Genomic DNA, 142,991 nt, shown 5'->3' with positions numbered 1-142,991 from the left:
TGGGATGTAGATTATCAAGCCCTGGGGATTTATCAGCCTTCAATCCCATCCATTTCCCCAACACCATTTCGCTACTAATGCTGATTTCTCTCAGGTCCTCCCTCTCTCTGTTCCCAAACATTTCTGGTATGTTAGTGTCCCCCTTTTGTGAAGGCAGAACCAAAGTATGTATTTAGTTGGGTTGTGTAGAGAAGCCAGGGAACTACAGGCCAGTGAGTCTCATGTCAGTGGTAGGGAAACTATTGGAGAAAGATTCTCTCCTTCAGAATTATCTCTACTTGAGGCAATGCTTGATCAGGGATAGTCAGCATAGCTTTGTCAGAGGGAGGTCATGCCTAACAAATATGATTGGATTTTTTTGAGATGACCAGGTGTGTAGTTGAGGGTCATGCAATTGATGTAGTTTATATGGATTTCAGCAAAGCCTTTGACAAGGTCCCACATGGGAGACTTACAAAGAAGGCAAATGCACATGGGTTACAGGGTAATTTGCTAAGATAGTTTTAAAATTGGCTTAATTGTAGGAGACAGAAGGTGGTGATAGATGGCTGCTTTAGTGACTGGAAGCCAGTGTCCAGTGACATACCACAGGGATCTGTGCTGGGTCCCCTAATTTACCATTTATATAAACTACAGATGACTGGGGGTAGCATTAGTAAATTTGCACATGAGACAAAGATTGGCCAGGTGGTTAATAGAGGTTGTCTTGATCTACCGGAAGATCTTGATGGGGTGGTCAATGGGCAGATGGAATTTAACCCTGAAAAGTGAGGTGATACACTTTGAATACATCATGGTTAAATTACTTCTTCCAATGAACAGCATGACATTAGGAAGTTCTGAGGAACAAAGGGACCTTGGTGTGTGTCCATAGATCTCTGAAGGCAGAGGGGCATTTTAGTGGGGTGGTGAAAAAGACATGAGCTACTTGCCTTTATCAGTCAAGGAATAGATTACAAAAGTAGGGAGGTCATGTTGGAGTTGTATAGAACCTTGGTGAGGCCACAGCTGGAGTACTGTGTGCAGTTCTAGTCACCACATTACAGGAAGAATGCCATTACATTGGAGGGGGCGCAGAGGAGGTTCACCAGGATGTGGCCTGGGATGAAAACTTGAAGTTATGAAGAGAGGTTGGATCAACTTGTGTTGTTTTTGTTGGAGTAAAGACTGAGGGGTGACCTGATTGAGGTGTACAAGATTGAGGGGCATAGACAGAGTGGAAAGGGTGCAGCTGTTCCCCTTAGTTGAAGGATCAGTCTAAGGGGACATACGTTCAAGGTGAGCGGTAGGTGGTTTTGAGGGGGATGTGAGGAAGAACATTTTTATCCACAGGGTGTCTGGAATGCGCTACCTGGGATGGTGGTGGAGGCGGGTTGCCTCACATCCTTTAAGTACCTGGATGAGCACTTGGCATGTCATAACATGCAAGGCTGTGGGCCAAATGCTGCTAAATGGTATAAGTTACGTGGGTCAGGTGTTTTTCTCATGTTGGTACAGACACTGGCTGAAAGGCCTCTTCCACACAGATTGAAGGCTGCAGTGCTATTGCTGGGATATTCAGGGCCCCTAGCATTGGCACTATCCAGTACCTTCAGCTGTTTCTTGATCTCATGTGGAGTGAATTGAATTGGCTGAAGACCTGACATCTGTGCTGGGAACCTTTACAGGCTGAGATAGATCATATTTCTCATGGAGCTATTAATGCAGATTATTAGCAAATATCTTCCTTTTGAAATGGAGGTTTAGTCAGTGGGTGTGTTAATTAGATTAAGGCCAGCTGGTCTAGGTGCTCAATGTACTTGTTGAGATGGATGAGGTAGAGTGCAATTCTATTTTCTTGAATTGAGCATTCAAGGAGTGAAATCTGGCAGCAAACTAGCAGAGACCAAGCAATGTTTATATTACTAAAAATTGTTATGACAATTTAAATGCCTTTCATTGTATCAGATATGCTAGTATAACAGTATTTGGGACAGGGGCATGTAACATCAAAGCCTTTAAACCTACCACTTCCTGCAAAGGAACTGAAGCGAAAGCAACCAAAGATGCCAATGCTTTCCCTGCCTGCTTACGTCTATGGGTTCCTGTTGCCTTAACTTCAATTCCCAGACTAATCTTACAGTATGACAGTTGTTTGAAGTTCCTTCCACTCTAGGATTTTTATGTAACTCAACTTTATCTGCTGTATCATTAAACACTCAGCTGTTCCAGGTGAAGATTGGAGCAAATGCTTGAGCAGATTGTGTTTTTTTGAATGGGCATTTTGAGCGCCTCCATCCTTGAGGATGTGGATATTTTTGGAGTTGCCTCCAGTGAGTTGTTTAATTACACCCACCATTCACAACTGGATGTGGCAGGACTGCAGAGCTTAGATCTGATCTGTTGGTCATGGGATCACTTTTTCACTTGCTGCTTATGCTATTTGGCACACTAGTCCTTTTATAGAGTCACCAGGTTGACAGCTATTAATTATGCCTGGTGCTGCTCCTGGCATGACCACCTACACACTGTTGAACAAAGGTTGATCCCCTGGCTTGATGGTAAGAGTGGGGATTAGGCCAGGCTGAGCTTAGACAAGAGAACAAATTCTTATTTTGATGGCCCACAATCTCATGGATGCCCAGTCTAGAGTTGTTAAATGTGTACAAAATCTAACCCATTTAGTACAATGGTATTGCCACATCAGTCAGTGAAGGTGGGATTTTGTCTTTTCTGTGCTAGTGCAGTGTTCACTCTTACTGTCAGGACAGATGCATCTGCAGCAGGTTGGTGAGGTTGAGGGAGGTGTTTATTTCCCCCTCCCCTCTGGTTAGTATCCTCACCACCTGCTGCAGACCCAGTCTAGCAGCTATTGCTTGTGGTTTGGTCAGAGGTGGTACTACCAAGCCCCTAGAAGGCCCTCCACCCAGTTCATTTTGCAGCCTTGTCACCCTCAGTATTTCAAGTGGTACTCAACAGGGAGCATGGATTTAAGCAGCTGAGCAAGGGGCAGTGTGGTTCTCATGTTTGGCCTGATGCCATGAGAATTCATGGGTTGCAGAGTCAATGTTGGGGAGGTCACTTCAAACTGCATAGCACTACACTGCCACATCTGGGCCTGTTTTGCTGCTGGGAAAGGATGGAACCCAGGGATGGTGATGTGTGGGACACTTTCTGTAAGCTGATTCTCTGAGGATGATTGTCTGGCAGTTGCTTAATTACATCTTATCTATTCCACTAGAGAGAGCATTGGAAGTGGTAGGAGCACAGGACAACATCCACGTTGCATGGCACTAACTGTGCTAAAGGGGGAAAGATTTCAAATATATCAAGCAACTCAAGACTGGGTATTCATCAGACACAGTTGTAATTGTACTCTGCTGCAATCAAGCCTCTGCCTGGCATATAAGACCATAAGACATAGGAGCAGAAATTAGGCCATTCGGCCCATCAAGTCTGCTCCATCGTTCAATCATGGCTGATAAGTTTCTCAACCCCATTCTCCCACCTGCTCCCTGTAACCTTTGATCCCCTTAGCAATCAAGAACCTATCTATCTCAGTCTTAAATACACTCAATGACCTGGCCTCCACAGCCTTCTGTGGCAATGAATTCTATAAATTCACCACTCTCTGGCTAAAGAAGTTTCTCCTCATCTCTGTTCTAAAAGGTCTTCCCTTTGCTCTGAGGCTGGGCCCTCGGGTTCTAGTCTCTCCTACTAATGGAAACATCTTCCCCACGTCCACTCTATCCAGGCCTTTCAGTATTCTGTAAGTTTCAATCAGATCCCCACTCATCCTTCTAAACTCCGAGTATAGAACCAGAGTCCTCAAATGTTCCTACTAAAACCTAGCCAAATATCCCACTACCATTGCCAACAAGCCATCAGATCACCCAAGTTCAAAGTGCAGGAGGCCATAACTAAAAATCAGATGTCAACTGTGAAATCACACTACAGGACTACTTGCATTTTAAGCAGCAAGAGCTGGAGAGAGTAAAGTGATTCCCACAACCAAAGCGCAACAGACCTAACCTCTGCAGTCCTGCCACATCCAATCATTAATTGTCCAACACCATTCAACTCACTGGAGGCTGAATAATTAACAATCCTCAATGATGGAGCCCAGAACATCATTGCAAAAGATAAGGCTGAAGCATTTGCTACAATCTTCAGGCAGAAAGGCTGAGTGGATGATCCATTTGAGCCTCCTCCAGAGGCCCATGTTAGATGCCAGTCTTCAGCCAATTCTATTCTCTCCAAGCAATATCAAAAACAGCTCAAGACACTGGACATTGCAAAAGCTTTGGGCCCTGATAATATTCCAGCAACAGAACTGAAGACTTGTGCTCCAGAATGAGCTGTGCCCCCAGCCAAGCTGTTCCAGTACAGCTACAACACTGGCAGCTATCCAGTGATGTGGAAAATTGCTCAGGTAAACCCAATACACAAAGTAGGACAAGTCCAACCAAGCCAAATACCACTCTTGATCATCAGTCAAATAATGGAAGGGATAAATAGTGCTGGCAAGTAGCATTTGCTTAGCAAAAACCTGCTCCCTAAAGCCCAGTTTGAGTTCCTCCAGGGTCACTCAGCTCCTGCCCTCATTACAGCCTTGGTTCAAATATGGACAGAGCTGAACTCCTGAGGTGAGAGTGACTGTCCTTGCCATCAAGGCAACATATGACCGTGTGTTATCAAGGAGCCCTAGTAAAACTAGGAATCAGGGAAACTCTCCACTGGAGAGAGTCAAACCTAGAACAAAATGAAGATAGTTGTGGTTGTTGGAAGTCAATCATCTCAGCTCCAGGACCTCACTGCACGAGTTCCTCAGGGTAGAATCTGCACCCCAACCACCTGCAGCTGCTTCAACAATGACCTTTCATCCATCATAAGGTCAGAAGTGGGGATTTTCAGCCCCATTTACAATGACTCAGGCTCTGAAGCAGTCCATGTCCAAATGCAGCAAGACATAGGCAACATCCAGGCTTGGACTGACAAGGGCCATTGACACCACACATGTCAGGCAATGACTCTCTCCAACAAGAGAGAATCCAACCATCAACACTTGACATTCAATAGCATTACCATTGCTGAATCCCCCCCACTATGAACTTGCTGAAGGTTACCATTGACCAGAAAATGAACTGGACTAGACATATGAATACTGTAGCTACAGGGGCAGGTCAGAGGCTTAGAATCATAGTGTGTAACCAACCTCCTAACTTAAAGCCTGTCTGCTCTACAAGGCAAATGGCAGGAATGTGCAGAGTACTCTCCTCTTGCCTGGATGGGTACAGCTCCCACAGTGCTCAAAGCTTGACATGGTCCAGGACAAAGCAGTCTGTGATTGGCACCACATCCACAAACATTCACTCCCTGCACCACCGATGCACAGTAGCAGCAGTGTGCACCATCTACAAGATGCACTGTAGGAATTCACCAAGGCTCCTGAGACAGTACTTTCCAAACCCACGACCACTACCATCTAGAAAGACAAATGCAGCAGATAGAGGGGAACACCACCACCTGGAAGTTCCCCTTCAAGTGACTCACCATCCTGACTTGGAAATATCATTCTTCCTTCACTCAGATAATATCCTGGAACTCCTGCCCTAACAGCACTGTGGGTGTACCTACAGCACTGCAGTGATTCAAGGCAGCTCACCTTCAATAGCAACTAGGGATGGGCAGTAAATGCTGGCCCAGCCAGAGAAGCCCACATCCCATGAATGAATAAAAACTAAAGCATAACCTCCCTCCTTTCATCCCGTACCCCTCACAATAAATGATAACATTGTTAGCTTCCTAATTATGTGCTGTACCTGCATACTAACCTTTGATTTGTGTACTCATACAGATCCCTGAATCTGAGCTCTGCAATCTCACCATTTAGATAAGCTTCCTTTTTATTTTTCTTGCTGAAATGAATGTCACATTTCTCCACATTAGACTCCATTTGCCAGATCTTTGCCCACTCACTTAACCAATATGTCCCTTTTTAGCATCCTTCTATCCCCTTCATTGTTTATTCTCCTACCTGTGTTGTCAACAACATTAGCAACCATACCTTAAGCCCCTTCAGTCATTTATATCATTACTAAGTTGAGGTTCCAGCACTGATCCCTGTGGCTCACCGCTCATCACATCCTGTCAACCAGAAATGACCCATTTATGCCAACTCCACTTCCTTTTAGCTAGCCAGCCTGTTTATGCTGATATATTACCTTATCTCAGGGGCACAATAAAGAGCCCATTGTGTTAGAGGTAATAGAGCATGGATACAGGACTGGCTAAGTAATAGAAAATGGAGAGTTGTTATAATAGGGGCATTTTCAGAATGGCAACCTGGAAGCTGTGGATTGCCACAGGGATCAGTGCTGGGGCCACAATTTCTTACAAGATATATCAATGACTTGAATGAGGGAAGTGAATGTACTCTCACACAAGTTGTGGGTGACAAATAGGTGGGAAGGCAAGGATAACAAGGAGCTGACAGAGGCATATAGACAGGTTAACCAAATGGGCAAAAACTTGGCAGATGGAATGATGTGGGAAAATGTGCAGTTATGCGTTTTGGCAGGAAGAGGAGCTGAATATTCTTTAAATGGAGAAAGACCCCCAAGTCTGTGCTGCAGCCTTTGTGCATGAATTCCACAAAGCTAGGATACAAGCTCAAAGGGTAATAGGGAGGGCACATTGAATGTTGGCCTTTATTTCAAAGGGAATGGAGTATAAAAATAGGAAAGCCTTGCTAAAATAAAGGCACTAATTAGACCACACCTACAATACTGAACAGTTTTGGTCCCCTTATCTAAGGAATGATATACTAGCATTGGAGGCAGTCCAGAGAAGGTTCACTAGGTTGATCCTGGGTATTGAAGGCTTATCTTATGGAGAGGTTGGGCCTGTAGTCATTGGAGTTGAGAATGAGATGACCTTATTGAAACATACAAGATTTGGAAGGGGCTTTATTGTAGTTGTTTTCCCTTATGGGAGTTTTGAGGACCAGACAGCATAATATCAGTAAGGTGTCAACAATTTATGGGAGGTGAGAAATTTTTTCTGAGGGTAGTCAATCTGTGGAATTCTTTACCAGAGGGCTGTAGAGGCTGGGCTGATGACTGTATTTGAGGCAGTGATAAACAGATTTTTAAAATCAGGAAGGGAATCAAGGGTTATGGGCAAAGGCAGGAAAGTGGAGTTGAGCATCAGATCAGCCATGATCTATTGGATGGCAGAAGAGACTCGGTGGGTCTAGTGGCCTCTGTCTGCTCCTGCTTATGGAGTTGAGCTTTTTGCTGCTAGAAAACAGTAAGCACAGGAACAGGCCCTTCAGCCCTCCAAGACTGCACCAATCATATTGCCTGTCAAACAAACATTTTGCACTTCCGGGATCCATATCCTTCTATTCCCATCCTATCAATGAATTTGTCAAGCTGCCTCTTAAACACCACTATCGTACCTGCTTCCACCACCTCCTCTGGTAGTGAATTCCAGACAATCATTACCCTCTGCATAAAAAACTTGCCCTGCACATCTCAAGTTTTATCCTCACCTTAAATCTATGACCCTAGTAATTGACTCCTCCACCCTGGGAAAAAGCATCTATCTACTCTGTCCATGCCACTCAATTTTGTAAACTTCTATCAAGTTGCCCCTCAATCTTCATCGCTCTAGTGAGAACAGTTTCTCCAACCTCTCCTCATAGCTAATAACCTCCAGACCAGGCAGCATCCTGGTAAACCTCCTCTGCACCCTCTCCAACGCCTCCTTATCCTTCTGGTAATGTGGCGACCAGAACTGCACGCAATATTCCAAGTGTGGTCTAACCAAGCTTCTATACAGCTGCAGCATGACTTCCCAGCTTTTATACTCAATACCCTTTCTGATGAAGGCAAGAATGCCATATGCCTTCCTGACTACCTAATCCACCTGCGTTGACACTTTCAGTGAACTGTGGACCTGTTCACCCAGATCCCTCTGCCCGTCAATGCACTTAAGGGTTCTGCCATTTACTGTGTAATTCTTGCCTGTATTAGAGCTTGCATTACCTCCAGATTAAACTCCATCTGCCATTTCTCCACCCAAGTCTCCAACCGATCTATATCCCATTGTGTCATTTGACAATCCTCTTCAATATCTGCAACTCCTCGAACCTTAGTGTCGTCTGCAAACTTACTAATTAGCCCAGTTACATTTTCCTCAATCATTTACATATACTACAAACAGCAAAGGTCCCAGCACTGATCCCTGTAGAACACCACTAGGCACAGCTCTCCATTCAGAAAAGCACCCTTCCACTGCTACCCTCTGTCTATGACCAAGCCAATTCTGTATCCATCTTGCCAGCTCACCTCTGATCCCGTGCAACGTTACCTTCTGTACCAGTCTGCCATGAGGGACCTTGTCAAAAGCCTTACTGAAATCCATGTATATAACATCCACTGCCCTTCCATCGATCATCTTTGTCACTTCCTCAAAACTTGATCAAGTTAGTGACACACTACCTCCCCTTCACAAAACCATGCTGCCTCTCACTAATACACCCATTTGATTCCAAAAAGGTAGTAAATCCTTTCACGAAGAATCTTCTCCAATAATTTTCCTACCACTGACATAAAGCTCACCAGCCTGTAATTTCCTGGATTATCCCTGCTACCCTTAAACAATGAAATAACATTGGCCATTCTCCTGTCCTCTGGGACCTCATCCATAGACAGTGACGATACAAAGATTTCTGTCAAGGCCCCAGCAGTCTCCTCCCTTGCCTCCCTCAGTACTCTGACGTAGATCCCATCTGGACCTGTTGCCTCATTCACCTTAATATTCTTCAAGACGCCTAACACCTCTTTTTTGATCTCAACATGATCCATGCTATTTACACACTCTTCACTAGACAAATTGACCGCTAAGTCCTTCTCTTTGGTGAATAATGATAAGTACTCATTTAGTATCTCTCCCATCTCTTCTGGCTCCACACAGATTCCCACCTCTGTCCCTGAGTGGGCCTACCTTTCCCTAGCTACCCTGTTGCTTTTTACATATGTATAAAAGGCCTTGGGATTTTCCATAATCCTGGTTGCCAGTGACTTTCATGAGCCTATTAGCCCTCCTGACTCCTTGTTTAAGCTTCTTCCTTCTTTTTATATTCTCCACGGGCTTCATCTGTTCCCAGCCTTCTAGCCCTTACCAATGCTTCCCTTTTCTTTGACTAATCTCAATATCCTTTGTTATCCTAAGGTTTCTGAAACTTGCCATGCGTATCCTTCATCCTAGCAGGAACATGCTGGTCCTGAATTCTTATCAACTGACATTTGAAAGCCCCCCCACATGTCAGTTGTTAATTTGCCCTCAAACATCCGCCCCCAGTCTAGATTCCTCAGTTCCTGCCTAATATTGTTATAATTAGCCTTCCCCCAGTTAAGCACCTGAACCCGAGGACTCCTGTTACCCTTATCCACCAGTACCTTGAAACTTACTGAATTATGGTCACTTTTGCCAATATGCTCCCCTACTGAAACTTTGCCAAATGGCCGGGTTCATTCCCTAATACCAGGTCCAGTATTGCCCCTTCCCTCGTTGGACTGTCTACATATTGTCTCCGGAAGCCCTCCTGGATGCAGCTTACAAATTCTGCACCATCCAAACCCCTAGCACTAAGTGATTCCCAGTCAATATAGGGATAGTTAAAATCACCCACCACAACAACCCTATTGCTTTTACATCTTTCCAAAATCAGCCTACATAACTGTTCCTCAATCTCCCAACAGCAAATGGGAGGCCTATAGTAAACCCCCAACATTGTGACTGCACCCTTCCTATTCCGGAGCTCTACCCATATTGCTAATACCTTAAATTTCCAGAAGGCATTTGATAAAATGTTATAAAGTGCAGTACATCTACCAATTCCCCATTATCTGCAACCCTTGACTCCTTGAAAATAACTCCAATCAATTTGTTGGACAGGGTTTCCCTTTCACAAAACCATGTTGACTCTGCCTGATAGCCTCAACTCTGTCCCGGCTATAACATCTTCCCTATCAGATGTTAGGCTAACTGGATTGTAATTTCTTGCTCCATCTCCCTCCCTTTGAAAGAAGGGATAATTGTTTTCCAATCTAATCTTCTCAGAAGGTTTGAAAATTAAAAACAAGTGGACCAACCATCTCACTGGCCACTTCTTTCAAGGCCTCAGTGAAGTCCAGACAGACCTGGGGATCTGTCAGCCCACACAACCAACAATTTGCTCAACCATTTCCCTGGTGGTTGTAATTGAGTTCCTCCCTCCCATTTCTTGATTTACAGGATTATAGGCTTGTGTCCTCTAATGAAGACTGAAACAAAATATCTGTTAATTCATCAGCCATCTCCCCACTTTCCATTATCAATCCTCCAGATATGGGACCAATACACAGTTAACTCTTATTTAAATAGTTATAGAAGCTCTTACTATCTTTTTATTACTAACTGGCTTTCTCTTATGCTAATCATTCCCTCAATCTTTGTCACCCATTCTTTCCAATATTCTGAGCTCCCACCTGTCTGTGTAATTAGATGCTTAACTTGTGATTCACGAACCAGGAACCCCAGATCCCTCTGCAGAAACCTGTCAGACAATCCCTCCCCATTTATCTCTAATCTGGTTCCTCTTAAATAACCAATGCTCTTTTTATAAAAGCTAATTATGGGATGTGGACATGACTGGTTGGCCTGCATTTATTGCCCACCCCTAATTACCCCTTGTTCACACAGCATTGCAGAATCAAGCACATTGCTGTTGTCTGCAGTCACACGTAGGCCAAACCAGCTAAGGATGGCAGATTGCCCTCAAGCTCCTGGATATAAGTCTAGCCTGTGTAACCCTCAAGACAACCCTCCCATCTGAGCATTTAGTCTAGTAAAACCTTCTGAAGCACTCAAGGTTGACAATTGCTCATTGAGCACCCTTCTAGTGGAAAGATCTACCCAAGTCAACTCATTCCTCACATCTGCATCACTGCATTGTGTTCATTGGAAAGCTGAAATCTGAATCTAAGAAGTTATTTGGATTGAACTGAATTACTCTAAACCCCTGTATAATCTCCAATGATAACCTCTGGTGCTTCTCATGGATGAAGAAGCTCCCCTTTGCAGTACAATCTGATCCAAAACCTGTGCTCAATTAGTTTAGACAGACTGCCCTTGCAATCCCTGAACTGTATGCTGAACAATTTCTAGTCTGGAAACCAAGTTCCTCATGATTGGTTCTTCCAATACCACAGCCACAAGCCTCCTGATCAATCTCTGCACCTACTGATCAAAGGGGTTTTAGATGTTGGTGATAGTATTGCAGTTATGATCTCCAGATGAGGCTACCACTGGTGAAGCCTGATCCCATGCTGGGACTCAGCTTGATAGACTGTAGTTTTTGTTTAGATACTTGTAGAAGGGTTACTGAACAGTCACCAGAGTCAGCTGATGATTAACAAAAGCATGAAAAGGTTTAACATGAAATACACTACAATGCTCCTTCACCTACAGCTATACCTTCAGATTCACTAGGTAACAAAAGCTCTTATACTCCAATGTAGAGAGAACATAGTCCACAGAAACCATTAGGGGAACCTGTGGTCAGACAAAGCACACAAACCAAGTGAAAGAAGCCACATGAGAAGCTATGGATCTTGCATCAATTACCTCAGACACTTGTCTAAGTGAGCCATCCATCTTCACACAAGGGTTTTCCAATCTCTACACCCTCACTTTAGAATCTTCTCTCAAACTCTGACTCACACCTTCCCTTAAGGGTCACTTCCAGGGTTTCAAACTCTCCCTCTGATGCTGCTCTCCCATGGGTCACCACATGTATTCAAGCTTTTCTGCTCACGCTGACTCTGCTGTCAACAGTACACCACAGCTCCATATGCAGACAGCAATTCGTTACAGATCTTCAGGCTTCAAGCTGTCTATTTGCAACTGGAACTTAGGCCCTTGCTGTTAAAACAGGAGCTTCCCCCAGGTTCATGTCCTTAGACCTGGAGGTACTGGGACTCTGGTCCACTCACCTGGAGTTTTGGAGAGTTTTAGCCTCTGCCCCTTCTAGGTTGCTTCTGCTTGGCAGCCATCTTCAAACTGGCCTCACTGCTTTTTGTTTCTGTGTGGCTAGGACCTGACTTGACCTGTTGCTAGGCAGCAGCCCAGTTCTCTACTCATGTTCACCTGACTTAGGCTTGTAAAAAAAACAGGTTACAGGAAAAGTGCCTGTATTTCTAAATACTTTGCTGAAATCCAAATTAAACATTAAAGCTAAAACTCATTCCTAATGCCCACAAATGCCAATATAATTTAGGAAATAGAGTTCTACCAACAGTAGATATGGTGACCTGCTCTGAGTTGAATTTGATGTAATGAGCTCACCCCCACATCACCCCCTGCTGGTTCAGTGGTGAACTTGCAATTCACAGATCAGATCAATCATGAGAAACACCTGACCTACCTACCTAATCCCATTTACCAGCACTTGGCCCATAGCCTTGAATGTTATGATGTGCCACGTGCTCATCCAGGTACTTTTTAAAGGATGTGAGGCAACCCACCTCCACCACCCTCCCAGGCAGCGCATTCCAGACCATCACCACCCTTGGGTTAGAACAGTTTTCCCTCACATCTCCCTCTACACCTCCTGCCCCTCAGCTTGAGCTTATGCCCCTTTGACTGACCCTTAAACTAAGAGAAACAGCTGCTCCCTATCCACCCTGTCTATGCCCCTCATTCTTGTACACATCAATGAGGTTGCCCCTGAGGCTTCTCTACTCCCATGAAAATAACCCAAGTCTATCCAACCTCTCTTCAAAGCTTAATTGTTTCATCCCAGGCAACATCCTGGTGAATCTCCTCTGCAACCCCTCCAGTGCAATCACATCCTTCCTATGTGATGTCCAGAACAGGACACAGTACTCCAGCAGTGGCTTTACCAATGTCCATTACAACTCCAACATAACCTCCCTACTTTTGTAATCTATTCCTCAACTGATAAAGTGTCCCATATGCCTTTTTCACCACCCCACTAACATGCCCCTCCGCCTTCAGAGATCTATGGATGCACACACCAAGGTCTCTTTATTCCTCAGAACTTCCTAGTGTCATGCTGTTCATTGAATGCTTGCCACAATTACTCCATTGAAAGTATCACCTCACTTTTCAGGGAAAAATTCCATCTGCCACTTATCTGCCCATTTGACCATCCCGTCTATATCTTCATGAAGCCCAAGACACTCAACCTCACTGTTAACCACCCGTCCTGCTCAGACTGAGCTCCTGCTGCTCCATGTTGGGTTTGTCTCCATTTCGCTTCATTATCACCTGTTGCTCTTCATTATCTGAAATTCATCACTAGTCGGAATGAAGCTCAATCCTGAAAAATATTATTAGGTAGACAGTGCTGTAATCCTCAATTGGAAAACAGAACATTTCCCTGTTGATCATGGGAACCCCAAAACCATCCTAATACTGCAGCATCCAAAGCAATATTCAAGGGAGGAGGTCACAGTTGTTCCTGTGGGAGGACTTTGCAATGGGCAAGTGAGGTGCCAGCAGAACACAACTAGCCAGGATTGTCCAACCACTTCCCCTGGAAAGGACAGTGAAGAAACCAGAGATTAAGCCACAGAATCAAGCTTAGATAGAAGTGAATCTGGGTGAAGAATGTATTACTGACCTAATGCAGTTTGCTGGGTATCTTACAGAATAGGATGTAATAATGATTTGCACCTGGAGCCAGAGAAAATCACTTGGCAGTGAAAAACAACCAACTAATCACAAGTTAGATGACATAATTAGTGTTTATTATTGAAAAAACATCTACAGTTCCATTGAGCTGCACTCAGTGCCCAGCCTGTCAGTCACATCCATTTTCCACACAGCAACAGTCCCAACCAATAGGGTCAGAGAGAGCAGTGCTACCCCAACAGCTAATCCAGGAACAACATGGGAGGGGGAATCCACAGCAGCATCTGAGGAGACAGAGAAAGCCAGGGTTAGAGGGTCACCAGTTACTCCATCACTAGACACAGGAAGAGATTCCTCCTTTACCTTTCTCTTCCTGTTCCATCCCAACAGCCAATCTCTCCTCATCTCCCAGGAAAATGATGGAGCCCTCAGCAGTCACCAAGGCTCCAGACTGATCATCAACACTTCTTCGTCTCTCTGGGGGAAGAGAAAGAGAAAGGTTCAAGCTTCTGAAGCCACAACATTCAAGCCAATGGACAATAAACCTTCAGAAAATGGGTACCAGACAGGGATGGGAAATCAGCCTGTGCTCAAATATTGTTTCTCTGCATATTCTGGAGGAAGGACTCACTTGAACTGAGTAACATTTCCTGTTACTGCCACTGCAATAAATAACTGCTCCCCTGGTGAGAACCAATTTCACCATCTGCTTTACCCAAATATTCCACAGGACTTCCATGTCCCAGCTGCCTGGAAAGGGGTTATCCATTCCCCTTCCAGCTGGAATTCCCACTAAGGAAGCTGACAATTGGACACTGGGTCAGTGTTCCCAATGCCAAAGATGGGATCTCTTACCAACCAGGAAATTGGGAGTGGAGTGTACCTGAAGCAACAGATGGAGACTTCAGCAAGCTCAGTTAGGCTGCTTCACTATCCACATTAGGAACAAGGAACCAAAGTACTGCTCAGGCTTCCTGATAACTAACTTCCTGCTGGAACATGTACTCACACCCAACACCCCACAATTATCCCAATGTCAAACTGCACCAAATGGAACTGGGGGGACTTCCCACAACAATTCAGAGTCTCCAGATTCACCACACGATTCCTGGGAGCAACTGGAGCCCTTGTTGAGGGAAGCCAGTGTCCAGATGGGACCCCCACCCCCTCACCATCAGGCTTCAGTTTCTAGTCCGATCCCAGGTACTTACTGGGGCTGCAGGGAGCTGTGCAGTTCTCTCGGATGGAAGGGTGACACACCTCAGCCCTGCAGTGGAAGTAGACCTGCAAAGAGAGAGAGAGAGAGAGTGCAGCATGGTCAGTCCCACAGCTCCCAGTCAGGAGATTGATGCTTCTCCATTCACAGGGTGACTCTCAGCAACAGCCCGGGAACAAATTGAACCAAGGCCCCGACACACTAACACTGAAGGAAGCTCACCTCCCCGCTCAGAGGCCGGGCCCAAACTCGCTCCCAGAAAGTGAAAGTGCTCACTACAAAGCGATGGTGATGAGTTGGGAACCGCAAATGGGAAGCAGCGTCTACCGGGACCAGGCGGCTTTTGTAGTTGTCACCAGCAAAGGGACACCTGCGACACAGACACAGACACAGACACAGACAGGGGGGGTTAGATAGGGAGGGGGCACGAGAGGCAGCTTTACACATCACACAACTAGAAGCCACTCATTGGCTATGTTGAAGGGAATGGAGAGCGAGGCATCTCAATGGCAAAGATCATTCATTCACTCACTCAGTCACTCACTAAATCCCCGCACTGGCCCATTTGCTCTTGTCTCATCCCCAATCTAGCCCAAGGTGCCTCACTCGCTCCTTTACCTGTTCACCAGGAGGTCCCAGCGGAGCCCCGAATACGGCTCGGGGCTGGGGGTCGCCCAGCAGTCATTGAGGACCAGCACCAGGGTCGGGTCGTTCCGCTTCAGGACACGAACCTCCACAAACACGGACTCCCGGAGCACACTGACGATCGGGTAGTCAGTGGCCACGTACCAGCTCCGGTAGGCAGCATCTGAAGAGACAGATAGATGACAGAGCGCCACTATGTGCACACACAGCCTCAAGTTGGACACTACTCGCCATCATTGAGCACTCGCTACCTCTCGCTATTCTCAGCTCCAGAAGCAGAATGCCGGCCTCAGTGACAGGCAGTGGCGGAGAAAGGGTGTAAACTCGGGGCTTCAGCTGCACTTCAGACTCCTGGCTTCCCGTGTAACTGCACTGGACATGGAGCCTGCAACAGAACGGACACGTATGTCTGCACAATTCAGCTCCTCCCCACCTCCAGCCTCTCAATGTGCTCCCATTCTCACCTGAAGGGACTGTCCCGGCTCACCGAGCCCAAAGCTGCATCCAAGATCTCAAACTCAGCCAACACATCCGTTTCATACACCACATTCACCCCGTCCAGCTGCAAGAGACACAAGACGACCATCAGTAGCCGACTCGCAGCCAATGATGGGGTTCCCAAGTCACAATACCTACCCGCTGAGTAGTGCCACACTCAGTGACTGCGAACTGAAAGAGCACAGTGTCTACAGACACCACGATCGGACTGCACTCAGCTCCGTGTCCATCCTTCAGATGCACCGTTGTCAGGTTTACAGGAGGCAGCGTTAAATCCTTGGAGATGGCGATCAGAACGCGCCCATCCTTGGTACAAGCTGCAAGAGAGGCAATGAAAGGCGCTTGGTTTCAGCACAGGGACGGTTAGACAGTGGGACAAACTCCATACAGCTCACAGCCATGTTCTGCTATCTGTTCTCTCATTCTCAATCAGCTGCTGAAGCGGTTAACTAGCAGCCACACAGCACTGCTCTGGCTGTGCTCCAGAGGCTGGCATCGCAATTGAAAGATCAGCTCTGGGGACCTGGGATCCTTCACTCCGCCCTTTGCATCTTCCTGTCCTCCAGCCCGCCCAATTCTAGCCTCATCATCTCTTCTTCAGTTCCCTTTAGCAATCCTTCCTTCACTGGCCACACATTGAAAACCATTGTCTCCTTCAAAGCAACCCCTTCACCTGCTCAATACCTTAGGGAGGGGATTCCCTCTTCAATCATGTCAGTCGGTGCCAGCTCAATCTTGGCTCATTTAACCAGCTTTACAAATACGGATAATTGAAGCAGATTTAATCCTAGCAATCACAGAAACTAAAGCTTCAGGGGAGGAAAATACAGATTCTCCCAGTAAAGGCCGAGTCCATGTGGATTGCAGCTGCTCCTGGGGAGTCCAGCTCTGGACTATGGACGGAGCGAGAATCCACCCACCTGGCAGATTATCCAGTGAATAGAAACAGGGCGGCACATCCCGGCTCCCAGCATCAAAACAGCAGCCCATCCGCACACACTCACTGCCTTCAATCCCCGCAAATCCACACTCTGTGCGCAATTTGGGAGACAGCCAACATTTCTGGGCGGAACACATTGTAATCAATAACAAGCCTAAAAGCCCTACTCCATCCATTGGAACAAGCGGCTCCTCCCAGACAAGTGAGGCTATGGAGCCGACTCCCCCCCTTTTGACCCCAGCGCTGTTGCAGCCAGAGTAAATGAGTTTCCCAATCAGACTGACACAGAGTCCGCGGTCCACGGGCTCCTGAACATCAAGCCGCATTCCCACGGCTCACACAGACATGGGGCCTGTTTTGAATCAAGCACTAAAGGTGACCCTGGCTCGAGAGACAGCTCCACAAGTCACCCCACTGAAGGACACAGCACTCATCCAATTTACACACAAAGTCTCATGAATGAAAGAAATGTTGAATTGCCAATGATCATATTGTTGTTTGTGTGAGTTCCACACTGGGTATGTTGTGGGGCAGAGAGAGGGCGCTTCCATCCCATAGACACTGGGGAATATTGATTCAGCTCCAGAACAAACCCCTCTCAGAGAGCCCATCTACTGGATTGTCTGCTTGTGGTCTCAGGGGATTGGACACATCCCTCATCTAATCCTCTTCCATGTGGCTTTAACTGTGTTTCCCATGTCTCCACCAGTCCACCCCAGGCTGACATTGGAACAAAAACAATTAAAGTCGATTTGGACCAGCATCCACAAGCTGTCACCCCATGGCCCGGTTTATTCCCAACTCCACCATCACCATCAGAGCAGGGTAATAACCCTGGCTCAATGACGAGTGCAGGAGGGCATGTCAGGAGCAGCACCAGGCAGTTCCTAAAAATGAGGTGTCAACCTGGTGAAGCTATAACACAGAACGACAAGTGTGTCAAACAGCATAAGCAGCATAGACAGAACTCTGTGTTCCCCTACCAAAGGATCAGATCTAACTCTGTACTCTTCCCACATCCAGTCATGAATGATTGTGGACAATTAAACAACTCACTGGAGGAGGAGGCTCCGCAAATATCCCCATCCTCAATGATGGGGGAGCCCAGCACATCAGTGCAAAAGATAAGGCTGAAGTATTTGCTGCAATATTCAGCCAGATGTGCCGAGTGGATGATCTATCACGGCCTCCTCCGGAGGTCCCCAGCATCACAGATGTCAGTCTTCAGACAATTCGATTCACTCCATGTGATATCAAGAAACAGCTGATGGCACTGGATACTGCAAAGGCTATGGGCCCTGACAATAGCACTGAAGGCTTGTGCACCAGAACTTGCCGCATCCCTAGCCAAGCTGTTCCAGTACACCTACAACACTGGCAACTACCCAGCTATGTGGAAAATTGCCCAGGTATGTCCTGTACACAAAAAGCAGGACAAATCCAACCCAGCCAATTACTGCCCCATCAGTCTACTCTCAATCATCAGTTAAGTAATGGAAGGGGTCATCAACAGTGACATGATGTGGCTCAGTTTGGGTTCTGCCAGAGCCACTCAGCTCCTGAACTCCTGGCCTTGGCTCAAACATGGACAAAAGAGCTGAGGTGAGAGTGACTGCCCTTGACATCAGGGCCACATTTGACCGAGTGTGGCATCATGAAGCCCTAGCAAAACTGGAGCCAATGGGAATCAGGGGGAATACTTTCCACTGGTTGGAGTCATACCCAGCACAAAGCAAGATGGTTGTGGTTGTTGCAGGTCAGTCATCACATACCTAGGACATCACTGCAAGAGTCCTTTTATTCATGTTATTCATGTGGGCATCACTGGCTGGGCCAGCATTTATTACCTATCCCTAATTCCCTTTGAGAAGGTGGTGGTGAGCTGTCTTTCTGAACCGCTGCAGTCCATGTGATGTAGGTACACCCACAGTGCTGTTAGGGAGGGAGTTCCAGGATTTTGACCCAGTGAAAGAATGATGATATATTTTCAAGTCAGCATGGTAAGTGACTTGGAGGGGAACTTCCAGTTAGTGATCTGCCCTTCTCCCTCAAGATGGTTGAGATCGTGGGTTTGGAAAATGCTGTTTAAGGTGCCTTGGTGAGTTCCTGCAGTGCACTACCTCACATTAGTGTCCTAGGCCCAACCATCTTCAGCTGCTTCATCAATGACTTTCTTCCATCCTAAGGTCAGAAGTGGGGATGTTCACTGATGATTGCACAATGTTCAGCACCATTTGCAACTCCTCAGATACTGAAGCAGTCAATGTCCAAATGCAGCAAGACCTGGACAAATTCCAGGCTTGGATTTATTTTCTTTATTCATTCACCGCATGTGGGCATCGTTGGCTGGGACAGCATTTATTGTCCACCATTAGTTGCCCTTGAGAAGGTGGTGGTGAGCTGCCTTCTTGAACCGCTGCAGTCCATATGGTGTAGGTACACCCACAGTGCTGTTAGGGAGGGAGTTCCAGGATTTTGACCCAGCGACAGTGAAGGAACGGCGATATATTTCCAAGTCAGGATGGTGAGTGACTTGGAGGGGAACTTCCAGGCGGTGGTGTTCCCATCTATCTGCTGCACTTGTCCTTCTATATGGTAGTGGTCATGGGTTTGGAAGGTGCTGTTTAAGGAGTCTTGGTGAATTTCTGCAGTGCATCTTGTAGATGGTACACACTGCTGATACTGTGTGTCGGTGGTGGAGGGAGTGAATGTTTGTGGATGTGATGTCAATCAAGCGGGCTGCTTTGACATGGATGGTGTCAAGCTTCTTGAGTTTTGTGGGAGCTGCACTCATCCAGGCAAGTGGGGAGTATTCCATCACACTCCTAACTTGTGCCTCGTAGATGGTGGACAGGCTTTGGGGAGTCAGGAGGTGAGTTACTCATCGCAGAATTCCCAGCCTCTGACCTGCTCTTGTAGCCACAGTATTTATATGGCTAGTCCAGTTCTGTTTCTGGTCAATAGTGACCCCCAGGATGTTGGTAGTGGAGGATTCAGTGATGGTAATGCCATTGAACATCAAGGGGCGATGGTTGGAGTTTCTCTTGTTGGAGATGGTCATTGCCTGGCACTTGTGTGGCACCAATGTTACTTGCCATTTGTCAGCCCAAGCCTGGATATCGTCCAGGTCTTGCTGCATTTGGACATGGACTTCTTCAGTATCTGAGGAGTCGTGAATGGTGCTGAACATTGTGCAATCATCGGTGAACATCCCCACTTCTGACCTAATGATGGAAGGAAGGTCATTGATGTAGCAGCTGAAGATGGTTGGGCCGAGGACATTACCCTGAGGAACTCCTGTAGTGATGTCCTGGAGCTGAGATGACTGACCTCCAACAACCACAACCATCTTCCTTTGTGCTAGGTATGACTCCAACCAGCGGAGAGTTTTCCACCTGACTGACAAGTGGGAAGTAACATTCATGCTACACAGTGTCAGGCAATAACCATCTCCAGCAAGACAGAATCCAGCAATTGCCCCTTGACATTCAATGGCATTACCATCACTGAATCCCAATACTTGTGCAAGGTCCACTTTCTCTTGCAAAATTTCTGGATCTGTCTTCATTTTTGATTGGTGGTTGAGGTCCTCGGTCACAGTCATACAATTCTCTATGTATTTACTCTATCTCTCCCTGATTTTGTCCTCTTCCATTAGAATTGATTTATCCTTTGCTGGCAAACATCTGCTGGCAATGCAAACTGATCGCTTTCCCGAAATTTAACTGACACATTGGTGAATCTCCTTCGTTTTAGCGTTAATTTACGATGTGAGCTAAATGACAATAAGAGCTAAACTTAGCAACCGAACTCAGAATAGCGTTGACACCGGCAACTAGAAGTGGAGCAAGATGAGAAATGGAGCAGAATGTCCATGTGGTTAGGTTTCAGAGAATTGTAGCAACAATAAATTCTCAGTGTCACTCAACGAAGTGCCAGGTGCACAGCAAATCGAGACAGTTATTTTAATGGAACAATGGACATGACAACAGCATGTGCCCAAATAATCGAAACATGTCAGTGAAACTTGTATCACCAGGGCTTTGGCTCTGACTTGAGAAGGGTCACTGATCTCCTGCAGATGCTGCGATAAAGACTCTTGAACGTGAGACGCAGACTCTGGGAGTTGATAGCCTTGAAAGGGGAAGGATGCAAGGTTTTCATTGTCAACTGAAGCGTGTTTGTCATTCGGCCACATTTCTTATCCCTCCCTGCGTCGCTGTGTTATTTCTTGGTCCTGTCGGCCACATTCCCATTCTAGCTCTGTCGCTTTTCTCCTTTCGTCTACCAACTTCATGGGCTGAGTTTTCTGCTCCCCCACCCCCTTCCACCAACACATTTTAAAGTGGGGGTGCTTATGCAATGAGGCCGGTGACATTATTCCACCTCCGCCGCTATTTCACATGGGGCAGGGCAAGCGAGGCGGGCACCCGCTGCTTTCACTGCACGGGCTGCTGTAGGGCTGGAAGGGTGGTATACCTCCTTCTGGGGTGCCCTGTGCCCAATGGTGGCACCCCCAACCTGCTACAACCGTGCCCCCTGTTTAATCTCCCCTCTGGGTCCTCAAACCCAGCCCCTCCTCCCAGCTCCCTCGCTCCTTGCTGGGTCTGCCAGCTCGGCATGTCCAAAATCCCAGACTAAGGTTGCAATCCAAGCTCCATCACTTCTTCAGTTCTGAGGAACAGGATGAACTGTCACTTGGAGAGACACAGATTAATCAGGGACAGTCAGCGTGGATTGGTTAAGGGGAGGTGGTCTCTGACTAATCTGATTGAATTTTTTGGGGGAGGATTTAACAAGGAGGATTGATGAGGGTAGTGTAGTTGATGTAGTCTACATGGATCTTGGAAAGGCTTTTGACAAGGCCCCACATGGCCGACTGGTTAAAAAAATAAAAGCCCATGGGATCCAGGGGAATGTAACAAACTGGATACAAAATTGGCTCAGTGGCAGGAAACAAAGGGTAATTTTGATGGGTGTTTTTGTGAGTGGAAGACTGTTTCCAGTGGGGTTCCACAGGGCTCAGTACCAGGTCCCCTGCTTTTTGTGATGTATATCAATGATTTGGATGCAGATGTAGGGAGAATGATCAAAAAGTTTGCAGACAACACAAAAATCGGGTTGCTGTAGACTGCAGAAGGTATCAATGGACTGGTCAGGTGGGCAGAAAAGCGACAAACGGAACTCAACCCAGAGAAGTGTGAGGTGATGTGTTTGGGGAGGTCAAACAAGGCAAAGGATTATACAGTTAATAGGAGAATACTGAGAGGAGAGAGTAAGTGATTTGACAGAATTAACATATCTCATGAGAAAATTAAGATGCTAATTAAGCAAACACCATTAGGAATACAGTTTGACATTAAAGCACGGTTGCAGTGTTTGAATTGTTGCCGGGATGTCAAGAGTATATAAAGGCCTTGAGTCATCATGCTGTTGGAAACATGCCCAGAGGCTGGATTTTTTTCTAGGCACCCGAACAAGATGGTCGGCAAGGTCCTCAAATTGATAGGAAGTGGTTTTTCTAACTTGTTTTCCTGAGAGACAAGGCACAATGAAAGGCTGATTTGGTGTCTGCTGAAGTTCTCTTTAAATTAGTGACAATTTGCTCAGACAGTCCAGTCAGCCTTCTTTTAGACCTCCGTAAAGTCCCGGGCCTTTCCAGGATTCCCTATTTGAGACAAAGACACTTCAAACCCGTAAAAAATTATTGTTAAGTATAATTATCTTTAATCAATATTTGTTTGTTTATGGTGAATTCAACATAGTATGTATCTTGTATCCACTTTTTCCTTATAATTATAATATTTTTCTTATTTATATATTTTTCTTTTCCCACCTATTTCTATTATTATTTTTAAAATTTATTTGCATACATTTCAATCCCCTCCCCCCACCCCACCCCCACTAGGACCATCTGTCACTTGCTCATGCTGCTTTCTACCCTTAATGTCACCATCAACACCTCCTTTAGCCAGTATCGCCACCGTCAACACCCCTTTGTCCTTTTGTCTATGACATCTTTGGCAATCTCGCCTTTGCCTCCACCTATCACTGGCCTCCTGTCCTGTCCAACCCCCCTCCACTTAACCAGCTTATATTTCACCACATTTCTGTTTCTCTAGTTCTGATGAAGAGTCATACAGACTCGAGAAGTTAGCTCTGCCTACCTCTCCACAGATGCTGTCAGACCTGCTGAGTTTGTCCAGCAGTTTTTGTTTCTGTATGTGGGATTGGCCTGTTCTGATTCTCTTTAGTTACCCTCTATTGGGAGAGGTGGAGGCGTAGTGGTATTGTCACTGGGCTAGTAACCCAGAGACCCAGGTAATGCTCTGGGGACCCGGGTTTGAATCCCCCACGGCAGAGGGTGAAATTGCAATAAAAATCTGGAATTAAAAGTCTGATGATGACCATGAAACCGTTGCCGATTGTTGTAAAAACCCATCTGGTTCACTAATGTCCTTTAGGGAAGGAAATCTGCTGTCCTTACCTGGTCTGGCCTACGTGTGACTCCAGACCCACAGCAATGTGGTTGACTCTGAAATGTCCTTGTCCAGAGGGAAATTTAGGGATGGGTAATAAATGCTGGCCCAGCCTGTGATACCCACATCCCGTGAACAAATAAAAAAATATATAATCCTCACGCATAAACAGTAATCCATAATTGGTTTAAATCATCAGCATTTATTATAAAATATAAAAGAACTGGAGTCTCACATTAACACTCTCATGAGTCCACATATACATTACCAATATCCTAGGATTCTAAGTTAGAATTCTAAGAGCTGATATCGGGCAATTTGACAGTAGTTTATTCTGCTATAATATACCTCTATATATGTTCTACCCTAAGATAACTGTTGGGTTGGAGACTCCAGAGAGAGAGGTCCTCTTATTTCAGGACCCAGTCTATAGCTGGCCTAACAGACTATGTCTCTTCATTGATTGGAAATTTCCTTCAGTTGAGATTCTAAGTTAGCAATAAGTTCAAGGGAACAGGTTCACCTTGCCGGAGGTGGGGGTGCAGTGGTACGGAGTAAAGATAGTAGAACCATTAACAGTGAGGGATCTTGGAGAAAATGTCCACAGATCCCTGAAGGATGTAGGACAGTCTAATGAGGTGGTTAAGAAGGCATATAGAATCCTTTCCTTTATTAACTGAGGTATAGAATATAAGAGCAGGGAGGTTATGTTGGAACTATATAAAGCATTACTAAGGCCACAACTTGAGTACGGTGTGCTTTTTAAAAATGATTCTTTCATGGGAATGAGATGTGCCCATCCCTAATTGCCCTTGAACTGAGTGGCTTGCTAGGACCATTTCAGAGTGTAGTTAAGAGTCAACCACTTTCTGTGGGTCTGGACTCACATGTAGGGCCAGACCAGGTAAGGACAGCAGATTTCCTTCCCTAAAGGGCATTAGTGAACCTGATGGGTTTTTACAACAATTGACAATGGTTTCAGGGTCATCATTAGACTTTTAATTCCAGATTTGTATTGAACTCAAATTCCACCATAGAGTTCAAGGTTCCCAGCGAGTTAGCCTGGGTCACTGGGTTACTGCTCTAGTGATGTTATCAGGAAGCCACTGTCTCCTCCTATTCTGAGGCACCTCATTACAGAAAGGATGTAACTGCATTAGAGATGGTGCAGAGGAGGTTTACAAGGATGTTGCTGAGAATGGAAAATGCAGCTGAGATGAAAGATTGTTTAAAAATAAGGGGCCACCCATTTTATACAGAGTTGAGGAGAAAGTTTTCCTCTCAGAGGGTCGTGAGTCTTTGGAACTCTCTTTGTCAAAAGGCGGTGGAAGCAGAATCTATGAATATTTTTAAGGCAGAGCTGGATAGATTCTTGATAAGCAAAGGTGTGAAAGGCAGGAAGCAGATCAGCCGTGATCTTACTGAATGGTGGAACAAGCTCGAGGGATGGGCTGGGATTGTTCTCCTTGGAACAGGGGAAGCTGAGGGGAGATTTGACTGAGATGTAGAAAATTTTGAGGGGCCTGGGAAGGTTTAGAGGGAAGCTGAGGAAAACTTCACCCAGAGGGCGGTGGGGGTCTGGAACTCGCTGCCTGAAAGGGGAGCAGAGGCAGAAACCCTCAACTCATTGAAAAGGTGTCTGGATATGCCCCTCGAGCGCTGTAACCTGCAGGGCCACGGTCCGAGTGCTGGAAAGTGGGGTTAGGCTGGGGGGCTCATTTTTCAGCCGGGGCAGACTTGATGGGCCGAGTGGCCTCTTTCTGTGCCGTAAACATTCTGGGCAGAATTTTCTGGCTGATGTGTGCGTGGTGGAGCCCACACACCAGTGCTTAAAGTGTCGCGCGCTGACATTGCGAGAGTGTCCTGATGTCAGCGTACAGAATTGCGATATTTTGGTGGGTGGGTGCACTCAGCAGTGGGACACACACCCGCCATTAATGAAAGGCCACTTGAAGGCCCTTAACTTGCCATTTGTCAATGATTTTGAGGGGCCTGTGCGAACTTTGGCTCAGCACATGGACCCAACGGGCAGGTGGGTAGGTGATTTTTGTACAAACCTCATCCAGTGGCAGGATGAGGTTTAATGTCGGGTTGAAAAATGTTTAATAAAGTTTGTTTATTTCAGTAACATGTCCCACCTTGCGTGACATTTTCACATGAGGGGGACAGGTTTAGATTTTTGTTATATTTGCCAGCCTTTCAGCGACCTCCCTGAGGCTGCACTTAGCCTCAGGGAGATGTGCGCTCTATCGTGCGCATGTGTGAAAGAGCCCACTCTCACAGTTGGGGAATCCCTCCTCCCGCCTCGGGGACATGCCCTCTGTGCCTTTTGGCACGGCAAGGAGGGGCTTTTTGTACTGAATGCTGCTGCTGGATAAAACCTCTTTGCTGAATTGTGGTCCAGTTGGGCAAAGAACTGATGCAAGTAACTTTACTGATGTATCGAATTCAGTATTGGGCAATATGGAAGCAAATGAAGCACCTGCAGAATTGGAAATCAAGCATTGTGAACAAAAAGGGATCGCAAGTGCAAAATGACCCTTGCAGGCCTGTGGCCAGAGACACTGATTGACAGGTGCTTGCCAGCGCTAATATACAAAATACAGCAATTGGAATCCAGGCAAGTGGACAGATTGCAAAAGACCATCCAAAAGCTGTAGAGGAGGGGCATGTTTGTTGGATTATGTAAAAGAGATCAAGGTTTAGAGTGAACTATGAAACCCCAAAGGGAGGAAATAATTGACACAGCTCAAAGAGAAGTGGAAAAGGCCTGTTCGAAATGGGATTGGGAGAAACAACAAGATCATAAACAGCTCAAAGATCAAACCAAGCAGGAGCATGAAATGCTTTTATGTGAACATAAGAAGTATCTGAACACCCTTGAAACGGCAAAAAGAGATTTTGATAAGAGAAGAGGTGAGATATTAATGCACAAAAAGGTCATGTTGCCTCTGCTAAACCAAAATGAGAATTTACCACATTCGAAACAAAAACAGAAAATGCTGGAACATCTCAGCAGCTCCAACAGCATCTGTGGAGAGAGAAACTGAGGTATTGTTTCATTAACTTTGTTTTTCTCTCTCCACAGCTGCCGTCTGACCTGCTGAGTTTTTCCAGCGTTATCTGTTTTTGTTTCAGATTTCCAACACCCGCAGTATTTTGCTTTTATCACATCTGATTTTGGAAAATGTGCTTGAGGATGGAATTACGCCTACAGCTTTGGAAAAGCATGATTGAGCTGTGGACTTAAATGAAACATTCTTTGCTGAGTTAAAGACTGGGAATAAGAGTAAATAGAAACACAAGGGATGAGTTATGATAATGCCATGAAGTACAAATTCTGCTGGCCTTGTTACATTGAATGACTTTGTTTTGCTTAAATCCTCATAATCATATAATAGAAGATGTATAGTTGTGAAATAAGGTGAAAGGTTTATCTGTATAAACTGTAATGAATTGTTGTAAAAGTTTATGGTGTTATGTTTGTGTGAGGCAGATGTAAGGCCATTGTAAAGAAACCTTCATTGTTGTGGATCTTTCTCTCATTCAAGGGGGATGGTGTCACAACTCGAGATAGTTGAAGTTAGTTACATTTGTATTGGTGGATGTTAGGTATGAGTTGTAGCTTTAAGTTTAACTTCAACTTCTGTATAAGTATTTGTGTGTTTGGAAAGGGGGAACTTGAGTTTTGGTTTGACCTTAAAAGATGCTTGCATTTTAATGTGGTTTTATGACTGTTGAAGGGAAGTTAAAACAAACACAAGGTAGAAACAATTGTGCTGTTGCCTAGCAACAACAGTCTAGAGAGTGGGACACAGAGACAGAGAAAATCAAAAAAGTAATTTCAGTTGAGTTGAAAGAAGTTGCCAGGAGAAGCAGCATAGGAAGGGAACAGATACAAGCCCGAAACTGAAGAAGAGGCCAAAATCAAGGAGCCGAACAGGAGTTAGGCCCCAAGAAGAACTTCTAGTCAAAGGAAGAACAGGAATCTGGAAAAGGTCATATTAAGTGAAGTTAAGAGTGAGGAGGAAAGAAAGGCTCCAAGCTTAAAGGGACAAAGCGACAGGATGCAGAGTTAAAGTTAAACAGGCTTCTGAGAAGCCAGGAGATTAGAGGAGACAGGCAAAGGTTGGTGATAACTCTGAACATGTGATGCCGTAGTGTTCTGTTGGCATGGCAGAGTATCTGAGAGAGAGGGTGCGTGGAAGGTGAAGCTTGAATGCACGTGATGATCCAGGGGAGAGGAACATCAGAAGGAGAGTTCCAAACCTTGGATGTGGACCCTTGAGGAAGGAGTCTAAGAGAAAGCATCATTTTGGAGAAGACTCCAAAGCGGGTTCTTCAAGAATGGAGATTGGAAACCCTTGTGTGAAAGATGGAGTTCAGTGAGACTGGTTGCATCATGTTGTTACAAACACTTGGGGGGTGTTGATGAGCAATCCATTGCATCTGTTTGAAGTGGCAACTGTCACTTGGTTTCAGAGCGTGGTGTGTCTGACCACAGGTCAACTACTGGTTTACATGGACTGTGTACTTACAGTGAACGTGGGAGTATAAGATAGCTTTTGTAACTTGTGTTATACTTATGAATCTCTATATGTCTGTAAAAGCACAGTTGTGTATGAAGGGCTATTTTAATGTAGTTCATCTTTTCTTGTTTAATAAATGTTTTGCTCTTGTTTTAAAAGTTCATCAGCTGACTTCTATCACACTGTGCAGTAGCTGCTCTCCATGTTTCTAAAGAAAACATAAACTTGAGGGTCTATCAAGCCGGGTTCCACCCTGGAATCTGGTTTGTCCGGTAGTAACATCAGCTGGGATGATAATAGTGCATATGAAAATGAATATTATAATTATACTGATGCATTCTCAGGGCCAATCACGTGGGCTGCTTTGACATGGATGGTGTTGAATTTCTTGAGTGTTGTGGGAGCTGCACTCATCCAGGCAAGTGGGGAGTATTCCATCACACTCCTGACTTGTGCCTTGTAGATGGTGGACAGGCTTTGGGGAGTCCGAAGTTGAGTCACTCTTCTCACCCTCTGACCTGCTCTTGTAGCCACAGTATTTATATGGCTAGTCCAGTTCAGTTTCTGGTCAAGGTGACCCCCAGGATGTTGATGGTGGGGGATTCAGTGATGGTAATGCTATTGACGATCAAAGGGCAATGTATAGATTCTCTGTTGTTGGAGATGGTCATTGCCAGGCATTTGTGTGGTGTGAATGTTAATTGCTACTTGTCAGCTCAAGCCTGGATATTGTCCAGGTCTTGCTGTATTTGGACATGGACTGCTTCAGCAAGATCTGGACAGTATCCTGGTTTTTATAAATATTACTCACTTTACACATGACATATGCACTCTTTCTACTTCATCTTCCTTTTTCACCATTCAGGGAGCTCTGGATTTGTTTGCACTACTTGTGCAAGGTAGATGCTCAAAAGGGAAAAGTTGCTCTGATTTTGTGGGATTGACAGGATAGGTTTACATTTGGCATGTCCAAATCCAGTGCATTGGTTTTTGGGTAGTTTTGACTAGTTGTTGGGTGGTTGTGTCTTTTTAGAAAGAAGGTAAGAGGTCCATATTTCTGTGGCACAGAAGGTAGAGGACAGACCAAGTATGATTAACGTCACAGCAAACACAGGATGAATTCCAAGGGTTAATGTAATTGTACACACTGGAACATTGGGGGAGATGGTCACAACATGCCTCCACACTCAGACACTAAAGAGAAGGATCTAGAATTGAAGGATTTACAGTATAGAGACCACAGGAAAAAAAAGATATTGAGTCATGAGGGTTTCCAAAATCCAGAATCAAAGTCCACTGAGCTAGTCCATCATAGAAGTTGTTGGTTTGAGAACTGATGCTGTATAATTCACTTTTCCAGTGGTGTTGACTTCACATGATAAGATAAACATGCAGAGATGAATCAGTATTGAACGCAATGGTATAGAATTTCCAGCAGAAGCAGTGTAGATGGGGCCCAGGTGTCCATCCTGGACTAGAGGTCCTTGTCTGTGAGAAAGCTAGTCAGATGGGAAAACAGCAGACTGAGAGTTTGCAGTTCAGCAAGGCAATTGTACTGGAAATACAAGCCAGAGGCCCATGTTATGTGACTCACACCTTTCCTCACTGTCATTGACAAAACACATGTGTCCTCACCTGGCTCCCAGAGATTGATAAATGCCTCAACTATTAAGAATTGAAAGGAAGGTTGTGGGGCCCTTTGTCTTTGCAGAAAAGCAGACTCCTATTGGACTGTGAAATACAGATGGCCTTTGCACATCTCTCTTTGAATTTGGTCTACAAAGCCCACAGGGGGTTATAAGTGCCTGCTTAGGGATAATGATGTGTGAGTTTTTGTTCTGGGTCACAGACAGACATCAATTCAGCCATTTTAGATATTTGTCCAGCTTGAAATGTTTAGAGCTAGCAATGAGCATATCTCTATATTTTAAAAAAATGTATACAGTGTGAGATCTCAGTCCCTCACAATAGCTGCACCAACAGAACTGCTGTGATCTGAGTGAGAGGGATTGTAGATGTAGTCCGCACCCTCTGGGAAATGTGGGTGGCTACAGCTGCTGATGAATGGGACTCAAGGGCCAGAGTGATTGAGCGGGAAGTGAGATCCTACATAACAGAGGCAGAGTTGGAAAGACTGAGATTACACGTTTTGCCATATTTGTGTGGATATAGTGAGTGCATGTTACTACATGAGGTGTATCTTTATATTCAATATTTTAAGTGAATTTTGCCTTTATTTCTAACTTCCTTTGTTTGTTGTTACTTAAATGTTTGTTTATGCTGATGGTAGTTCTTTTCTCACAAGCTCATGTCCGTTGGTCTCCTTTCCATTGGCATCATGGGGATTCCATTCTTTTACAAGTCTCTATAGCCTTCATAACAAAGGAGATGAACTAGAGTGATTAGAATAAGGCAGCCAGCAATTTCCAAATCTCTGACTCATTCTTGCTGTAAGAATTTGAGCTATTGAACAGTTGGGGTGGGCTTTGAATTCCTGATTCTGGATCAGTCCAATAACAATTCCACACCAGTGTGGGAGTTGATGGCTAGGGGTGAAAAGCTGTGGGGTGAAGCAGATATGCTCTGGTCTCCTAGCAGAAGGCTTGCACATGAACAGGGGAGAGAGCTCATCCTGAGTGAGACACAGCTAGAGTGAGTGTGGGTATTGACAATTGGTGCACAGTGGGAATTCGGTGCAGAGGGGAAGAGGTGCTCCTTGCATTTTTTCCTTGCTTCTTAAATCTTCAGAGCATAGGCTTTGTCCTGCTGCAGCGGTAGAGGCTAAAAGGAAAAGGAATGACTGGTAATTAATGGGTAAGGTCGGGTAATTATTTACTACTTTCATTACTTATAGTTTAAGGTCTAGAGGCGAGAGGAGAGAGTGAGAGGAGGACCCTGGGACAAGCAGTCAGCAGCACCAAGAGGAGGCAGAGAGAGGAGCACTCTGGGACAGACAGTCAGCAGCACCTAGAGGAGTCGGGAGTTGAAAAGGAGCATGAGAGGAGCCAGGAGTTGAAATGGAGCACGAGAAGAGTCAGACGTTGAAGAGAAGCGCAAGAGGAGTCGGGAGCTGAAGAGGAGCACGAGAGGAGTTGGGAGTTAAAGTGGACCATGAGAGTAGCTGGGATGAATCTGGAGTAGAACAGGAGCATGAGAGGAGTTGGGAGCAGAAGAGGTGTGTGAGAGGAATCGGGAGTTGAAGAGGACCTGGGAGAGCAGGGGTGACTGAGGGAGTTTGGTGAGGAGGGAACAAGGTGATCCTTTGAGTACCATGAGTATGGCCAGGTAAACATTTACTACTTTTATTGCTTATAGTTTTTAAGGTGTTATTTTGTGGTTCATCGTTTGTAGTGGCTAGATTCTGTAACAATGAGGAGCAGGGAAGAAGGGCCCGAGAGTAATTGATATTAAGTATCTTCCAAAAAGTTTAATTTAATTGAAAGTTGTAAGTTATGGCAGGAGAGCTCAAAGCCGTGGTGTGCTCCTCCTGCTCTATGCGGGAAGCCGGGCACATTTCCAGTGCTTGGGGCTGGCATGTGTGCAGGAAGTGTATCCGGCTGCAGCTCCTGGAAGCCTGGGTTTCGGACCTGGAGCAGCTGGGGACACTATGGAGCATCCGCAAGGCGGAGAGTATCGTGGATAGCACGTATAGAGAGGTGGTCAGACCGTAGGCTAAGAATCCACAGGCAGGAAGGGAATGGGTGACCACCAGGTAGAGTAACAGGACTAGGCAGGCAGTGCAGGAATCTCCTGTGGCTATTCCCCTGCAAAACAGATATACCGCTTTGGATACTGTTGGGAGGAATGGCCTCTCAGGGGAAATCAGCAACAGCCAAATTCATTGCACCGCGGTTGGCTCTGCTGCACGGGGGAGGAGTAAAAAGTGTGGGAATGCAATAGTTATTGGGGATTCAATTGTAAGGGGAATAGACAGACGTTTCTGTGGCCGCAAACGAGACTCCAGGATGGTATGTTGCCTCCCTGGCGCTAGGGTCAAGGATGTCTCAGAGTGGCTACAGGACATTCTGAAGGGGGAGGGTGAACAGCCAGCAGTCGTGGTACACATTGGTACAAACGACATGGGTGAAAAAAAGGGATGAGGTCTGGAAAGCAGAATATAGGGAGTTAGGAATTAAGTTGAAAAGTAGGACCTCAAAAGTAGTGATCTCAGGATTACTACCAGTGCCACGTGCCAGTCAGAGTAGCAATTGCAGGATATATCGGATGAGTACGTTGCTGAAGAGATGGTGTGAGGGGGAGGGTTTCAGATTCCTGGGGCATTGGGACTGGTCCTGGGGGAGGTTGGACCAGTACAAACTGGACAGGTTACACCTGGGCAGGACTGGGACTGATGTCCTGGGGGGAACATTTGCTAGAGTGGTTGGGGAGGGTTGAAACTAAAATGGCAGGGGGATGGGAACCTATGCAAGGAGTCAGAGGATGGGTAATCAAAGACAAGAACAAAAGACAGAAAGGGGAATAAGAAAAGTGATAGGCAGAGAAATCAAGGGCAAGAATCAAACAGGGCCTCAGTGAAAAATAGTGGGAATGGGACAAGTAATGTTAAAAAGACAAGCCTTAAGGCTTTGTGCCTTAACACGAGGAGCATTCGCAGTAAAGTGGATGAATTAACCGCGCAAATAGATGTAAACAGGTATGATATAGTAAGGATTACGGAGACATGGCTGTAGGGTGACCAGGGATGGGAACTGAACATCCAGGGGTGTTCACTATTTAGGAAGGACAGACAGAAAGTAAAAGTTGGTGGAGTTGCATTGCTGGTTAAAGAGGAAATTAATGCAACAGTGAGGAAAGATATTAGTTCCGATGATGTGGAATCTGTATGGGTAGAGCTGAGAAACACTAAGGGGCAAAAAACGTTATTAGGGGTTGTATATAGACCCCCAAACTGTAGTGGTGATGTTGGGAATGGCATTAAACAGGAAATTAGAGACGCATGTAATAAAGGAACATCTGTAATTAAGGGTGACTTTAATCTGCATATAGATTGGGCAAATCAAATTAGTAACAATACCATAGAGGAGGAATTCTTGGAGTGTATACAGGATGGTTTTCTGGACCAGAACTTTGCGGAACCAATTAGAGAACAGGCCATCCTATACTGGGTATTGTGTAATGAGAAAGGAATAATAGGCTATCTAGTTGTGCTAGGTCCCTTGGGGATGAGTGACCATAATATGATAGAGTTCTTCATCAAGATGGAGAGTGACGTAGTTGATTCTGAGACTTGGGTCCTGAATCTTAATAAAGGAAACTATGATGGTATGAGGCGCGGTTTGGCTATGATGGATTGGGAAACGTTACTTAAAGGGATGACGGTGGATAGGCAATGGCAAACATTCAAAGAGCGCATGAGTCAACTGCAATAATTGTTTATTCCTGTCTGGCACAAAAGTAAAACAGGAAAGGCGGCCAAACCATGGCTTACAAGGGAAATTAGAGATAGTAATAGATGTAAGGAAGAGGCATACAAATTTGCCAGAAAAAACAGCAGACCTGAGGATTGGGAGCAGTTTAGAATTCAGAAAAGGAGGACCAAGGGGGACACTAATAACATAGCAGAAATGTTGGGGAACACAGGGTTTAGAGAGAGGGAGGAACTGAAAGAAATCATTATTAGTGGGGAAATGGTGAAATTGATGGGATGGAGGCCGATAAATCCTTGGGACCTGATAATCTACATCCTAGAGTACTTAAGGAAGTGGCCCTAGAAATACTGGGTGCATTGGTAGTCATTTTCCGAGATTCTATAGACTCTGGAACAGTTCCTACAGATTGGAGGGTAGCTAATGTAACCCCACTATTTAAAAAGGGAGGCAGAGAGAAAACAGGGAATTATAGACCAGTCAGCCTGACATTGGTAGTGGGGAAAATTCTAGAGTCCATTATAAAAGATTTAATAGCTGAGCACGTGGAAAACAGTGGCAGAATCGGACAGAGTCAGCATGGATTTATGAAAGGGAAATCATGCTTGACAAATCTACTTGACTTTTTCAAGGATGTAACCAGTAGAGTTGATGAGGGGGAGCCAGTGGAGGTGGTTTATTTGGACTTTCAGAAGGCTTTCGACAAAATCCCACATAAGAGATTGGCGTGTAAAATTAAAGTGCATGGGATTGGGGTTAGTGTATTGAGATGGATAGAAAACTGGTTGGCAGACAGGAAACAAGGAGTAGGAATAAACGGGTCTTTTTCTGAATGGCAGGCAGTGACTAGTGGGGTACTGCAGGGATTGGTGCTGGGACCCCAGCTATTTACAATATATATTAATGATTTAAATGAGGGAACTAAATGTAATATTTCCAAATTTGCAGATGACACAAAGCTGGGTGGGAGGGTGAGCTGTGAGGAGGTTGCAGAGATGCTTCAGTGTGATTTGGACAAGCTGAGTGAGTGGGCAAATGCATGGCAGATGCAGTACAATGTGGATTAATGTAAGGTTATCCATTTTGGTAGCAAAAACAGGAAGGCAGTTTATTATCTGAAAGGCTATAACTTGAGAGAAGAGAATGTGCAACGAGAACTGGGTGTCCTTGTACACCAGTCACTGAAGGTAAGCATGCAGGTGCAGCAGGCGGTAAAGAAGGCAAATGATATGTTGGCCTTCAAAGCGAGAGGATTTGAGTACAGGAACAGGGATGTCTTGCTGCAATTGTACAGGGCCTTGGTGAGATCACACTTGGAATATTGTGTGCAGTTTTGGTCTCCTTATCTGAGGAAGGATGTGCTTGCTATAGAGAGAGTGCAGCAAAGGTTTACCAGACTGATTCCTGGCATGGTGGGACTGACATATGAGGAGAGATTGAGTCAATTAGGATTATATTCACTGGAGTTCAGAAGAATGAGGGGGGATCTCATAGAAACCTATAAAATTCTAACAGGACTAGACAGGGTAGATGCAGGAAGGATGTTCCCGATGTTGGGGTAGTCCAGAACCAGGGGTCACAGTCTGAGGATATGGGTTAGACCATTTAGGATTTCGGACTGAGATGAAGAGAAATGTCTTCACGCAGAGAGTGGTGAGGCTGTGGAATTCGCTACCACAGAAAGTAGTTGAGACCAAAACATTGTATGTTTTCAAGAAGGAGTTAGATATAGCTCTTGGGGTGAAAGGGATCATAGGATATGGGGAGAAAGCGAGAGCAGGCTATTGAGTTGGATGATCAGCCAGGATCATAATGAATGGCGGAGCAGGCTCGAAGGGCCAAATGGCCTACTCCTGCTGCTAGTTTCCATGTTTCCCAGGCTTTTTGTGGTGTTTAGTTTGTATATTCTGTGGGAATGAGGATCAGGAAAGAAGGGCCCGAGAGTAATTGATTTAAAAGTTTTAATTTAAAGGGAAAAGTCATGGCAGGCGAGCTCAAAGCCGTGGTGTGCTCCTCGTGCTGCATGTGGGAGGCCACAAACATTTCCAGTACCCAGGACCAGAACGTGTGCAGGAAGTTTGTCCAGCTGCAGTTCAGGAAGCTCGGGTTTCAGAGTTTCAGCGGTGGGGTCACTGTGGAGCATCCGTGTGTCTGAGACCATCGTGGATAACACATTTAGAGAGGTGGTCACACCGAAGATGAAGGGACTTGAGGAACGAATAGAATGGGTGACCACCAGGCAGTCCAGGAGAAACAGGCAGGTAGTTCAGGAGTCCCCTGGGGTCCCGCTCACAAATCAGTATTCAATTTTGGAGGCTGATGAGGACGTTGGTTCCTCCAGGGAAGTGCAGACAGAGCCAAGATTCTGGCACCATAAGCAGCCTGTCTGTACAGGAGGGGAGGAAGGGAGGAAGAGCAATAGTAATAGGGGATTCTATGGTCAGGGAAAAATATAGGCGCAACTGTGGCTGTCAACGTGACTCCAGGATGGTATGTTGCCTCCCTGGTGCCACGGTCTGGAATGTCACTGAACGGCTGCAGGGCATCCTGAAGGGGGAGGGTGATAAGGCAGAGGTCATGGTACATGTTAGTACCAATGACATAGGTAGAAAGAGGGATGAGGTCTTGCATCAAGAATTCAGGGAGTTAGTTGGTAGAATAAAAAGCAAGACCTCTCGGGTTGTAATCTCTGGATTAGTCCCAGTGCCACATGCTAGCGAGCTCAGAAATAGGAGAATAGCACAGATGAACACGTGCTTAAGAGTTGGTGCAGGAGAGAGGGTTTTAGATTCCTGGATCAGTGGGACCATTTCTGAGGAAGGTGGGAGCAGTACAAGCAGGATGGTTTACATCTGAACTGGCATGGGACTAATATCATTGTGGGCGGGTTTGCTAGTGCTGTTGGGAGGATTTTAAACTAATTCGGCAGGTGGAGGGGACACAAAATGTTAGCAGAATATGGACACATTGTAATATAGTAAAACAATCAAGTCAGAGGGAGTACAGCTGCAATAAGCTTCAAGGGAATAAGGCACGGCTGGATGGCCTCTACTTTAATGCCAGGAGTATTACAGGTAAAATGGATGAGTTAAGGATGAGGATTGATATGTGGAATTGTGATATAGTAGTCATCACTGAGACGTGGTTGAGGGAGGGGCAGGATCGGCAGCTCAACATTCCGGGATATAAAGTCTTCAGGTGAGACAGGGGAGGGGGTAAAAGAGGAGGAGGCATTGTATTATTAGTTGAGGAGTCATTTAGTGCAGTAAGAAGGGATGATATCTTGGAGGGGGCATCCAATGAAGCTTTGTGGGTAGAGTTTAGGAATAAAACACTGTTAGGTGTTTATTACAGTCCCCCCAGAAAGTCAGCAGGAAATTGAGGAGCAAATATGTGCACAATTTGCGGAGGTGTGTTAAAACAATAGGGTAATTTTATTAGGTGATTTCAAATGTCCCAAAATTAATTGGGATAGACATAGTGTTAAGGGCTTGGATGGAGTGGATTTCTTGAAATGTATACCTGAAAAACTTTTAGGTCAATGTCTAAAGTGTCCAACAAGGGAAAGTGCAGTGCTGGACCTCATTCTGGGAAATGAAGCCGGAAGGTGGCTGAGGTGGTGGTGGGGGAGCATTTTGGTGATAGCGACCACAACATGGTACAGTTTAAGTTTGTTGTGGACAAAGAAATAGAAAAGTTGTAAAAGATGTTTTGGATTGGGAGAGAGCGGATTTTAATATAATAAGGTGGGATCTGGCCAAGGTAGACTGGGAACAGCTACTTGTGGGGAAATCTACAGAGGAGCAGTTGGATGCATTCAAAAAGGAAAAGGGGAGGGTACAGGCTCAACATGTTCCCTCTAGGGTGATAGGGAGGAGTAACAGGCCTAGAGACCCATGGATGACCAGCGATATTCAGGATAAGATGAGAAGGAAAAGGAAAGCTTTTAGCAGGTACAATGGAACATATCAGCAGAGGCATTAGTGGAGTGCAGACAGTGCAGGGTGGAGCTTAAGAAAGCAATTATGAAGGCAAAGAGGGGATATGAAAAAGCTCTGGCTGGTAAAAGTAGGGAAAATCCCAAAATATTCTATAAGTATATCAATGGGAAGAGGATAACCAAGGAAAGGGTAGGGCGCTTTAGGGACCAAGCGGGCAATCTATGGGTGGAGCCAGAGGACGTCGTTAGAGTGTTGAATGAATACTTCACATCCATCTTCACCCAAGAGAATGAGGATGAAGGTATCGAACTCGGGGAGAGAGAATGCGAGGTTCTTAAGCAAATTGATATAGAGAGTGACAAGGTATTGGATGTGTTGACAGGCTTAAAAGTGGACAAATCTCCAGGTCTGGATGATTTGTCTTCCAGACTGCTGAGGGAGGCAAGGGAGGAGATCACAGGGGCTCTGCCCCAAATTTTTAGTTCCTCTCTGTCCACCGGAGAGGGTCCAGAGGGCTGGAGAACAGCGAATGTGGACAGGGTGGATAGGGAGCAGCTGTTCCCCTTAGTTGAAGGGTCAGTCACAAGGGGACATAAGTTCAAGGTGAGGGGCAGGAGGTTTAGGGGGATGTGAGGAAAAACTTTTTACCCAGATGCTGGTGATGGTCTGGAATGCGCTGCCTGGGAGGGTGGTGGAGGCGAGTTGTCTCACATCCTTTAAAAAGTACCTGGAAAAGCATTTGGCATGTCATAACATTATGGGCTACGGGCCAAGTGTTGGTAAATGGGATTAAGTAGGTAGGTCAGGTGTTTCTCACGTGTCGGTGCAGACTCGATAGGTTGAAGGGCCTCTTCTGCACTGTGTGATTCTGTGATTTTGTGACATGTCCCTTCTGCACCAATATTCAAGTTCTTGCTTCAATTGACATGCACCATAAACCCTTGAATGAGTCTGTTCCCTTGGAGTTACTCATGTCCCTGAAATTCCTTTTGAAATTTAACAGCTGAAATCCAGTCCTTACCAAGCACCTAATGCACATCATTAAACCCAACTTATTAAATTGTCACCACAACTTCTCCAAAGCCTCTCATTACAAAGTTATGCATCTAACCCCTTCACCTTTCATCTCTCAGTTACACAGAACAGCTGTCTTTACTAATCTTCCCCGAGTTCAATTTCCCATGGACGCGCACACACACACACACACACACTCACACAAACACACATACACACACACACACACATACACACACACACACACGCACACACACACAGAAATACACACACACCCACACACACACACACACATATACACTCACACACACACATACACATACACACACACACACAAACACACACACGCACACACACACATACACACACGCACACACACACACACACACATGGACATACACAAACACTCGGCCTGCTTTACAGAATACACCATATTCCCAAAAATATTAAAATAATAAGATCCATCTTCACACCTTGCGATTTCCCACAATTATTGATGACTAGATGTGGGAAGAGTACAGAGTTAGATCTGATCCTTTGGTAGGGGAACGCATAGCTCTGTCTATCACTTGCTGATTATGCTGTTTGACACACTTGTCGTTCTGTGTTATAGCTTCACCAGGTTGACACCTCATTTTTAGGGACTGCCTGGTGCTGCTCCTGACATGCCCTCCTGCACACATCATTGACCAGGGTTAGTACCCTGGTTTGATGGTGATGGTCGAGTTGGGAATAAACCGGGCCATGGGGTGACAGCTTGTGGATGCTGGTCCAAATCGACTTTAATTGTTTTTGTTCCAATGTCAGCCTGGGGTGGACTGGTGGAGTCATGGGAAACACAGTTAAAGCCACATGGAAGAGGATTAGATGAGGGATGTGTCCGATTCCCTGAGACCACAAGCAGACAATGCAGTAGATGTGCTCTCTGAGAAGGGTTTGTTCTGGAGCTGAATCAATATTCCCCAGTGTCTATGGGATGGAAGAGGCCTCTCTCTGCCCCACAACATACCCAGTGTGGAACTCACACAAACAACAATATGATCATTGGCAATTCAACATTTCTTTCATTCATGAGACTTTGTGTGTAAATTGGATGAGTGCTGTGTCCTTCAGTGGGGTGACTTGTGGAGCTGTCTCTCGAGCCAGGGTCACCTTTAGTGCTTGATTCAAAACAGGCCCCATGTCTGTGTGAGCCGTGGGAATGCGGCTTGATGTTCAGGAGCCCGTGGACCGCGGACTCTGTGTCAGTCTGATTGGGAAACTCATTTCCTGTGGCTGCAACAGCGCTGGGGTCAAAAGGGGGGGAGTCGGCTCCATAGCCGACTTGTCTGGGAGGAGCCGCTTGTTCCAATGGATGGAGTAGGGCTTTTAGGCTTGTTATTGATTACAATGTGTTCCGCCCAGAAATGTTGGCTGTCTCCCAAATTGCGCACAGAGTGTGGATTTGCGGGGATTGAAGGCAGTGAGTGTGTGCGGATGGGCTGCTGTTTTGATGCTGGGAGCCGGGATGTGCCGCCCTGTTTCTATTCACTGGATAATCTGCCAGGTGGGTGGATTCTCGCTCCGTCCATAGTCCAGAGCTGGACTCCCCAGGAGCAGCTGCAATCCACATGGACTCGGCCTTTACTGGGAGAATCTGTATTTTCCTCCCCTGAAGCTTTAGTTTCTGTGATTGCTAGGATTAAATCTGCTTCAATTATCCGTATTTGTAAAGCTGGTTAAATGAGCCAAGATTGAGCTGGCACCGACTGACATGATTGAAGAGGGAATCCCCTCCCTAAGGTATTGAGCAGGTGAAGGGGTTGCTTTGAAGGAGACAATGGTTTTCAATGTGTGGCCAGTGAAGGAAGGATTGCTAAAGGGAACTGAAGAAGAGATGATGAGGCTAGAATTGGGCGGGCTGGAGGACAGGAAGATGCAAAGGGCGGAGTGAAGGATCCCAGGTCCCCAGAGAGCCTGATCTTTCAATTGCGATGCCAGCCTCTGGAGCACAGCCAGAGCAGTGCTGTGTGGCTGCTAGTTAACCGCTTCAGCAGCTGATTGAGAATGAGAGAACAGATAGCAGAACATGGCTGTGAGCTGTATGGAGTTTGTCCCACTGTCTAACCGTCCCTGTGCTGAAACCAAGCGCCTTTCATTGCCTCTCTTGCAGCTTGTACCAAGGATGGGCGCGTTCTGATCGCCATCTCCAAGGATTTAACGCTGCCTCCTGTAAACCTGACAACGGTGCATCTGAAGGATGGACACGGAGCTGAGTGCAGTCCGATCGTGGTGTCTGTAGACACTGTGCTCTTTCAGTTCGCAGTCACTGAGTGTGGCACTACTCAGCGGGTAGGTATTGTGACTTGGGAACCCCATCATTGGCTGCGAGTCGGCTACTGATGGTCGTCTTGTGTCTCTTGCAGCTGGACGGGGTGAATGTGGTGTATGAAACGGATGTGTTGGCTGAGTTTGAGATCTTGGATGCAGCTTTGGGCTCGGTGAGCCGGGACAGTCCCTTCAGGTGAGAATGGGAGCACATTGAGAGGCTGGAGGTGGGGAGGAGCTGAATTGTGCAGACATACGTGTCCGTTCTGTTGCAGGCTCCATGTCCAGTGCAGTTACACGGGAAGCCAGGAGTCTGAAGTGCAGCTGAAGCCCCGAGTTTACACCCTTTCTCCGCCACTGCCTGTCACTGAGGCCGGCATTCTGCTTCTGGAGCTGAGAATAGCGAGAGGTAGCGAGTGCTCAATGATGGCGAGTAGTGTCCAACTTGAGGCTGTGTGTGCACATAGTGGCGCTCTGTCATCTATCTGTCTCTTCAGATGCTGCCTACCGGAGCTGGTACGTGGCCACTGACTACCCGATCGTCAGTGTGCTCCGGGAGTCCGTGTTTGTGGAGGTTCGTGTCCTGAAGCGGAACGACCCGACCCTGGTGCTGGTCCTCAATGACTGCTGGGCGACCCCCAGCCCCGAGCCGTATTCGGGGCTCCGCTGGGACCTCCTGGTGAACAGGTAAAGGAGCGAGTGAGGCACCTTGGGCTAGATTGGGGATGAGACAAGAGCAAATGGGCCAGTGCGGGGATTTAGTGAGTGACTGAGTGAGTGAGTGAATGATCTTTGCCATTGAGATGCCTCGCTCTCCATTCCCTTCAACATAGCCAATGAGTGGCTTCTAGTTGTGTGATGTGTAAAGCTGCCTCTCGTGCCCCCTCCCTATCTAACCCCCCCTGTCTGTGTCTGTGTCTGTGTCTGTGTCGCAGGTGTCCCTTTGCTGGTGACAACTACAAAAGCCGCCTGGTCCCGGTAGACGCTGCTTCCCATTTGCGGTTCCCAACTCATCACCATCGCTTTGTAGTGAGCACTTTCACTTTCTGGGAGCGAGTTTGGGCCCGGCCTCTGAGCGGGGAGGTGAGCTTCCTTCAGTGTTAGTGTGTCGGGGCCTTGGTTCAATTTGTTCCCGGGCTGTTGCTGAGAGTCACCCTGTGAATGGAGAAGCATCAATCTCCTGACTGGGAGCTGTGGGACTGACCATGCTGCACTCTCTCTCTCTTTGCAGGTCTACTTCCACTGCAGGGCTGAGGTGTGTCACCCTTCCATCCGAGAGAACTGCACAGCTCCCTGCAGCCCCAGTAAGTACCTGGGATCGGACTAGAAACTGAAGCCTGATGGTGAGGGGGTGGGGGTCCCATCTGGACACTGGCTTCCCTCAACAAGGGCTCCAGTTGCTCCCAGGAATCGTGTGGTGAATCTGGAGACTCTGAATTGTTGTGGGAAGTGCCCCCAGTTCCATTTGGTGCAGTTTGACATTGGGATAATTGTGGGGTGTTGGGTGTGAGTACATGTTCCAGCAGGAAGTTAGTTATCAGGAAGCCTGAGCAGTACTTTGGTTCATTGTTTCCTAATGTGGATAGTGAAGCAGCCTAACTGAGCTTGCTGAAGTCTCCATCTGTTGCTTCAGGTACACTCCACTCCCAATCTCCTGGTTGGTAAGTGATCCCATCTTTAGCATTGGGAACACTGACCCAGTGTCCAATTGTCAGCTTCATTAGTGGGAATTCCAGCTGGAAGGGGAATGGATATCCCCTGTCCAGACACCTGGGACATGGAAGTCCTGTGGAATATTTGGGTAAAGCAGATAGTGAAATTGGTTCTCATCAGGGGAGTAGATATTTATTGCAGTAAAAGGGAATGTTACTCATTTCAAGTGAGTCCTTCCTCCAGAATATGCAGAGAAACAATATTTGAGCACTGGCTGATTTCCCATCCCTGTCTGGTACCCAGTGTCTGCAGGTATATTGTCCATTGGATTGAATGTTGTGGCTTCAGAAGCTTGAACCTTCTTCTCTTCCCCCAGAGACACGAAGAAGTGCTTATGATCAGTCTGGAGCCTTGGTGACTGCTGAGGGCTCCATCATTTTCCTGGGAGATGAGGAGAGATTAGCTGCTGGGATGGAGCAGGAAGAGGAAGGTAAAGGAGGAATCTCTTCCTGTGTCTAGTGATGGAGTAACTGGTGACCCTCTAACCCTGGCTTTCTCTGTCTCCTCAGATGCTGCTGTGGATTCCCCCTCCCATGTTGTTCCTGGATTAGCTGTTGGTGTAGCGCTGCTCTCTGTGACCCTGTTGGTTGGGACTGTTGCTGTGTGGCAAATGGATGTGACTGACAGGCTGGGCACTGAGTGCAGCTCGATGGAACTGTAGATGTTTTTTCAATAATAAACACTAATTCTGTCATCTAACTTGTGGTTGGTTGTTTTTCACTGTCAAGTGAGTTTCTCTGGCTCCAGGTGCAAATCATTATTACATCCTATTCTGTAAGATACCCATCAAACTGCATTATGTCAGTAATACATTCTTCACCCAGATTCACTTCTGTCTATGCTTGATTCTGTGGCTTAGTCTCTGGTCTCTTCACTGTCCTTTCCAGGGGAAGCAGTTGGACAATCCTGGCGAGTTGTGTTCTGCTGGCACCTCACTTGCCCATTTGCAAACTCCTCCCACAGGGAGGTGACAGTTGCCCCTGGAATATTGATTTGGATGCTGCAGTGTTAGGATGGTTTTGGGGTTTCCCCCTGATCAACAGGGAAATGTTCTGGTTTCCAATTTAGGATTACAGCACTGTCTACCTAATAATCTTTCATGATTGAGCTTCATTCCTACTAGTGATGAATTTCAGATAATTAAGAGCAACAGGTGATAATGGAGACAAACCCAATGTGGAGCAGCAGGAGCTCAGTCTGAGCAGGGCAGGTGGTTAACAGTGAGGTTGAGTGTCTTGGGCTACAGGAAGATAGACGGGATGGTCAAACGGGCAGATAAGTGGCAGATGGAATTTAAGCCTGTAAAGTGAGGTGATACTTTCAAAGGAGTAATTGTGACAAGGAAGTATTCAATGAACAGCATGACACTAGGAAGCTCTGAGGAACAAAGGGACCTTGGTGTGTGTGTGTGTGTCCATCGATCTCAAGGCAGAGGGGCATGTTGGTTGGGTGGTGAAAAAGGCATATGGGACACTTTGCATATGGGACACTTTATCAATCGTGGCATAGATTACAAAAGGAGGGAGGTCATGTTAGAGTTGTATAGAACCTTGGTGAAGCCACTGCTGGAGTAGTGTGCAGTTCTCTTCCTCACATAGGAAGGATGTGATTGCACTGGAGGGGGTGCAGAGGGGATTCACCAGGATGTTGCCTGGGATGAAACATTTAAGCTTTGAAGAGAGGTTGGATAGACTTGGGTTGTTTTCATTGGAGTAGAGAAGACTGAGGGGCGACCTCATTGATGTGTACAAGAATGTGGGGCATAGACAGGTTGGATAGGGAGCAGCTGTTCCTTAGTTTAAGGGTCAAAGAGGCATAAGCTCAAGCTGAGGGGCAGGAGGTGTAGAGGGAGATGTGAGGGAAAAGTGTTCTAACCCAAGGGTGGTGATGGTCTGGAATGCACTGCCTGGGAGGGTGGTGGAGGTGGGTTGCCTCACATCCTTTAAAAAGTACCTGGATGAGCACTTGGCACATCATAACATTCAAGACTATGGGCCAAGTGCTGGTAAATGGGATTAGGTAGGTAGGTCAGGTGTTTCTCATGAGTGATCTGATCTGTGAATTGCAATGTCACCACTGAACCAGCAGGGGGTGATGTGGGGGTGAGCTCATTACATCAAATTCAACTCAGAGCAGGTCACCATATCTACTGTTGGTAGAACTCTATTTCCTAAATTATATTGGCATTTGTGGGCATTAGGAATGAGTTTTAGCTTTAATGTTTAATTTGTATTTTAGCAAAGTATTTAGAAATACAGGCACTTTGCCTGTAACCTGTTTTTTTTACAAGCCTAAGTCAGGTGAACATGAGTAGAGAATTGGGCTGTTGCCTAGCAACAGGTCAAGTCAGGTCCTAGCCACACAGAAACAAAAAGCAGTGAGGCCAGTTTGAAGATGGCTGCCAAGCAGAAGCAACCTAGAAGGGGCAGAGGCTAAAACTCTCCAAAACTCCAGGTGAGAGGACCAGAGTCCCAGTACTTCCAGGTCTAAGGACATGAACCTGGGAGAAGCTCCTGTTTTAAGAGCAAGGGCCTAAATTCCAGTTGCAAATAGACAGCTTGAAGCCTGAAGATCTGTCATGCTTTGCTGTCTGCATATGGAGCTGTGGTGTACTGTTGACAGCAGAGTCAGCGTGAGCAGAAAAGCTTGAATACATGTGGTGACCCATGGGAGAGCAGCATCAGAGGGAGAGTTTGAAACCCTGGAAGTGACCTTTATGGGAAGGTGTCTGAGTCAGAGTTTGGGAGAAGATTCTAAGGTGAGGGTGTAGAGATTGGAAAACCCTTGTGTGAAGATGGATGGCTCACTTAGACAAGTGTCTGAGGGAATTGATGCAAGATCCACAGCTTCTCAGGTGGCTTCTTTCACTTGGTTTGTGTGCTTTGTCTGACCACAGGTTCCCCTAATGGTTTCTGTGGACTATGTTCTCTCTACATTGGAGTATAAGAGCTTTTGTTACCTAGTGAATCTGAAGGTATAGCTGTAGGTGAAGGAGCATTGTAGTGTATTTCATGTTAAATCTTATTATGCTTTTGTTAATCATCAGCTGACTCCTGTGACTGTTCAGTAACCCTTCTACAAGTATCCAAACAAAAGCTACAGTCTATCAAGCTGAGTCCCAGCATGGGATCAGGCTTCACCAGTGGTAGCCTCATCTGGAGATCATAACTGCAATACTATCACCATCTAAAACCCCTTTGATCAGTAGGTGCAGAGATTGATCAGGAGGCTGGTGGCTGTGGTATTGGAAGAACCAATCATGAGGAACTTGGTTTCCAGACTAGAAATTGTTCAGCATACAGTTCAGGGATTGCAAGGGCAGTCTGTCTAAACTAATTGGGCACAGGTTTTGGACCAGATTGTACTGCAAAGGGGAGCTTCTTCATCCATGAGAAGCACCAGAGGTTATCATTGGAGATTATACAGGGGTTTAGAGTAATTCAGTTCAATCCAAATAACTTCTTAGATTCAGATTTCAGCTTTCCAATGAACACAATGCAGTGATGCAGATGTGAGGAATGAGTTGACTTGGGTAGATCTTTCCACTAGAAGGGTGCTCAATGAGCAATTGTCAACCTTGAGTGCTTCAGAAGGTTTTACTAGACTAAATGCTCAGATGGGAGGGTTGTCTTGAGGGTTACACAGGCTAGACTTGTATCCAGGAGCTTGAGGGCAATCTGCCATCCTTAGCTGGTTTGGCCTACGTGTGACTGCAGACAACAGCAATGTGCTTGATTCTGCAATGCTGTGTGAATAAGGGGTAATTAGGGGTGGGCAATAAATGCAGGCCTATCCAGTCATGTCCACATCCCATAATTAGCTTTTATAAAAAGAGCATTGGTTAGTTAAGAGGAACCAGATTAGAGATAAATGGGGAGGGAATGTCTGACAGGTTTCTGCAGAGGGATCTGGGGTTCCTGGTTCGTGAATCACAAGTTAAGCATCTAATTACACAGACAGGTGGGAGCTCAGAATATTGGAAAGAATGGGTGACAAAGATTGAGGGAATGATTAGCATAAGAGAAAGCTAGCTAGTAATAAAAAGATAGAGCTTCTATAACTATTTAAATAAGAGTTAACTGTGTATTGGTCCCATATCTGGAGGATTGATAATGGACAGTAGGGAGATGGCTGATGAATTAACAGATATTTTGTTTCAGTCCTCAAGAGGACACAAGCTATAATCCTGCAAATCAAGAAATGGGAGGGAGGAACTCAATTACAACCACAAGGGAAATGGTTGAGCAAATTGTTGGTTGTGTGGGCTGACAGATCCCCAGGTCTGTCTGGACTTCACTGAGGCCTTGAAAGAAGTGGCCAGTGAGATGTTAGTCCACTTGTTTTTAATTTTCAAACCTTCTGAGAAGATTAGATTGGAAAACAATTATCCATTCTTTCAAAGGGAGGGAGATGGAGCAAGAAATTACAATCCAGTTAGCCTAACATCTGATAAGGGAGATGTTATAGCAGGGACAGAGTTGAGGCTATCAGGCAGAGTCAACATGGTTTTGTGAAAGGGAAACCCTGTCCAACAAATTGATTGGAGTTATTTTCAAGGAGTCAAGTGTTGCAGGTAATGGGGAATTGGTAGATGTACTGCACTTTATAACATTTTATCAAATGCCTTCTGGAAATTTAAGGTATTAGCAATATGGGTAGAGCTCCGGAATAGGAAGGGTGCAGTCACAATGTTGGGGGTTTACTATAGGCCTCCCATTTGCTGTTGGGAGATTGAGGAACAGTTATGTAGGCAGATTTTGGAAAGATGTAAAAGCAATAGGGTTGTTGTGGTGGGTGATTTTAACTTTCCCTATATTGACTGGGAATCACTTAGTGCTAGGTGTTTGGATGGTGCAGAATTTGTAAGGTGTATCCAAGGACTTCCTGAGACAATATGTAGATAGTCCAACTAGGGAAGGGGCAATACTGGACCTGGTATTAGGGAATGAACCCGGCCAGTTGGCAAAGTTTCAGTAGGGGAGCATTTTGGCAAAAGGGACCATAATTCAGTAGGTTTCAAGGTACTGGTGGATAAGGGTAACAGGACTCCTCAGGTTAAGGTGCTTAATTGGGGGAAGGTTAATTATAACAATATTAGGCAGGAACTGAGGAATCTAGACTGGAGGCAGATGTTTGGGGGCAAATCAACAACTGACATGTGGGGGGGATTTCAAATGTCAGTTGATAAGAATTCAGGACCAGCATGTTCCTGCTAGGATGAAGGATAAGCATGGCACGTTTCAGAAACCTTAGGATAACAAAGGATATTGAGATTAGTCAAAGATAAGGGAAGCATTGATAAGGGCTAGAAGGCTGGGAACAGATGAAGCCCGTGGAGAATATAAAAAGTAGGAAGAAGCTTAAACAAGGAGTCAGGAGGGCTTATAGGCTCATGAAAAGTCACTGGCAACCAGGATTAAGGAAAATCCCAAGGCCTTTTATACATATGTAAAAAACAACAGGGTAGCTAGGGAAAGGTAGGCCCACTCAGGGACAGAGGTGGGAATCTGTGTGGAGCCAGAAGAAATGGGAGAGATACTAAATGAGTACTTATCAGTATTCACCAAAGAGAAGGACTTAGCAGTCGATTTGTCTAGGGAAGAGTGTGTAGATAGCCTGGATCATGTTGAGATCAAAAAAGAGGTGTTAGGCGTCTTGAAGAATATTAAGTTGGATAAGTCCCCAGGGCCAGATGGGATCTACCCCAGCGTACTGAGGGAGGCAAGGGAGGAGATTGCTGTGGCCTTGACAGAAATCGTTGTATCCTCACTATCTATGGATGAGGTCCCAGAGGACTGGCGAATGCCCAATGTTATTCCATTGTTTAACGGTAGCAGGGATAATCCAGGAAATTACAGGCCGGTGAGCCTTATGTCAGTGGTAGGGAAATTATTGTAGAAGATTCTTCGTGTCAGGATTTACTACCTTTTTGGAATCAAATGGGTGTATTAGTGAGAGGCAGCATGGTTTTGTGAAGGGGAGGTAGTGCCTCACTAACTTGATCAAGTTTTGAGGAAGTGACAAAGATGATCGATGGAAGGGCAGTGGATGTTATATACATGGATTTCAGTAAGGCTTTTGACAAGGTCCCTCATGGCAGACTGGTACAGAAGGTAACGTTGCACAGGATCAGAGGTGAGCTGGCAAGATGGATACAGAATTGGCTTGGTCATAGACAGAGGGTAGCAGTGGAAGGGTGCTTTTCTGAATGGAGAGCTGTGACTAGTGGAGTTCCGCAGGGATCAGTGCTGGGACCTGTGCTGTTTGTAGTATATGTAAATGATTGAGGAAAATGTAACTGGGCTAATTAGTAAGTTTGCAGACGACACTAAGGTTCGAGGAGTTGCAGATAGTGAAGAGGATTGTCAAATGATACAATGGGATATAGATCGGTTGGAAACATGGGTGGAGAAATGGCAGATGGAGTTTAATCTGGAGGTAATGCAAGCTCTAATACAGGCAAGAATTACACAGTAAATGGCAGAACCCTTAAGTGCATTGACGGGCAGAGGGATCTGGGTGTACAGGTCCACAGGTCACTGAAAGTGGCAACGCAGGTGGATAAGGTGGTCAGGAAGGTATATGGCATGCTTGCCTTCATTGGCAGGGGTACTGAGTATAAAAGCTGGGAAGTCATGCTGCAGCTGTATAGAACCTTGGTTAGGCCACACTTGGAATATTGCGTGCAATTCTGGTCACCACATTACCAGAAGGATATGGAGGCGTTGGAGAGGGTGCAGAGGAGGTTTACCAGGATGCTGCCTGGTCTGGAGTTTATTAGCTATGAGGAGAGGTTGGAGAAACTGTTCTCACTAGAGTGATGGAGATTGAGGGGCAACTTGATAGAAGTTTACAAAATTGAGTGGCATGGACAGAGTAGATAGATGCTTTTTCCCAGGGTGGAGGAATCAATTACTAGGGTCATAGATTTAAGGTGAGGAGAAAACTTGAGATGTGCAGGGCAAGTTTTTTATGCAGAGGGTAGTGATTGTCTGGAATTCACTACCAGAGGAGGTGGTGGAAGCAGGTACGATAGTGGTGTTTAAGAGGCAGCTTGACAAATACATGAATAGGATGGGAATAGAAGGATATGGATCCCGGAAGTGCAAAATGTTTGTTTGACAGGCAATATGATCGGCGCAGGCTTGGAGGGCTGAAGGGCCTGTTCCTGTGCTGACTGTTTTCTAGCAGCAAAAAGCTCATCTCCATAAGCAGGAGCAGACAGAGGCCACTTGACCCACCGAGTCTCTTCTGCCATCCAATGAGATCATGGCTGATCTGATGCTCAACTCCACTTTCCTGCCTTTGCCCATAACACTTGATTCCCTTCCTGATTTTAAAAATCTGTTTATCACTGTCTCAAATACAGTCATCAGCCCAACCTCTACAGCCCTCAGGTAAAGAATTCCACAGATTGACTACCCTCAGAAGAAATTTCTCACCTCCCATAAATGGGTGACACCTTACTGATATTATGCTGTCTGGTCCTCAAAACTCCCATAAGGGAAAACAACTACAATAAAGCCCCTTCCAAATCTTGTATGTTTCAATAAGGTCACCTCATTCTCAACTCCAATGACTACAGGCCCAACCTCTCCATAAGATAAGCCTTCAATACCCAGGATCAACCTAGTGAACCTTCTCTGGACTGCCTCCAATGCTAGTATATCATTCCTTAGATAAGGGGACCAAAACTGTTCAGTATTGTAGGTGTGGTCTAATTAATGCCTTTATTTTAGCAAGGCTTTCCTATTTTTATACTCCATTCCCTTTGAAATAAAGGCCAACATTCAATGTGCCCTCCCTATTACCCGTTGAGCTTGTATGCTAGCTTTGTGGAATTCATGCACAAAGGCTGCAGCACAGACTTGGGGGTCTTTCTCCATTTAAAGAATATTCAGCTCCTCTTCCTGCTAAAACGCATAACTGCACATTTTCCCACATCATTCCATCTGCCAAGTTTTTGCCCATTTGGTTAACCTGTCTATATGCCTCTGTCAGCTCCTTGTTATCCTTGCCATCCCACCTATTTGTCACCCACAACTTGTGTGAGAGTACATTCACTTCCCTCATTCAAGTCATTGATATATCTTGAAAGTAATTGTGGCCCCAGCACTGATCCCTGTGGCACTCCACAGCTTCCAGGTTGCCATTCTGAAAATGCCCGTATTATAACAACTCTCCATTTTCTATTACTTAGCCAGTCCTGTATCCATGCTCTATTACCTCTAACACAATGGGCTCTTTATTGTGCCCCTGAGATAAGGTAATATATCAGCATAAACAGGCTGGCTAGCTAAAAGGAAGTGGAGTTGGCATAAATGGGTCATTTCTGGTTGACAGGATGTGATGAGCGGTGAGCCACAGGGATCAGTGCTGGAACCTCAACTTAGTAATGATATAAATGACTGAAGGGGCTTAAGGAATGGTTGCTAAAGTTGTTGACAACACAGGTAGGAGAATAAACAATGAAGGGGATATAAGGATGCTAAAAAGGGACATATTGGTTAAGTGAGTGGGCAAAGATTTGGCAAATGGAGTCTAATGTGGAGAAATGCGACATTCATTTCAGCAAGAAAAATAAAAAGGAAGCTTATCTAAATGGTGAGATTGCAGAGCTCAGATTCAGGGATCTGTATGAGTACACAAATCAAAGGTTAGTATGCAAGTACAGCACATAATTAGGAAGCTAACAATGTTATCATTTATTGTGAGGGGTACGGGATGAAAGGAGGGAGGTTATGCTTCAGTTTTTATTCATTCATGGGATGTGGGCTTCTCTGGCTGGGCCAGCATTTACTGCCCATCCCTAGTTGCTATTGAAGGTGAGCTGCCTTGAATCACTGCAGTGCTGTAGGTATACCCACAGTGCTGTTAGGGCAGGAGTTTCAGGATATTATCTGAGTGAAGGAAGAATGATATTTCCAAGTCAGGATGGTGAGTGACTTGAAGGGGAACTTCCAGGTGGTGGTGTTCCCCTCTATCTGCTGCATTTGTCTTTCTAGATGGTAGTAGTTGTGGGTTTGGAAAGTACTGTCTCAGGAACCTTGGTGAATTCCTACAGTGCATCTTGTAGATGGTACACACTGCTGCTACTGTGCATCGGTGGTGCAGGGAGTGAATGTTTGTGGTTGTGGTGCCAATCACAGACTGCTTTGTCCTGGACCATGTCAAGCTTTGAGCATTGTGGGAGCTGTACCCATCCAGGCAAGAGGAGAGTACTCTGCACACTCCTGCCATTTGCCTTGAAGAGCAGACAGGCTTTAAGTTCGGAGGTTGGTTACACATTATGATTCTAAGCCTCTGACCTGCCCCTGTAGCTACAGTATTTATATGTCTAGTCCAGTTCAGTTTCTGGTCAATGGTAACCTCCAGCAAGTTCATAGTGGGGGGGGATTCAGCAATGGTAATGCTATTGAATGGCAAGGGTTGTTGGTTGGATTCTCTCTTGTTGGAGAGAGTCATTGCCTGACATGTGTTGTGTCAATGGTACTTGTCTGTCCAAGCCTGGATGTTGCCTATGTCTTGCTGCATTTGGACATGGACTGCTTCAGGGCCTGAGTCATTGTGAATGGGGCTGAACTTCCCCACTTCTGACCTTATGATGGATGGAAGGTCATTGCTGAAGCAGCTGCAGGTGGTTGGGGTGCAGATTCTACCCTGAAGAACTCCTGCAGTGAGGTCCTGGAGCTGAGATGATTGACCTCCAACAACCACATCTATCTTCCTTTGTTCTAGGTTTGACTCTCTCCAGTGGAGAGTTTCCCCTGATTCCCAGTTTTCCTAGGGCTCCTTGATACCACACAGTCAAATGTTGCCTTGATGGCAAGGACAGTCACTCTCACCTCAGGAGTTCAGCTCTGTACATATTTGAACCAAGGCTGTAATGAGGGCAGGAGCTGAGTGACCCTGGTAGAACTCAAACTGGGCTTCAGGGAGCAGGTTTTCACTAAACAAATGCTGCTTGCCAGCACTATTAACCCCTTCCATTATTTGACTGATGATCAAGAGTGGTATTTGGTTAGGTTGGACTTGTCCTACTTTGTGTATTGGGTTTACCTGAGCAATTTTCCACATCACTGGATAGCTGCCAGTGTTGTGGCTGTACTGGAACAGCTTGGCTGAGGGCACAGCTCATTCTGGAGCACAAGTCTTCAGTTCTGTTGCTGGAATATTATCAGGGCCCAAAGCTTTTGCAATGTCCAGTGCCTTCAGCTGTTTTTGAGATTGCTTGGAGAGAATGGAATTGGCTGAAGACTGGCATCTAACACAGGCCTCTGGAGGAGGCTCAAATGGAACATCCACTCAGCCTTTCTGCCTGAAGATTGTAGCAAATGCTTCAGCCTTATCTTTTGCAATGATGTTCTGGGCTCCATCATTGAGGATGGTTAATTATTCAGTCTCCAGTGAGTTGAATGGTGTTGGACAATTAATGATTGGATGTGGCAGGACTGCAGACTTTAGATCTGTTGTGGTTTGGTTGTGAGAATCACTTTGCTGTCTCCAGCTCTTGCTGCTTAAAATGCAAGTAGTCCTGTAGTGTGATTTTACAGTTGACATCTGATTTTTAGTTATGCCCTCCTGCACTTTGAACTTGGGTTGATCTGCTGGCTTGTTGGCAATGGTAGTGGGATATTTGGCTAGGTTTTAGTAGGAACTTTTGAGGACCCTTAGTCTATACTCAATGGAGTTTGGAAGGATGAGGGGGGATCTGATTGAAACTTACAGAATACTGAAAGGCCTGGCTAGAGTGGACGTGGGGAAGATGTTTCCATTAGTGGGAGAGACTTGGACCCGAGGGCACAGCCTCAGAGTAAAGGGAAGACCTTTTAGAACAGAGATGAGGAGAAACTTCTTTAGCCAGAGAGTGGTGAATCTATGGAATTCATTGCCACAGAAGGCTGTGGAGGCCAGGTCATTGAGTGTATTTAAGACCGAGATAGATCAGTTTTTGCTTGGTAAGGGGATCAAAGGTTACAGGGAGAAGGCAGGAGAATGAGGTTGAGAAACTTATCAGCCATGATTGAATGGTGGAGCAGACTTGATGGGCCGAATAGCCTAACTTCTGATCCTATGTCTTATGGTCTTATATGCCAGGCAGAGGTTTGATTGCAGCAGAGTACAATTACAACTGTGCCTGATGAATACCCAGTCTTGAGTTGCTTGATATGTTTGAAATCTTTCCCCCTTTAGCACAGTTAGTGCCATGCAACATGGATGTTATCCTGTGCTCTTACCACTTCCAATGCTCTCTCCAAGTGGAATAGATAAGATGTAATTAAGCAACTGCCAGACAATCATCCTCAGGGAATCAGCTTACAGAAAGTGTCCCACACATCACCATCCCTGGGTTCCATCCTTTCCCAGCACAAAGCAGGCCCAGATGTGGCAGTGTAGTGCTATGCAGTTTGAAGAAACCTGCCCTGTGAGTCCCCAACATTGACTCTGCAACCCATGAATTCTCATGGCATCAGGCCAAACATGAGAACCACACTGCCCCTTGCTCAGCTGCTTAAATCCATGCTCCCTGTTGAGTACCACTTGAAATACTGAGGGTGACAAGGCTGCAAAATGAACTGGGTGGAGGTCCTTCTAGGGGCTTGGTAGTACCACTTCTGACCAAACCATAAGCAATAGCTGCTAGACCGGGTCTGCAGCAGGTGGTGAGGATACTAACCAGAGGGGAGGGGGAAATAAACACCTCCCTCAATCTCACCAACCTGCTGCAGATGCATCTGTCCTGACAGTAAGAGTGACCACTGCACTAGCACAGAAAAGACAAAATCCCACCTTCACTGACTGATGTGGCTCTACCATTGTACTAAATGGGTTAGATTTTGTACGCATTTAACAACTCTAGACTGGGCATCCATGAGACTGTGGGCCATCAAAATAAGAATTTGTTCTCTAGTCTAACCTCAGCCTGGCCTAATCCCCACTCTTACCATCAAGCCAGGGGATCAACCTTTGTTCAACAGTGTGTAGGTGGTGATGCCAGGAGCAGCAAAAGGCATAATTAATAGCTGTCAACCTGGTGACTCTATAACAGGACTAGTGTGCCAAATAGCATAAGCAGCAAGTGAAAAAGTGATCCCACAACCAACAGATCAGATCTAAGCTCTGCAGTCCTGCCACATCCACTTGTGAATGGTGGGTGTAATTAAACAACTCACTGGAGGCAACTCCAAAATATCCACTTCCTCAAGGATAGACGCACTCAGAATGCCAATGCAAAAAACACAATCTGCTCAAGCATTTGCTCCAATCTTCACCTGGAACAGCTGAGTCTTTAATGATGCAGCAGATAAAGTTGAGTTACATAAAAATCCTAGAGGGGAAGGAACTTCAAACAACTGTAATAACAGAGTTATGTTTCACATGTAGCTCTAAATCCAGGAATTAGACCAACAGTTCAAGGGATTGTGTTTAAAGTGTAAATTAGTGTTAAGTTCAATAGATACACATGGCTGCTAGTTATAATGAAGATTAGTCTGGGAATTGAAGTTAAGGCAACAGGAACCCCTACACTTAAGCAGGCAGGGAAAGCATTGGCATCTTTGGTTTCTTTTGCTTCCTTTGCAGGAAGTGGTAGGTTTAAAGGCTTTGATGTTACATGCCCCTGTCCCAAATACTGTTATACTAGCATATCTGATACAATGAAAGGCATTTAAATTGTCATAACAATTTTTAGTAATATAAACATTGCTTGGTCTCTGCTAGTTTGCTGCCAGATTTCACTCCTTGAATGCTCAATTCAAGAAAATAGAAATGCACTCTACCTCATCCATCTCAACAAGTACATTGAGCACCTAGACCAGCTGGCCTTAATCTAATTAACACCCACTAACTAAACCACCATTTCAAAAGGAAGATATTTTCTAATAATCTGCATTAATAGCTCCATGAGAAATATGATCTATCTCAGCCTGTAAAGGATCCCAGCACAGATGTCAGGTCTTCAGCCAATTCAATTCACTCCACATGAGATCAAGAAACAGCTGAAGGTACTGGATAGTGCCAATGCTAGGGGCCATGAATATTCCAGCAATAGTACTGCAGCCTTCAATCTGTGTGGAAGAGGCCTTTCAGCCAGCGTCTGTACCAACATGAGAAAAACACCTGACCCACGTACCTAATTCCATTTAGCAGCATTTGGCCCACAGCCTTAAATGTTATGATGTGCCAAGTGCTCATCCAGGTACATAAAGGATGTGAGGCAACCCGCCTCCACCACCATCCCAGGTAGCGCATTCCAGACACCCTGTGGATAAAAATGTTCTTCCTCACATCCCCCTCAAAACCACCTACCGCTCACCTTGAACTTATGTCCCCTTAGACTGATCCTTCAACTAAGGGGAACAGCTGCTCCCTATCCACTGTCTATGCCCCTCTTTCATCTGCCCATTGAACATCTCAGCTAGATCTTCCTGTAGCCCAAGACAACCTCTATTAACCAGCTGGCCAATCTTTGTCTCATGTGCAAACTTACTAATGCTACCCCGAGTCATCTGCAGTTTACATAAATGGCAAATTAGGGGACCCAGCACAGATCCCTGTGGTATGTCACTGGACACTGGCTTCCAGTCACTAAAGCAGCCATCTATCATCACCTTCTGTCCCCTACAACTAAGCCAATTTTGAAACTATCTTAACAAATTACCCTGTAACCCATGTGCATTTGCCTTCTTTGTAAGTCTCCTATGTCAGACCTTGTCAAAGGCTTTGCTGAAATCCATATAAACTACATCAAGTGCTCTACCCTCATGCACACACCTGGTCACCTCAAAAAAATCCAATCATTTGTTAGGCATGACCTCCCTCTGACAAAGCTATGCTGACTATCCCTGATCAAACCTTGCCTCAAGTGGAGATAATTCTGAAGGAGAGAATCTTTCTCCAATAGTTGCCCTACCACTGACATGAGACTCACTGGCCTGTAGTTCCCTGGCTACTCTACACAACCCAACTAAATACATACTATGGTTCTGCCTTCACAAAGGAGGACACTAACATACCAGAAATGTTTGGGAACAGAGAGGGAGGACCTGACAAATCATCATTTGTAGTGAAATGGTGTTGGGGAAATGGATGGGATTGAAGGCTGATAAATCTCCAGGACCTGATAATCTACATCCCAGAGTACTTAAGTGGCCCTAGAAATAGTGGATGCATTGGCGGTCATCTTCTGAGATTCTATAGAATCTTGAAAGGTTCATACAAATTGGAGGGTAGCACTATTTAAAAAGTGAGGCAGAAAGAAAATAGGGGATTAAAGACCAGTCCGACTGACATCAGTAGTGGGGAAAATTCTAGAGTCCATTATAAAGATTTAATAGCTGAGCACGTGGAAAATGGTGGCAGAGTCAGCATGGATTTATTAAAGGGAAATCATGCTTGACAAATCTACTAGAATTTTGAGGGTGTAAATAGTGGAGCTGATGAGGGGGACCCAGTGGATGTGGTTTACTTGAACTTTCAAAAGGATTTTGACAAAGACCCACAAGAGATTTGTGTGCAAAATTAAAGCACATGGGATTGGGGGTAGTGTATTGAGATAGATAGAAAACTGGTTGGCAGACAGGAAACAAAGAGTAGGAATAAATGGGTCTTTTTCCAAATGGCAGGCAGTGACTAGCAGGACACCACAGGGATCAGTCCTGGGACCCCAGTTATTCACAATATACATGAATGATTTAGATGAGAGAACTAAATGTAATATCTCCAAATTTGCAGGTGACAAAGCTGGGTGGGAGGGTGAGCTGTGAGGAGGATGCAGAGATGCTTCAGTGTGATTTGGACAAGCTGAGTGAGTGGGTAAATGCATGGCAGATGCAGTATAATGAGGATAAATGAAGTTTTCCGTTTTAGAAGCAAAAAACAAAGGCAGATTATCTGAATGGCTATATATTGAGATGGGAATGGGCAATGAGACCTGGGTGTCCTTATACACCAGTCGCTGAAGGTAAGCATGCAGGTGCAGCAGGCGGTAAAGAAGGCAAATGGTATGTTGGCCTTCATAGCCAGAGGATTCGAGTACAGGAAAAGGGATGTCTTGCTGCAATTATACAGAGCCTTGGTGAGACCACACCTGGAATATTGTGTGCAGTGTTGGTCTCCTTAGCTGAAGTAGGATGTACTATAAAGGGAGTGCAATGAAGGTTTACCTGACTGATTCCTGGGATAGCAGGACTTACATCAGGAGATTGAGTCCATCTGGAGTTCAGAAGAATGAGGGGGGAAAGAAATCTCAAACCTATAAAATTCTAATAGGGTAGATGCAGGAAGGATGTTCCTGATGGTGGGGGAGTCCAGAACCAGGGGTCACATTGTTATGGGATAGACCATTTAGGACTGAGATGAGGAGAAATATCTTCACCCAGAGAATGGTGAGCTTGTGGAATTCATTACCACAAAGTAGTTGAGACCAAAACATTGAATGCTTTCAAGGAGTTAGATATAGCTCTTGGAGGTGAAAGGGATCAAAGGGTATGGGGAGAAAACAGGAGCAGGCTATTGAGTGGGATGATCAGCTATGATCATAATGAATGGCAGGGCAGGCTTGAAGGGCCAAATGGCCTACTCCTAGTTTCTATTTAACCCTTCTCAAATAGCAGAACCTCTTTAGCTGTTCTAGTCATCTGGCACCTCCCCCATGGCCAGAGAGGAATTAAAAATTTGGGTCAGAGCCCCTGTGATCTCCTCCCTTACCTCCCTCAGCAGTCTGGGATACAAATCATCTGGACCTATAGATTAGCCACTTTTAAGCCTGCCAACACCTCCAATACCTTGTCACTCCCTATATCTATTGCTCAAGAACCTCAGTCTCTTGCCATGTTCCATGCCTTCTTCCTCATTCTCTTGGGTGAAGACAGATGTGAAGTATTAATTCAACACTCTACCACTGTCCTCTGTCTCCACCCATAGATTGCCCCCTTGGTCATCCTCTTCCCATTGATATAAAATATATTGGGATTTTCCCCTCCTTTTACTAGACAGAGCTCTCATATCCCCTCTTTGCTCTGAATTGCTTTAAGCACCACCCTGCACTTTCTGTACTCCACTAATGCCTCTGCTAATTTGCTCCTTTGACCTGCTAAAAGCTTCTTCCTTCTCGCTGTACCCCAAATATCTCTGGTCATCCATGGTTCCCTGGGCTTGTTACTCCTTCCTCACCCTAGAGGGAACATGTTGAGCTTGTACCCTCCCCCATTTCCTTTTTGAACACCCCACACTGCTCCTCTGTAGACTTCTCCACAAGTAACTGTTCCCAGTCTACATTGATCAGATCCTGCCTTATTTCAAAGAAATCTGCTCTCCCCAATCCAAAACATTTTTATAACTTGTCTATTTCTTTGTGCATAACAAACTTAAACTGTACCATGTTGTGGTCACTATCACTAAAATACTCCCCCACCATTTCAGCCACCTACCCAGCTTCATTCCCCAGAATTAGATCCAGCAATGCATTGTCCCTTGTTGGACCCTCTACATAGTGACCTAAAAAGTTCTCCTGTACAAATTAAGAAACCCACTTCATCTAAGCCCTTAACATGATGTCTATCCCAATTCATGTTGGGAAATTTGAAATCACAATATATAATTAGCTTATTTTCACACCACCACAAATCATGTACATATTTACTCCTCAATTTCTCACTCCAGAACTTGCTGTACCACTAGCCAAGCTGTCCTAGTACAGCTACAACACCAACATCTACCTGGCTATGTGGAAAATTGCCTACATATGTCCTGTACACAGTGCAACAAATCCAACCCAGCCTCCTCTTAACCATCACTAAGGTGATGAAGGGATCATAAACTGTGGCACTTGCTTAGCAATAACCTGCTCACTGATGCCCTGTTTGGCCTGCACCACTTGACACATGACCTCAAAACATTGGTTCAAACATGGACAAAAAGAGCTGAACTCCCAAGGAGAGTCCAAAGGTGATTGCCTTTGACATGTTTGACAGTGCGTCATCATGCAGCCTGAACAGAACTTCAATCAATGGGAATCAGAGAAACTGCTGGTTGAAGCCATACCTAACACAATGAAGAGGCTTGTGATTGATGGAGGACAGTCATTTCAGCTCAAATCATTGCAGGAGTTCCTCTGGTAATGTCCTTGGCCCAACCATCTTCAGTTGCTTCAATGACTGTCCTTCCACCATAAAAGGTATGAAGTGGAATTGTTTGCTGATAATTGCACAATGTTCAGCACCATTCATATTGAAGCAGTCCATGTCCAAATGCAGCAAGACCTGGACAATGTCCAGGCTGGGTTGACAACCAATATAAACACACCATACAAGTGTCAGGCAATGACCATCTCCAACAAGAGAATCCAACCATCACCCCCTGACATTCAATGGCATCATCATCACTGAACTCCACCATCAACATCCTGGGGGTTATCATTGACCAGGAATGGAACATTACCAGCCGTATAAATACTCTGGCTACAAAAGATAGGAGGCTAGGAATCCTGCAGCAAGTAACTCTACTCCTGACTCCCAAAGCTTGTCCACAAGGAACAAATCAGGAGTGTGATGAATTCTCTCCACTGCCTGGATGAGTGCAGCTCCCATAACACAAGCTTGACACCATCAGGATAAAACAGCCCACTTGATTGGCACCACAACCATGCACTCGCTCCACCACAGGCTCCGTAGCAGCAGTGTGTACCATCTACAAGATCCACTGCAGAAATTCAACAAGGTCCACTGATAGCAACTTCAAACCAACAACCACTACCATCCAGAAGAGAAGGTCAGAAAGTAAATGGGAACAAACATCTGGAAGTTCTCCTCCAAGTCACTCACCATCTCGACTTGGAAATACATGACAGTTCTTTTAGTTGCTGTGTCAAAATCTGGGAACTCCCTAACAGCACTGTGGGTGTACTACACCAAATGGACTGCAGCAGTACATGAACACCTTCAAGGGCAATTAGGGATGGGCTATAAATACCAGTCCAGCCAAAGCCCACATCCTTTGAATGAAAACATTTTCACTCACAGCATGAAGCAAAGATCAGAGAACTCCCTGAATCCAGGTCAGATAAAGAGTCCAGGTGGTTAAAAACATATGACAGAATTAATGCAGTTTGGTCCCTTCAGCTTATATGCAAAGAAAAATATTACTGCCACAAAGGGAGCACAGGGGTTGACAATAATCCATGATGGTGGGAACATATCATGAGGAGAGATTGAGGAGACTGGAGCTGTTCTGCAAGAGTTCTAAAAAGTGATCTCAGTGAAACCACAATACTACACTGACAGGCTAGATGTGGATCAGATCACAAACGAAGTGCTGGAAAATCTCAGCTCAGGCTGCAGAGGAAAGAAACAGTTAACATCCTGCTTCATATTTCCAGCAGCCAGTGCTTCATTTTTATTTTACACAGCTTGGAGATTTCCCACTGGCTGGTGAGTCTGTCCCCTTGGCAGGAGTCTGAGAATAAAGGGCAGGTTACTGAAGACCAGGATGGAGGAGATGTTCTCTACCCCAGAGAACTGTGGAAGATCAGGTGATTGAGAATGTCAAAACCCACAATCTATAGACTTTGGGATATGTCATCAAGGCACATGAGGAAGAGCATGTCAGGGGTATTGGGGTAATTGAGCCATGGTTTAATTGAAAGGCAGAGGAGCCTGAATGGGCCAAGAGGCATTCCCCTGTCCATCCAGGGATGGATGGAAAAACAAAATGTACCCAAAAGCAGAAAGTCACTGAATTGACTAAACACACAAACCAGAAGATGGTACGTAGAGAGTTTATTCCCAAAGAACTACAGTTCCATTGAGCTACACTCAGTGCCCAGCCTGTCAGTCACATCCATTTTCCACACAGCAACAGTCCCAACCAACAGGGTCACAGAGAGCAGCGCTACCCCAACAGCTAATCCAGGAACAACATGGGAGGGGGAATCCACAGCAGCATCTGAGGAGAGAGAGAGAGAGAGAGAGAGAGAGAGAGAGAGAGAGAAAGCCAGGGTTAGAGGGTCACCAGTTACGCCATCACTACACACAGGAAGAGATTCCTCCTTTACCTTTCTCTTCCTGTTCCATCCCAACAGCCAATCTCTCCTCATCTCCCAGAAAAATGATGGAGCCCTCAGCAGTCACCAAGGCTCCAGACTGATCATCAGCACTTCTTCGTCTCTCTGGGGGAAGAGAAGGAGAAAGGTTCAAGCTTCTGAAGCCACAACATTTAATCCAATGGACAATATACCTGCAGACACTGGGTACCAGACAGGGATGGGAAATCAGCCAGTGCTCAAATATTGTTTCTCTGCATATTCTGGAGGAATGACTCACTTGAACTGAACAACATTTCCTGTTACTGCCACTGCAATAAATAACTGCTCCCCTGGTGAAATCCAATTTCACCATCTGCTTTACCCAAATATTCCACAGGACATGGGATATCCATTCCCCTTCCAGCAGGATTTCCCACTAATGAAGCTGACAATTGGACACTGGGTCAGTGTTCCCAATGCCAAAGATGGGATCTCTTACCAACCAGGAGATTGGGAGTGGAGTGTACCTGAAGCAACAGCAAGCTCAGTTAGGCTGCTTCACTATCCACATTAGGAACAAGGAACCAAAGTACTGCTCAGGCTTCCTGATAACTAACTTCCTGCTGGAACATGTACTCACACCCAACACCCCACAATTATCCCAATGTCAAACTGCACCAAATGGAACTGGGGGGACTTCCCACAACAATTCAGAGTCTCCAGATTCACCACACGATTCCTGGGAGCAACTGGAGCCCTTGTTGAGGGAAGCCAGTGTCCAGATGGGACCCCCACCCCCTCACCATCAGGCTTCAGTTTCTAGTCCGATCCCAGGTACTTACTGGGGCTGCAGGGAGCTGTGCAGTTCTCTCGGATGGAAGGGTGACACACCTCAGCCCTGCAGTGGAAGTAGACCTGCAAAGAGAGAGAGAGAGAGAGAGAGTGCAGCATGGTCAGTCCCACAGCTCCCAGTCAGGAGATTGATGCTTCTCCATTCACAGGGTGACTCTCAGCAACAGCCCGGGAACAAATTGAACCAAGGCCCCGACACACTAACACTGAAGGAAGCTCACCTCCCCGCTCAGAGGCCGGGCCCAAACTCGCTCCCAGAAAGTGAAAGTGCTCACTACAAAGCGATGGTGATGAGTTGGGAACCGCAAATGGGAAGCAGCGTCTACCGGGACCAGGCGGCTTTTGTAGTTGTCACCAGCAAAGGGACACCTGCGACAACAGACACAGACAGGGGGGGTTAGATAGGGAGGGGGCACGAGAGGCAGCTTTACACATCACACAACTAGAAGCCACTCATTGGCTATGTTGAAGGGAATGGAGAGCGAGGCATCTCAATGGCAAAGATCATTCACTCACTCACTCAGTCACTCACTAAATCCCCGCACTGGCCCATTTGCTCTTGTCTCATCCCCAATCTAGCCCAAGGTGCCTCACTCGCTCCTTTACCTGTTCACCAGGAGGTCCCAGCGGAGCCCCGAATACGGCTCGGGGCTGGGGGTCGCCCAGCAGTCATTGAGGACCAGCACCAGGGTCGGGTCGTTCCGCTTCAGGACACGAACCTCCACAAACACGGACTCCCGGAGCACACTGACGATCGGGTAGTCAGTGGCCACGTACCAGCTCCGGTAGGCAGCATCTGAAGAGACAGATAGATGACAGAGCGCCACTATGTGCACACACAGCCTCAAGTTGGACACTACTCGCCATCATTGAGCACTCGCTACCTCTCGCTATTCTCAGCTCCAGAAGCAGAATGCCGGCCTCAGTGACAGGCAGTGGCGGAGAAAGGGTGTAAACTCGGGGCTTCAGCTGCACTTCAGACTCCTGGCTTCCCGTGTAACTGCACTGGACATGGAGCCTGCAACAGAACGGACACGTATGTCTGCACAATTCAGCTCCTCCCCACCTCCAGCCTCTCAATGTGCTCCCATTCTCACCTGAAGGGACTGTCCCGGCTCACCGAGCCCAAAGCTGCATCCAAGATCTCAAACTCAGCCAACACATCCGTTTCATACACCACATTCACCCCGTCCAGCTGCAAGAGACACAAGACGACCATCAGTAGCCGACTCGCAGCCAATGATGGGGTTCCCAAGTCACAATACCTACCCGCTGAGTAGTGCCACACTCAGTGACTGCGAACTGAAAGAGCACAGTGTCTACAGACACCACGATCGGACTGCACTCAGCTCCGTGTCCATCCTTCAGATGCACCGTTGTCAGGTTTACAGGAGGCAGCGTTAAATCCTTGGAGATGGCGATCAGAACGCGCCCATCCTTGGTACAAGCTGCAAGAGAGGCAATGAAAGGCGCTTGGTTTCAGCACAGGGACGGTTAGACAGTGGGACAAACTCCATACAGCTCACAGCCATGTTCTGCTATCTGTTCTCTCATTCTCAATCAGCTGCTGAAGCGGTTAACTAGCAGCCACACAGCACTGCTCTGGCTGTGCTCCAGAGGCTGGCATCGCAATTGAAAGATCAGGCTCTCTGGGGACCTGGGATCCTTCACTCCGCCCTTTGCATCTTCCTGTCCTCCAGCCCGCCCAATTCTAGCCTCATCATCTCTTCTTCAGTTCCCTTTAGCAATCCTTCCTTCACTGGCCACACATTGAAAACCATTGTCTCCTTCAAAGCAACCCCTTCACCTGCTCAATACCTTAGGGAGGGGATTCCCTCTTCAATCATGTCAGTCGGTGCCAGCTCAATCTTGGCTCATTTAACCAGCTTTACAAATACGGATAATTGAAGCAGATTTAATCCTAGCAATCACAGAAACTAAAGCTTCAGGGGAGGAAAATACAGATTCTCCCAGTAAAGGCCGAGTCCATGTGGATTGCAGCTGCTCCTGGGTGTCCAGCTCTGGACTATGGACGGAGCGAGAATCCACCCACCTGGCAGATTATCCAGTGAATAGAAACAGGGCGGCACATCCCGGCTCCCAGCATCAAAACAGCAGCCCATCCGCACACACTCACTGCCTTCAATCCCCGCAAATCCACACTCTGTGCGCAATTTGGGAGACAGCCAACATTTCTGGGCGGAACACATTGTAATCAATAACAAGCCTAAAAGCCCTACTCCATCCATTGGAACAAGCGGCTCCTCCCAGACAAGTGAGGCTATGGAGCCGACTCCCCCCCTTTTGACCCCAGCGCTGTTGCAGCCACAGGAAATGAGTTTCCCAATCAGACTGACACAGAGTCCGCGGTCCACGGGCTCCTGAACATCAAGCCGCATTCCCACGGCTCACACAGACATGGGGCCTGTTTTGAATCAAGCACTAAAGGTGACCCTGGCTCGAGAGACAGCTCCACAAGTCACCCCACTGAAGGACACAGCACTCATCCAATTTACACACAAAGTCTCATGAATGAAAGAAATGTTGAAATGCCAATGATCATATTGTTGTTTGTGTGAGTTCCACACTGGGTATGTTGTGGGGCAGAGAGAGGCCTCTTCCATCCCATAGACACTGGGGAATATTGATTCAGCTCCAGGACAAACCTTCTCAGAGAGCACATCTACTGCATTGTCTGCTTGTGGTCTCAGGGAATCGGACACATCCCTCATCTAATCCTCTTCCATGTGGCTTTAACTCAGTTTCCCATGACTCCACCAGTCCACCCCAGGCTGACATTGGAACAAAAACAATTAAAGTCGATTTGGACCAGCATCCACAAGCTGTCACCCCATGGCCCGGTTTATTCCCAACTCCACCATCACCATCAAACCAGGGTACTAACCCTGGTCAATGATGTGTGCAGGAGGGCATGTCAGGAGCAGCACCAGGCAGTCCCTAAAAATGAGGTGTCAACCTGGTGAAGCTATAACACAGAACGACAAGTGTGTCAAACAGCATAATCAGCAAGTGATAGACAGAGCTATGCGTTCCCCTACCAAAGGATCAGATCTAACTCTGTACTCTTCCCACATCTAGTCATCAATAATTGTGGGAAATCGCAAGGTGTGAAGATGGATCTTATTATTTTAATATTTTTGGGAATATGGTGTATTCTGTAAAGCAGGCCGAGTGTTTGTGTATGTCCATGTGTGTGTGTGTGTGTGTGCGTGTGTGTATGTGTGTGTGTGCGTGTGTGTGTTTGTGTGTGTGTGTGTATGTGTATGTGTGTGTGTGAGTGTATATGTGTGTGTGTGTGTGGGTGTGTGTGTATTTCTGTGTGTGTGTGTGTGTGTGTGTGTATGTGTGTGTGTGTGTATGTGTGTTTGTGTGAGTGTGTGTGTGTGTGTGTGTGCGCGTCCATGGGAAATTGAACTCGGGGAAGATTAGTAAAGACAGCTGTTCTGTGTAACTGAGAGATGAAAGGTGAAGGGGTTAGATGCATAACTTTGTAATGAGAGGCTTTGGAGAAGTTGTGGTGACAATTTAATAAGTTGGGTTTAATGATGTGCATTAGGTGCTTGGTAAGGACTGGATTTCAGCTGTTAAATTTCAAAAGGAATTTCAGGGACATGAGTAACTCCAAGGGAACAGACTCATTCAAGGGTTTATGGTGCATGTCAATTGAAGCAAGAACTTGAATATTGGTGCAGAAGGGACATGTCACAAAATCACAGAATCACACAGTGCAGAAGAGGCCCTTCAACCTATCGAGTCTGCACCGACACGTGAGAAACACCTGACCTACCTACTTAATCCCATTTACCAACACTTGGCCCGTAGCCCATAATGTTATGACATGCCAAATGCTTTTCCAGGTACTTTTTAAAGGATGTGAGACAACTCGCCTCCACCACCCTCCCAGGCAGCGCATTCCAGACCATCACCAGCATCTGGGTAAAACGTTTTTCCTCACATCCCCCCTAAACCTCCTGCCCCTCACCTTGAACTTATGTCCCCTTGTGACTGACCCTTCAACTAAGGGGAACAGCTGCTCCCTATCCACCCTGTCCACATTCGCTGTTCTCCAGCCCTCTGGACCCTCTCCGGTGGACAGAGAGGAACTAAAAATTTGGGGCAGAGCCCCTGTGATCTCCTCCCTTGCCTCCCTCAGCAGTCTGGGAGACAAATCATCCAGACCTGGAGATTTGTCCACTTTTAAGCCTGTCAACACATCCAATACCTTGTCACTCTCTATATCAATTTGCTTAAGAACCTCGCATTCTCTCTCCCCGAGTTCGATACCTTCATCCTCATTCTCTTGGGTGAAGATGGATGTGAAGTATTCATTCAACACTCTAACGACGTCCTCTGGCTCCACCCATAGATTGCCCGCTTGGTCCCTAAAGCGCCCTACCCTTTCCTTGGTTATCCTCTTCCCATTGATATACTTATAGAATATTTTGGGATTTTCCCTACTTTTACCAGCCAGAGCTTTTTCATATCCCCTCTTTGCCTTCATAATTGCTTTCTTAAGCTCCACCCTGCACTGTCTGCACTCCACTAATGCCTCTGCTGATATGTTCCATTGTACCTGCTAAAAGCTTTCCTTTTCCTTCTCATCTTATCCTGAATATCGCTGGTCATCCATGGGTCTCTAGGCCTGTTACTCCTCCCTATCACCCTAGAGGGAACATGTTGAGCCTGTACCCTCCCCTTTTCCTTTTTGAATGCATCCAACTGCTCCTCTGTAGATTTCCCCACAAGTAGCTGTTCCCAGTCTACCTTGGCAGATCCCACCTTATTATATTAAAATCCGCTCTCTCCCAATCCAAAACATCTTTTACAACTTGTCTATTTCTTTGTCCACAACAAACTTAAACTGTACCATGTTGTGGTCGCTATCACCAAAATGCTCCCCCACCACCACCTCAGCCACCTTCCGGCTTCATTTCCCAGAATGAGGTCCAGCACTGCACTTTCCCTTGTTGGACACTTTAGACATTGACCTAAAAGTTTTTCAGGTATACATTTCAAGAAATCCACTCCATCCAAGCCCTTAACACTATGTCTATCCCAATTAATTTTGGGACATTTGAAATCACCTAATAAAATTACCCTATTGTTTTAACACACCTCCGCAAATTGTGCACATATTTGCTCCTCAATTTCCTGCTGACTTTCTGGGGGGACTGTAATAAACACCTAACAGTGTTTTATTCCTAAACTCTACCCACAAAGCTTCATTGGATGCCCCCTCCAAGATATCATCCCTTCTTACTGCACTAAATGACTCCTCAACTAATAATACAATGCCTCCTCCTCTTTTACCCCCTCCCCTGTCTCACCTGAAGACTTTATATCCCGGAATGTTGAGCTGCCGATCCTGCCCCTCCCTCAACCACGTCTCAGTGATGACTACTATATCACAATTCCACATATCAATCCTCATCCTTAACTCATCCATTTTACCTGTAATACTCCTGGCATTAAAGTAGAGGCCATCCAGCCGTGCCTTATTCCCTTGAAGCTTATTGCAGCTGTACTCCCTCTGACTTGATTGTTTTACTATATTACGATGTGTCCATATTCTGCTAACATTTTGTGTCCCCTCCACCTGCCGAATTAGTTTAAAATCCTCCCAACAGCACTAGCAAACCCGCCCACAATGATATTAGTCCCATGCCAGTTCAGATGTAAACCATCCTGCTTGTACTGCTCCCACCTTCCTCAGAAACGGTCCCACTGATCCAGGAATCTAAAACCCTCTCTCCTGCACCAACTCTTAAGCACATGTTCATCTGTGCTATTCTCCTATTTCTGAGCTCGCTAGCATGTGGCACTGGGACTAATCCAGAGATTACAACACGAGAGGTCTTGCTTTTTATTCTACCAACTAACTCCCTGAATTCTTGATGCAAGACCTCATCCCTCTTTCTACCTATGTCATTGGTACTAACATGTACCATGACCTCTGCCTTATCACCCTCCCCCTTCAGGATGCCCTGCAGCCGTTCAGTGACATTCCAGACCGTGGCACCAGGGAGGCAACATACCATCCTGGAGTCACGTTGACAGCCACAGTTGCGCCTATATTTTTCCCTGACCATAGAATCCCCTATTACTATTGCTCTTCCTCCCTTCCTCCCCTCCTGTACAGACAGGCTGCTTATGGTGCCAGAATCTTGGCTCTGTCTGCACTTCCCTGGAGGAACCAACGTCCTCATCAGCCTCCAAAATTGAATACTGATTTGTGAGCGGGACCCCAGGGGACTCCTGAACTACCTGCCTGTTTCTCCTGGACTGCCTGGTGGTCACCCATTCTATTCGTTCCTCAAGTCCCTTCATCTTCGGTGTGACCACCTCTCTAAATGTGTTATCCACGATGGTCTCAGACACACGGATGCTCCACAGTGACCCCACCGCTGAAACTCTGAAACCCGAGCTTCCTGAACTGCAGCTGGACAAACTTCCTGCACACGTTCTGGTCCTGGGTACTGGAAATGTTTGCGGTCTCCCACATGCAGCACGAGGAGCACACCACGGCTTTGAGCTCGCCTGCCATGACTTTGCCCTTTAAATTAAAACTTTTAAATCAATTACTCTCGGGCCCTTCTTTCCTGATCCTCATTCCCACAGAATATACAAACTAAACACCACAAAAAGCCTGGGAAACATGGAAACTAGCAGCAGGAGTAGGCCATTTGGCCCTTCGAGCCTGCTCCGCCATTCATTATGATCCTGGCTGATCATCCAACTCAATAGCCTGCTCTCGCTTTCTCCCCATATCCTATGATCCCTTTCACCCCAAGAGCTATATCTAACTCCTTCTTGAAAACATACAATGTTTTGGTCTCAACTACTTTCTGTGGTAGCGAATTCCACAGCCTCACCACTCTCTGGGTGAAGACATTTCTCTTCATCTCAGTCCGAAATCCTAAATGGTCTAACCCATATCCTCAGACTGTGACCCCTGGTTCTGGACTACCCCAACATCGGGAACATCCTTCCTGCATCTACCCTGTCTAGTCCTGTTAGAATTTTATAGGTTTCTATGAGATCCCCCCTCATTCTTCTGAACTCCAGTGAATATAATCCTAATTGACTCAATCTCTCCTCATATGTCAGTCCCACCATGCCAGGAATCACTCTGGTAAACCTTTGCTGCACTCTCTCTATAGCAAGCACATCCTTCCTCAGATAAGGAGACCAAAACTGCACACAATATTCCAAGTGTGATCTCACCAAGGCCCTGTACAATTGCAGCAAGACATCCCTGTTCCTGTACTCAAATCCTCTCGCTTTGAAGGCCAACATATCATTTGCCTTCTTTACCGCCTGCTGCACCTGCATGCTTACCTTCAGTGACTGGTGTACAAGGACACCCAGTTCTCGTTGCACATTCTCTTCTCTCAAGTTATAGCCTTTCAGATAATAAACTGCCTTCCTGTTTTTGCTACCAAAATGGATAACCTTACATTAATCCACATTGTACTGCATCTGCCATGCATTTGCCCACTCACTCAGCTTGTCCAAATCACACTGAAGCATCTCTGCAACCTCCTCACAGCTCACCCTCCCACCCAGCTTTGTGTCATCTGCAAATTTGGAAATATTACATTTAGTTCCCTCATTTAAATCATTAATATATATTGTAAATAGCTGGGGTCCCAGCACCAATCCCTGCAGTACCCCACTAGTCACTGCCTGCCATTCAGAAAAAGACCCGTTTATTCCTACTCCTTGTTTCCTGTCTGCCAACCAGTTTTCTATCCATCTCAATACACTAACCCCAATCCCATGCACTTTAATTTTACACGCCAATCTCTTATGTGGGATTTTGTCGAAAGCCTTCTGAAAGTCCAAATAAACCACCTCCACTGGCTCCCCCTCATCAACTCTACTGGTTACATCCTTGAAAAAGTCAAGTAGATTTGTCAAGCATGATTTCCCTTTCATAAATCCATGCTGACTCTGTCCGATTCTGCCACTGTTTTCCACGTGCTCAGCTATTAAATCTTTTATAATGGACTCTAGAATTTTCCCCACTACCAATGTCAGGCTGACTGGTCTATAATTCCCTGTTTTCTCTCTGCCTCCCTTTTTAAATAGTGGGGTTACATTAGCTACCCTCCAATCTGTAGGAACTGTTCCAGAGTCTATAGAATCTCGGAAAATGACCACCAATGCACCCAGTATTTCTAGGGCCACTTCCTTAAGTACTCTAGGATGTAGATTATCAGGTCCCAAGGATTTATCGGCCTCCATCCCATCAATTTCACCATTTCCCCACTAATAATGATTTCTTTCAGTTCCTCCCTCTCTCTAAACCCTGTGTTCCCCAACATTTCTGCTATGTTATTAGTGTCCCCCTTGGTCCTCCTTTTCTGAATTCTAAACTGCTCCCAATCCTCAGGTCTGCTGTTTTTTCTGGCAAATTTGTATGCCTCTTCCTTACATCTATTACTATCTCTAATTTCCCTTGTAAGCCATGGTTTGGCCGCCTTTCCTGTTTTACTTTTGTGCCAGACAGGAATAAACAATTATTGCAATTGACTCATGCGCTCTTTGAATGTTTGCCATTGCCTATCCACCGTCATCCCTTTAAGTAACGTTTCCCAATCCATCATAGCCAAACCGCGCCTCATACCATCATAGTTTCCTTTATTAAGATTCAGGACCCAAGTCTCAGAATCAACTACGTCACTCTCCATCTTGATGAAGAACTCTATCATATTATGGTCACTCATCCCCAAGGGACCTAGCACAACTAGATAGCCTATTATTCCTTTCTCATTACACAATACCCAGTATAGGATGGCCTGTTCTCTAATTGGTTCCGCAAAGTTCTGGTCCAGAAAACCATCCTGTATACACTCCAAGAATTCCTCCTCTATGGTATTGTTACTAATTTGATTTGCCCAATCTATATGCAGATTAAAGTCACCCTTAATTACAGATGTTCCTTTATTACATGCGTCTCTAATTTCCTGTTTAATGCCATTCCCAACACCACCACTACAGTTTGGGGGTCTATATACAACACCTAATAACGTTTTTTGCCCCTTAGTGTTTCTCAGCTCTACCCATACAGATTCCACATCATCGGAACTAATATCTTTCCTCACTGTTGCATTAATTTCCTCTTTAACCAGCAATGCAACTCCACCAACTTTTACTTTCTGTCTGTCCTTCCTAAATAGTGAACACCCCTGGATGTTCAGTTCCCATCCCTGGTCACCCTACAGCCATGTCTCCGTAATCCTTACTATATCATACCTGTTTACATCTATTTGCGCGGTTAATTCATCCACTTTACTGCGAATGCTCCTCGTGTTAAGGCACAAAGCCTTAAGGCTTGTCTTTTTAACATTACTTGTCCCATTCCCACTATTTTTCACTGAGGCCCTGTTTGATTCTTGCCCTTGATTTCTCTGCCTATCACTTTTCTTATTCCCCTTTCTGTCTTTTGTTCTTGTCTTTGATTACCCATCCTCTGACTCCTTGCATAGGTTCCCATCCCCCTGCCATTTTAGTTTCAACCCTCCCCAACCACTCTAGCAAATGTTCCCCCCAGGACATCAGTCCCAGTCCTGCCCAGGTGTAACCTGTCCAGTTTGTACTGGTCCAACCTCCCCCAGGACCAGTCCCAATGCCCCAGGAATCTGAAACCCTCCCCCTCACACCATCTCTTCAGCAACGTACTCATCCGATATATCCTGCAATTGCTACTCTGACTGGCACGTGGCACTGGTAGTAATCCTGAGATCACTACTTTTGAGGTCCTACTTTTCAACTTAATTCCTAACTCCCTATATTCTGCTTTCCAGACCTCATCCCTTTTTTTCACCCATGTCGTTTGTACCAATGTGTACCACGACTGCTGGCTGTTCACCCTCCCCCTTCAGAATGTCCTGTAGCCACTCTGAGACATCCTTGACCCTAGCGCCAGGGAGGCAACATACCATCCTGGAGTCTCGTTTGCGGCCACAGAAACGTCTGTCTATTCCCCTTACAATTGAATCCCCAATAACTATTGCATTCCCACACTTTTTACTCCTCCCCCGTGCAGCAGAGCCAACCACGGTGCAATGAATTTGGCTGTTGCTGATTTCCCCTGAGAGGCCATTCCCCCCAACAGTATCCAAAGCGGTATATCTGTTTTGTAGGGGAATAGCCACAGGAGATTCCTGCACTGCCTGCCTAGTCCTGTTACTCTACCTGGTGGTCACCCATTCCCTTCCTGCCTGTGGATTCTTAGCCTACGGTCTGACCACCTCTCTATACGTGCTATCCACGATACTCTCCGCCTTGTGGATGCTCCACAGTGTCCCCAGCTGCTCCAGCTCCGAAACCCAGGCTTCCAGGAGCTGCAGCCGGATACACTTCCTGCACACATGCCAGCCCCAAGCACTGGAAATGTGCCCGGCTTCCCGCATAGAGCAGGAGGAGCACACCACGGCTTTGAGCTCTCCTGCCATAACTTACAACTTTCAATTAAATTAAACTTTTTGGAAGATACTTAATATCAATTACTCTCGGGCCCTTCTTCCCTGCTCCTCATTGTTACAGAATCTAGCCACTACAAACGATGAACCACAAAATAACACCTTAAAAACTATAAGCAATAAAAGTAGTAAATGTTTACCTGGCCATACTCATGGTACTCAAAGGATCACCTTGTTCCCTCCTCACCAAACTCCCTCAGTCACCCCTGCTCTCCCAGGTCCTCTTCAACTCCTGATTCCTCTCACACACCTCTTCTGCTCCCAACTCCTCTCATGCTCCTGTTCTACTCCAGATTCATCCCAGCTACTCTCATGGTCCACTTTAACTCCCAACTCCTCTCGTGCTCCTCTTCAGCTCCCGACTCCTCTTGCGCTTCTCTTCAACGTCTGACTCTTCTCGTGCTCCATTTCAACTCCTGGCTCCTCTCATGCTCCTTTTCAACTCCCGACTCCTCTAGGTGCTGCTGACTGTCTGTCCCAGAGTGCTCCTCTCTCTGCCTCCTCTTGGTGCTGCTGACTGCTTGTCCCAGGGTCCTCCTCTCACTCTCTCCTCTAGCCTCTAGACCTTAAACTATAAGTAATGAAAGTAGTAAATAATTACCCGACCTTACCCATTAATTACCAGTCATTCCTTTTCCTTTTAGCCTCTACCGCTGCAGCAGGACAAAGCCTATGCTCTGAAGATTTAAGAAGCAAGGAAAAAATGCAAGGAGCACCTCTTCCCCTCTGCACCGAATTCCCACTGTGCACCAATTGTCAATACCCACACTCACTCTAGCTGTGTCTCACTCAGGATGAGCTCTCTCCCCTGTTCATGTGCAAGCCTTCTGCTAGGAGACCAGAGCATATCTGCTTCACCCCACAGCTTTTCACCCCTAGCCATCAACTCCCACACTGGTGTGGAATTGTTATTGGACTGATCCAGAATCAGGAATTCAAAGCCCACCCCAACTGTTCAATAGCTCAAATTCTTACAGCAAGAATGAGTCAGAGATTTGGAAATTGCTGGCTGCCTTATTCTAATCACTCTAGTTCATCTCCTTTGTTATGAAGGCTATAGAGACTTGTAAAAGAATGGAATCCCCATGATGCCAATGGAAAGGAGACCAACGGACATGAGCTTGTGAGAAAAGAACTACCATCAGCATAAACAAACATTTAAGTAACAACAAACAAAGGAAGTTAGAAATAAAGGCAAAATTCACTTAAAATATTGAATATAAAGATACACCTCATGTAGTAACAAGCACTCACTATATCCACACAAATATGGCAAAACGTGTAATCTCAGTCTTTCCAACTCTGCCTCTGTTATGTAGGATCTCACTTCCCGCTCAATCACTCTGGCCCTTGAGTCCCATTCATCAGCAGCTGTAGCCACCCACATTTCCCAGAGGGTGCGGAGTACATCTACAATCCCTTTCACTCAGATCACAGCAGTTCTGTTGGTGCAGCTATTGTGAGGGACTGAGATCTCACACTGTATACATTTTTTTAAAATATAGAGATATGCTCATTGCTAGCTCTAAACATTTCAAGCTGGACAAATATCTAAAATGGCTGAATTGATGTCTGTCTGTGACCCAGAACAAAAACTCACACATCATTATCCCTGAGCAGGCACTTATAACCCCCTGTGGGCTTTGTAGACCAAATTCAAAGAGAGATGTGCAAAGGCCATCTGTATTTCACAGTCCAATAGGAGTCTGCTTTTCTGCAAAGACAAAGGGCCCCACAACCTTCCTTTCAATTCTTAATAGTTGAGGCATTTATCAATCTCTGGGAGCCAGGTGAGGACACATGTGTTTTGTCAATGACAGTGAGGAAAGGTGTGAGTCACATAACATGGGCCTCTGGCTTGTATTTCCAGTACAATTGCCTTGCTGAACTGCAAACTCTCAGTCTGCTGTTTTCCCATCTGACTAGCTTTCTCACAGACAAGGACCTCTAGTCCAGGATGGACACCTGGGCCCCATCTACACTGCTTCTGCTGGAAATTCTATACCATTGCGTTCAATACTGATTCATCTCTGCATGTTTATCTTATCATGTGAAGTCAACACCACTGGAAAAGTGAATTATACAGCATCAGTTCTCAAACCAACAACTTCTATGATGGACTAGCTCAGTGGACTTTGATTCTGGATTTTGGAAACCCTCATGACTCAATATCTTTTTTTTCCTGTGGTCTCTATACTGTAAATCCTTCAATTCTAGATCCTTCTCTTTAGTGTCTGAGTGTGGAGGCATGTTGTGACCATCTCCCCCAATGTTCCAGTGTGTGCAATTACATTAACCCTTGGAATTCATCCTGTGTTTGCTGTGACGTTAATCATACTTGGTCTGTCCTCTACCTTCTGTGCCACAGAAATATGGACCTCTTACCTTCTTTCTAAAAAGACACAACCACCCAACAACTAGTCAAAACTACCCAAAAACCAATGCACTGGATTTGGACATGCCAAATGTAAACCTATCCTGTCAATCCCACAAAATCAGAGCAACTTTTCCCTTTTGAGCATCTACCTTGCACAAGTAGTGCAAACAAATCCAGAGCTCCCTGAATGGTGAGAAAGGAAGATGAAGTAGAAAGAGTGCGTATGTCATGTGTAAAGTGAGGAATATTTATAAAAACCAGGATACTGTCCAGATCTTGCTGAAGCAGTCCATGTCCAAATACAGCAAGACCTGGACAATATCCAGGCTTGAGCTGACAAGTAGCAATTAACATTCGCACCACACAAATGCCTGGCAATGACCATCTCCAACAACAGAGAATCTATACATTGCCCTTTGATCGTCAATAGCATTACCATCACTGAATCCCCCACCATCAACATCCTGGGGGTCACCTTGACCAGAAACTGAACTGGACTAGCCATATAAATACTGTGGCTACAAGAGCAGGTCAGAGGGTGAGAAGAGTGACTCAACTTCGGACTCCCCAAAGCCTGTCCACCATCTACAAGGCACAAGTCAGGAGTGTGATGGAATACTCCCCACTTGCCTGGATGAGTGCAGCTCCCACAACACTCAAGAAATTCAACACCATCCATGTCAAAGCAGCCCACGTGATTGGCCCTGAGAATGCATCAGTATAATTATAATATTCATTTTCATATGCACTATTATCATCCCAGCTGATGTTACTACCGGACAAACCAGATTCCAGGGTGGAACCCGGCTTGATAGACCCTCAAGTTTATGTTTTCTTTAGAAACATGGAGAGCAGCTACTGCACAGTGTGATAGAAGTCAGCTGATGAACTTTTAAAACAAGAGCAAAACATTTATTAAACAAGAAAAGATGAACTACATTAAAATAGCCCTTCATACACAACTGTGCTTTTACAGACATATAGAGATTCATAAGTATAACACAAGTTACAAAAGCTATCTTATACTCCCACGTTCACTGTAAGTACACAGTCCATGTAAACCAGTAGTTGACCTGTGGTCAGACACACCACACTCTGAAACCAAGTGACAGTTGCCACTTCAAACAGATGCAATGGATTGCTCATCAACACCCCCCAAGTGTTTGTAACAACATGATGCAACCAGTCTCACTGAACTCCATCTTTCACACAAGGGTTTCCAATCTCCATTCTTGAAGAACCCGCTTTGGAGTCTTCTCCAAAATGATGCTTTCTCTTAGACTCCTTCCTCAAGGGTCCACATCCAAGGTTTGGAACTCTCCTTCTGATGTTCCTCTCCCCTGGATCATCACGTGCATTCAAGCTTCACCTTCCACGCACCCTCTCTCTCAGATACTCTGCCATGCCAACAGAACACTACGGCATCACATGTTCAGAGTTATCACCAACCTTTGCCTGTCTCCTCTAATCTCCTGGCTTCTCAGAAGCCTGTTTAACTTTAACTCTGCATCCTGTCGCTTTGTCCCTTTAAGCTTGGAGCCTTTCTTTCCTCCTCACTCTTAACTTCACTTAATATGACCTTTTCCAGATTCCTGTTCTTCCTTTGACTAGAAGTTCTTCTTGGGGCCTAACTCCTGTTCGGCTCCTTGATTTTGGCCTCTTCTTCAGTTTCGGGCTTGTATCTGTTCCCTTCCTATGCTGCTTCTCCTGGCAACTTCTTTCAACTCAACTGAAATTACTTTTTTGATTTTCTCTGTCTCTGTGTCCCACTCTCTAGACTGTTGTTGCTAGGCAACAGCACAATTGTTTCTACCTTGTGTTTGTTTTAACTTCCCTTCAACAGTCATAAAACCACATTAAAATGCAAGCATCTTTTAAGGTCAAACCAAAACTCAAGTTCCCCCTTTCCAAACACACAAATACTTATACAGAAGTTGAAGTTAAACTTAAAGCTACAACTCATACCTAACATCCACCAATACAAATGTAACTAACTTCAACTATCTCGAGTTGTGACACCATCCCCCTTGAATGAGAGAAAGATCCACAACAATGAAGGTTTCTTTACAATGGCCTTACATCTGCCTCACACAAACATAACACCATAAACTTTTACAACAATTCATTACAGTTTATACAGATAAACCTTTCACCTTATTTCACAACTATACATCTTCTATTATATGATTATGAGGATTTAAGCAAAACAAAGTCATTCAATGTAACAAGGCCAGCAGAATTTGTACTTCATGGCATTATCATAACTCATCCCTTGTGTTTCTATTTACTCTTATTCCCAGTCTTTAACTCAGCAAAGAATGTTTCATTTAAGTCCACAGCTCAATCATGCTTTTCCAAAGCTGTAGGCGTAATTCCATCCTCAAGCACATTTTCCAAAATCAGATGTGATAAAAGCAAAATACTGCGGGTGTTGGAAATCTGAAACAAAAACAGATAACGCTGGAAAAACTCAGCAGGTCAGACGGCAGCTGTGGAGAGAGAAAAACAAAGTTAATGAAACAATACCTCAGTTTCTCTCTCCACAGATGCTGTTGGAGCTGCTGAGATGTTCCAGCATTTTCTGTTTTTGTTTCGAATGTGGTAAATTCTCATTTTGGTTTAGCAGAGGCAACATGACCTTTTTGTGCATTAATATCTCACCTCTTCTCTTATCAAAATCTCTTTTTGCCGTTTCAAGGGTGTTCAGATACTTCTTATGTTCACATAAAAGCATTTCATGCTCCTGCTTGGTTTGATCTTTGAGCTGTTTATGATCTTGTTGTTTCTCCCAATCCCATTTCGAACAGGCCTTTTCCACTTCTCTTTGAGCTGTGTCAATTATTTCCTCCCTTTGGGGTTTCATAGTTCACTCTAAACCTTGATCTCTTTTACATAATCCAACAAACATGCCCCTCCTCTACAGCTTTTGGATGGTCTTTTGCAATCTGTCCACTTGCCTGGATTCCAATTGCTGTATTTTGTATATTAGCGCTGGCAAGCACCTGTCAATCAGTGTCTCTGGCCACAGGCCTGCAAGGGTCATTTTGCACTTGCGATCCCTTTTTGTTCACAATGCTTGATTTCCAATTCTGCAGGTGCTTCATTTGCTTCCATATTGCCCAATACTGAATTCGATACATCAGTAAAGTTACTTGCATCAGTTCTTTGCCCAACTGGACCACAATTCAGCAAAGAGGTTTTATCCAGCAGCAGCATTCAGTACAAAAAGCCCCTCCTTGCCGTGCCAAAAGGCACAGAGGGCATGTCCCCGAGGCGGGAGGAGGGATTCCCCAACTGTGAGAGTGGGCTCTTTCACACATGCGCACGATAGAGCGCACATCTCCCTGAGGCTAAGTGCAGCCTCAGGGAGGTCGCTGAAAGGCTGGCAAATATAACAAAAATCTAAACCTGTCCCCCTCATGTGAAAATGTCACGCAAGGTGGGACATGTTACTGAAATAAACAAACTTTATTAAACATTTTTCAACCCGACATTAAACCTCATCCTGCCACTGGATGAGGTTTGTAAAAAAATCACCTACCCGCCTGCCCGTTGGGTCCATGTGCTGAGCCAAAGTTCGCACAGGCCCCTCAAAATCATTGACAATTGGCAAGTTAAGGGCCTTAAAGTGGCCTTTCATTAATGGCGGGTGTGTGTCCCACTGCTGAGTGCACCCACCCACCAAAATATCGCAATGCTGTACGCTGACATCAGGATACTCTCGCAATGTCAGCGCGCGACACTTTAAGCACTGGTGTGTAGGCTCCACCACGCACACATCAGCCAGAAAATTCTGCCCAGAATGTTTACGGCACAGAAAGAGGCCACTCGGCCCATCAAGTCTGCCCCGGCTGAAAAATGAGCCCCCCAGCCTAACCCCACTTTCCAGCACTCGGACCGTGGCCCTGCAGGTTACAGCGCTCGAGGGGCATATCCAGACACCTTTTCAATGAGTTGAGGGTTTCTGCCTCTGCTCCCCTTTCAGGCAGCGAGTTCCAGACCCCCACCGCCCTCTGGGTGAAGTTTTCCTCAGCTTCCCTCTAAACCTTCCCAGGCCCCTCAAAATTTTCTACATCTCAGTCAAATCTCCCCTCAGCTTCCCCTGTTCCAAGGAGAACAATCCCAGCCCATCCCTCGAGCTTGTTCCACCATTCAGTAAGATCACGGCTGATCTGCTTCCTGCCTTTCACACCTTTGCTTATCAAGAATCTATCCAGCTCTGCCTTAAAAATATTCATAGATTCTGCTTCCACCACCTTTTGACAAAGAGAGTTCCAAAGACTCACGACCCTCTGAGAGGAAAACTTTCTCCTCAACTCTGTATAAAATGGGTGGCCTCTTATTTTTAAACAATCTTTCATCTCAGCTGCATTTTCCATTCTCAGCAACATCCTTGTAAACCTCCTCTGCACCATCTCTAATGCAGTTACATCCTCTCTGTAATGAGGTGCCTCAGAATAGGAGGAGACAGTGGCTTCCTGATAACATCACTAGAGCAGTAACCCAGTGACCCAGGCTAACTCGCTGGGAACCTTGAACTCTATGGTGGAATTTGAGTTCAATACAAATCTGGAATTAAAAGTCTAATGATGACCCTGAAACCATTGTCAATTGTTGTAAAAACCCATCAGGTTCACTAATGCCCTTTAGGGAAGGAAATCTGCTGTCCTTACCTGGTCTGGCCCTACATGTGAGTCCAGACCCACAGAAAGTGGTTGACTCTTAACTACACTCTGAAATGGTCCTAGCAAGCCACTCAGTTCAAGGGCAATTAGGGATGGGCACATCTCATTCCCATGAAAGAATCATTTTTAAAAAGCACACCGTACTCAAGTTGTGGCCTTAGTAATGCTTTATATAGTTCCAACATAACCTCCCTGCTCTTATATTCTATACCTCAGTTAATAAAGGAAAGGATTATATATGCCTTCTTAACCACCTCATTAGACTGTCCTACATCCTTCAGGGATCTGTGGACATTTTCTCCAAGATCCCTCACTGTTAATGGTTCTACTATCTTTACTCCGTACCACTGCACCCCCACCTCCGGCAAGGTGAACCTGTTCCCTTGAACTTATTGCTAACTTAGAATCTCAACTGAAGGAAATTTCCAATCAATGAAGAGACATAGTCTGTTAGGCCAGCTATAGACTGGGTCCTGAAATAAGAGGACCTCTCTCTCTGGAGTCTCCAACCCAACAGTTATCTTAGGGTAGAACATATATAGAGGTATATTATAGCAGAATAAACTACTGTCAAATTGCCCGATATCAGCTCTTAGAATTCTAACTTAGAATCCTAGGATATTGGTAATGTATATGTGGACTCATGAGAGTGTTAATGTGAGACTCCAGTTCTTTTATATTTTATAATAAATGCTGATGATTTAAACCAATTATGGATTACTGTTTATGCGTGAGGATTATATATTTTTTTATTTGTTCACGGGATGTGGGTATCACAGGCTGGGCCAGCATTTATTACCCATCCCTAAATTTCCCTCTGGACAAGGACATTTCAGAGTCAACCACATTGCTGTGGGTCTGGAGTCACACGTAGGCCAGACCAGGTAAGGACAGCAGATTTCCTTCCCTAAAGGACATTAGTGAACCAGATGGGTTTTTACAACAATCGGCAACGGTTTCATGGTCATCATCAGACTTTTAATTCCAGATTTTTATTGCAATTTCACCCTCTGCCGTGGGGGATTCAAACCCGGGTCCCCAGAGCATTACCTGGGTCTCTGGGTTACTAGCCCAGTGACAATACCACTATGCCTCCACCTCTCCCAATAGAGGGTAACTAAAGAGAATCAGAACAGGCCAATCCCACATACAGAAACAAAAACTGCTGGACAAACTCAGCAGGTCTGACAGCATCTGTGGAGAGGTAGGCAGAGCTAACTTCTCGAGTCTGTATGACTCTTCATCAGAACTAGAGAAACAGAAATGTGGTGAAATATAAGCTGGTTAAGTGGGGGGGGGTTGGACAGGACAGGAGGCCAGTGATAGGTGGAGGCAAAGGCGAGATTGCCAAAGATGTCATAGACAAAAGGACAAAGGGGTGTTGACGGTGGCGATACTGGCTAAAGGAGGTGTTGATGGTGACATTAAGGGTAGAAAGCAGCATGAGCAAGTGACAGATGGTCCTAGTGGGGTTGGGGTGGGGGGAGGGGATTGAAATGTATGCAAATAAATTTTAAAAATAATAATAGAAATAGGTGGGAAAAGAAAAATATATAAATAAGAAAAATATTATAATTATAAGGAAAAAGTGGATACAAGATACATACTATGTTGAATTCACCATAAACAAACAAATATTGATTAAAGATAATTATACTTAACAATAATTTTTTACGGGTTTGAAGTGTCTTTGTCTCAAATAGGGAATCCTGGAAAGGCCCGGGACTTTACGGAGGTCTAAAAGAAGGCTGACTGGACTGTCTGAGCAAATTGTCACTAATTTAAAGAGAACTTCAGCAGACACCAAATCAGCCTTTCATTGTGCCTTGTCTCTCAGGAAAACAAGTTAGAAAAACCACTTCCTATCAATTTGAGGACCTTGCCGACCATCTTGTTCGGGTGCCTAGAAAAAAATCCAGCCTCTGGGCATGTTTCCAACAGCATGATGACTCAAGGCCTTTATATACTCTTGACATCCCGGCAACAATTCAAACACTGCAACCGTGCTTTAATGTCAAACTGTATTCCTAATGGTGTTTGCTTAATTAGCATCTTAATTTTCTCATGAGATATGTTAATTCTGTCAAATCACTTACTCTCTCCTCTCAGTATTCTCCTATTAACTGTATAATCCTTTGCCTTGTTTGACCTCCCCAAACACATCACCTCACACTTCTCTGGGTTGAGTTCCGTTTGTCGCTTTTCTGCCCACCTGACCAGTCCTTTGATACCTTCTGCAGTCTACAGCAACCCAATTTTTGTGTTGTCTGCAAACGTTTTGATCATTCTCCCTACATCTACATCCAAACCATTGATATACATCACAAAAAGCAGGGGACCTGGTACTGAGCCCTGTGGAACCCCACTGGAAACAGTCTTCCACTCACAAAAACACCCATCAAAATTACCCTTTGTTTCCTGCCACTGAGCCAATTTTGTATCCAGTTTGTTACATTCCCCTGGATCCCATGGGCTTTTATTTTTTTAACCAGTCGGCCATGTGGGGCCTTGTCAAAAGCCTTTCCAAGATCCATGTAGACTACATCAACTACACTACCCTCATCAATCCTCCTTGTTAAATCCTCCCCCAAAAAATTCAATCAGATTAGTCAGAGACCACCTCCCCTTAACCAATCCACGCTGACTGTCCCTGATTAATCTGTGTCTCTCCAAGTGACAGTTCATCCTGTTCCTCAGAACTGAAGAAGTGATGGAGCTTGGATTGCAACCTTAGTCTGGGATTTTGGACATGCCGAGCTGGCAGACCCAGCAAGGAGTGAGGGAGGTGGGAGGAGGGGCTGGGTTTGAGGACCCAGAGGGGAGATTAAACAGGGGGCACGGTTGTAGCAGGTTGGGGGTGCCAACATTGGGCACAGGGCACCCCAGAAGGAGGTATACCACCCTTCCTGCCCTACAGCAGCCCGTGCAGTGAAAGCAGCGGGTGCCCGCCTCGCTTGCCCTGCCCCATGTGAAATAGCGGCGGAGTAGGAATAATGTCACCGGCCTCATTGCATAAGCACCCCCACTTTAAAATGTGTTGGTGGAAGGGGGTGGGGGAGCAGAAAACTCAGCCCATGAAGTTGGTAGACGAAAGGAGAAAAGCGACAGAGCTAGAATGGGAATGTGGCCGACAGAACCAAGAAATAACACAGCGACGCAGGGAGGGATAAGAAATGTGGCCGAATGACAAACACGCTTCAGTTGACAATGAAAACCTTGCATCCTTCCCCTTTCAAGGCTATCAACTCCCAGAGTCTGCGTCTCACGTTCAAGAGTCTTTATCGCAGCATCTGCAGGAGATCAGTGACCCTTCTCAAGTCAGAGCCAAAGCCCTGCTGATACAAGTTTCACTGACATGTTTCGATTATTTGGGCACATGCTGTTGTCATGTCCATTGTTCCATTAAAATAACTGTCTCGATTTGCTGTGCACCTGGCACTTCGTTGAGTGACACTGAGAATTTATTGTTGCTACAATTCTCTGAAACCTAACCACATGGACATTCTGCTCCATTTCTCATCTTGCTCCACTTCTAGTTGCCGGTGTCAACGCTATTCTGAGTTCGGTTGCTAAGTTTAGCTCTTATTGTCATTTAGCTCACATCGTAAATTAACGCTAAAACGAAGGAGATTCACCAATGTGTCAGTTAAATTTCGGGAAAGCGATCAGTTTGCATTGCCAGCAGATGTTTGCCAGCAAAGGATAAATCAATTCTAATGGAAGAGGACAAAATCAGGGAGAGATAGAGTAAATACATAGAGAATTGTATGACTGTGACCGAGGACCTCAACCACCAATCAAAAATGAAGACAGATCCAGAAATTTTGCAAGAGAAAGTGGACCTTGCACAAGTATTGGGATTCAGTGATGGTAATGCCATTGAATGTCAAGGGGCAATTGCTGGATTCTGTCTTGCTGGAGATGGTTATTGCCTGACACTGTGTAGCATGAATGTTACTTCCCACTTGTCAGTCAGGTGGAAAACTCTCCGCTGGTTGGAGTCATACCTAGCACAAAGGAAGATGGTTGTGGTTGTTGGAGGTCAGTCATCTCAGCTCCAGGACATCACTACAGGAGTTCCTCAGGGTAATGTCCTCGGCCCAACCATCTTCAGCTGCTACATCAATGACCTTCCTTCCATCATTAGGTCAGAAGTGGGGATGTTCACCGATGATTGCACAATGTTCAGCACCATTCACGACTCCTCAGATACTGAAGAAGTCCATGTCCAAATGCAGCAAGACCTGGACGATATCCAGGCTTGGGCTGACAAATGGCAAGTAACATTGGTGCCACACAAGTGCCAGGCAATGACCATCTCCAACAAGAGAAACTCCAACCATCGCCCCTTGATGTTCAATGGCATTACCATCACTGAATCCTCCACTACCAACATCCTGGGGGTCACTATTGACCAGAAACAGAACTGGACTAGCCATATAAATACTGTGGCTACAAGAGCAGGTCAGAGGCTGGGAATTCTGCGATGAGTAACTCACCTCCTGACTCCCCAAAGCCTGTCCACCATCTACGAGGCACAAGTTAGGAGTGTGATGGAATACTCCCCACTTGCCTGGATGAGTGCAGCTCCCACAAAACTCAAGAAGCTTGACACCATCCATGTCAAAGCAGCCCGCTTGATTGACATCACATCCACAAACATTCACTCCCTCCACCACCGACACACAGTATCAGCAGTGTGTACCATCTACAAGATGCACTGCAGAAATTCACCAAGACTCCTTAAACAGCACCTTCCAAACCCATGACCACTACCATATAGAAGGACAAGTGCAGCAGATAGATGGGAACACCACCGCCTGGAAGTTCCCCTCCAAGTCACTCACCATCCTGACTTGGAAATATATCGCCGTTCCTTCACTGTCGCTGGGTCAAAATCCTGGAACTCCCTCCCTAACAGCACTGTGGGTGTACCTACACCATATGGACTGCAGCGGTTCAAGAAGGCAGCTCACCACCACCTTCTCAAGGGCAACTAATGATGGACAATAAATGCTGTCCCAGCCAACGATGCCCACATGCGGTGAATGAATAAAGAAAATAAATCCAAGCCTGGAATTTGTCCAGGTCTTGCTGCATTTGGACATTGACTGCTTCAGTATCTGAGGAGTTGCAAATGGTGCTGAACATTGTGCAATCATCAGTGAACTTCCCCACTTCTGACCTTATGATGGAAGAAAGTCATTGATGAAGCAGCTGAAGATGGTTGGGCCTAGGACACTAATGTGAGGTAGTGCACTGCAGGAACTCACCAAGGCACCTTAAACAGCATTTTCCAAACCCACGATCTCAACCATCTTGAGGGAGATGGGCAGATCACTAACTGGAAGTTCCCCTCCAAGTCACTTACCATGCTGACTTGAAAATATATCATCATTCTTTCACTCTGTCAAAATCCTGGAACTCCCTCCCTAACAGCACTGTGGGTGTACCTACATCACATGGACTGCAGCGGTTCAGAAAGACAGCTCACCACCACCTTCTCAAAGGGAATTAGGGATAGGTAATAAATGCTGGCCCAGCCAGTGATGCCCACATGAATAACATGAATAAAAGGACTCTTGCAGTGATGTCCTAGGTATGTGATGACTGACCTGCAACAACCACAACCATCTTGCTTTGTGCTGGGTATGACTCCAACCAGTGGAAAGTATTCCCCCTGATTCCCATTGGCTCCAGTTTTGCTAGGGCTTCATGATGCCACACTCGGTCAAATGTGGCCCTGATGTCAAGGGCAGTCACTCTCACCTCAGCTCTTTTGTCCATGTTTGAGCCAAGGCCAGGAGTTCAGGAGCTGAGTGGCTCTGGCAGAACCCAAACTGAGCCACATCATGTCACTGTTGATGACCCCTTCCATTACTTAACTGATGATTGAGAGTAGACTGATGGGGCAGTAATTGGCTGGGTTGGATTTGTCCTGCTTTTTGTGTACAGGACATACCTGGGCAATTTTCCACATAGCTGGGTAGTTGCCAGTGTTGTAGGTGTACTGGAACAGCTTGGCTAGGGATGCGGCAAGTTCTGGTGCACAAGCCTTCAGTGCTATTGTCAGGGCCCATAGCCTTTGCAGTATCCAGTGCCATCAGCTGTTTCTTGATATCACATGGAGTGAATCGAATTGTCTGAAGACTGACATCTGTGATGCTGGGGACCTCCGGAGGAGGCCGTGATAGATCGTCCACTCGGCACATCTGGCTGAATATTGCAGCAAATACTTCAGCCTTATCTTTTGCACTGATGTGCTGGGCTCCCCCATCATTGAGGATGGGGATATTTGCGGAGCCTCCTCTTCCAGTGAGTTGTTTAATTGTCCACAATCATTCATGACTGGATGTGGGAAGAGTACAGAGTTAGATCTGATCCTTTGGTAGGGGAACACAGAGTTCTGTCTATCACTTGCTGCTTATGCTGTTTGACACACTTGTCGTTCTGTGTTATAGCTTCACCAGGTTGACACCTCATTTTTAGGAACTGCCTGGTGCTGCTCCTGACATGCCCTCCTGCACACATCATTGACCAGGGTTAATACCCTGGTTTGATGGTGATTGTGGAGTTGGGGATAAACCGGGCCATGGGGTGACAGCTTGTGGATGCTGGTCCAAATCGACTTTAATTGTTTTTGTTCCAATGTCAGCCTGGGGTGGACTGGTGGAGACATGGGAAACAGAGTTAAAGCCACATGGAAGAGGATTAGATGAGGGATGTGTCCAATCCCCTGAGACTACAAGCAGACAATGCAGTAGATGGGCTCTCTGAGAGGGGTTTGTTCTGGAGCTGAATCAATATTCCCCAGTGTCTATGGGATGGAAGCGCCCTCTCTCTGCCCCACAACATACCCAGTGTGGAACTCACACAAACAACAATATGATCATTGGCATTTCAACATTTCTTTCATTCATGAGACTTTGTGTGTAAATTGGATGAGTGCTGTGTCCTTCAGTGGGGTGACTTGTGGAGCTGTCTCTCGAGCCAGGGTCACCTTTAGTGCTTGATTCAAAACAGGCCCCATGTCTGTGTGAGCCGTGGGAATGCGGCTTGATGTTCAGGAGCCCGTGGACCGCGGACTCTGTGTCAGTCTGATTGGGAAACTCATTTCCTGTGGCTGCAACAGCGCTGGGGTCAAAAGGGGGGGAGTCGGCTCCATAGCCTCACTTGTCTGGGAGGAGCCGCTTGTTCCAATGGATGGAGGAGGGCTTTTAGGCTTGTTATTGATTACAATGTGTTCCGCCCAGAAATGTTGGCTGTCTCCCAAATTGCGCACAGAGTGTGGATTTGCGGGGATTGAAGGCAGTGAGTGTGTGCGGATGGGCTGCTGTTTTGATGCTGGGAGCCGGGATGTGCCGTCCTGTTTCTATTCACTGGATAATCTGCCAGGTGGGTGGATTCTCGCTCCGTCCATAGTCCAGAGCTGGACTCCCCAGGAGCAGCTGCAATCCACATGGACTCGGCCTTTACTGGGAGAATCTGTATTTTCCTCCCCTGAAGCTTTAGTTTCTGTGATTGCTAGGATTAAATCTGCTTCAATTATCCGTATTTGTAAAGCTGGTTAAATGAGCCAAGATTGAGCTGGCACCGACTGACATGATTGAAGAGGGAATCCCCTCCCTAAGGTATTGAGCAGGTGAAGGGGTTGCTTTGAAGGAGACAATGGTTTTCAATGTGTGGCCAGTGAAGGAAGGATTGCTAAAGGGAACTGAAGAAGAGATGATGAGGCTAGAATTGGGCGGGCTGGAGGACAGGAAGATGCAAAGGGCGGAGTGAAGGATCCCAGGTCCCCAGAGAGCCTGATCTTTCAATTGCGATGCCAGCCTCTGGAGCACAGCCAGAGCAGTGCTGTGTGGCTGCTAGTTAACCGCTTCAGCAGCTGATTGAGAATGAGAGAACAGATAGCAGAACATGGCTGTGAGCTGTATGGAGTTTGTCCCACTGTCTAACCGTCCCTGTGCTGAAACCAAGCGCCTTTCATTGCCTCTCTTGCAGCTTGTACCAAGGATGGGCGCGTTCTGATCGCCATCTCCAAGGATTTAACGCTGCCTCCTGTAAACCTGACAACGGTGCATCTGAAGGATGGACACGGAGCTGAGTGCAGTCCGATCGTGGTGTCTGTAGACACTGTGCTCTTTCAGTTCGCAGTCACTGAGTGTGGCACTACTCAGCGGGTAGGTATTGTGACTTGGGAACCCCATCATTGGCTGCGAGTCGGCTACTGATGGTCGTCTTGTGTCTCTTGCAGCTGGACGGGGTGAATGTGGTGTATGAAACGGATGTGTTGGCTGAGTTTGAGATCTTGGATGCAGCTTTGGGCTCGGTGAGCCGGGACAGTCCCTTCAGGTGAGAATGGGAGCACATTGAGAGGCTGGAGGTGGGGAGGAGCTGAATTGTGCAGACATACGTGTCCGTTCTGTTGCAGGCTCCATGTCCAGTGCAGTTACACGGGAAGCCAGGAGTCTGAAGTGCAGCTGAAGCCCCGAGTTTACACCCTTTCTCCGCCACTGCCTGTCACTGAGGCCGGCATTCTGCTTCTGGAGCTGAGAATAGCGAGAGGTAGCGAGTGCTCAATGATGGCGAGTAGTGTCCAACTTGAGGCTGTGTGTGCACATAGTGGCGCTCTGTCATCTATCTGTCTCTTCAGATGCTGCCTACCGGAGCTGGTACGTGGCCACTGACTACCCGATCGTCAGTGTGCTCCGGGAGTCCGTGTTTGTGGAGGTTCGTGTCCTGAAGCGGAACGACCCGACCCTGGTGCTGGTCCTCAATGACTGCTGGGCGACCCCCAGCCCCGAGCCGTATTCGGGGCTCCGCTGGGACCTCCTGGTGAACAGGTAAAGGAGCGAGTGAGGCACCTTGGGCTAGATTGGGGATGAGACAAGAGCAAATGGGCCAGTGCGGGGATTTAGTGAGTGACTGAGTGAGTGAATGAATGATCTTTGCCATTGAGATGCCTCGCTCTCCATTCCCTTCAACATAGCCAATGAGTGGCTTCTAGTTGTGTGATGTGTAAAGCTGCCTCTCGTGCCCCCTCCCTATCTAACCCCCCCTGTCTGTGTCTGTGTCGCAGGTGTCCCTTTGCTGGTGACAACTACAAAAGCCGCCTGGTCCCGGTAGACGCTGCTTCCCATTTGCGGTTCCCAACTCATCACCATCGCTTTGTAGTGAGCACTTTCACTTTCTGGGAGCGAGTTTGGGCCCGGCCTCTGAGCGGGGAGGTGAGCTTCCTTCAGTGTTAGTGTGTCGGGGCCTTGGTTCAATTTGTTCCCGGGCTGTTGCTGAGAGTCACCCTGTGAATGGAGAAGCATCAATCTCCTGACTGGGAGCTGTGGGACTGACCATGCTGCACTCTCTCTCTCTCTCTCTTTGCAGGTCTACTTCCACTGCAGGGCTGAGGTGTGTCACCCTTCCATCCGAGAGAACTGCACAGCTCCCTGCAGCCCCAGTAAGTACCTGGGATCGGACTAGAAACTGAAGCCTGATGGTGAGGGGGTGGGGGTCCCATCTGGACACTGGCTTCCCTCAACAAGGGCTCCAGTTGCTCCCAGGAATCGTGTGGTGAATCTGGAGACTCTGAATTGTTGTGGGAAGTCCCCCCAGTTCCATTTGGTGCAGTTTGACATTGGGATAATTTTGGGGTGTTGGGTGTGAGTACATGTTCCAGCAGGAAGTTAGTTATCAGGAAGCCTGAGCAGTACTTTGGTTCCTTGTTCCTAATGTGGATAGTGAAGCAGCCTAACTGAGCTTGCTGAAGTCTCCATCTGTTGCTTCAGGTACACTCCACTCCCAATTTCCTGGTTGGTAAGAGATCCCATCTTTGGCATTGGGAACACTGACCCAGTGTCCAATTGTCAGCTTCCTTAGTGGGAATTCCAGCTGGAAGGGGAATGGATAACCCCTTTCCAGGCAGCTGGGACATGGAAGTCCTGTGGAATATTTGGGTAAAGCAGATGGTGAAATTGGTTCTCACCAGGGGAGCAGTTATTTATTGCAGTGGCAGTAACAGGAAATGTTACTCAGTTCAAGTGAGTCCTTCCTCCAGAATATGCAGAGAAACAATATTTGAGCACAGGCTGATTTCCCATCCCTGTCTGGTACCCATTTTCTGAAGGTTTATTGTCCATTGGCTTGAATGTTGTGGCTTCAGAAGCTTGAACCTTTCTCTTTCTCTTCCCCCAGAGAGACGAAGAAGTGTTGATGATCAGTCTGGAGCCTTGGTGACTGCTGAGGGCTCCATCATTTTCCTGGGAGATGAGGAGAGATTGGCTGTTGGGATGGAACAGGAAGAGAAAGGTAAAGGAGGAATCTCTTCCTGTGTCTAGTGATGGAGTAACTGGTGACCCTCTAACCCTGGCTTTCTCTCTCTCAGATGCTGCTGTGGATTCCCCCTCCCATGTTGTTCCTGGATTAGCTGTTGGGGTAGCGCTGCTCTCTGTGACCCTGTTGGTTGGGACTGTTGCTGTGTGGAAAATGGATGTGACTGACAGGCTGGGCACTGAGTGCAGCTCAATGGAACTGTAGATGTTTTTTCAATAATAAACACTAATTATGTCATCTAACTTGTGATTAGTTGGTTGTTTTTCACTGCCAAGTGAGTTTCTCTGGCTCCAGGTGCAAATCATTATTACATCCTATTCTGTAAGATACCCAGCAAACTGCATTAGGTCAGTAATACATTCTTCACCCAGATTCACTTCTATCTAAGCTTGATTCTGTGGCTTAATCTCTGGTTTCTTCACTGTCCTTTCCAGGGGAAGTGGTTGGACAATCCTGGCTAGTTGTGTTCTGCTGGCACCTCACTTGCCCATTGCAAAGTCCTCCCACAGGAACAACTGTGACCTCCCTTGAATATTGCTTTGGATGCTGCAGTATTAGGATGGTTTTGGGGTTCCCATGATCAACAGGGAAATGTTCTGTTTTCCAATTGAGGATTACAGCACTGTCTACCTAATAATATTTTTCAGGATTGAGCTTCATTCCTACTAGTGATGAATTTCAGATAATGAAGAGCAACAGGTGATAATGAAGCAAAATGGAGACAAACCCAACATGGAGCAGCAGGAGCTCAGTCTGAGCAGGACGGGTGGTTAACAGTGAGGTTGAGTGTCTTGGGCTTCATGAAGATATAGACGGGATGGTCAAATGGGCAGATAAGTGGCAGATGGAATTTTTCCCTGAAAAGTGAGGTGATACTTTCAATGGAGTAATTGTGGCAAGCATTCAATGAACAGCATGACACTAGGAAGTTCTGAGGAATAAAGAGACCTTGGTGTGTGCATCCATAGATCTCTGAAGGCGGAGGGGCATGTTAGTGGGGTGGTGAAAAAGGCATATGGGACACTTTTTTTTAGTCGAGGCATAGATTACAAAAGTAGGGAGGTTATGTTGGAGTTGTAATGGACATTGGTGAAGCCACTGCTGGAGTACTGTGTGCTGTTCTGGTCATCACATAAGAAGGATGTCATTGCACTGGAGGGGTTGCAGAGGAGATTCACCAGAATGTTGCCTGGGATGAAACATTTAAGCTTTGAAGAGAGGTTGGATAGACTTGGGTTATTTTCATGGGAGTAGAGAAGCCTCAGGGGCAACCTCATTGAGTAGAAGAATGAGGGGCATAGACAGGGTGGATAGGGAGCAGCTGTTTCTCTCAGTTTAAGAGTCAGTCAAAGGGGCATAAGCTCAAGCTGAGGGGCAGGAGGTGTAGAGGGAGATGTGAGAGAAAACTGTTCTAACCCGAGGGTGGTGATGGTCTGGAATGCACTGCCTGGGAGGGTGGTGGAGGTGGGTTGCCTCACATCCTTTAAAAAGTACCTGGATGAGCACTTGGCACATCATAACATTCAAGGCTATGGGCCAAGAGAAGGTAAATGGGATTAGGTAGGTCAGGTGTTTCTCATGATTGATCTGATCTGTGAATTGCAATGTCACCACTGAACCAGCAGGGGGTGATGTGGGGGTGAGCTCATTACATCAAATTCAACTCAGAGCAGGTCACCATATCTACTGTTGGTAGAACTCTATTTCCTAAATTATATTGGCATTTGTGGGCATTAGGAATGAGTTTTAGCTTTGCTGAAATCCAAATTAAACATTAAAGTATTTAGAAATACAGGCACTTAGGCTTGTAAAAAAACAGGTTACAGGCAAAGTCAGGTGAACATGAGTAGAGAACTGGGCTGCTGCCTAGCAACAGGTCAAGTCAGGTCCTAGCCACACAGAAACAAAGAGCAGTGAGGCCAGTTTGAAGATGGCTGCCAAGCAGAAGCAACCTAGAAGGGGCAGAGGCTAAAACTCTCCAAAACTCCAGGTGAGTGGACCAGAGTCCCAGTACCTCCAGGTCTAAGGACATGAACCTGGGAGAAGCTCCTGTTTTAACAGCAAGGGCCTAAATTCCAGTTGCAAATAGACAGCTTGAAGCCTGAAGATCTGTAACGAATTGCTGTCTGCATATGGAGCTGTGGTGTACTGTTGACGGCAGAGTCAGCGTGAGCAGAAAAGCTTGAATACATGTGGTGACCCATGGGAGAGCAGCATCAGAGGGAGAGTTTGAAACCCTGGAAGTGACCCTTAAGGGAAGGTGTGAGTCAGAGTTTGAGAGAAGATTCTAAGGTGAGGGTGTAGAGATTGGAAAACCCTTGTGTGAAGATGGATGGCTCACTTAGACAAGTGTCTGAGGGAATTGATGCAAGATCCACAGCTTCTCATGTGGCTTCTTTCACTTGGTTTGTGTGCTTTGTCTGACCACAGGTTCCCCTAATGGTTTCTGTGGACTATGTTCTCTCTACATTGGAGTATAAGAGCTTTTGTTACCTAGTGAATCTGAAGGTATAGCTGTAGGTGAAGGAGCATTGTAGTGTATTTCATGTTAAACCTTTTCATGCTTTTGTTAATCATCAGCTGACTCCTGTGACTGTTCAGTAACCCTTCTACAAGTATCTAAACAAAAGCTACAGTCTATCAAGCTGAGTCCCAGCATGGGATCAGGCTTCACCAGTGGTAGCCTCATCTGGAGATCATAACTGCAATACTATCACCAACATCTAAAACCCCTTTGATCAGTAGGTGCAGAGATTGATCAGGAGGCTGGTGGCTGTGGTATTGGAAGAACCAATCATGAGGAACTTGGTTTCCAGACTAGAAATTGTTCAGCACACAGTTCAGGGATTGCAAGGGCAGTCTGTCTAAACTAATTGAGCACAGGTTTTGGATCAGATTGTACTGCAAAGGGGAGCTTCTTCATCCATGAGAAGCACCAGAGGTTATCATTGGAGATTATACAGGGGTTTAGAGTAATTCAGTTCAATCCAAATAACTTCTTAGATTCAGATTTCAGCTTTCCAATGAACACAATGCAGTGATGCAGATGTGAGGAATGAGTTGACTTGGCTAGATCTTTCCACTAGAAGGGTGCTCAATGAGCAATTGTCAACCTTGAGTGCTTCAGAAGGTTTTACTAGACTAAATGCTCAGATGGGAGGGTTGTCTTGAGGGTTACACAGGCTAGACTTGTATCCAGGAGCTTGAGGGCAATCTGCCATCCTTAGCTGGTTTGGCCTACGTGTGACTGCAGACAACAGCAATGTGCTTGATTCTGCAATGCTGTGTGAACAAGGGGTAATTAGGGGTGGGCAATAAATGCAGGCCTATCCAGTCATGTCCACATCCCATAATTAGCTTTTATAAAAAGAGCATTGGTTAGTTAAGAGGAACCAGATTAGAGATAAATGGGGAGGGAATGTCTGACAGGTTTCTGCAGAGGGATCTGGGGTTCCTGGTTCGTGAATCACAAGTTAAGCATCTAATTACACAGACAGGTGGGAGCTCAGAATATTGGAAAGAATGGGTGACAAAGATTGAGGGAATGATTAGCATAAGAGAAAGCCAGTTAGTAATAAAAAGATAGTAAGAGCTTCTATAACTATTTAAATAAGAGTTAACTGTGTATTGGTCCCATATCTGGAGGATTGATAATGGAAAGTGGGGAGATGGCTGATGAATTAACAGATATTTTGTTTCAGTCTTCATTAGAGGACACAAGCTATAATCCTGTAAATCAAGAAATGGGAGGGAGGAACTCAATTACAACCACCAGGGAAATGTTTGAGCAAATTGTTGGTTGTGTGGGCTGACAGATCCCCAGGTCTGTCTGGACTTCACTGAGGCCTTGAAAGAAGTGGCCAGTGAGATGGTTGGTCCACTGGTTTTTAATTTTCAAACCTTCTGAGAAGATTAGATTGGAAAACAATTATCCCTTCTTTCAAAGGGAGGGAGATGGAGCAAGTAATTACAATCCAGTTAGCCTAACATCTGATAGGGAAGATGTTATAGCCAGGACAGAGTTGAGGCAATCAGGCAGAGTCAACATGGTTTTGTGAAAGGGAAACCCTGTCCAACAAATTGATTGGAGTTATTTTCAAGGAGTCAAGGGTTGCAGATAATGGGGAATTGGTAGATGTACTGCACTTTATAACATTTTATCAAATGCCTTCTGGAAATTTAAGGTATTAGCAATATGGGTAGAGCTCCGGAATAGGAAGGGTGCAGTCACAATGTTGGGGGTTTACTATAGGCCTCCCATTTGCTGTTGGGAGATTGAGGAACAGTTATGTGGGCTGATTTTGGAAAGATGTAAAAGCAAAAGGGTTGTTGTGGTGGGTGATTTTAACTATCCCTATATTGACTGGGAATCACTTAGTGCTAGGGGTTTGGATGGTGCAGAATTTGTAAGGTGCATCCAGGAGGGCTTCCTGAGACAATATGTAGACAGTCCAACTAGGGAAGGGGCAATACTGGACCTGGTATTAGGGAATGAACCCGGCCATTTGGCAAAGTTTCAGTAGGGGAGCATATTGGCAAAAGTGACCATAATTCAGTAAGTTTCAAGGTACTGGTGGATAAGGGTAACAGGAGTCCTCGGGTTCAGGTGCTTAATTGGCAGATGGCTAATTATAACAATATTAGGCAGGAACTGAGGAATCTAGACTGGAGGCGGATGTTTGAAGGCAAATCAACAACTGACATGTGGGGGGGCTTTCAACTGTCAGTTGATAAGAATTCAGGACCAGCATGTTCCTGCTAGGATGAAGGATAAGCATGGAAAGTTTCACAAACCTTAGGATAACAAAGGATATTGAGATTAGTCAAAGAAAAGGGAAGCATTGGTAAGGGCTAGAAGGCTGGGAACAGATGAAGCCCGTGGAGAATATAAAAAGAAGAAAGAAGCTTAAACAAGGAGTCAGGAGGCCTAATAGGCTCATGAAAAGTCACTGGCAACCAGGATTATGGAAAATCCCAAGGCCTTTTATACATATGTAAAAAGCAAAAGGGTAGCTAGGGAAAGGTAGGCCCACTCAGGGACAGAGGTGGGAATCTGTGTGGAGCCAGAAGAAATGGGAGAGATACTAAATGAGTACTTATCATTATTCACCAAAGAGAAGGACTTAGCGGTCAATTTGTCTAGTGAAGAGTGTGTAGATAGCATGGATCATGTTGAGATCAACAAAGAGGTGTTAGGCGTCTTGAAGGATATTAAGTTGAATGAGGGAACAGGTCCAGATGGGATCTACCCCAGAGTACTGAGGGAGGCAAGGGAGGAGATTGCTGTGGCCTTGACAGAAATCTTTGTATCCTCACTGGCTACGGGTGAGGTCCCAGAGGACAGGAGAATGGCCAATGTTATTTCATTGTTTAAGGGTAGCAGGGATAATCCAGGAAATTACAGGCTGGTGAGCCTTATGTCAGTGGTAGGAAAATTATTGGAGAAGATTCTTTGTGACAGGATTTACTACCTTTTTGGAATCAAATGGGTGTATTAGTGAGAGGCAGCATGGTTTTGTGAAGGGGAGGTAGTGTGTCACTAACTTGATCAAGTTTTGAGGAAGTGACAAAGATGATCGATGGAAGGGCAGTGGATGTTATATACATGGATTTCAGTAAGGCTTTTGACAAGGTCCCTCATGGCAGACTGGTACAGAAGGTAACGTTGCACGGGATCAGAGGTGAGCTGGCAAGATGGATACAGAATTGGCTTGGTCATAGACAGAGGGTAACAGTGGAAGGGTGCTTTTCTGAATGGAGAGCTGTGCCTAGTGGTGTTCTACACCGATCAGTGCTGGGACCTTTGCTGTTTGTAGTATATGTAAATGATTGAGGAAAATGTAACTGGGCTAATTAGTAAGTATGCAGACGACACTAAGGTTCGAGGAGTTGCAGATATTGAAGAGGATTGTCAAATGATACAATGGGATATAGATCGGTTGGAGACTTGGGTGGAGAAATGGCAGATGGAGTTTAATCTGGAGGTAATGCAAGCTCTAATACAGGCAAGAATTACACAGTAAATGGCAGAACCCTTAAGTGCATCGACAGGCAGAGGGATCTGGGTGTACAGGTCCACAGTTCACTGAAAGTGGCAACGCAGGTGGATAAGGTAGTCAGGCAGGCATATGGCATGCTTGCCTTCATTGGCAGGGGTATTGAGTATAAAAGCTGGGAAGTCATGCTGCAGCTGTATAGAACCTTGGTTAGGCCACACTTGGAATATTGCGTGCAGTTCTGGTCGCCACATTACCAGAAGGATAAGGAGGCGTTGGAGAGGGTGCAGAGGAGGTTTACCAGGATGCTGCCTGGTCTGGAGGTTATTAGCTATGAGGAGAGGTTGGAGAAACTGTTCTCACTAGAGCGATGAAGATTGAGGGGCAACTTGATAGAAGTTTACAAAATTGAGTGGCATGGACCGAGTAGATAGATGCTTTTTCCCAGGGTGGAGGAGTCAATTACTAGGGTCATAGATTTAAGGTGAGGAGAGAACTTGAGATGTGCGGGGCAAGTTTTTTATGCAGAGGGTAGTGATTGTCTGGAATTCACTACCAGAGGAGGTGGTGGAAGCACGTACGATAGTGGTGTTTAAGAGGCAGCTTGACAAATTCATTAATAGGATGGGAATAGAAAGATATGGATCCCGGAAGTGCAAAATGTTTGTTTGACAGGCAATATGATTGGTGCAGCCTTGGAGGGCTGAAGGGCCTGTTCCTGTGCTTACTGTTCTCTAGCAGCAAAAAGCTCAACTCCATAAGCAGGAGCAGACAGAGGCCACTAGACCCACCGAGTCTCTTCTGCCATCCAATGAGATCATGGCTGATCTGATGCTCAACTCCACTTTCCTGCCTTTGCCCATAACCCTTGATTCCCTTCCTGATTTTAAAAATCTGTTTATCACTGCCTCAAATACAGTCATCAGCCCAGCCTCTACAGCCCTCTGGTAAAGAATTCCACAGATTGACTACCCTCAGAAGAAATTTCTCACCTCCCATAAATTGTTGACACCTTACTGATATTATGCTGTCTGGTCCTCAAAACTCCCATAAGGGAAAACAACTACAATAAAGCCCCTTCCAAATCTTGTATGTTTCAATAAGGTCACCTCATTCTCAACTCCAATGACTACAGGCCCAACCTCTCCATAAGATAAGCCTTCAATACCCAGGATCAACCTAGTGAACCTTCTCTGGACTGCCTCCAATGCTAGTATATCATTCCTTAGATAAGGGGACCAAAACTGTTCAGTATTGTAGGTGTGGTCTAATTAGTGCCTTTATTTTAGCAAGGCTTTCCTATTTTTATACTCCATTCCCTTTGAAATAAAGGCCAACATTCAATGTGCCCTCCCTATTACCCTTTGAGCTTGTATCCTAGCTTTGTGGAATTCATGCACAAAGGCTGCAGCACAGACTTGGGGGTCTTTCTCCATTTAAAGAATATTCAGCTCCTCTTCCTGCCAAAACGCGTAACTGCACATTTTCCCACATCATTCCATCTGCCAAGTTTTTGCCCATTTGGTTAACCTGTCTATATCCCACTGTCAGCTTCTTGCTATCCTTGCCTTCCCACCTATTTGTCACCCACAACTTGTGTGAGAGTACATTCACTTCCCTCATTCAAGTCATTGATATATCTTGTAAGTAATTGTGGCCCCAGCACTGATCCCTGTGGCACTCCACAGCTTCCAGGTTGCCATTCTGAAAATGCCCCTATTATAACAACTCTCCATTTTCTATTACTTAGCCAGTCCTCTATCCATGCTCTATTACCTCTAACACAATGGGCTCTTTATTGTGCCCCTGAGATAAAGTAATATATCAGCATAAACAGGCTGGCTAGCTAAAAGGAAGTGGAGTTGGCATAAATGGGTCATTTCTGGTTGACAGGATGTGATGAACGGTGAGCCACAGGGATCAGTGCTGGAACCTCAACTTAGTAATGATATAAATGACTGAAGGGGCTTAAGGAATGGTTGCTAATGTTGTTGACAACACAGGTAGTAGAATAAACAATGAAGGGGACAGAAGGATGCTAAAAAGGGACATATTGGTTAAGTGAGTGGGCAAAGATCTGGCAAATGGAGTCTAATGTGGAGAAATGTGACATTCATTTCAGCAAGAAAAATAAAAAGGAAGCTTATCTAAATGGTGAGATTGCAGAGCTCAGATTCAGGGATCTGTATGAGTATACAAATCAAAGGCTAGTATGCAAGTACAGCACATAATTAGGAAGCTAACAATGTTATCATTTATTGTGAGGGGTACGGGATGAAAGGAGGGAGGTTATGCTTCAGTTTTTATTCATTCATGGGATGTGGGCTTCTCTGGCTGGGCCAGCATTTACTGCCCATCCCTAGTTGCTATTGAAGGTGAGCTGCCTTGAATCACTGCAGTGCTGTAGGTACACCCACAGTGCTGTTAGGGCAGGAGTTCCAGGATATTATCTGAGTGAAGGAAGAATGCTACTTCCAAGTCAGGATGGTGAGTCACTTGAAGGGGAACTTCCAGGTGGTGGTGTTCCCCTCTATCTGCTGCATTTGTCTTTCTAGATGGTAGTGGTCGTGGGTTTGGAAAGTACTGTCTCAGGAGCCTTGGTGAATTCCTACAGTGCATCTTGTAGATGGTACACACTGCTGCTACTGTGCATCGGTGGTGCAGGGAGTGAATGTTTGTGGATGTGGTGCCAATCACAGACTGCTTTGTCCTGGACCATGTCAAGCTTTGAGCACTGTGGGAGCTGTACCCATCCAGGCAAGAGGAGAGTACTCTGCACACTCCTGCCATTTGCCTTGTAGAGCAGACAGGCTTTAAGTTAGGAGGTTGGTTACACATTATGATTCTAAGCCTCTGACCTGCCCCTGTAGCTACAGTATTCATATGTCTAGTCCAGTTCTGGTCAATGGTAACCTCCAGCAAGTTCATAGTGGGGGGGGATTCAGCAATGGTAATGCTATTGAATGTCAAGTGTTGATGGTTGGATTCTCTCTTGTTGGAGAGAGTCATTGCCTGACATGTGTGGTGTCAATGGCCCTTGTCAGTCCAAGCCTGGATGTTGCCTATGTCTTGCTGCATTTGGACATGGACTGCTTCAGGGCCTGAGTCATTGTGAATGGGGCCGACATCCCCACTTCTGACCTTATGATGGATGGAAGGTCATTGTTGAAGCAGCTGCAGGTGGTTGGGGTGCAGATTCTACCCTGAGGAACTCCTGCAGTGAGGTCCTGGAGCTGAGATGATTGACTTCCAACAACCACAACTATCTTCCTTTTGTTCTAGGTTTGACTCTCTCCAGTGGAGAGTTTCCCTGATTCCTAGTTTTACTAGGGCTCCTTGATAACACACGGTCATATGTTGCCTTGATGGCATGGACAGTCACTCTCACCTCAGGAGTTCAGCTCTGTCCATATTTGAACCAAGGCTGTAATGAGGGCAGGAGCTGAGTGACCCTGGGGGAACTCAAACTGGGCTTCAGGGAGCAGGTTTTTGCTAAGCAAATGCTACTTGCCAGCACTATTTATCCCTTCCATTATTTGACTGATGATCAAGAGTGGTATTTGGCTAGGTTGGACTTGTCCTACTTTGTGTATTGGGTTTACCTGAGCAATTTTCCACATCACTGGATTGCTGCCAGTGTTGTAGCTGTACTGGAACAGCTTGGCTGGGGGCACAGCTCATTCTGGAGCACAAGTCTTCAGTTCTGTTGCTGGAATATTATCAGGGCCCAAAGCCTTTGCAATGTCCAGTGTCTTCAGCTGTTTTTGATATTGCTTGGAGAGAATAGAATTGGCTGAAGACTGGCATCTAACATGGGCCTCTGGAGGAGGCTCAAATGGATCATCCACTCAGCCTTTCTGCCTGAAGATTGTAGCAAATGCTTCAGCCTTATCTTTTGCAATGATGTTCTGGGCTCCATCATTGAGGATTGTTAATTATTCAGCCTCCAGTGCGTTGAATGGTGTTGGACAATTAATGATTGGATGTGGCAGGACTGCAGAGGTTAGTTCTGTTGCGCTTTGGTTGTGGGAATTACTTTACTCTCTCCAGCTCTTGCTGCTTAAAATGCAAGTAGTCCTGTAGTGTGATTTCACAGTTGACATCTGATTTTTAGTTATGGCCTCCTGCACTTTGAACTTGGGTGATCTGATGGCTTGTTGGCAATGGTAGTGGGATATTTGGCTAGGTTTTAGTAGGAACATTTGAGGACTCTGGTTCTATACTCGGAGTTTAGAAGGATGAGGGGGGAATCTGATTGAAACTTACAGAATACTGAAAGGCCTGGATAGAGTGGACGTGGGGAAGATGTTTCCATTAGTAGGAGAGACTAGAACCCGAGGGCACAGCCTCAGAGTAAAGGGAAGACCTTTTAGAACAGAGATGAGGAGAAACTTCTTTAGCCAGAGAGTGGTGAATTTATAGAATTCATTGCCACAGAAGGCTGTGGAGGCCAGGTCATTGAGTGTATTTAAGACTGAGATAGATCGGTTCTTGATTGGCAAGGGGATCAAAGGTTACAGGGAGCAGGTGGGAGAATGGAGTTGAGAAACTTATCAGCCATGATTGAACGATGGAGCAGACTTGATGGGCCGAATGGCCTAATTTCTGATCCTGTGTCTTATGGTCTTATATTCCAGGCAGAGGCTTGATTGCAGCAGAGTACAATTACAACTGTGTCTGATGAATACCCAGTCTTGAGTTGCTTGATATGTTTGAAATCTTTCCCCTTTTAGCACAGCTAGTGCCATGCAGCATGGATGTTATCCTGTGCTCCTACCTCTTCCAATGCTCTCTCCAAGTGGAATAGATAAGATGTAATTAAGCAACTGCCAGACAATCATCCTCAGGGAATCAGCTTACAGAAAGTGTCCCACACATCACCATCCCTGGGTTCCATCCTTTCCCAGCAGCAAAACAGGCCCAGATGTGGCAGTGTAGTGCTATGCAGTTTGAAGGGACCTGCCCTGTGAGTCCCCAACATTGACTCTGCAACCCATGAATTCTCATGGCATCAGGCCAAACATGAGAAACACACTGCCCCTTGCTCAGCTGCTTAAATCCATGCTCCCTGTTGAGTACCACTTGAAATACTGAGGGTGACAAGGCTGCAAAATGAACTGGGTGGAGGGCCTTCTAGGGGCTTGGTAGTACCACCTCTGACCAAACCATAAGCAATAGCTGCTAGACTGGGTCTGCAGCAGGTGGTGAGGATACTAACCAGAGGGGAGGGGGAAAATAAACACCTCGCTCAATCTCACCAACCTGCTGCAGATGCATCTGTCCTGACAGTAAGAGTGAACACTGCACTAGCACAGAAAAGACAAAATCCCACCTTCACTGACTGATGTGGCAATACCATTGTACTAAATGGGTTAGATTTTGTACACATTTAACAACTCTAGACTGGGCATCCATGAGATTGTGGGCCATCAAAATAAGAATTTGTTCTCTTGTCTAAGCTCAGCCTGGCCTAATCCCCACTCTTACCATCAAGCCAGGGGATCAACCCGGGCTCAGTGTGCAGGTGGTCATGCCAGGAGCAGCACCAGGCATAATTAATAGCTGTCAGCCTTGTGACTCTATAACAGGACTAGTGTGCCAAATAGCATAAGCAGCAAGTGAAAAAGTGATCCCATGACCAACAGATCAGATCTAAGCTCTGCAGTCCTGCCACATCCAGTTGTGAATGGTGGGTGTAATTAAACAACTCACTGGAGGCAACTCCAAAAATATCCACATCCTCAAGGATGGAGGCGCTCAAAATGCCCATTCAAAAAAAAACACAATCTGCTCAAGCATTTGCTCCAATCTTCACCTGGAACAGCTGAGTGTTTTATGATACAGCAGATAAAGTTGAGTTACATAAAAATCCTAGAGTGGAAGGAACTTCAAACAACTGTCATACTGTAAGATTAGTCTGGGAATTGAAGTTAAGGCAACAGGAACCCATAGACGTAAGCAGGCAGGGAAAGCATTGGCATCTTTGGTTGCTTTCGCTTCAGTTCCTTTGCAGGAAGTGGTAGGTTTAAAGGCTTTGATGTTACATGCCCCTGTCCCAAATACTGTTATACTAGCATATCTGATACAATGAAAGGCATTTAAATTGTCATAATTTTTAGTAATATAAACATTGCTTGGTCTCTGCTAGTTTGCTGCCAGATTTCACTCCTTGAATGCTCAATTCAAGAAAATAGAAATGCACTCTACCTCATCCATCTCAACAAGTACATTGAGCACCTAGACCAGCTGGCCTTAATCTAATTAACACACCCACTGACTAAACCTCCATTTCAAAAGGAAGATATTTTCTAATAATCTGCATTAATAGCTCCATGAGAAATATGATCTATCTCAGCGTGTAAAGGTCCCCAGCACAGATGTCAGTCTTCAGCCAATTCAATTCACTCCACATGAGATCAAGAAACAGCTGAAGGTACTGGATAGTGCCAATGCTAGGGGACCTGAATATCCCAGCAATAGCACTGCAGCCTTCAATCTGTGTGGAAGAGGCCTTTCAGCCAGCGTCTGTACCAACATGAGAAAAACACCTGACCCACGTAACTAATACCATTTAGCAGCATTTGGCCCACAGCCTTGCATGTTATGACGTGCCAAGTGCTCATCCAGGTACATAAAGGATGTGAGGCAACCCACCTCCACCACCATCCCAGGTAGCGCATTCCAGACACCCTGTGGATAAAAGTGTTCTTCCTTACATCCCCCTCAAAACCACCTACCGCTCACCTTGAACTTATGTCCCCTTAGACTGATCCTTCAACTAAGGGGAACAGCTGCACCCTATCCACTGTCTATGCCCCTCAATCTTGTACACCTCAATCAGGTCACCCCTCAGTCTTTACTCCAACAAAAACAACACAAGTTGATCCAACCTCTCTTCATAACTTCAAGGTTTCATCCCAGGCAACATCCTGGTGAATCTCCTCTACACCCCCTCCAGTGTAATGGCATTCTTCCTATAATGTGGTGACTAGAACTGCACACAGTACTCCAGCTGTGGCCTCACCAAGGTTCTATACAACTCCAACATGACCTCCCTACTTTTGTAATCTATTCCTTGACTGATAAAGGCAAGTAGCTCATGTCTTTTTCACCACCCCACTAAAATGCCCCTCTGCCTTCAGAGATCTATGGACACACACCAAGGTCCCTTTGTTCCTCAGAACTTCCTAATGTCATGCTGTTCATTGGAAGAAGTAATTTAACCATGATGTATTCAAAGTGTATCACCTCACTTTTCAGGGTTAAATTCCATCTGCCCATTGACCACCCCATCAAGATCTTCCGGTAGATCAAGACAACCTCTATTAACCACCTGGCCAATCTTTGTCTCATGTGCAAATTTACTAATGCTACCCCCAGTCATCTGTAGTTTATATAATTGGCAAATTAAGGGACCCAGCACGGATCCCGGTGGTATGTCACTGGACACTGGCTTCCAGTCACTAAAGCAGCCATCTATCACCACCTTCTGTCTCCTACAACTAAGCCAATTTTAAAACTATCTTAGCAAATTACCCTGTAACCCATGTGCATTTGCCTTCTTTGTAAGTCTCCCATGTGGGACCTTGTCAAAGGCTTTGCTGAAATCCATATAAACTACATCAACTGCACTACCCTCAACTACACACCTGGTCATCTCAAAAAATCCCAATCATATTTGTTAGGCATGACCTCCCTCTGACAAAGCTATGCTGACTATCCCTGATCAAGCATTGCCTCAAGTAGAGATAATTCTGAAGGAGAGAATCTTTCTCCAATAGTTTCCCTACCACTGACATGAGACTCACTGGCCTGTAGTTCCCTGGCTTCTCTACACAACCCAACTAAATACATACTTTGGTTCTGCCTTCACAAAAGGGGGACACTAACATACCAGAAATGTTTGGGAACAGAGAGAGGGAGGACCTGAGAGAAATCAGCATTAGTAGCGAAATGGTGTTGGGGAAATGGATGGGATTGAAGGCTGATAAATCCCCAGGGCTTGATAATCTACATCCCAGAGTACTTAAGTGTCCCAAGAAATAGTGGATGCATTGGTGGTCATCTTCCAAGGTTTTATAGAATCTAGAAAGGTTCCTAAAATTGGAGAAAGCTTCCTACAAATTGGAGGTAGCACTATTTAAAAATTGAGGCAGAGAGAAAATAGGGGATTAAAAGACCAGTCTGACTGATGTCAGTAGTGGGGAAAATTTTAAGAGTCCATTATAAAGATTTAATAACTGAGTATGTGGAAAATAGTGGCAGAGTCAGCATGGATTTATTAAAGGCAAATCATGCTCGACAAATCTACTAGAATTTTGAAGGTGTAACTAGTGGAGCTGATGAGGGGGAAGCCAGTGGATATGGTTTACTTGAACTTTCAAAAGGCTTTTGTCAAAGCCCCACAGGAGATTGGTGTGCAAAATTAAAGTGCATGGGATTGGGTGTAGTGTATTGAGATGGATAGAAAACTGGTTAGCAGACAGGAAACAGTAGGAATACACAGGTCTTTTTCCAAATGGCAGGCAGGGACTAGTGGGGTACCGCCGGGATCAGTGCTGGGACCCCAGTTATTCACAATATATATGAATGATTTAAGATGAGGGAATTAAATGTAATATCTCCAAATTTGCAGGTGACAAAGCTGGGTGGGAGGGTGAGCTGTGAGGAGGATGCAGAGATGCTTCAGTGTGATTTGGACAAGCTGAGTGTGTGGGCAAATGTATGGCAGATGCAGTATAATGTGGATAAATCTGAGGTTATACAGTTTAGAAGCAAAAAACAAAGGCAGATTATCTGAATGGCTATATATTGAGAGGGGAATGTGCAATGAGACCTGGGTGTCCTTTACACCAGTTGCTGAAGGTAAGCATGCGGTAAAGAAGGCAAATGGTATGTTGGCCTTCATAGGCTGAGGATTCGAGTACAGGAACAGGGATGTCTTGCTGCAATTGTACAGGGCCTTGGTGAGACCACACCTGGAATAGTGTGCAGTTTTGGTCTCCTTATCTGAGGAAGGATGTACTATAAAGGGAGTGCAATGAAGGTTTACCTGACTGATTCCTGGGATGGCAGGACTGACATTAGGGGATTGAGTCCATCTGGAGTTCAGAAGAATGAGGGGGAAATCTCAGAAACCTATAAAATTCAAATAGGGTAGATGCAGGAAGGATGTTCCTGATGGTGGGGAGTCCAGAACCAGGGGACACATTGATATGGGGTAGACCATTTAGGAGTGAGATGAGGAGAAATATCTTCACCCAGAGAATGGTGAACCACAAAGTAGTTGAGACCAAAACATTGAATGCTTTCACAGAGTTAGATATAGCTCTTGGAGGTGAAAGGGATCAAAGGGTATGGGGAGAAAACAGGAGCAGGCTATTGAGTGGGATGATCAGCTATGATCATAATGAATGGCAGGGCAGGCTTGTCGGGCCCAATGGCCTCCTCCTAGTTTCTATGTAACCCTTCTGAAATAGCAGAACCTCTTTAGCTGTTCTAGTCCTCTGGCAACAACCCCTTGGCCAGAGAGGAATTAAAATTTTGGGTCAGAGTCCCTACAATCGCCTCCCTCAGCAGTCTGGGACACAAATCATCCAGACCTGGAGATTTGTCCACTTAAGCCTGCCAACACATCCAATACCTTGTCACTCCTTATATCAATTGCTCAAGAACCTCAGTCTCTTGCCATGTTCCATGCCTTCATCCTCATTCTCTTGGGTGAAGACAGATGTATTAATTCAACACTCTACCACTGTCCTCTGGCTCCACCCACAGATTGCCCCCTTGGTCATCCTCTTCCCATTGATATACAATATCTTGGGATTTTCCCTCCTTTTACTAGCCAGTGCTCTCATATCCCCTCTTTGCTCTGAATTGCTTTAAGCTCCACCCTGCACTTTCTGTACTCCACTAATGCCTCTGCTAATTTGCTATTTCTTTGTCCAAAACAAATTTGAACTGTACCATGTGGTCACTATCATGAAACTGATCACCCACCACCACTTCAGCCACTTGTCTGGCTTCATTTCCCAGAATTAGATCTAGCAATGCACTGTCCCTTGTTGGACCCTCTACATAGTGACCTAAAGTTCTCCTGTACAAATTAAGAAATCCACTCCATCCAAGCCCTTAACACAATGTCTATCCCAATTCATGTTGGGAAATTTGAAATCACAATATATAATTAGCTTATTTTTACACCACCACAAATCATGTACATATTTACTTCTAAATTTCTCACTCCAGAACTTGCTGTACCACTAGCCAAGCTGTCCTAGTACAGCTACAACACCATCTACCTGGCTATGTGGAAAATTGCCCACATATGTCCTGTACACAGTGCAACAAATCCAACCCAGACTCCTCTTAACCATCAGTAAGGTGATGAAGGGATCATAAACTGTGGCACTTGCTTAGCAATAACCTGCTCACTGATGCACTGTTTGGCCAGGGCCACTTGACTCATGACCTCACAAAACTTTGGTTCAAACATGGACAAAAAGAGCTGAACTGCCAAGGAGAGTCCAAAGGTGATTGCCTTTGACATGTTTGACAGTGTGGCATCATGCAGCCTGAACAGAACTTCAATCAATGGGAATCAGAGAAACTGCTGGTTGAAGACATACCTAACACAATGAAGAGGCTTGTGGTTGATGGAGGACAGTCATTTCAGCTCTCAGAAATAATTGCAGGAGTTCCTCTGGTAATGTCCTTGGCCCAACCATCTTCAGTTGCTTCAATGACTGTCCTTCCACCATAAAAGGTATGAAGTGGATTTGTTTGCTGATAATTGCACAATGTTCAGCACCATTCATATTGAAGCAGTCCATGTCCGAATGCAGCAAGACCTGGACAATGTCCAGGCTGGGTTGACAACCAATATAAACACACCATACAAGTGTCAGGCAATGACCATCTCCAACAAGAGAATCCAACCATCACCCCCTGACATTCAATGGCATCACCATCACTGAACTCCACTATCAACATCCTGGGGGTTATCATTGACCAGGAATGGAACATTACCAGCCGTATAAATATTCTGGCTACAACAGATAGGAGGCTAGGAATCCTGCAGCAAGTAACTCTACTCCTGACTCCCAAAGCTTGTCCACAAGGAACAAATCAGGAGTGTGATGAATTCTCTCCACTGCCTGGATGAGTGCAGCTCCCATAACACAAGCTTGACACCATCAGGATAAAACAGCCCACTTGATTGGCACCACAACCATGCACTCCCTCCACCATAGGCTCAGTAGCAGCAGTGTGTACCATCTACAAGATCCACTGCAGAAATTCAACAAGGTCCATTGATAGCAACTTCAAACCAACAACTACTACCATCCAGAAGAGAAGGTCAGAAAGTAAATGGGAACAAACATCTGGAAGTTCTCCTCCAAGTCACTCACCATCTCGACTTGGAAATACATGACAGTTCTTTTAGTTGCTGTGTCAAAATCTGGGAACTCCCTAACAGCTCTGTGGGTGTACCTACACCACATGGACTGCAGCAGTACATGACCACCTTCAAGGGCAATTAGGGAAGGGCTATAAATAGCAGTCCAGACAAAGCCCACATCCTTTGAATGAAAACATTTTCACTCCCAGCATGTAGCAAAGATCAGAGAACTCCCTGAATCCAGGTCAGATAAAGAGTCCAGGTAGTTAAAAACATATGACAGTTAATGCAGTTTAGTCCCTTCAGCTTATATGCAAAGAAAAATATTACTGCCACAAAGGGAGTGCAGAGGTTCACACTAATCCATGATGGTGGGAACGTATCATGAGGAGAGATTGAGGATACTGGATCTGTTCTGTAAGAGTTCTAAAAAGTGATCTCATTGAAACCACAATACTACACTGACAGGCTAGATGTGGGTCAGATCACAAATGAAGTTCTGGAAAATCTCAGCTCAGGCTGCAGAGGAAAGAAACAGTTAACATCCTGCTTCATACTTCCAGCAGCCAGTGCTTCATTTTTATTTTACACAGCTTGGAGATTTCCCCCAGGCTGGTGAGTCTGTCCCCTTGGCAGGAGTCTGAGAATAAAGGGCAGGTTACTGAAGACCAGGATGGAGGAGATGTTCTCTACCCCAGAGAACTGTGGAAGCTCTGGTGATTGAGAATGTCAAAACCCACAATCTAGAGATTTCAAGATTTATCATCAAGGTACATGAGGAAGAGCATGTCAGGGGTATTGAGGTAAATGAGCCATGGTTTAATTGAAAGGCAGAGGAGCCTGAATGGGCCAAGAGGCATTCCCCTAACCATCTAGGGATGGATGGAAAAACAAAATGCACCCAAAAGCAGAAAGTCACTTAATTGAGTGACCACAAACCAGAAGATGGTACGTAGAGAGTTTATTCCCAAAGAACTACAGTTCCATTGAGCTACACTCAGTGCCCAGCCTGTCAGTCACATCCATTTTCCACACAGCAACAGTCCCAACCAACAGGGTCACAGAGAGCAGCGCTACCCCAACAGCTAATCCTGGAACAACATGGGAGGGGGAATCCACAGCAGCATCTGAGGAGAGAGAGAGAGAGAGAGAGAGAGAGAGAGAGAAAGCCAGGGTTAGAGGGTCACCAGTTACGCCATCACTACACACAGGAAGAGATTCCTCCTTTACCTTTCTCTTCCTGTTCCATCCCAACAGCCAATCTCTCCTCATCTCCCAGAAAAATGATGGAGCCCTCAGCAGTCACCAAGGCTCCAGACTGATCATCAGCACTTCTTCGTCTCTCTGGGGGAAGAGAAGGAGAAAGGTTCAAGCTTCTGAAGCCACAACATTTAATCCAATGGACAATATACCTGCAGACACTGGGTACCAGACAGGGATGGGAAATCAGCCAGTGCTCAAATATTGTTTCTCTGCATATTCTGAAGGAATGACTCACTTGAACTGAACAACATTTCCTGTTACTGCCACTGCAATAAATAACTGCTCCCCTGGTGAAATACAATTTCACCATCTGCTTTACCCAAATATTCCACAGGACATGGGATATCCATTCCCCTTCCAGCAGGATTTCCCACTAATGAAGCTGACAATTGGACACTGGGTCAGTGTTCCCAATGCCAAAGATGGGATCTCTTACCAACCAGGAAATTGGGAGTGGAGTGTACCTGAAGCAACAGCAAGCTCAGTTAGGCTGCTTCACTATCCACATTAGGAAACAATGAACCAAAGTACTGCTCAGGCTTCCTGATAACTACCTTCCTGCTGGAACATGTACTCACACCCAACACCCCACAATTATCCCAATGTCAAACTGCACCAAATGGAACTGGGGGCACTTCCCACAACAATTCAGAGTCTCCAGATTCACCACGATTCCTGGGAGCAACTGGAGCCCTTGTTGAGGGAAGCCAGTGTCCAGATGGGACCCCCACCCCCTCACCATCAGGCTTCAGTTTCTAGTCCGATCCCAGGTACTTACTGGGGCTGCAGGGAGCTGTGCAGTTCTCTCGGATGGAAGGGTGACACACCTCAGCCCTGCAGTGGAAGTAGACCTGCAAAGAGAGAGAGAGTGCAGCATGGTCAGTCCCACAGCTCCCAGTCAGGAGATTGATGCTTCTCCATTCACAGGGTGACTCTCAGCAACAGCCCGGGAACAAATTGAACCAAGGCCCCGACACACTAACACTGAAGGAAGCTCACCTCCCCGCTCAGAGGCCGGGCCCAAACTCGCTCCCAGAAAGTGAAAGTGCTCACTACAAAGCGATGGTGATGAGTTGGGAACCGCAAATGGGAAGCAGCGTCTACCGGGACCAGGCGGCTTTTGTAGTTGTCACCAGCAAAGGGACACCTGCGACACAGACACAGACACAGACACAGACAGGGGGGGTTAGATAGGGAGGGGGCACGAGAGGCAGCTTTACACATCACACAACTAGAAGCCACTCATTGGCTATGTTGAAGGGAATGGAGAGCGAGGCATCTCAATGGCAAAGATCATTCACTCACTCACTCAGTCACTCACTAAATCCCCGCACTGGCCCATTTGCTCTTGTCTCATCCCCAATCTAGCCCAAGGTGCCTCACTCGCTCCTTTACCTGTTCACCAGGAGGTCCCAGCGGAGCCCCGAATACGGCTCGGGGCTGGGGGTCGCCCAGCAGTCATTGAGGACCAGCACCAGGGTCGGGTCGTTCCGCTTCAGGACACGAACCTCCACAAACACGGACTCCCGGAGCACACTGACGATCGGGTAGTCAGTGGCCACGTACCAGCTCCGGTAGGCAGCATCTGAAGAGACAGATAGATGACAGAGCGCCACTATGTGCACACACAGCCTCAAGTTGGACACTACTCGCCATCATTGAGCACTCGCTACCTCTCGCTATTCTCAGCTCCAGAAGCAGAATGCCGGCCTCAGTGACAGGCAGTGGCGGAGAAAGGGTGTAAACTCGGGGCTTCAGCTGCACTTCAGACTCCTGGCTTCCCGTGTAACTGCACTGGACATGGAGCCTGCAACAGAACGGACACGTATGTCTGCACAATTCAGCTCCTCCCCACCTCCAGCCTCTCAATGTGCTCCCATTCTCACCTGAAGGGACTGTCCCGGCTCACCGAGCCCAAAGCTGCATCCAAGATCTCAAACTCAGCCAACACATCCGTTTCATACACCACATTCACCCCGTCCAGCTGCAAGAGACACAAGACGACCATCAGTAGCCGACTCGCAGCCAATGATGGGGTTCCCAAGTCACAATACCTACCCGCTGAGTAGTGCCACACTCAGTGACTGCGAACTGAAAGAGCACAGTGTCTACAGACACCACGATCGGACTGCACTCAGCTCCGTGTCCATCCTTCAGATGCACCGTTGTCAGGTTTACAGGAGGCAGCGTTAAATCCTTGGAGATGGCGATCAGAACGCGCCCATCCTTGGTACAAGCTGCAAGAGAGGCAATGAAAGGCGCTTGGTTTCAGCACAGGGACGGTTAGACAGTGGGACAAACTCCATACAGCTCACAGCCATGTTCTGCTATCTGTTCTCTCATTCTCAATCAGCTGCTGAAGCGGTTAACTAGCAGCCACACAGCACTGCTCTGGCTGTGCTCCAGAGGCTGGCATCGCAATTGAAAGATCAGCTCTGGGGACCTGGGATCCTTCACTCCGCCCTTTGCATCTTCCTGTCCTCCAGCCCGCCCAATTCTAGCCTCATCATCTCTTCTTCAGTTCCCTTTAGCAATCCTTCCTTCACTGGCCACACATTGAAAACCATTGTCTCCTTCAAAGCAACCCCTTCACCTGCTCAATACCTTAGGGAGGGGATTCCCTCTTCAATCATGTCAGTCGGTGCCAGCTCAATCTTGGCTCATTTAACCAGCTTTACAAATACGGATAATTGAAGCAGATTTAATCCTAGCAATCACAGAAACTAAAGCTTCAGGGGAGGAAAATACAGATTCTCCCAGTAAAGGCCGAGTCCATGTGGATTGCAGCTGCTCCTGGGGAGTCCAGCTCTGGACTATGGACGGAGCGAGAATCCACCCACCTGGCAGATTATCCAGTGAATAGAAACAGGGCGGCACATCCCGGCTCCCAGCATCAAAACAGCAGCCCATCCGCACACACTCACTGCCTTCAATCCCCGCAAATCCACACTCTGTGCGCAATTTGGGAGACAGCCAACATTTCTGGGCGGAACACATTGTAATCAATAACAAGCCTAAAAGCCCTACTCCATCCATTGGAACAAGCGGCTCCTCCCAGACAAGTGAGGCTATGGAGCCGACTCCCCCCCTTTTGACCCCAGCGCTGTTGCAGCCACAGTAAATGAGTTTCCCAATCAGACTGACACAGAGTCCGCGGTCCACGGGCTCCTGAACATCAAGCCGCATTCCCACGGCTCACACAGACATGGGGCCTGTTTTGAATCAAGCACTAAAGGTGACCCTGGCTCGAGAGACAGCTCCACAAGTCACCCCACTGAAGGACACAGCACTCATCCAATTTACACACAAAGTCTCATGAATGAAAGAAATGTTGAATTGCCAATGATCATATTGTTGTTTGTGTGAGTTCCACACTGGGTATGTTGTGGGGCAGAGAGAGGCCTCTTCCATCCCATAGACACTGGGGAATATTGATTCAGCTCCAGGACAAACCCCTCTCAGAGAGCCCATCTACTGGATTGTCTGCTTGTGGTCTCAGGGGATTGGACACATCCCTCATCTAATCCTCTTCCATGTGGCTTTAACTGTGTTTCCCATGTCTCCACCAGTCCACCCCAGGCTGACATTGGAACAAAAACAATTAAAGTCGATTTGGACCAGCATCCACAAGCTGTCACCCCATGGCCCGGTTTATTCCCAACTCCACCATCACCATCAGAGCAGGGTAATAACCCTGGCTCAATGACGAGTGCAGGAGGGCATGTCAGGAGCAGCACCAGGCAGTTCCTAAAAATGAGGTGTCAACCTGGTGAAGCTATAACACAGAACGACAAGTGTGTCAAACAGCATAAGCAGCATAGACAGAACTCTGTGTTCCCCTACCAAAGGATCAGATCTAACTCTGTACTCTTCCCACATCCAGTCATGAATGATTGTGGACAATTAAACAACTCACTGGAGGAGGAGGCTCCGCAAATATCCCCATCCTCAATGATGGGGGAGCCCAGCACATCAGTGCAAAAGATAAGGCTGAAGTATTTGCTGCAATATTCAGCCAGATGTGCCGAGTGGATGATCTATCACGGCCTCCTCCGGAGGTCCCCAGCATCACAGATGTCAGTCTTCAGACAATTCGATTCACTCCATGTGATATCAAGAAACAGCTGATGGCACTGGATACTGCAAAGGCTATGGGCCCTGACAATAGCACTGAAGGCTTGTGCACCAGAACTTGCCGCATCCCTAGCCAAGCTGTTCCAGTACACCTACAACACTGGCAACTACCCAGCTATGTGGAAAATTGCCCAGGTATGTCCTGTACACAAAAAGCAGGACAAATCCAACCCAGCCAATTACTGCCCCATCAGTCTACTCTCAATCATCAGTTAAGTAATGGAAGGGGTCATCAACAGTGACATGATGTGGCTCAGTTTGGGTTCTGCCAGAGCCACTCAGCTCCTGAACTCCTGGCCTTGGCTCAAACATGGACAAAAGAGCTGAGGTGAGAGTGACTGCCCTTGACATCAGGGCCACATTTGACCGAGTGTGGCATCATGAAGCCCTAGCAAAACTGGAGCCAATGGGAATCAGGGGGAATACTTTCCACTGGTTGGAGTCATACCCAGCACAAAGCAAGATGGTTGTGGTTGTTGCAGGTCAGTCATCACATACCTAGGACATCACTGCAAGAGTCCTTTTATTCATGTTATTCATGTGGGCATCACTGGCTGGGCCAGCATTTATTACCTATCCCTAATTCCCTTTGAGAAGGTGGTGGTGAGCTGTCTTTCTGAACCGCTGCAGTCCATGTGATGTAGGTACACCCACAGTGCTGTTAGGGAGGGAGTTCCAGGATTTTGACCCAGTGAAAGAATGATGATATATTTTCAAGTCAGCATGGTAAGTGACTTGGAGGGGAACTTCCAGTTAGTGATCTGCCCTTCTCCCTCAAGATGGTTGAGATCGTGGGTTTGGAAAATGCTGTTTAAGGTGCCTTGGTGAGTTCCTGCAGTGCACTACCTCACATTAGTGTCCTAGGCCCAACCATCTTCAGCTGCTTCATCAATGACTTTCTTCCATCCTAAGGTCAGAAGTGGGGATGTTCACTGATGATTGCACAATGTTCAGCACCATTTGCAACTCCTCAGATACTGAAGCAGTCAATGTCCAAATGCAGCAAGACCTGGACAAATTCCAGGCTTGGATTTATTTTCTTTATTCATTCACCGCATGTGGGCATCGTTGGCTGGGACAGCATTTATTGTCCATCATTAGTTGCCCTTGAGAAGGTGGTGGTGAGCTGCCTTCTTGAACCGCTGCAGTCCATATGGTGTAGGTACACCCACAGTGCTGTTAGGGAGGGAGTTCCAGGATTTTGACCCAGCGACAGTGAAGGAACGGCGATATATTTCCAAGTCAGGATGGTGAGTGACTTGGAGGGGAACTTCCAGGCGGTGGTGTTCCCATCTATCTGCTGCACTTGTCCTTCTAGATGGTAGTGGTCATGGGTTTGGAAGGTGCTGTTTAAGGAGTCTTGGTGAATTTCTGCAGTGCATCTTGTAGATGGTACACACTGCTGATACTGTGTGTCGGTGGTGGAGGGAGTGAATGTTTGTGGATGTGATGTCAATCAAGCGGGCTGCTTTGACATGGATGGTGTCAAGCTTCTTGAGTTTTGTGGGAGCTGCACTCATCCAGGCAAGTGGGGAGTATTCCATCACACTCCTAACTTGTGCCTCGTAGATGGTGGACAGGCTTTGGGGAGTCAGGAGGTGAGTTACTCTTCGCAGAATTCCCAGCCTCTGACCTGCTCTTGTAGCCACAGTATTTATATGGCTAGTCCAGTTCTGTTTCTGGTCAATAGTGACCCCCAGGATGTTGGTAGTGGAGGATTCAGTGATGGTAATGCCATTGAACATCAAGGGGCGATGGTTGGAGTTTCTCTTGTTGGAGATGGTCATTGCCTGGCACTTGTGTGGCACCAATGTTACTTGCCATTTGTCAGCCCAAGCCTGGATATCGTCCAGGTCTTGCTGCATTTGGACATGGACTTCTTCAGTATCTGAGGAGTCGTGAATGGTGCTGAACATTGTGCAATCATCGGTGAACATCCCCACTTCTGACCTAATGATGGAAGGAAGGTCATTGATGTAGCAGCTGAAGATGGTTGGGCCGAGGACATTACCCTGAGGAACTCCTGTAGTGATGTCCTGGAGCTGAGATGACTGACCTCCAACAACCACAACCATCTTCCTTTGTGCTAGGTATGACTCCAACCAGCGGAGAGTTTTCCACCTGACTGACAAGTGGGAAGTAACATTCATGCTACACAGTGTCAGGCAATAACCATCTCCAGCAAGACAGAATCCAGCAATTGCCCCTTGACATTCAATGGCATTACCATCACTGAATCCCAATACTTGTGCAAGGTCCACTTTCTCTTGCAAAATTTCTGGATCTGTCTTCATTTTTGATTGGTGGTTGAGGTCCTCGGTCACAGTCATACAATTCTCTATGTATTTACTCTATCTCTCCCTGATTTTGTCCTCTTCCATTAGAATTGATTTATCCTTTGCTGGCAAACATCTGCTGGCAATGCAAACTGATCGCTTTCCCGAAATTTAACTGACACATTGGTGAATCTCCTTCGTTTTAGCGTTAATTTACGATGTGAGCTAAATGACAATAAGAGCTAAACTTAGCAACCGAACTCAGAATAGCGTTGACACCGGCAACTAGAAGTGGAGCAAGATGAGAAATGGAGCAGAATGTCCATGTGGTTAGGTTTCAGAGAATTGTAGCAACAATAAATTCTCAGTGTCACTCAACGAAGTGCCAGGTGCACAGCAAATCGAGACAGTTATTTTAATGGAACAATGGACATGACAACAGCATGTGCCCAAATAATCGAAACATGTCAGTGAAACTTGTATCACCAGGGCTTTGGCTCTGACTTGAGAAGGGTCACTGATCTCCTGCAGATGCTGCGATAAAGACTCTTGAACGTGAGACGCAGACTCTGGGAGTTGATAGCCTTGAAAGGGGAAGGATGCAAGGTTTTCATTGTCAACTGAAGCGTGTTTGTCATTCGGCCACATTTCTTATCCCTCCCTGCGTCGCTGTGTTATTTCTTGGTTCTGTCGGCCACATTCCCATTCTAGCTCTGTCGCTTTTCTCCTTTCGTCTACCAACTTCATGGGCTGAGTTTTCTGCTCCCCCACCCCCTTCCACCAACACATTTTAAAGTGGGGGTGCTTATGCAATGAGGCCGGTGACATTATTCCACCTCCGCCGCTATTTCACATGGGGCAGGGCAAGCGAGGCAGGCACCCGCTGCTTTCACTGCACGGGCTGCTGTAGGGCTGGAAGGGTGGTATACCTCCTTCTGGGGTGCCCTGTGCCCAATGGTGGCACCCCCAACCTGCTACAACCGTGCCCCCTGTTTAATCTCCCCTCTGGGTCCTCAAACCCAGCCCCTCCTCCCACCTCCCTCGCTCCTTGCTGGGTCTGCCAGCTCGGCATGTCCAAAATCCCAGACTAAGGTTGCAATCCAAGCTCCATCACTTCTTCAGTTCTGAGGGACAGGATGAACTGTCACTTGGAGAGACACAGATTAATCAGGGACAGTCAGCGTGGATTGGTTAAGGGGAGGTGGTCTCTGACTAATCTGATTGAATTTTTTGAGGATTTAACAAGGAGGATTGATGAGGGGAGTGTAGTTGATGTAGTCTACATGGATCTTGGAAAGGCTTTTGACAAGGCCCCACATGGCCGACTGGTTAAAAAAATAAAAGCCCATGGGATCCAGGGGAATGTAACAAACTGGATACAAAATTGGCTCAGTGGCAGGAAACAAAGGGTAATTTTGATGGGTGTTTTTGTGAGTGGAAGACTGTTTCCAGTGGGGTTCCACAGGGCTCAGTACCAGGTCCCCTGCTTTTTGTGATGTATATCAATGATTTGGATGCAGATGTAGGGAGAATGATCAAAAAGTTTGCAGACAACACAAAAATCGGGTTGCTGTAGACTGCAGAAGGTATCAATGGACTGGTCAGGTGGGCAGAAAAGCGACAAACGGAACTCAACCCAGAGAAGTGTGAGGTGATGTGTTTGGGGAGGTCAAACAAGGCAAAGGATTATACAGTTAATAGGAGAATACTGAGAGGAGAGAGTAAGTGATTTGACAGAATTAACATATCTCATGAGAAAATTAAGATGCTAATTAAGCAAACACCATTAGGAATACAGTTTGACATTAAAGCACGGTTGCAGTGTTTGAATTGTTGCCGGGATGTCAAGAGTATATAAAGGCCTTGAGTCATCATGCTGTTGGAAACATGCCCAGAGGCTGGATTTTTTTCTAGGCACCCGAACAAGATGGTCGGCAAGGTCCTCAAATTGATAGGAAGTGGTTTTTCTAACTTGTTTTCCTGAGAGACAAGGCACAATGAAAGGCTGATTTGGTGTCTGCTGAAGTTCTCTTTAAATTAGTGACAATTTGCTCAGACAGTCCAGTCAGCCTTCTTTTAGACCTCCGTAAAGTCCCGGGCCTTTCCAGGATTCCCTATTTGAGACAAAGACACTTCAAACCCGTAAAAAATTATTGTTAAGTATAATTATCTTTAATCAATATTTGTTTGTTTATGGTGAATTCAACATAGTATGTATCTTGTATCCACTTTTTCCTTATAATTATAATATTTTTCTTATTTATATATTTTTCTTTTCCCACCTATTTCTATTATTATTTTTAAAATTTATTTGCATACATTTCAATCCCCTCCCCCCACCCCACCCCCACTAGGACCATCTGTCACTTGCTCATGCTGCTTTCTACCCTTAATGTCACCATCAACACCTCCTTTAGCCAGTATCGCCACCGTCAACACCCCTTTGTCCTTTTGTCTATGACATCTTTGGCAATCTCGCCTTTGCCTCCACCTATCACTGGCCTCCTGTCCTGTCCAACCCCCCCCCACTTAACCAGCTTATATTTCACCACATTTCTGTTTCTCTAGTTCTGATGAAGAGTCATACAGACTCGAGAAGTTAGCTCTGCCTACCTCTCCACAGATGCTGTCAGACCTGCTGAGTTTGTCCAGCAGTTTTTGTTTCTGTATGTGGGATTGGCCTGTTCTGATTCTCTTTAGTTACCCTCTATTGGGAGAGGTGGAGGCGTAGTGGTATTGTCACTGGGCTAGTAACCCAGAGACCCAGGTAATGCTCTGGGGACCCGGGTTTGAATCCCCCACGGCAGAGGGTGAAATTGCAATAAAAATCTGGAATTAAAAGTCTGATGATGACCATGAAACCGTTGCCGATTGTTGTAAAAACCCATCTGGTTCACTAATGTCCTTTAGGGAAGGAAATCTGCTGTCCTTACCTGGTCTGGCCTACGTGTGACTCCAGACCCACAGCAATGTGGTTGACTCTGAAATGTCCTTGTCCAGAGGGAAATTTAGGGATGGGTAATAAATGCTGGCCCAGCCTGTGATACCCACATCCCGTGAACAAATAAAAAAATATATAATCCTCACGCATAAACAGTAATCCATAATTGGTTTAAATCATCAGCATTTATTATAAAATATAAAAGAACTGGAGTCTCACATTAACACCCTCATGAGTCCACATATACATTACCAATATCCTAGGATTCTAAGTTAGAATTCTAAGAGCTGATATCGGGCAATTTGACAGTAGTTTATTCTGCTATAATATACCTCTATATATGTTCTACCCTAAGATAACTGTTGGGTTGGAGACTCCAGAGAGAGAGGTCCTCTTATTTCAGGACCCAGTCTATAGCTGGCCTAACAGACTATGTCTCTTCATTGATTGGAAATTTCCTTCAGTTGAGATTCTAAGTTAGCAATAAGTTCAAGGGAACAGGTTCACCTTGCCGGAGGTGGGGGTGCAGTGGTACGGAGTAAAGATAGTAGAACCATTAACAGTGAGGGATCTTGGAGAAAATGTCCACAGATCCCTGAAGGATGTAGGACAGTCTAATGAGGTGGTTAAGAAGGCATATAGAATCCTTTCCTTTATTAACTGAGGTATAGAATATAAGAGCAGGGAGGTTATGTTGGAACTATATAAAGCATTACTAAGGCCACAACTTGAGTACGGTGTGCTTTTTAAAAATGATTCTTTCATGGGAATGAGATGTGCCCATCCCTAATTGCCCTTGAACTGAGTGGCTTACTAGGACCATTTCAGAGTGTAGTTAAGAGTCAACCACTTTCTGTGGGTCTGGACTCACATGTAGGGCCAGACCAGGTAAGGACAGCAGATTTCCTTCCCTAAAGGGCATTAGTGAACCTGATGGGTTTTTACAACAATTGACAATGGTTTCAGGGTCATCATTAGACTTTTAATTCCAGATTTGTATTGAACTCAAATTCCACCATAGAGTTCAAGGTTCCCAGCGAGTTAGCCTGGGTCACTGGGTTACTGCTCTAGTGATGTTATCAGGAAGCCACTGTCTCCTCCTATTCTGAGGCACCTCATTACAGAAAGGATGTAACTGCATTAGAGATGGTGCAGAGGAGGTTTACAAGGATGTTGCTGAGAATGGAAAATGCAGCTGAGATGAAAGATTGTTTAAAAATAAGGGGCCACCCATTTTATACAGAGTTGAGGAGAAAGTTTTCCTCTCAGAGGGTCGTGAGTCTTTGGAACTCTCTTTGTCAAAAGGCGGTGGAAGCAGAATCTATGAATATTTTTAAGGCAGAGCTGGATAGATTCTTGATAAGCAAAGGTGTGAAAGGCAGGAAGCAGATCAGCCGTGATCTTACTGAATGGTGGAACAAGCTCGAGGGATGGGCTGGGATTGTTCTCCTTGGAACAGGGGAAGCTGAGGGGAGATTTGACTGAGATGTAGAAAATTTTGAGGGGCCTGGGAAGGTTTAGAGGGAAGCTGAGGAAAACTTCACCCAGAGGGCGGTGGGGGTCTGGAACTCGCTGCCTGAAAGGGGAGCAGAGGCAGAAACCCTCAACTCATTGAAAAGGTGTCTGGATATGCCCCTCGAGCGCTGTAACCTGCAGGGCCACGGTCCGAGTGCTGGAAAGTGGGGTTAGGCTGGGGGGCTCATTTTTTAGCCGGGGCAGACTTGATGGGCCGAGTGGCCTCTTTCTGTGCCGTAAACATTCTGGGCAGAATTTTCTGGCTGATGTGTGCGTGGTGGAGCCTACACACCAGTGCTTAAAGTGTCGCGCGCTGACATTGCGAGAGTATCCTGATGTCAGCGTACAGCATTGCGATATTTTGGTGGGTGGGTGCACTCAGCAGTGGGACACACACCCGCCATTAATGAAAGGCCACTTTAAGGCCCTTAACTTGCCAATTGTCAATGATTTTGAGGGGCCTGTGCGAACTTTGGCTCAGCACATGGACCCAACGGGCAGGCGGGTAGGTGATTTTTTTACAAACCTCATCCAGTGGCAGGATGAGGTTTAATGTCGGGTTGAAAAATGTTTAATAAAGTTTGTTTATTTCAGTAACATTTCCCACCTTGCGTGACATTTTCACATGAGGGGGACAGGTTTAGATTTTTGTTATATTTGCCAGCCTTTCAGCGACCTCCCTGAGGCTGCACTTAGCCTCAGGGAGATGTGCGCTCTATCGTGCGCATGTGTGAAAGAGCCCACTCTCACAGTTGGGGAATCCCTCCTCCCGCCTCGGGGACATGCCCTCTGTGCCTTTTGGCACGGCAAGGAGGGGCTTTTTGTACTGAATGCTGCTGCTGGATAAAACCTCTTTGCTGAATTGTGGTCCAGTTGGGCAAAGAACTGATGCAAGTAACTTTACTGATGTATCGAATTCAGTATTGGGCAATATGGAAGCAAATGAAGCACCTGCAGAATTGGAAATCAAGCATTGTGAACAAAAAGGGATCGCAAGTGCAAAATGACCCTTGCAGGCCTGTGGCCAGAGACACTGATTGACAGGTGCTTGCCAGCGCTAATATACAAAATACAGCAATTGGAATCCAGGCAAGTGGACAGATTGCAAAAGACCATCCAAAAGCTGTAGAGGAGGGGCATGTTTGTTGGATTATGTAAAAGAGATCAAGGTTTAGAGTGAACTATGAAACCCCAAAGGGAGGAAATAATTGACACAGCTCAAAGAGAAGTGGAAAAGGCCTGTTCGAAATGGGATTGGGAGAAACAACAAGATCATAAACAGCTCAAAGATCAAACCAAGCAGGAGCATGAAATGCTTTTATGTGAACATAAGAAGTATCTGAACACCCTTGAAACGGCAAAAAGAGATTTTGATAAGAGAAGAGGTGAGATATTAATGCACAAAAAGGTCATGTTGCCTCTGCTAAACCAAAATGAGAATTTACCACATTCGAAACAAAAACAGAAAATGCTGGAACATCTCAGCAGCTCCAACAGCATCTGTGGAGAGAGAAACTGAGGTATTGTTTCATTAACTTTGTTTTTCTCTCTCCACAGCTGCCGTCTGACCTGCTGAGTTTTTCCAGCGTTATCTGTTTTTGTTTCAGATTTCCAACACCCGCAGTATTTTGCTTTTATCACATCTGATTTTGGAAAATGTGCTTGAGGATGGAATTACGCCTACAGCTTTGGAAAAGCATGATTGAGCTGTGGACTTAAATGAAACATTCTTTGCTGAGTTAAAGACTGGGAATAAGAGTAAATAGAAACACAAGGGATGAGTTATGATAATGCCATGAAGTACAAATTCTGCTGGCCTTGTTACATTGAATGACTTTGTTTTGCTTAAATCCTCATAATCATATAATAGAAGATGTATAGTTGTGAAATAAGGTGAAAGGTTTATCTGTATAAACTGTAATGAATTGTTGTAAAAGTTTATGGTGTTATGTTTGTGTGAGGCAGATGTAAGGCCATTGTAAAGAAACCTTCATTGTTGTGGATCTTTCTCTCATTCAAGGGGGATGGTGTCACAACTCGAGATAGTTGAAGTTAGTTACATTTGTATTGGTGGATGTTAGGTATGAGTTGTAGCTTTAAGTTTAACTTCAACTTCTGTATAAGTATTTGTGTGTTTGGAAAGGGGGAACTTGAGTTTTGGTTTGACCTTAAAAGATGCTTGCATTTTAATGTGGTTTTATGACTGTTGAAGGGAAGTTAAAACAAACACAAGGTAGAAACAATTGTGCTGTTGCCTAGCAACAACAGTCTAGAGAGTGGGACACAGAGACAGAGAAAATCAAAAAAGTAATTTCAGTTGAGTTGAAAGAAGTTGCCAGGAGAAGCAGCATAGGAAGGGAACAGATACAAGCCCGAAACTGAAGAAGAGGCCAAAATCAAGGAGCCGAACAGGAGTTAGGCCCCAAGAAGAACTTCTAGTCAAAGGAAGAACAGGAATCTGGAAAAGGTCATATTAAGTGAAGTTAAGAGTGAGGAGGAAAGAAAGGCTCCAAGCTTAAAGGGACAAAGCGACAGGATGCAGAGTTAAAGTTAAACAGGCTTCTGAGAAGCCAGGAGATTAGAGGAGACAGGCAAAGGTTGGTGATAACTCTGAACATGTGATGCCGTAGTGTTCTGTTGGCATGGCAGAGTATCTGAGAGAGAGGGTGCGTGGAAGGTGAAGCTTGAATGCACGTGATGATCCAGGGGAGAGGAACATCAGAAGGAGAGTTCCAAACCTTGGATGTGGACCCTTGAGGAAGGAGTCTAAGAGAAAGCATCATTTTGGAGAAGACTCCAAAGCGGGTTCTTCAAGAATGGAGATTGGAAACCCTTGTGTGAAAGATGGAGTTCAGTGAGACTGGTTGCATCATGTTGTTACAAACACTTGGGGGGTGTTGATGAGCAATCCATTGCATCTGTTTGAAGTGGCAACTGTCACTTGGTTTCAGAGTGTGGTGTGTCTGACCACAGGTCAACTACTGGTTTACATGGACTGTGTACTTACAGTGAACGTGGGAGTATAAGATAGCTTTTGTAACTTGTGTTATACTTATGAATCTCTATATGTCTGTAAAAGCACAGTTGTGTATGAAGGGCTATTTTAATGTAGTTCATCTTTTCTTGTTTAATAAATGTTTTGCTCTTGTTTTAAAAGTTCATCAGCTGACTTCTATCACACTGTGCAGTAGCTGCTCTCCATGTTTCTAAAGAAAACATAAACTTGAGGGTCTATCAAGCCGGGTTCCACCCTGGAATCTGGTTTGTCCGGTAGTAACATCAGCTGGGATGATAATAGTGCATATGAAAATGAATATTATAATTATACTGATGCATTCTCAGGGCCAATCACGTGGGCTGCTTTGACATGGATGGTGTTGAATTTCTTGAGTGTTGTGGGAGCTGCACTCATCCAGGCAAGTGGGGAGTATTCCATCACACTCCTGACTTGTGCCTTGTAGATGGTGGACAGGCTTTGGGGAGTCCGAAGTTGAGTCACTCTTCTCACCCTCTGACCTGCTCTTGTAGCCACAGTATTTATATGGCTAGTCCAGTTCAGTTTCTGGTCAAGGTGACCCCCAGGATGTTGATGGTGGGGGATTCAGTGATGGTAATGCTATTGACGATCAAAGGGCAATGTATAGATTCTCTGTTGTTGGAGATGGTCATTGCCAGGCATTTGTGTGGTGCGAATGTTAATTGCTACTTGTCAGCTCAAGCCTGGATATTGTCCAGGTCTTGCTGTATTTGGACATGGACTGCTTCAGCAAGATCTGGACAGTATCCTGGTTTTTATAAATATTCCTCACTTTACACATGACATACGCACTCTTTCTACTTCATCTTCCTTTCTCACCATTCAGGGAGCTCTGGATTTGTTTGCACTACTTGTGCAAGGTAGATGCTCAAAAGGGAAAAGTTGCTCTGATTTTGTGGGATTGACAGGATAGGTTTACATTTGGCATGTCCAAATCCAGTGCATTGGTTTTTGGGTAGTTTTGACTAGTTGTTGGGTGGTTGTGTCTTTTTAGAAAGAAGGTAAGAGGTCCATATTTCTGTGGCACAGAAGGTAGAGGACAGACCAAGTATGATTAACGTCACAGCAAACACAGGATGAATTCCAAGGGTTAATGTAATTGCACACACTGGAACATTGGGGGAGATGGTCACAACATGCCTCCACACTCAGACACTAAAGAGAAGGATCTAGAATTGAAGGATTTACAGTATAGAGACCACAGGAAAAAAAAGATATTGAGTCATGAGGGTTTCCAAAATCCAGAATCAAAGTCCACTGAGCTAGTCCATCATAGAAGTTGTTGGTTTGAGAACTGATGCTGTATAATTCACTTTTCCAGTGGTGTTGACTTCACATGATAAGATAAACATGCAGAGATGAATCAGTATTGAACGCAATGGTATAGAATTTCCAGCAGAAGCAGTGTAGATGGGGCCCAGGTGTCCATCCTGGACTAGAGGTCCTTGTCTGTGAGAAAGCTAGTCAGATGGGAAAACAGCAGACTGAGAGTTTGCAGTTCAGCAAGGCAATTGTACTGGAAATACAAGCCAGAGGCCCATGTTATGTGACTCACACCTTTCCTCACTGTCATTGACAAAACACATGTGTCCTCACCTGGCTCCCAGAGATTGATAAATGCCTCAACTATTAAGAATTGAAAGGAAGGTTGTGGGGCCCTTTGTCTTTGCAGAAAAGCAGACTCCTATTGGACTGTGAAATACAGATGGCCTTTGCACATCTCTCTTTGAATTTGGTCTACAAAGCCCACAGGGGGTTATAAGTGCCTGCTCAGGGATAATGATGTGTGAGTTTTTGTTCTGGGTCACAGACAGACATCAATTCAGCCATTTTAGATATTTGTCCAGCTTGAAATGTTTAGAGCTAGCAATGAGCATATCTCTATATTTTAAAAAAATGTATACAGTGTGAGATCTCAGTCCCTCACAATAGCTGCACCAACAGAACTGCTGTGATCTGAGTGAGAGGGATTGTAGATGTAGTCCGCACCCTCTGGGAAATGTGGGTGGCTACAGCTGCTGATGAATGGGACTCAAGGGCCAGAGTGATTGAGCGGGAAGTGAGATCCTACATAACAGAGGCAGAGTTGGAAAGACTGAGATTACACGTTTTGCCATATTTGTGTGGATATAGTGAGTGCTTGTTACTACATGAGGTGTATCTTTATATTCAATATTTTAAGTGAATTTTGCCTTTATTTCTAACTTCCTTTGTTTGTTGTTACTTAAATGTTTGTTTATGCTGATGGTAGTTCTTTTCTCACAAGCTCATGTCCGTTGGTCTCCTTTCCATTGGCATCATGGGGATTCCATTCTTTTACAAGTCTCTATAGCCTTCATAACAAAGGAGATGAACTAGAGTGATTAGAATAAGGCAGCCAGCAATTTCCAAATCTCTGACTCATTCTTGCTGTAAGAATTTGAGCTATTGAACAGTTGAGGTGGGCTTTGAATTCCTGATTCTGGATCAGTCCAATAACAATTCCACACCAGTGTGGGAGTTGATGGCTAGGGGTGAAAAGCTGTGGGGTGAAGCAGATATGCTCTGGTCTCCTAGCAGAAGGCTTGCACATGAACAGGGGAGAGAGCTCATCCTGAGTGAGACACAGCTAGAGTGAGTGTGGGTATTGACAATTGGTGCACAGTGGGAATTCGGTGCAGAGGGGAAGAGGTGCTCCTTGCATTTTTTCCTTGCTTCTTAAATCTTCAGAGCATAGGCTTTGTCCTGCTGCAGCGGTAGAGGCTAAAAGGAAAAGGAATGACTGGTAATTAATGGGTAAGGTCGGGTAATTATTTACTACTTTCATTACTTATAGTTTAAGGTCTAGAGGCTAGAGGAGAGAGTGAGAGGAGGACCCTGGGACAAGCAGTCAGCAGCACCAAGAGGAGGCAGAGAGAGGAGCACTCTGGGACAGACAGTCAGCAGCACCTAGAGGAGTCGGGAGTTGAAAAGGAGCATGAGAGGAGCCAGGAGTTGAAATGGAGCACGAGAAGAGTCAGACGTTGAAGAGAAGCGCAAGAGGAGTCGGGAGCTGAAGAGGAGCACGAGAGGAGTTGGGAGTTAAAGTGGACCATGAGAGTAGCTGGGATGAATCTGGAGTAGAACAGGAGCATGAGAGGAGTTGGGAGCAGAAGAGGTGTGTGAGAGGAATCGGGAGTTGAAGAGGACCTGGGAGAGCAGGGGTGACTGAGGGAGTTTGGTGAGGAGGGAACAAGGTGATCCTTTGAGTACCATGAGTATGGCCAGGTAAACATTTACTACTTTTATTGCTTATAGTTTTTAAGGTGTTATTTTGTGGTTCATCGTTTGTAGTGGCTAGATTCTGTAACAATGAGGAGCAGGGAAGAAGGGCCCGAGAGTAATTGATATTAAGTATCTTCCAAAAAGTTTAATTTAATTGAAAGTTGTAAGTTATGGCAGGAGAGCTCAAAGCCGTGGTGTGCTCCTCCTGCTCTATGCGGGAAGCCGGGCACATTTCCAGTGCTTGGGGCTGGCATGTGTGCAGGAAGTGTATCCGGCTGCAGCTCCTGGAAGCCTGGGTTTCGGACCTGGAGCAGCTGGGGACACTATGGAGCATCCGCAAGGCGGAGAGTATCGTGGATAGCACGTATAGAGAGGTGGTCAGACCGTAGGCTAAGAATCCACAGGCAGGAAGGGAATGGGTGACCACCAGGTAGAGTAACAGGACTAGGCAGGCAGTGCAGGAATCTCCTGTGGCTATTCCCCTACAAAACAGATATACCGCTTTGGATACTGTTGGGAGGAATGGCCTCTCAGGGGAAATCAGCAACAGCCAAATTCATTGCACCGCGGTTGGCTCTGCTGCACGGGGGAGGAGTAAAAAGTGTGGGAATGCAATAGTTATTGGGGATTCAATTGTAAGGGGAATAGACAGACGTTTCTGTGGCCGCAAACGAGACTCCAGGATGGTATGTTGCCTCCCTGGCGCTAGGGTCAAGGATGTCTCAGAGTGGCTACAGGACATTCTGAAGGGGGAGGGTGAACAGCCAGCAGTCGTGGTACACATTGGTACAAACGACATGGGTGAAAAAAAGGGATGAGGTCTGGAAAGCAGAATATAGGGAGTTAGGAATTAAGTTGAAAAGTAGGACCTCAAAAGTAGTGATCTCAGGATTACTACCAGTGCCACATGCCAGTCAGAGTAGCAATTGCAGGATATATCGGATGAGTACGTTGCTGAAGAGATGGTGTGAGGGGGAGGGTTTCAGATTCCTGGGGCATTGGGACTGGTCCTGGGGGAGGTTGGACCAGTACAAACTGGACAGGTTACACCTGGGCAGGACTGGGACTGATGTCCTGGGGGGAACATTTGCTAGAGTGGTTGGGGAGGGTTTAAACTAAAATGGCAGGGGGATGGGAACCTATGCAAGGAGTCAGAGGATGGGTAATCAAAGACAAGAACAAAAGACAGAAAGGGGAATAAGAAAAGTGATAGGCAGAGAAATCAAGGGCAAGAATCAAACAGGGCCTCAGTGAAAAATAGTGGGAATGGGACAAGTAATGTTAAAAAGACAAGCCTTAAGGCTTTGTGCCTTAACACGAGGAGCATTCGCAGTAAAGTGGATGAATTAACCGCGCAAATAGATGTAAACAGGTATGATATAGTAAGGATTACGGAGACATGGCTGTAGGGTGACCAGGGATGGGAACTGAACATCCAGGGGTGTTCACTATTTAGGAAGGACAGACAGAAAGTAAAAGTTGGTGGAGTTGCATTGCTGGTTAAAGAGGAAATTAATGCAACAGTGAGGAAAGATATTAGTTCCGATGATGTGGAATCTGTATGGGTAGAGCTGAGAAACACTAAGGGGCAAAAAACGTTATTAGGGGTTGTATATAGACCCCCAAACTGTAGTGGTGATGTTGGGAATGGCATTAAACAGGAAATTAGAGACGCATGTAATAAAGGAACATCTGTAATTAAGGGTGACTTTAATCTGCATATAGATTGGGCAAATCAAATTAGTAACAATACCATAGAGGAGGAATTCTTGGAGTGTATACAGGATGGTTTTCTGGACCAGAACTTTGCGGAACCAATTAGAGAACAGGCCATCCTATACTGGGTATTGTGTAATGAGAAAGGAATAATAGGCTATCTAGTTGTGCTAGGTCCCTTGGGGATGAGTGACCATAATATGATAGAGTTCTTCATCAAGATGGAGAGTGACGTAGTTGATTCTGAGACTTGGGTCCTGAATCTTAATAAAGGAAACTATGATGGTATGAGGCGCGGTTTGGCTATGATGGATTGGGAAACGTTACTTAAAGGGATGACGGTGGATAGGCAATGGCAAACATTCAAAGAGCGCATGAGTCAACTGCAATAATTGTTTATTCCTGTCTGGCACAAAAGTAAAACAGGAAAGGCGGCCAAACCATGGCTTACAAGGGAAATTAGAGATAGTAATAGATGTAAGGAAGAGGCATACAAATTTGCCAGAAAAAACAGCAGACCTGAGGATTGGGAGCAGTTTAGAATTCAGAAAAGGAGGACCAAGGGGGACACTAATAACATAGCAGAAATGTTGGGGAACACAGGGTTTAGAGAGAGGGAGGAACTGAAAGAAATCATTATTAGTGGGGAAATGGTGAAATTGATGGGATGGAGGCCGATAAATCCTTGGGACCTGATAATCTACATCCTAGAGTACTTAAGGAAGTGGCCCTAGAAATACTGGGTGCATTGGTAGTCATTTTCCGAGATTCTATAGACTCTGGAACAGTTCCTACAGATTGGAGGGTAGCTAATGTAACCCCACTATTTAAAAAGGGAGGCAGAGAGAAAACAGGGAATTATAGACCAGTCAGCCTGACATTGGTAGTGGGGAAAATTCTAGAGTCCATTATAAAAGATTTAATAGCTGAGCACGTGGAAAACAGTGGCAGAATCGGACAGAGTCAGCATGGATTTATGAAAGGGAAATCATGCTTGACAAATCTACTTGACTTTTTCAAGGATGTAACCAGTAGAGTTGATGAGGGGGAGCCAGTGGAGGTGGTTTATTTGGACTTTCAGAAGGCTTTCGACAAAATCCCACATAAGAGATTGGCGTGTAAAATTAAAGTGCATGGGATTGGGGTTAGTGTATTGAGATGGATAGAAAACTGGTTGGCAGACAGGAAACAAGGAGTAGGAATAAACGGGTCTTTTTCTGAATGGCAGGCAGTGACTAGTGGGGTACTGCAGGGATTGGTGCTGGGACCCCAGCTATTTACAATATATATTAATGATTTAAATGAGGGAACTAAATGTAATATTTCCAAATTTGCAGATGACACAAAGCTGGGTGGGAGGGTGAGCTGTGAGGAGGTTGCAGAGATGCTTCAGTGTGATTTGGACAAGCTGAGTGAGTGGGCAAATGCATGGCAGATGCAGTACAATGTGGATTAATGTAAGGTTATCCATTTTGGTAGCAAAAACAGGAAGGCAGTTTATTATCTGAAAGGCTATAACTTGAGAGAAGAGAATGTGCAACGAGAACTGGGTGTCCTTGTACACCAGTCACTGAAGGTAAGCATGCAGGTGCAGCAGGCGGTAAAGAAGGCAAATGATATGTTGGCCTTCAAAGCGAGAGGATTTGAGTACAGGAACAGGGATGTCTTGCTGCAATTGTACAGGGCCTTGGTGAGATCACACTTGGAATATTGTGTGCAGTTTTGGTCTCCTTATCTGAGGAAGGATGTGCTTGCTATAGAGAGAGTGCAGCAAAGGTTTACCAGAGTGATTCCTGGCATGGTGGGACTGACATATGAGGAGAGATTGAGTCAATTAGGATTATATTCACTGGAGTTCAGAAGAATGAGGGGGGATCTCATAGAAACCTATAAAATTCTAACAGGACTAGACAGGGTAGATGCAGGAAGGATGTTCCCGATGTTGGGGTAGTCCAGAACCAGGGGTCACAGTCTGAGGATATGGGTTAGACCATTTAGGATTTCGGACTGAGATGAAGAGAAATGTCTTCACCCAGAGAGTGGTGAGGCTGTGGAATTCGCTACCACAGAAAGTAGTTGAGACCAAAACATTGTATGTTTTCAAGAAGGAGTTAGATATAGCTCTTGGGGTGAAAGGGATCATAGGATATGGGGAGAAAGTGAGAGCAGGCTATTGAGTTGGATGATCAGCCAGGATCATAATGAATGGCGGAGCAGGCTCGAAGGGCCAAATGGCCTACTCCTGCTGCTAGTTTCCATGTTTCCCAGGCTTTTTGTGGTGTTTAGTTTGTATATTCTGTGGGAATGAGGATCAGGAAAGAAGGGCCCGAGAGTAATTGATTTAAAAGTTTTAATTTAAAGGGCAAAGTCATGGCAGGCGAGCTCAAAGCCGTGGTGTGCTCCTCGTGCTGCATGTGGGAGACCGCAAACATTTCCAGTACCCAGGACCAGAACGTGTGCAGGAAGTTTGTCCAGCTGCAGTTCAGGAAGCTCGGGTTTCAGAGTTTCAGCGGTGGGGTCACTGTGGAGCATCCGTGTGTCTGAGACCATCGTGGATAACACATTTAGAGAGGTGGTCACACCGAAGATGAAGGGACTTGAGGAACGAATAGAATGGGTGACCACCAGGCAGTCCAGGAGAAACAGGCAGGTAGTTCAGGAGTCCCCTGGGGTCCCGCTCACAAATCAGTATTCAATTTTGGAGGCTGATGAGGACGTTGGTTCCTCCAGGGAAGTGCAGACAGAGCCAAGATTCTGGCACCATAAGCAGCCTGTCTGTACAGGAGGGGAGGAAGGGAGGAAGAGCAATAGTAATAGGGGATTCTATGGTCAGGGAAAAATATAGGCGCAACTGTGGCTGTCAACGTGACTCCAGGATGGTATGTTGCCTCCCTGGTGCCACGGTCTGGAATGTCACTGAACGGCTGCAGGGCATCCTGAAGGGGGAGGGTGATAAGGCAGAGGTCATGGTACATGTTAGTACCAATGACATAGGTAGAAAGAGGGATGAGGTCTTGCATCAAGAATTCAGGGAGTTAGTTGGTAGAATAAAAAGCAAGACCTCTCGTGTTGTAATCTCTGGATTAGTCCCAGTGCCACATGCTAGCGAGCTCAGAAATAGGAGAATAGCACAGATGAACATGTGCTTAAGAGTTGGTGCAGGAGAGAGGGTTTTAGATTCCTGGATCAGTGGGACCGTTTCTGAGGAAGGTGGGAGCAGTACAAGCAGGATGGTTTACATCTGAACTGGCATGGGACTAATATCATTGTGGGCGGGTTTGCTAGTGCTGTTGGGAGGATTTTAAACTAATTCGGCAGGTGGAGGGGACACAAAATGTTAGCAGAATATGGACACATCGTAATATAGTAAAACAATCAAGTCAGAGGGAGTACAGCTGCAATAAGCTTCAAGGGAATAAGGCACGGCTGGATGGCCTCTACTTTAATGCCAGGAGTATTACAGGTAAAATGGATGAGTTAAGGATGAGGATTGATATGTGGAATTGTGATATAGTAGTCATCACTGAGACGTGGTTGAGGGAGGGGCAGGATCGGCAGCTCAACATTCCGGGATATAAAGTCTTCAGGTGAGACAGGGGAGGGGGTAAAAGAGGAGGAGGCATTGTATTATTAGTTGAGGAGTCATTTAGTGCAGTAAGAAGGGATGATATCTTGGAGGGGGCATCCAATGAAGCTTTGTGGGTAGAGTTTAGGAATAAAACACTGTTAGGTGTTTATTACAGTCCCCCCAGAAAGTCAGCAGGAAATTGAGGAGCAAATATGTGCACAATTTGCGGAGGTGTGTTAAAACAATAGGGTAATTTTATTAGGTGATTTCAAATGTCCCAAAATTAATTGGGATAGACATAGTGTTAAGGGCTTGGATGGAGTGGATTTCTTGAAATGTATACCTGAAAAACTTTTAGGTCAATGTCTAAAGTGTCCAACAAGGGAAAGTGCAGTGCTGGACCTCATTCTGGGAAATGAAGCCGGAAGGTGGCTGAGGTGGTGGTGGGGGAGCATTTTGGTGATAGCGACCACAACATGGTACAGTTTAAGTTTGTTGTGGACAAAGAAATAGACAAGTTGTAAAAGATGTTTTGGATTGGGAGAGAGCGGATTTTAATATAATAAGGTGGGATCTGCCAAGGTAGACTGGGAACAGCTACTTGTGGGGAAATCTACAGAGGAGCAGTTGGATGCATTCAAAAAGGAAAAGGGGAGGGTACAGGCTCAACATGTTCCCTCTAGGGTGATAGGGAGGAGTAACAGGCCTAGAGACCCATGGATGACCAGCGATATTCAGGATAAGATGAGAAGGAAAAGGAAAGCTTTTAGCAGGTACAATGGAACATATCAGCAGAGGCATTAGTGGAGTGCAGACAGTGCAGGGTGGAGCTTAAGAAAGCAATTATGAAGGCAAAGAGGGGATATGAAAAAGCTCTGGCTGGTAAAAGTAGGGAAAATCCCAAAATATTCTATAAGTATATCAATGGGAAGAGGATAACCAAGGAAAGGGTAGGGCGCTTTAGGGACCAAGCGGGCAATCTATGGGTGGAGCCAGAGGACGTCGTTAGAGTGTTGAATGAATACTTCACATCCATCTTCACCCAAGAGAATGAGGATGAAGGTATCGAACTCGGGGAGAGAGAATGCGAGGTTCTTAAGCAAATTGATATAGAGAGTGACAAGGTATTGGATGTGTTGACAGGCTTAAAAGTGGACAAATCTCCAGGTCTGGATGATTTGTCTCCCAGACTGCTGAGGGAGGCAAGGGAGGAGATCACAGGGGCTCTGCCCCAAATTTTTAGTTCCTCTCTGTCCACCGGAGAGGGTCCAGAGGGCTGGAGAACAGCGAATGTGGACAGGGTGGATAGGGAGCAGCTGTTCCCCTTAGTTGAAGGGTCAGTCACAAGGGGACATAAGTTCAAGGTGAGGGGCAGGAGGTTTAGGGGGGATGTGAGGAAAAACTTTTTACCCAGATGCTGGTGATGGTCTGGAATGCGCTGCCTGGGAGGGTGGTGGAGGCGAGTTGTCTCACATCCTTTAAAAAGTACCTGGAAAAGCATTTGGCATGTCATAACATTATGGGCTACGGGCCAAGTGTTGGTAAATGGGATTAAGTAGGTAGGTCAGGTGTTTCTCACGTGTCGGTGCAGACTCGATAGGTTGAAGGGCCTCTTCTGCACTGTGTGATTCTGTGATTTTGTGACATGTCCCTTCTGCACCAATATTCAAGTTCTTGCTTCAATTGACATGCACCATAAACCCTTGAATGAGTCTGTTCCCTTGGAGTTACTCATGTCCCTGAAATTCCCTTTGAAATTTAACAGCTGAAATCCAGTCCTTACCAAGCACCTAATGCACATCATTAAACCCAACTTATTAAATTGTCACCACAACTTCTCCAAAGCCTCTCATTACAAAGTTATGCATCTAACCCCTTCACCTTTCATCTCTCAGTTACACAGAACAGCTGTCTTTACTAATCTTCCCCGAGTTCAATTTCCCATGGACGCGCACACACACACACACACACACACTCACACAAACACACATACACACACACACACACATACACACACACACACACACACACACAGAAATACACACATACCCACACACACACACACATATACACTCACACACACACATACACATACACACACACACACAAACACACACACGCACACACACACATACACACACGCACACACACACACACACACACATGGACATACACAAACACTCGGCCTGCTTTACAGAATACACCATATTCCCAAAAATATTAAAATAATAAGATCCATCTTCACACCTTGCGATTTCCCACAATTATTGATGACTAGATGTGGGAAGAGTACAGAGTTAGATCTGATCCTTTGGTAGGGGAACGCATAGCTCTGTCTATCACTTGCTGATTATGCTGTTTGACACACTTGTCGTTCTGTGTTATAGCTTCACCAGGTTGACACCTCATTTTTAGGGACTGCCTGGTGCTGCTCCTGACATGCCCTCCTGCACACATCATTGACCAGGATTAGTACCCTGGTTTGATGGTGATGGTGGAGTTGGGAATAAACCGGGCCATGGGGTGACAGCTTGTGGATGCTGGTCCAAATCGACTTTAATTGTTTTTGTTCCAATGTCAGCCTGGGGTGGACTGGTGGAGTCATGGGAAACTGAGTTAAAGCCACATGGAAGAGGATTAGATGAGGGATGTGTCCGATTCCCTGAGACCACAAGCAGACAATGCAGTAGATGTGCTCTCTGAGAAGGGTTTGTCCTGGAGCTGAATCAATATTCCCCAGTGTCTATGGGATGGAAGAGGCCTCTCTCTGCCCCACAACATACCCAGTGTGGAACTCACACAAACAACAATATGATCATTGGCAATTCAACATTTCTTTCATTCATGAGACTTTGTGTGTAAATTGGATGAGTGCTGTGTCCTTCAGTGGGGTGACTTGTGGAGCTGTCTCTCGAGCCAGGGTCACCTTTAGTGCTTGATTCAAAACAGGCCCCATGTCTGTGTGAGCCGTGGGAATGCGGCTTGATGTTCAGGAGCCCGTGGACCGCGGACTCTGTGTCAGTCTGATTGGGAAACTCATTTCCTGTGGCTGCAACAGCGCTGGGGTCAAAAGGGGGGGAGTCGGCTCCATAGCCTCACTTGTCTGGGAGGAGCCGCTTGTTCCAATGGATGGAGTAGGGCTTTTAGGCTTGTTATTGATTACAATGTGTTCCGCCCAGAAATGTTGGCTGTCTCCCAAATTGCGCACAGAGTGTGGATTTGCGGGGATTGAAGGCAGTGAGTGTGTGCGGATGGGCTGCTGTTTTGATGCTGGGAGCCGGGATGTGTCGCCCTGTTTCTATTCACTGGATAATCTGCCAGGTGGGTGGATTCTCGCTCCGTCCATAGTCCAGAGCTGGACTCCCCAGGAGCAGCTGCAATCCACATGGACTCGGCCTTTACTGGGAGAATCTGTATTTTCCTCCCCTGAAGCTTTAGTTTCTGTGATTGCTAGGATTAAATCTGCTTCAATTATCCGTATTTGTAAAGCTGGTTAAATGAGCCAAGATTGAGCTGGCACCGACTGACATGATTGAAGAGGGAATCCCCTCCCTAAGGTATTGAGCAGGTGAAGGGGTTGCTTTGAAGGAGACAATGGTTTTCAATGTGTGGCCAGTGAAGGAAGGATTGCTAAAGGGAACTGAAGAAGAGATGATGAGGCTAGAATTGGGCGGGCTGGAGGACAGGAAGATGCAAAGGGCGGAGTGAAGGATCCCAGGTCCCCAGAGAGCCTGATCTTTCAATTGCGATGCCAGCCTCTGGAGCACAGCCAGAGCAGTGCTGTGTGGCTGCTAGTTAACCGCTTCAGCAGCTGATTGAGAATGAGAGAACAGATAGCAGAACATGGCTGTGAGCTGTATGGAGTTTGTCCCACTGTCTAACCGTCCCTGTGCTGAAACCAAGCGCCTTTCATTGCCTCTCTTGCAGCTTGTACCAAGGATGGGCGCGTTCTGATCGCCATCTCCAAGGATTTAACGCTGCCTCCTGTAAACCTGACAACGGTGCATCTGAAGGATGGACACGGAGCTGAGTGCAGTCCGATCGTGGTGTCTGTAGACACTGTGCTCTTTCAGTTCGCAGTCACTGAGTGTGGCACTACTCAGCGGGTAGGTATTGTGACTTGGGAACCCCATCATTGGCTGCGAGTCGGCTACTGATGGTCGTCTTGTGTCTCTTGCAGCTGGACGGGGTGAATGTGGTGTATGAAACGGATGTGTTGGCTGAGTTTGAGATCTTGGATGCAGCTTTGGGCTCGGTGAGCCGGGACAGTCCCTTCAGGTGAGAATGGGAGCACATTGAGAGGCTGGAGGTGGGGAGGAGCTGAATTGTGCAGACATACGTGTCCGTTCTGTTGCAGGCTCCATGTCCAGTGCAGTTACACGGGAAGCCAGGAGTCTGAAGTGCAGCTGAAGCCCCGAGTTTACACCCTTTCTCCGCCACTGCCTGTCACTGAGGCCGGCATTCTGCTTCTGGAGCTGAGAATAGTGAGAGGTAGCGAGTGCTCAATGATGGCGAGTAGTGTCCAACTTGAGGCTGTGTGTGCACATAGTGGCGCTCTGTCATCTATCTGTCTCTTCAGATGCTGCCTACCGGAGCTGGTACGTGGCCACTGACTACCCGATCGTCAGTGTGCTCCGGGAGTCCGTGTTTGTGGAGGTTCGTGTCCTGAAGCGGAACGACCCGACCCTGGTGCTGGTCCTCAATGACTGCTGGGCGACCCCCAGCCCCGAGCCGTATTCGGGGCTCCGCTGGGACCTCCTGGTGAACAGGTAAAGGAGCGAATGAGGCACCTTGGGCTAGATTGGGGATGAGACAAGAGCAAATGGGCCAGTGCGGGGATTTAGTGAGTGACTGAGTGAGTGAATGAATGATCTTTGCCATTGAGATGCCTCGCTCTCCATTCCCTTCAACATAGCCAATGAGTGGCTTCTAGTTGTGTGATGTGTAAAGCTGCCTCTCGTGCCCCCTCCCTATCTAACCCCCCCTGTCTGTGTCTGTGTCTGTGTCTGTGTCGCAGGTGTCCCTTTGCTGGTGACAACTACAAAAGCCGCCTGGTCCCGGTAGACGCTGCTTCCCATTTGCGGTTCCCAACTCATCACCATCGCTTTGTAGTGAGCACTTTCACTTTCTGGGAGCGAGTTTGGGCCCGGCCTCTGAGCGGGGAGGTGAGCTTCCTTCAGTGTTAGTGTGTCGGGGCCTTGGTTCAATTTGTTCCCGGGCTGTTGCTGAGAGTCACCCTGTGAATGGAGAAGCATCAATCTCCTGACTGGGAGCTGTGGGACTGACCATGCTGCTCTCTCTCTCTCTCTCTCTCTTTGCAGGTCTACTTCCACTGCAGGGCTGAGGTGTGTCACCCTTCCATCCGAGAGAACTGCACAGCTCCCTGCAGCCCCAGTAAGTACCTGGGATCGGACTAGAAACTGAAGCCTGATGGTGAGGGGGTGGGGGTCCCATCTGGACACTGGCTTCCCTCAACAAGGGCTCCAGTTGCTCCCAGGAATCGTGTGGTGAATCTGGAGACTCTGAATTGTTGTGGGAAGTGCCCCCAGTTCCATTTGGTGCAGTTTGACATTGGGATAATTGTGGGGTGTTGGGTGTGAGTACATGTTCCAGCAGGAAGGTAGTTATCAGGAAGCCTGAGCAGTACTTTGGTTCCTTGTTCCTAATGTGGATAGTGAAGCAGCCTAACTGAGCTTGCTGTTGCTTCAGGGACACTCCACTCCCAATCTCCTGGTTGGTAAGAGATCCCATCTTTAGCATTGGGAGCACTGACCCAGTGTCCAATTGTCAGCTTCATTAGTGGGAATTCCAGCTGGAAGGGGAATGGATATCCCCTGCCCAGACACCTGGGACATGGAAGTCCTGTGGAATATTTGGGTAAAGCAGATGGTGAAATTGGTTCTCACCAGGGGAGCAGTTATTTATTGCAGTGGCAGTAACAGGAAATGTTACTCAGTTCAAGTGAGTCCTTCCTCCAGAATATGCAGAGAAACAATATTTGAGCACAGGCTGATTTCCCATCCCTGTCTGGTATCCATTTTCTGAAGGTTTATTGTCCATTGGCTTGAATGTTGTGGCTTCAGAAGCTTGAACCTTTCTCTTTCTCTTCCCCCAGAGAGACGAAGAAGTGTTGATGATCAGTCTGGAGCCTTGGTGACTGCTGAGGGCTCCATCATTTTCCTGGGAGATGAGGAGAGATTGGCTGTTGGGATGGAACAGGAAGAGAAAGGTAAAGGAGGAATCTCTTCCTGTGTCTAGTGATGGAGTAACTGGTGACCCTCTAACCCTGGCTTTCTCTGTCTCCTCAGATGCTGCTGTGGATTCCCCCTCCCATGTTGTTCCTGGATTAGCTGTTGGGGTAGCACTGCTCTCTGTGACCCTGTTGGTTGGGACTGTTGCTGTTTGGAAAATGAATGTGACTCACAGGCTGGGCACTGAGTGCAGCTCAATGGAACTGTAGATGTTTTTTCAATAATAAACACTAATTCTGTCATCTAACTTGTGATTGGTTGGTTGTTTTTCACTGCCAAGTGAGTTTCTCCTGCTCCAGGTTCAAATCATTATTACATCCTATTCTGTAAGATACCCATCAAACTGCATTTGGTCAGTAATACATTCTTCACCCAGATTCACTTCTATCTAAGCTTGATTCTGTGGCTTAATCTCTGGTTTCTTCACTGTCCTTTCCAGGGGAAGTGGTTGGACAATCCTGGCTAGTTGTGTTCTGCTGGCACCTCACTTGGCCATTGCAAAGTCCTCCCACAGGGAGGTGACAGTTGCCCCTGGAATATTGATTTGGATGCTGCAGTGTTAGGATGGTTTTGGGGTTACCCCTGATCAACAGGGCAATGTTCTGTTTTCCAATTGAGGATTACAGCACTGTCTACCTAATAATATTTTTCAGGATTGAGCTTCATTCCTACTAGTGATGAATTTCAGATAATGAAGTGCAACAGGTGATAATGAAGCAAAATGGAGACAAACCCAACATGGAGCAGCAGGAGCTCTATCTGAGCCGGACGGGTGGATAACAGTGAGGTTGAGTGTCTTGGGCTACAGGAAGATATAGACGGGATGGTCAAATGGGCAGATAAGTGGCAGATGGAATTGAACCCTGAAAAGTGAGGTGATACTTTCAATGGAGTAATTGTGACAAGCAAGCATTCAATGAAGAGCACAACACTAGGAAGTTCTGAGGAACAAAGACCTTGGTGTGTGTGTGGGTGTGTGTGTGTGTGTGTGCATAGATCTCTGAAGGTTGAGGGGCATGTTAGTGGGGTGGTGGAAAAAGGCATATGGCCTTTATCAATTGAGGAATAGATTACAAAAGTAGGGAGGTTATGTTGGAGTTTTAATGGACATTGGTGAAGCCACTGCTGAAGTAGTGTGCTGTTCTGGTCATCACATAGGCAGGATGTGATTGCACTGGAGGGGGTGCAGAGGAGATTCACCAGGATGTTGCCTGGGGTGAAACATTTAAGCTTTGAAGAGAGGTTGGATAGACTTGGCTTGTTTTCATTGGAGTAGAGAAGCCTGAGGGGCAACCTCATTGATGTGTACAAGAATGAGGGGCATAGACAGGGTGGATAGGGAGTAAAACAAAAACAGAATTACCTGGAAAAACTCAGCAGGTCTGGCAGCATCGGCGGAGAAGAAAAGAGTTGACGTTTCGAGTCCTCATGACCCTTCGACAGAACTAGTTCTGTCGAAGGGTCATGAGGACTCGAAACGTCAACTCTTTTCTTCTCCGCCGATGCTGCCAGACCTGCTGAGTTTTTCCAGGTAATTCTGTTTTTGTTTTGGATTTCCAGCATCCGCAGTTTTTTTGTTTTTATCTCTGGATAGGGAGTAGCTGTTCCTCTTAGTTTAAGGGTCAGTCAAAGGGGCATACCCTCAAGCTGAGGGTCAGGAGGTGTAGAGGGAGATGTGAGGGAAAAGTGTTCTAACCCGAGGGTGTTGATGGTCTGGAATGCACTGCCTGGGTGGGTGGTGGAGGTGGGTTGCCTTGCATCCTTTAAAAAGTACCTGGATGAGCACTTGGCAAATCATAACATTCAAGGCTATGGGCCAAGAGCTGATAAATGGGATTAGGTAGGTCAGGTATTTCTCATGATTGATCTGATCTGTGAATTGCAATGTCACCACTGAACCAGCAGGGGGTGAAGTAGGGGTGAGCTCATTACATCAAATTCAGCTCAGAGCAGGTCACCATATCTATTGTTGGTAGAACTCTTTCCTAAATTATATTGGCATTTGTGGGCATTAGGAATGAGTTTTAGCTTTAATGTTTAATTTGGATTTCAGCAAAGTATTTAGAAATACAGGCACTTTGCCTGTAACCTGTTTTTTTACAAGCCTAAGACAGGTGAACATGAGTAGAGAACTGGGCTGCTGCCTAGCAACAGGTCAAGTCAGGTCCTAGCCACACAGAAACAAAGAGCAGTGAGGCCAGTTTGAAGATGGCTGCCAAGCAGAAGCAACCTAGAAGGGGCAGAGGCTAAAACTCTCCAAAACTCCAGGTGAGTGGACCAGAGTCCCAGTACCTCCAGGTCTAAGGACATGAACCTGGGAGAAGCTCCTGTTTTAACAGCAAGGGCCTAAATTCCAGTTGCAAATAGACAGCTTGAAGCCTGAAGATCTGTAACGAATTGCTGTCTGCATATGGAGCTGTGGTGTACTGTTGACGGCAGAGTCAGCGTGAGCAGAAAAGCTTGAATACATGTGGTGACCCATGGGAGAGCAGCATCAGAGGGAGAGTTTGAAACCCTGGAAGTGACCCTTAAGGGAAGGTGTGAGTCAGAGTTTGAGAGAAGATTCTAAGGTGAGGGTGTAGAGATTGGAAAACCCTTGTGTGAAGATGGATGGCTCACTTAGACAAGTGTCTGAGGGAATTGATGCAAGATCCACAGCTTCTCAGGTGGCTTCTTTCACTTGGTTTGTGTGCTTTGTCTGACCACAGGTTCCCCTAATGGTTTCTGTGGACTATGTTCTCTCTACATTGGAGAATAAGAGCTTTTGTTACCTAGTGAATCTGAAGGTATAGCTGTAGGTGAAGGAGCATTGTAGTGTATTTCATGTTAAATCTTTTTATGCTTTTGTTAATCATCAGCTGACTCCTGTTATTGTTCAGTAACCCTTCTACAAGTATCTAAACAAAAGCTACAGTCTATCAAGCTGAGTCCCAGCATGGGATCAGGCTTCACCAGTGGTAGCCTCATCTGGAGATCATAACTGCAATATTATCACCAACATCTAAAACCCCTTTGATCAGTAGGTGCAGAGATTGATCAGGAGGCTGGTGGCTGTGGTATTGGAAGAACCAATCATGAGGAACTTGGTTTCCAGACTAGAAATTGTTCAGCATACAGTTCAGGGATTGCAAGGGCAGTCTGTCTAAACTAATTGGGCACAGGTTTTGGATCAGATTGTACTGCAAAGGGGAGCTTCTTCATCCATGAGAAGCACCAGAGGTTATCATTGGAGATTATACAGGGGTTTAGAGTAATTCAGTTCAATCCAAATAACTTCTTAGATTCAGATTTCAGCTTTCCAATGAACACAATGCAGTGATGCAGATGTGAGGAATGAGTTGACTTGGGTAGATCTTTCCACCAGAAGGGTGCTCAATGAGCAATTGTCAACCTTGAGTGCTTCAGAAGGTTTTACTAGACCAAATGCTCAGATGGGAGGGTTGTCTTGAGGGTTACACAGGCTAGACTTGTATCCAGGAGCTTGAGGGCAATCTGCCATCCTTAGCTGGTTTGGCCTACGTGTGACTGCAGACAACAGCAATGTGCTTGATTCTGCAATGCTGTGTGAACAAGGGGTAATTAGGGGTGGGCAATAAATGCAGGCCTATCCAGTCATGTCCACATCCCATAATTAGCTTTTATAAAAAGAGCATTGGTTAGTTAAGAGGAACCAGATTAGAGATAAATGGGGAGGGATTGTCTGACAGGTTTCTGCAGAGGGATCTGGGGTTCCTGGTTCGTGAATCACAAGTTAAGCATCTAATTACACAGACAGGTGGGAGCTCAGAATATTGGAAAGAATAGGTGACAAAGATTGAGGGAATGATTAGCATAAGAGAAAGCCAGTTAGTAATAAAAAGATAGAGCTTCTATAACTATTTAAATAAGAGTTAACTGTGTATTGGTCCCATATCTGGAGGATTGATAATGGACAGTAGGGAGATGGCTGATGAATTAACAGATATTTTGTTTCAGTCCTCAAGAGGACACAAGCTATAATCCTGTAAATCAAGAAATGGGAGGGAGGAACTCAATTACAACCACCAGGGAAATGGTTGAGCAAATTGTTGGTTGTGTGGGCTGACAGATCCCCAGGTCTGTCTGGACTTCACTGAGGCCTTGAAAGAAGTGGCCAGTGAGATGGTTGGTCCACTGGTTTTTAATTTTCAAACCTTCTGAGAAGATTAGATTGGAAAACAATTATCCCTTCTTTCAAAGGGAGGGAGATGGAGCAAGTAATTACAATCCAGTTAGCCTAACATCTGATAGGGAAGATGTTATAGCCGGGACAGAGTTGAGGCTATCAGGCAGAGTCAACATGGTTTTGTGAAAGGGAAACCCTGTCCAACAAATTGATTGGAGTTATTTTCAAGGAGTCAAGTGTTGCAGGTAATGGGGAATTGGTAGATGTACTGCACTTTATAACATTTTATCAAATGCCTTCTGGAAATTTAAGGTATTAGCAATATGGGTAGAGCTCCGGAATAGGAAGGGTGCAGTCACAATGTTGGGGGTTTACTATAGGCCTCCCATTTGCTGTTGGGAGATTGAGGAACAGTTATGTAGGCAGATTTTGGAAAGATGTAAAAGCAATAGGGTTGTTGTGGTGGGTGATTTTAACTTTCCCTATATTGACTGGGAATCACTTAGTGCTAGGGGTTTGGATGGTGCAGAATTTGTAAGGTGCATCCAGGAGGGCTTCCTGAGACAATATGTAGACAGTCCAACTAGGGAAGGGGCAATACTGGACCTGGTATTAGGGAATGAACCCGGCCAGTTGGCAAAGTTTCAGTAGGGGAGCATATTGGCAAAAATGACCATAATTCAGTAAGTTTCAAGGTACTGGTGGATAAGGGTAACAGAAGTCCTCGGGTTAAGGTGCTTAAATCGGGGAAGGCTAATTATAACAATATTAGGCAGGAACTGAGGAATCTAGACTGGAGGCGGATGTTTGAGGGCAAATCAACAACTGACATGTGGGGGGGATTTCAAATGTCAGTTGATAAGAATTCAGGACCAGCATGTTCCTGCTAGGATGAAGGATAAGCATGGCAAGTTTCAGAAACCTTAGGATAACAAAGGATATTGAGATTAGTCAAAGAAAAGGGAAGCATTGGCAAGGGCTAGAAGGCTGGGAACAGATGAAGCCCGTGGAGAAAATAAAGAAAGTAGGAAGAAGCTTAAACAAGGAGTCAGGAGGGCTAATAGGCTCATGAAAAGTCACTGGCAACCAGGATTATGGAAAATCCCAAGGCCTTTTATACATATGTAAAAAGCAAGAGGGTAGCTAGGGAAAGGTAGGCCCACTCAGGGACAGAGGTGGGAATCTGTGTGGAGCCAGAAAAAATGGGAGAGATACTAAATGAGTACTTATCATTATTCACCAAAGAGAAGGACTTAGCGGTCAATTTGTCTAGTGAAGAGTGTGTAGATAGCATGGATCATGTTGAGATCAAAAAAGAGGTGTTAGGCGTCTTGAAGAATATTAAGGTGGATGAGGCAACAGGTCCAGATGGGATCTACCCC

General features: G+C 45.9%; 7 protein-coding genes across 7 annotated transcripts in view; 4 read left to right on the top strand and 3 right to left on the bottom strand.

Annotated features, from left to right (window-relative positions):
- Positions 1-9,227, top strand: part of LOC121275751 (zona pellucida sperm-binding protein 4-like) — a 17,197-nt gene extending 7,970 nt beyond the window's left edge. The window contains exon 9 of the mRNA XM_041183345.1: positions 9,220-9,227. Within this exon, the coding sequence (XP_041039279.1) occupies positions 9,220-9,227 (8 nt within the window). The remainder of the gene's footprint in view (positions 1-9,219) is intronic.
- Positions 9,228-13,799: 4,572 nt separating this feature from the next.
- Positions 13,800-20,589, bottom strand: LOC121275749 (zona pellucida sperm-binding protein 4-like). Its single transcript, XM_041183343.1, has 6 exons — positions 20,506-20,589; positions 16,966-17,107; positions 16,184-16,362; positions 14,898-14,970; positions 14,050-14,163; positions 13,800-13,970 (listed from the first exon to the last, which is right to left on the bottom strand). The coding sequence occupies exons 1-6, from the start codon at positions 20,587-20,589 to the stop codon at positions 13,819-13,821; spliced, it is 744 nt and encodes a 247-aa protein (XP_041039277.1). The 3' UTR covers positions 13,800-13,818.
- A 19,153-nt stretch (positions 20,590-39,742) lies between these two features.
- Positions 39,743-42,785, top strand: LOC121276403 (zona pellucida sperm-binding protein 4-like). The gene is made up of 4 exons (XM_041184755.1): positions 39,743-39,881; positions 41,140-41,329; positions 41,874-41,946; positions 42,672-42,785. Exons 1-4 carry the CDS (start codon positions 39,812-39,814, stop codon positions 42,711-42,713), a joined length of 375 nt encoding a protein of 124 aa, XP_041040689.1. The 5' UTR covers positions 39,743-39,811; the 3' UTR covers positions 42,714-42,785.
- An 18,329-nt stretch (positions 42,786-61,114) lies between these two features.
- Positions 61,115-64,420, bottom strand: LOC121275748 (zona pellucida sperm-binding protein 4-like). Its single transcript, XM_041183342.1, has 9 exons — positions 64,282-64,420; positions 63,498-63,676; positions 63,326-63,423; positions 63,113-63,246; positions 62,835-63,024; positions 62,450-62,597; positions 62,219-62,291; positions 61,407-61,520; positions 61,115-61,297 (listed from the first exon to the last, which is right to left on the bottom strand). The coding sequence occupies exons 1-9, from the start codon at positions 64,349-64,351 to the stop codon at positions 61,146-61,148; spliced, it is 1,158 nt and encodes a 385-aa protein (XP_041039276.1). The 5' UTR covers positions 64,352-64,420; the 3' UTR covers positions 61,115-61,145.
- A 19,145-nt stretch (positions 64,421-83,565) lies between these two features.
- Positions 83,566-90,347, top strand: LOC121275747 (zona pellucida sperm-binding protein 4-like). The gene is made up of 9 exons (XM_041183341.1): positions 83,566-83,668; positions 87,776-87,978; positions 88,053-88,150; positions 88,230-88,363; positions 88,452-88,641; positions 88,878-89,025; positions 89,180-89,252; positions 89,987-90,100; positions 90,177-90,347. Exons 1-9 carry the CDS (start codon positions 83,566-83,568, stop codon positions 90,326-90,328), a joined length of 1,215 nt encoding a protein of 404 aa, XP_041039275.1. The 3' UTR covers positions 90,329-90,347.
- Positions 90,348-108,465: 18,118 nt separating this feature from the next.
- On the bottom strand, positions 108,466-111,763 carry LOC121276400 (zona pellucida sperm-binding protein 4-like). Its single transcript, XM_041184751.1, has 5 exons — positions 111,625-111,763; positions 110,843-111,021; positions 109,563-109,635; positions 108,752-108,865; positions 108,466-108,648 (listed from the first exon to the last, which is right to left on the bottom strand). Exons 1-5 carry the CDS (start codon positions 111,692-111,694, stop codon positions 108,497-108,499), a joined length of 588 nt encoding a protein of 195 aa, XP_041040685.1. The 5' UTR covers positions 111,695-111,763; the 3' UTR covers positions 108,466-108,496.
- A 3,200-nt stretch (positions 111,764-114,963) lies between these two features.
- Positions 114,964-137,674, top strand: LOC121275746 (zona pellucida sperm-binding protein 4-like). Its single transcript, XM_041183340.1, has 9 exons — positions 114,964-115,008; positions 135,142-135,320; positions 135,395-135,492; positions 135,572-135,705; positions 135,794-135,983; positions 136,232-136,379; positions 136,536-136,608; positions 137,330-137,443; positions 137,523-137,674. Exons 1-9 carry the CDS (start codon positions 114,966-114,968, stop codon positions 137,672-137,674), a joined length of 1,131 nt encoding a protein of 376 aa, XP_041039274.1. The 5' UTR covers positions 114,964-114,965.
- Positions 137,675-142,991: the final 5,317 nt, after the last annotated feature.

The sequence above is a fragment of the Carcharodon carcharias genome, chromosome 3 (genome assembly GCF_017639515.1).
Source record: "Carcharodon carcharias isolate sCarCar2 chromosome 3, sCarCar2.pri, whole genome shotgun sequence".
NCBI classification, from domain to species: Eukaryota; Metazoa; Chordata; class Chondrichthyes; order Lamniformes; family Lamnidae; genus Carcharodon; species Carcharodon carcharias.
The sequence above is the reverse complement of the archived record's forward strand: the minus strand, read 5'-3'. Positions and strand labels throughout refer to the sequence as shown.

Excerpts from the sequence above, each read along its gene's own strand:
- LOC121275749 (XM_041183343.1), bottom strand. The coding sequence starts at position 20,589 with ATGACTGTGACCGAGGACCTCAACCACCAATCAAAAATGAAGACAGAT. Across the intron at positions 16,363-16,965 it reads TTCACTGGATAATCTGCCAG|CTTGTACCAAGGATGGGCGC; the intron begins GTGGGTGGATTC and ends CCTCTCTTGCAG. Across the intron at positions 14,164-14,897 it reads CACAGCTCCCTGCAGCCCCA|AGAGACGAAGAAGTGTTGAT; the intron begins GTAAGTACCTGG and ends CTCTTCCCCCAG.
- LOC121276403 (XM_041184755.1), top strand. The coding sequence starts at position 39,812 with ATGGGCTGCTGTTTTGATGCTGGGAGCCGGGATGTGCCGCCCTGTTTC. Across the intron at positions 39,882-41,139 it reads TTCACTGGATAATCTGCCAG|ATGCTGCCTACCGGAGCTGG; the intron begins GTGGGTGGATTC and ends CTGTCTCTTCAG. Across the intron at positions 41,330-41,873 it reads TGGGACCTCCTGGTGAACAG|GTCTACTTCCACTGCAGGGC; the intron begins GTAAAGGAGCGA and ends CTCTCTTTGCAG.
- LOC121275748 (XM_041183342.1), bottom strand. The coding sequence starts at position 64,351 with ATGGGCTGCTGTTTTGATGCTGGGAGCCGGGATGTGCCGCCCTGTTTC. Across the intron at positions 62,292-62,449 it reads CCCGGCCTCTGAGCGGGGAG|GTCTACTTCCACTGCAGGGC; the intron begins GTGAGCTTCCTT and ends CTCTCTTTGCAG. Across the intron at positions 61,521-62,218 it reads CACAGCTCCCTGCAGCCCCA|AGAGACGAAGAAGTGCTGAT; the intron begins GTAAGTACCTGG and ends CTCTTCCCCCAG.
- LOC121275747 (XM_041183341.1), top strand. The coding sequence starts at position 83,566 with ATGACTGTGACCGAGGACCTCAACCACCAATCAAAAATGAAGACAGAT. Across the intron at positions 88,364-88,451 it reads GGAGCTGAGAATAGCGAGAG|ATGCTGCCTACCGGAGCTGG; the intron begins GTAGCGAGTGCT and ends CTGTCTCTTCAG. Across the intron at positions 89,253-89,986 it reads CACAGCTCCCTGCAGCCCCA|AGAGACGAAGAAGTGTTGAT; the intron begins GTAAGTACCTGG and ends CTCTTCCCCCAG.
- LOC121276400 (XM_041184751.1), bottom strand. The coding sequence starts at position 111,694 with ATGGGCTGCTGTTTTGATGCTGGGAGCCGGGATGTGCCGCCCTGTTTC. Across the intron at positions 108,866-109,562 it reads CACAGCTCCCTGCAGCCCCA|AGAGACGAAGAAGTGCTGAT; the intron begins GTAAGTACCTGG and ends CTCTTCCCCCAG. Across the intron at positions 108,649-108,751 it reads GATGGAACAGGAAGAGAAAG|ATGCTGCTGTGGATTCCCCC; the intron begins GTAAAGGAGGAA and ends CTCTCTCCTCAG.
- LOC121275746 (XM_041183340.1), top strand. The coding sequence starts at position 114,966 with ATGACTGACCTCCAACAACCACAACCATCTTCCTTTGTGCTAG. Across the intron at positions 115,009-135,141 it reads ACCATCTTCCTTTGTGCTAG|CTTGTACCAAGGATGGGCGC; the intron begins GTATGACTCCAA and ends CCTCTCTTGCAG. Across the intron at positions 135,493-135,571 it reads AGCCGGGACAGTCCCTTCAG|GCTCCATGTCCAGTGCAGTT; the intron begins GTGAGAATGGGA and ends GTTCTGTTGCAG.